General features: G+C 36.0%; 2 protein-coding genes across 3 annotated transcripts; both read left to right on the forward strand.

Moving 5' to 3' along the window:
- Positions 1-38,437: 38,437 nt before the first annotated feature.
- LOC129347620 (uncharacterized) lies at positions 38,438-45,747 on the forward strand. 2 transcript variants are annotated; one of them, XR_008599805.1, is made up of 3 exons: positions 38,438-38,706; positions 38,851-45,531; positions 45,676-45,747. XR_008599805.1 is itself a non-coding variant. In XM_055005331.1 (2 exons), the coding sequence occupies exon 2, from the start codon at positions 39,055-39,057 to the stop codon at positions 45,190-45,192; it is 6,138 nt and encodes a 2,045-aa protein (XP_054861306.1). In that variant the 5' UTR covers positions 38,438-38,706; positions 38,851-39,054; the 3' UTR covers positions 45,193-45,747. The 2 variants fall into 2 exon arrangements, 1 of the variants encoding a protein (XP_054861306.1); XM_055005331.1 differs by having other exon boundaries at positions 38,851-45,747.
- A 26,005-nt stretch (positions 45,748-71,752) lies between these two features.
- adgrl4 (adhesion G protein-coupled receptor L4) lies at positions 71,753-104,083 on the forward strand. The gene is made up of 16 exons (XM_023266327.3): positions 71,753-72,019; positions 73,857-74,006; positions 83,310-83,459; positions 84,433-84,582; positions 84,968-85,038; positions 88,770-88,934; positions 90,494-90,677; positions 90,796-90,909; positions 93,020-93,219; positions 96,265-96,444; positions 98,933-99,136; positions 100,565-100,785; positions 101,884-101,950; positions 102,059-102,150; positions 102,231-102,399; positions 103,710-104,083. Exons 1-16 carry the CDS (start codon positions 71,974-71,976, stop codon positions 103,770-103,772), a joined length of 2,226 nt encoding a protein of 741 aa, XP_023122095.2. The 5' UTR covers positions 71,753-71,973; the 3' UTR covers positions 103,773-104,083.
- Positions 104,084-104,634: the final 551 nt, after the last annotated feature.

Here is a 104,634-nt window from a genome sequence, read left to right on the forward strand (position 1 = left end):
TGACGATCACATGATTGCGATTCTACTACAAATCCACCGCTGAGGACTTATCAGGACTTATCCATCAGAAATGATCCAAGAAACAACTGATTAAATTGTGAGGGTGTTTCTGAGTCTCATCAATTCCCGCTGCCCACTAAATATTTAGGTCATGTGATTCGGTATCCATACATAACATACACATGCATAACACACACCTGTGCTCAGCACAAGGTCATTTTGTTTGTGGGAACATCGATATTAAATGTTGCCGTGGTTTTTGATCATAAATAACTAATAAACAAATGCTGCATTACTTAAAAAAAATTTTTTTTAAAATATTGTATTTCTGACAATGCCATATCAGCGAAGGAACAGCCTTGGAGGAGTATCGTGCCGTCCGAGTGCCTTTCCAGTTTATTTATATGTTAATCATCTGTTTTTTTCATATTCATTCATTTTAAGTGGGACAAGACACTCACATTTTCAGATTACTTGAACCACTGCTCATTTAAACTCAGATTTTTTGTACAATTTCTACCTTTTTAACTCTGAAACTGTGTATATTTATGTGTATTTATGTGTTTGTGAAATTTTAGCTTTATATAACAAACACTTTTTGATATATGTTTTGGTGACAAAAAACGGATTCTCCTCCTTTGTGTTCTATTGGGAATAAAGTTGGTTTTCAAGACCAAAGTTGCAGCTGTGCAGAAAAAGAATAAGTGAGAACATGAATATTTACCTTAACTGCTGAGAAATGTATCTTCAGGCATGTCTTCTATTAAGTTTATGGATTCATTAAGTCCAGTAGATAACATGTCACTGACTACAGCCTACAAAAATGAAAAATATCCCCATATTTTTTATTTGTCATATTTGAAGAATAATTTTGAATCTCCAGATCTGTGTTCTGCTGGGATCAGACTATCAACCATATTATAGTCTTTGTGATACGTTTCGTCAAATCCGCTCTGTCAGTTATGAAAGTTATTTAAAAATCCAAGTTTACTGACAAAATATTTCATAATGACAGTATTCTACATGTTTAATTTTGTATTATTGTGACCTGCAGCTACATATGGGTCAGAAAATATCACTAGGTGACATCTGCATTATCAATATTGTTGTTAATTTGAGCTCAAAGATGGAACTTTTCATCATGACAGCTTCATGTTTTTGTTTTCTCCAAAGTTTACATCGCTCATAATCTGAGATTGCGCCATGTATTTATTTGATATTATCGATTCTGAATCAGTGACATGATGAGAAATAACAGAGAAAATTTCAGGTTTTTATCTTTAATAGTTCCTCAGATGTTGTTGTTCAAACAGGCTCAAATTCTAATACACAAATAAATGTGTTGAAAATGGGTCGACGGGCAATTTAAGCTAGTTTCATCTCTGAAAGTCTTTGATATATCAAGCTAAAATTTCACACGTACTATTTTAAATATCCACAGATTGTAACAAAAAAGTTTCAAATAAATCAGTGATGGTTGAGCAGAAGATGATAATATTAGATGTCAGTTACACAACAAGCATCAAAAACATGAACCAAAGGCCTCCTCAGGTTGGAGTTTCGGTTTTGATCAACTTTTGGAATGTCGGAATTAAAGTTTCTTACATGGTGATGAAATTCAGAGATAAGTGCAAAAGAGTTCACTGTCATATCATAAATAAACTGTCAGTCTTAACCTGTTCTTCTCCATACTGTGTGCAATATTTGATTCACCAGCAGCCCGGCAAAGTGTTTGTTTCATTATTTAAGGTGATCCACTTTCACAGTTTTCAAATACTGCAATCCTCCATTACACAATGCAATGTTTATTTTTCTAAATCTCCTCATTAGTTTGAGGCACAAATGTCCGAAATTCTCTCATTTATTTCTAATCTCTGACTTTGTGCAAGTTTGTGCAGAAGAATCTTAAATTCTACATGATAAACTGGAATCACTTGAAAAAGAATCATGACAGTTTTTCTGCTAAACACTCACGTTTTCTTTGATTTAATAAAAGTGCGGAATCACGTTGTGGTGCACTGAGTATTCTGATGGTGTAACTTAACTTTAAATTTGTTAAAATACCAGCAAAAGTGTAAAACTGCAAGAAAAAGTCGTGCATGTTTGTCAGAAAACGTCTGTGGTCAGAATTTAAATAATCATATTTTATCAATTACTTTTAAGAAGACATTTATAAAGGGTGGCAGCACAATTTTTTATACTTTCACAGTTTTAAAATGCTGCAGTCCACCTTTATATGTTTATAAAGTTTGTTTTTTGAAAATCTCTTCACTGGTTGGAGACACAAACATCCAAAATTAGCTCATTTACTTCTAATCTCTGACTTTATTTGAATTTTCGAAGAAGAATCTTAAATTCTACACAACAAATTGGAATCACGTCTAAACTTGGGTAAGAATCAAGATAGAAAAACTCTCATTATTTTATTTTATTAAATCATGCATGGGTGCAAGTATTCTGATGATTTAACTGTAAGTTTTGTTAATATACCAGCAAAAATGTCATACTACAAGGAAAACATTGTGCAAGTGTCTGAAAAATGGCTGCTGTCCGATTTTTTTTTTTAGAGCAGCATCATACTTAGTTTAAAAATGTTGTAGTCCACCTTAATAAAATGTTTCTTTTTCAAAATCTTCTTTCTGGTTTGATGAACAAAAACCCAAAATTGGCTCATTTACTTCTAATCTTTGACTCAAGCAGACTTTGAGTTTTTGAAGAAGAATCTTAAATTCTACACAACAAATTGGAATCACGTCTAAACTTGGGTAAGAATCAAGATAGAAAAACTCTCATTATTTTACTTTAATAAATCAAAAATGGGTGTACCAAGTAATCTGATGGCTTAACTTTGCTGTAACTTAAGTTAATGTAGCAGCACCAGTGTAGAACTTTCAAAATGGACGATCAAACACGGATGCAACCAGGTGAACTCTTGTCTAGAATATTCTTACTATAAGGTCATATGTGCACCAGTTTGCAGTCTGGTGTTCTGCATTTTACCGAGGAGTCACCTGTGCAGGTAGAAACCTTCAGAAACCTCAATAAGATGTTTACATGCAGCAGTGAAACGAGGAGTTTCAATGCCAGATTTTACTCCAAATCCAACTGAATGGTCTTTTCTACATCAGCTGTTTCTTACAAACATTTTAAATGTTGATTTAATTGTCGGAAGCCAAAGAAAGAATGAATATTTAGTTTCATTTTGCCCAAAACATGCAAAAAAAAGTTGTGCATGTGTGTCAGAAAAATGGCTGCTGTCAGATTTTTTTTAGAGCGACATCATATTTAGTTTAAAAATGTTGTAGTCCACCTTTATAAAATGCTTCTTTTTAAAAATCTCTCTACTGGTTTGATGCACAAAAACCCAAAATTGGCTCATTTACTTCTAATCTCTGACTTCGTTCCAGTTTTTGAAGAAGAATCCTAATTTCCACACAACAAACTAGAACTATGTCTAATTCCGAATAAGAGTCAGGGCAGTACTTACTTGAAAAAACTATTCATTTTCAATTTAATAAAAAATGTGGTATCATGCATTAGTGCACTGAGTATTCTGATGGCTCAATTTCACTTTAAGTTGTGTTAAAAAACCAGCAAAAGCGTAAAACTACAAGAAAAAGTCTTGCATGTGTGTCAAAAAAATGGCTGCTTTCAGAAAAGTGAACATATTTAGTTTTACATGCTGCAGTCCACCTTCATATGACACTTCTTTTACAAAATCTTCTTACTGGTTTGATGCACAAAAACCCAAAATTGGCTCATTTACTTCTAATCTCTGACTTTGTGCGAGTTAAAACTCGATAAATTGGAACGACGTCTGGCCCCGACACTGATCCTCTGCTGACAAACATAATCCTATCAGGTTCATTTAGTGGAGGTGTTGTCTGAGCTAACTTCTGCACTTAATGGATGCGGTGTAGAGTTTCAGGTTCCTGCTGTAGCGGAGGTCGGAGGCCTTTAAAAGCCACCGTGAGCCGGTTATTCAGCACCGATCTCCTTCCTGGCTGTAATGAATCTCACCGTGAGGGTTTCTCTGAAAACCAACTCTGACGGCGACAGCTTCAGGAGGAACGAGGACGAAAAAAATGTGCAAGATTTGCATCAGTGAGTGGCTTTAACACAGAAGTGAAGTAATCTGTGAGAGTGAAGGAACAAAATACTCCAGAAAAACACCATACAATGCTGTTCAGACAGAAAAAAACACCCTAAATTTAGATTAAAGCCACATATCATAAAACACATCACAATTAAGACACAGTGTACGTGGGATGTTGCGTGATATAGTGGCACGCAGGATCAAATATAATGAGCCGTAAAATTTTTATTCCATCAGAAAAATCTCTCTGCATTAAGGCTGGAGCTGCAGCATAAAGATAATCCATAAAAAAACACATGAAATGTTAATAGATTTTAATGATTGATGCAAAGATAATTGGAATGTCAGAAATGAAGAAGTGCAGAAGAACAAGAGGTGTTTTGGAGCCGAGCTGTTGAGCTGGTGGCAGAAGGTTCAATCAAATTACAGCAGAAAAAAGTCACTCTCCATGCTAACGCAAAATGATGAAAACCTGAAAAATCAAAGTGAAATTGAAATATTTTCCCTTTCATTCATCACCCCGCAGCGTTTTACATAAAACAGGAATGACGGATGGAGAATACGAGCGACTGTATCTCACTGTGGTGTAAATGCCAGAAGAAATACACGACCAGTCAGAAGTTTGGGGTCATCCAGACAATTTCATGTTTTCCATGAAAACTAACACTTTTCTCCATGTGCTAACATAACTGCACAAGGGTTTTCTAATCATCAATGAGCCTTTCAACACCATTAGCTAACACAATGTAGCATTAGAACACAGGAGTGATGGTTGCTGGAAATGTTCCTCTGTACCCCTATGGAGATATTCCATTAAAAATCTGCTGTTTCCAGCTAGAATAGTCATTTACTAAAGCTGCCATATATAAGCTGAAGTTGGTATTATTGGTTAAAGTTGCATTGTGTTAAAGTTGTTCTATATTAGTTGGCGTTGCTCCATATTAGCTGAAGTTGCTCTAAATTACTTAAAGTTGCTCTAAATGAGTTAAAGTTGCTCGATATGAAGTTGCTCCATATTAGTTAAAGTTGCTCAAAAATGAGTTAAAATTGCTCTAAATGAGTTAAAGTTGCTCTAAATGAGTTAAAGTTGCTCTAAATGAGTTAAAGTTGCTCTATATTTGATAAAGTTGCACTAAATGAGTTAAGGCTGACCTACACTACAGTTCAAAAGTTTGGGGTCACACAGGCAATTTCATGTTTTCCATGAAATCTCCCACTTTTATTCATGTGATAACATAACGCTCGTGTACGTGGAACTGCTCTCAGGCAGCTTCTGACAAAACTTAAACATTATTTTACTGTTAACAAAATAAAAACTGCTTCCAGTTATAGAGACACAACATTTAGCAATCAGTGAACCAGTTTCTCAGTTGGGTTACTAATATTCTTACAGAAAAACTGATTTATTTAAATGATTTGCAAAATTCAAACATGTTTCCTTGACAACAGAAGACCACTACAGGACTGTAAAAACTCAAAGTAAGTTCAACATATCCAGACTCTCTTTGCGTTAACTGGCTCAAGAAAACCTAAACTCAGTCATTTCTTCTAATCTGTCTGCAGTACCAGCAGATTAAACTGACATGTTCATGAGTTTTCTGCATCTGGCAGGTTCCCATGGCAACGCAATGCATAACAACGCCATGCAGTAACCGTGCAGTGGGTTTAGTGACTCCACAGGTCTGCAGATGAAACAGAATCTGAATCACTTCTTACAGCTGATTTAAATCCTCCGGAGCAGGTTAGCTGTGCAGCATCCGTTACCATGGTGATCTAGCTGCGCAGCATCCGTTACTATGGTGATCTAGCTGCGCAGCATCCGTTACCATGGTGATCTAGCTGTGCAGCATCAGTTACCATGGTGATCTAGCTGTGCAGCATCAGTTACCATGGTGATCTAGCTGTGCAGCATCCGTTACCATGGTGATCTAGCTGTGCAGCATCCGTTACTATGGTGATCTAGCTGTGCAGCATCTGTTACTATGGTGATCTAGCTGTGCAGCATCCGTTACCGTGGTGATCTAGCTGTGCAGCATCCGTTACCGTGGTGATCTAGCTGTGCAGCATCCGTTACCATGGTGATCTAGCTGCGCAGCATCTGTTACTATGGTGACGCAGCAGGTTAAACGTGCCTGCTAAACCTACAGTTTCACCTCTTAGTGCAGCCCTCGGGGTAAAACAAGCATCAACCCCTTAGAATTTAAATCAGTTTTATTAACTCGTCATTTGTGTAGAAACTTGAATCAGGTGAAACCGATGTGAAAGTAGTTAATACTTTAGTTAAAGATAAAGATAAAGATAAAGTTCTTTATTTCTCCCCACTCCAGGGGAAATTTACATTGTTACAGCAGCTTTATTTACAATATATACAAGGGTGAAAAAAATTTTTAACAGAAAAAAATAAAAATAAAAATAAAGTTTAAAAGTGCAGAGATGTGCAGTGCAAGAATGTCTGTGCAAATTTTATGGTTTGGGGTGGTAATGATATAGTCCAGTTTATGTTAACATCAGCCAGTGATGCTGATGTTGTAAAGTCTTATAGCAGATGGGATGAAGGACCTGTGATAGCGCTCTTTCTTGCAGGGTGGATGTCTCAGTCTGCTGCTGAAGGAGCTGCTTAAAGACCCCACAGTGTCATGCAGTGGGTGAGAGGGATTGTCCATGATGGATGTGAGCTTTGCCAACATCCTCCTCTCACCCACCTCCTCTATGGAGTCCAGGAAACAGTCCAGGACAGAACCAGCCCTCCTGACCAGTCTGTTTAGTCTCTTTCTGTCCCTTTCAGTGCTCCCTGCTCCCCAGCAGACCACTGCATAGAAAATAGCAGACGCTACCACAGAGTCGTAGAATGTCCTAAGCAGAGTCCTGCACACTCCAAAGGACCTCAGTCTCCTCAGCAGGTGGAGACGACTTTGGCCCTTCTTGTACAGGACCTCTGTATTGTGTGTCCAGTCCAGTTTATTATTGAGGTGAACACCCAGGTAGTTTGTGTGGTGGTCAGGATTACTACACAGATGTGGAAATGGATGTAAATTTAAAAGCATTTCTGGATCTTGACAAGTTGTTCTAATCATAAAGTAAAATGCTATATTGTTTAGCTCCAAACACACTGTGATCTGTAAAGTGTAAATGATAAACTGAGGCATCATATTGTTCAAATTGAAGGTATTTTTCTTGACAAATTTCAGGTTGTTCATAATGATAAATATAAAGATGTTCAAGATTCAAGAACTTTATTGTCATAAACATAGCAGAAACACAGTGGTTATCCTGAGCAATGAGATTCTTACTTTGCGAGTTCCCTTCATACAACTGAAATGAGAAATAAAATAAGATAAAAAACAGTTCAAAATAAATTTCTGTGTGCAATTGTTAGCCTCTTGTGTGATACTGTCATGTGTAAACAGGCAGGAGATATATTGCTATTTATGGATAGAAATGTGCGCATTTTCAGAATGTACTTTTATGCATTAAAACAAAGCGGAAAAAATGGAGTTTACGGGTCATTATAGGTCAAACTGGATCTGTATGTGGCCCCTGAGCTAAAATGACAGCCCTGCTCTATTAAAATACGACATGGAGAGATCAAATCTTCCCTAAAAGCTTCACAGATGCCCCACAAAGCTGATCCAAAAACATGCAGCAGCAAACTAAGACGTTCCTGTCAATCACGCAGCGAACTGCCTCCTTGAACGTCTTGCTATTCTCGTCACGTCGCCTCCTCGTACTGTACAGTAACACTGCAGAGCGGAGCGGAGCGGAGCGGAGCGGCGGGCTGAGCAGGGCTGTCCTACTTTAATAAATGAGCTGCAGCTCGTATGCTTGCACAGAAATCACTTGCTCCAGAGCGTCGGAGCTGCAAACGTCCTTATGTAACTACACGCCGTTGTGACAAAGTCAATCTGAGGCACATTAGCGGCTCTGAGGAGGCAGAATTACTGCAGTTATGAGGTATGAGAAAGTAGAAATGCAGAAAACACAAAGCTGAGTTCAAAGAGACGGAGTGAGACGTAACACAATGTTGTTATTGACTCGCGTTTCATGACTTTTACATGAAGCCGGAGTGAAAACCGGCCCTGTGAAGGTGCTGTGATGTATCTGCTGCCTCCGAGGCTTTTCACAAACAACACCAGGCCCAAACTTTTCCTGTGAAACTCTGCATTAAAGCTCCGAGGCACCGTCGGTTGCTTCAGAGTCTGATCAGTGCTGGTTGTTGAGCAGTACTTTCACTCCCGCAAAACTATTAGAGTCATTAGCGGCCCCGCTGCAGCACAATCTCGCGCCGTATCCGGAGGGTGACCATTTAGGAGTTGCGCGAACAACAACTAAGCTGTAAAATTACGTTCCATATATTTGCTTAGATCTCGTCTTGATTCGAAGTCGAATTGCTTTGTGGAAGAGTTTTCCGCCGACAATAACAATTAGTTTTTACAGTTGAGCTGCTCAGAGATTTGTTGTTATGTTTCCTTGACTGTTTTAAAGACTCAGCTTGATGTTATGGCTCCATTCCGGAAACATTTGGTTGAGGGACTTTATGGCCCGCTAAGCAAACAATCATTTAAATTCAATTAAGACTATGAAACGGTGCGGCTGAAAACAGTCCTTTTAAAGGTTTGTTTTGGTGCAGCCCTGACCTATGTGCAGCGACTAGATCCAGCACGGTATGTATATTGCACATGACAGTAGATAAACTCTTCAGCGTATGTGCAGTGAATAAAATGGAATCATTAGCACAAAGCTCAACATAATGAGAAATAAACAATAATGGGATGAACCCACTGTGTCTCAGCCCATCAGAGAATTTCATAATTAGCAATTAGTGGTCATTGTGTTGTAGTAGGTGCAACTCAAAGCTGGATTAAGTGTCTCCACTCCCTTACCTATCCTGAGGCAGTGCAAATAAAACATCCCACTGGATTCAAACGTGATTAATGTCTTTCACGAGAAGGGCTGCGATGGCAGATTAGGCGTGATTATGAGTGGGCTCATTTATTTTCAACATGTCATTATCTTTTACAACATTGACTAAGCAAATGGCCAGAGTGTGTTTATGAGTCCAACTGTAAGCAGCCTTTTCTTCATCATTAATAGTTTGCCAAAGAGAGGAAAAGAAAAAAAAAGTTGATGAAGAGAAATGAGACGAGTGAAGAAAAGTGGAAAAAATGAAGCTTGCATTGATCACAAATGCTGCCAGAGATACCTGGCTGCCTTTATAATCAAAAAAATGCAAATACACTGAAAAAACACTGCAAAAATATCAATATAAAATATGATTCACAGAAGGTGTTGAATCTAGAAATTAAAACAGTTAAAAACAAATATTTTAGGTGATAAATGCTGCTCCAACCTGGAAAAAAGTTGAAGAGAAATGAGAAAAGGTAAGAAAAGCTGCATTAAGTGTAAAAAATGAAACTTGCATTGATAATTAATGCTGCCAGAGACACCTAAACAGCTTTATAATCAAAAAATGTTCAAATACATAGAAAGAAATTCTGCAAAAATATCAAAATAAAATATGTTTCACAGGAGCTCTTGAGTCTAGAAATTAAAACAATTTAAAATAAATAAATGAAGTGATTAACGCTGCTGCAACATGGGAAAAAAAGTGTAAAAAATGAAGCTTGCTTTGATAATTAATGCTGCACAAGACACCTAAACACCTTCATGACAAAAATAATTCAAATACATAGAAAAAATTCTGAAAAAATATCCAAATAAAATATGTTTCACAGAAGCTGTTAAGTTGAGAAATTTAAACGGTTAAAAATAAGTTAAATGATTAACACTGCTGCAACATGGAAAAAAGTGTAAAAAAAAATGAAGCTTGCATTGATAATTAATGCTGCACGAGACACGTAAACACTTTTATGACAAAAAAAAGTTCAAATACAGAAAAAAAATTCTGCAAAAATGTCAGAATAAAATATGGTTCACAGGGACTATTGAGTCTAGAAATTAAAACAGTTAAAAATAAATAAAATAAGTGATAAACGCTGCTGCAACATGGAAAAAAGTTGATTAAGAGAGATGAGACAAGTTAAGAAAAGTGTAAAAAATGAAGCTTGCATTGATAATTAATACTGCACAAGACACTTAAACACCTTTATGATCAGAAAATGTTTTAAAAAATGATTTAATTATGTAAAAATATCTGTATAAAATATGATGTTTCACAGAAACTGTTGAGTCTAGAAATTAAAACATCTAAAAAAATAAATTAAGTGATTAACACTGCATTAACATGAAGAAAAATGTGATTTTAAAGCAAAATAATACAAAAAAACCCCCAAATATAACAGTGCATCATGCTGTTCTATTGTCTGCCAGGAAAACACTCGCCGCTTATTGCGCCTCTGATCCAACAACATCATTATCCTCGTCCTCGTTAATCCTAATGCTGTGACATTGTCTTCAAAAACTTAATTATGAAAACAAAAATGTCGAACATGTTTTTTTTTCCTTGTACTACCAGGTGTCTTGTCATTTGACCGTTCTGATCAATTCTGATGAGCCTGTTGAGCAAACGTGAATAATTGATGAGTGTTTTCCAAAGGCTTGATTGTCACAAAAAACCAAGACAAACAGAGCGAAATAGGATCATGAAATATTCACTCCTGGAGGTGATTAAATCCAAAGTCATCCCTAACATGGATGCAGGTGTCCTCCAACTCGCTGCTACTTTAGATAAGCAACTAATAATAAAGTGTATAGAAGAAAACGTGAGAAGCTCAAACATCCACACAGCTGAGGAACGTCCAGCAGAAAGCATGATGCTCCAAGTGCAGCAAGTAAAGCAGTTTTCGCATCACTTCTGCAACATATTTTACATTTAAGTGCAGTTTTAAACTCTGCAGCTTCTTTACAACCAACACAGTATAAATATTCTTTAATCCAGGGGTGTCAAACATGCGGCCCGAGGGCCAAAAGTGGTCCTCCAGAGGGTCTAATCCGGCCCTCAAAGTATAGAAATTCCAGAGAAGACATTAACTGCAGATTGTAAATTAGTAAAACTATAAATTTAAAATCATTTCTAGACCATGACAAGTTGCTTTGATCATAATGTAAAATATTAGATTGTTCGTTGTTCTTTTGTCGTTTTGTGTTTCCTTTTTGTCTCGCTTGCATCTTTGTCTATTTTTTTGTCATTTTGTTTCTCCCTTTGGTCTTTGCTTGTCTTGTTTGTGCCGTTTTGTGTCTCGTTTTTGTAATATTTTGTCTTGTTTTTGTTATTTTTTGTCTTTTTTTGTTTCGCTTGTGTTGTTTGTCCATTTTTTGTCATTTTGTTTCTTGATTTTGTTGTTTTGTGTCTCATTTTTGTATTATTCCATCTGGTTTTTGTTGGGGGTTTTTGTCTTTTTTTCAGATTTTTATCGTTTTTCTCAGGTTTTTGTAGTTTTGTTTCTCTTTTTTGTTGTTTTGTGTTTCCTTTTTGTGTCACTTATGTTTTTTGTCTTATTTTTTCATTTTGTGTTTTGCTTTAATCATTGTTTTGTGTGTTGTTTTTGTTGTTTTGTGTTTCCTTTTTGTCTCGTTTGTGTTTTTTTTGTCCATTTTGTCACTTTGTAACTTTTTTGTCCAATTTTTTGTCTCTTGTTTTTTGTCGTTTGTCTCATTTTTTGTCATTTCTTGCTTTTGTCATTTTGTGTCTCATTTTTGTAATATTTTATCTTATTTTTGTTGGGGTTCTTTGCCTTTTTTTGTCTGACTTTTGTTGATTGATGTTTTTGATGTTTTGTTTCCCACTTTTGTCATTTTGTGTCTCATTTTTGTAATATTTTATCTTATATTTGTTGGGGTTCTTTGCCTTTTTTGTCTCTTCGTTTGTCTCCTTTTCTTCATTTTGTTTCTTGTTTTTGTCATTTTGTGTCTCATTTTTGCAATATTTTGTCTTGTCTTTGTTGTTTTTTTGTCTGACTTTTGTTGTTTTGATCATAAAGTAAAACACTACATCGTTGAGTTGCAGATGACTAAATGTTGTGTACCTTTGTAGACACTGTGATGTGGAAGTTGTAAGTTGTGTAGATGATAAAATGGGTCGTAATATTGATGAAATTGAATTTATTTTTCTCAAGAAATTTCAGTTGGTTCATAATGTTTTGTAAAAAGAAAAAATTACATTTTTGGAGTGTTTTCCTCTATCTGGTGACTCATAGTTGCCTTTTATGCTCCTCCAGGCTCATTTGCAGTTAGTTTCTTAACATTGCTGTGCATTTTTCTTGTAAAAAATAAATAAAAATTATGTATAAAGTGCATTGAAGAAAATGTGACAAGCTCAAACATCCGTCACAGCCGAGGAATGTCCAGCAGATAGCATCGAGGCCTCAGAGTGCTGCAAGAAAAGCATTCTTTCTCATCACTTCTGCAACATATTTTACATTTTATTGCAGTTTTAAACTCTGTAGCTTCTTATAAAGCAGTTCTCAGCTCCAGTAAATGTCATTTCACAACAATATCAGCTGTCATCTGATTACTGAGATGTTTTTCCAAACTGCGCTTTTGTTTCTTCATGTCTAAATGTAACGTTTGAAATGTTTTTTTAAAGAATCTGCTTCCGTCTCCTGGATTCAGTGCCCAGATATCTTCCCTCCATAACCCAGTTTATTGCTGATGGAAGTGGAAATGAAAGTTAAATCTGAGCCTTTACATCACGATGACTTGGTGCCATCTACTGTTAATAAAGAGATCATATTGCTGCTGGAGGTTCTTTGAAAAAAATGATTTCAAATTAATGCTCTGTTTTCCTTACAAGAGTCTTTCTTTTGCTATTTTTGTTTTTTTACAATTTTAATCCAAAACCGATCTCATTTCTTCTCAAACACTGTGATTAAAATCAAATAAAATTATTTAAAAAAGAGAAAATCTACCTTTTTGATCAGCACATGAAACAAAAACCTTATTTGTTCTGCAATTTGCACTGCCGCAGACTTGATCTGCTTCTGCTTTTTTCCTCATTTTTAAAAGGAAATTCAATTCGATGTTAAAAGAAATCCTCATATTTGTCCCCAAACAAAGCGGCACAAGCAGGAATTCTTCCACATGAACACTGTTTGTTCAGACGCTCCTTCTTCGGGGTTTCAACATGGCAGCTCTTTCAGCGGATGTGTGCTGCCACCGCCGACAAGTTGGATTGTGGGAGTTGGGCGTTCATTAGCATATCAGTGACACAGATTAACATACATTAACATACATTACGGCTGAATTAATCATGGCATGTAGTAGAAGTTGGAGAGGCATCTGAAAAGGGTCTGCTCTGAAGTGGATTGAAGGAAGAAAAGCTCGGTGTTCCTGCATAGTATAATCTGAAGCAGCTCCACACAGCGATGCTCTGTGATATCTGGGCTCCGCATGAAGCTCATCTCACCAGCTTTTTTCTTCTTCTTTTTTTACATATTCAGCATCTTCTCCAGTCGTGAATGAAGGATTTGGTTGTAATGCAGCTGTACGAGTGATTTTACAGCCATTAATGAAGTCTGAATACGGCTGAAACATGTTCAGCTTTGAAGAAACAGATAAAGGAATGTCTTTAAATTCTTTAATCTTAATGCTAAACCAAAATAATCAAACATTTGTGATGTGCAAAGTGTCAATCATAATTTGTACATATGGACTCTATTATTTCATGTATATTTATCATGTTAAGTGCATAAACATGTAATTTTGTTAAATTTTCAAGGCGTTTTTCTACATCTGATGACATATTTTAAATGAGAAATTGCCTTTTACGCTTCCTCTGGTTCAATAGAAGTCAGTTTTTGATTCTGTGTTAATAAAAGGAGCATTTCTTTGTGAAATTAGAAATAAAAAATTATTAGGAAAACTGAGAAACTGAGATCAGAAAGTGGTCAAACATGGATGACGTAAAGATTCCTCAGAAGCATATAATGAAGCAGCTTTAAGCTGGAATAATGCTGGAACATGTTCAGCTGTGAAGAAACATGTAAAGGAATGTCTTTAAATTCTTCAGATTTTAATGCTGGATCACAATAATTAAACATATTAGGTTCTTTCTCTTCATGGCCACCAAATGATGGTGTTTCTTGGTTTAATTTGAAGCCATTTGGTCGTAACTGGTGAGTTTCTGTTCTTTGGTAGTAGAAATATTCTTTAATTGAAAAGGTAAAATGACATTTTTTTTTTTAGGTTTCAACTCTTCAGTGGACCTGAAGCTACAATAACTGTGAATGTGTAGATGCAGACTCATACATATTTACTGTTAAGTGTATAAAACATGTATTGTATTCACTTTTCAAGGTGTTTTTCTATATCTGATGATACAAAATGAATGAGAAATGGTCTTTCATGCTTCCTATCTTGTTTTTGTTCTCTTTCTGTTGATTAACATTTTTCTTGTAAACTTAAATAAAATTTCTATGGAAAACAGGGTCAGAGGTCAAATATGACAGATACAGAAACGTGTGGGATTCCTCAGAAGCATAATGAAGCTTTAAGCTTGAATAATGCTGGAACATGTTTGGCTTTGAAGAAACATATTAAGGAATGTCTTTAAATTCTTCAGATTTTAATGCTGGATAATAATAATTAAACCAAGTGATGGTGTTGCCTGGTTCAGTTCAGAGTCATTTCTTTTGGAAATAAAGGGATTCAGTACATTTTTTATTCCCTAATTGAAAAACTAAAATGAAAATAAATTTGAGTTTTACCTCCTCAGCGCTCCTGAAACTACAAATATTCTGAATTTGCAGATGTACACTCTATTATTTCATGCATATTTACCATGTTGAGTGTATGAAACATGTAATTTTGTTCAATTTGTAAGGCGTTTTCCTCTATCTGGTGACACATAATGGTTTTTAAAGCTACCTCAGGCTCATTTGCAGTTAGTTTATCAGCATTAATGTGCACTTTTCTTGTAAAATAAATAAATAAATAAATAAATAAATAAATAAATAAATAAAAACTATATGTACAACTGAGAAACTGAGACTAGAAAGTCAGTTCATATTCCTCAAAAACCATAATGAAGCTGCTTTAAGCTTGAATACAGCTGTAACATGTTCAGCTCTGAAGAAACAGATAAAGGAATCTCTTTAAGTTCTTTAAATATTAATGATGGATCAAAATAATTAAACATTTTGGGTTCCTTCTCTTCATGGCCACCAAGTGATGGTGTTTCTTGTTTTAATTTGAAGCCATTTGGTCGTAATTGAAGGGATTCTATTCTTTGGCAGTACAGCTGAAAGGTAAAATGATAAATGTTGAGTTTCAGCTCCTCAGTGCTCCTGAAACTACAAATATTCTGAATTTGTAGATGTAGACTCTATTATTTCATTCATATTTAAGATGCTGAGTGTTTAAAACACGTATTTTCATTCTTTTTTTATTTATTTATTTATTTTTCTTTATCTGATGATACATAATTAATGGCAAACTGCTTTTAGCTTCCTCTGGCTCATCTGCACACGTTTTTGTGTCTGGAACATGTTCAGCTTTTAAGAAACATATAAAGGAATGTTTTTAAATTCTTTGAATATTAATGCTGGATAATAATAATTAAACATTTAGGGTTTCTTCTCTTCATGGTGACCAAATTATGGTGTTTCTTGGTTTAATTTGAAATCATTGAAATGATAAATAATTTTAATAAATTAATATAAATAATAATATTCTTAAAGTGAAAAAAATTAAGTGTCAGTTCCTCAGTGCTCCTGAAACTACAAATATTCTGAATGTGTACATGTGGAATCATGCATGGTAAACATATTTACCATGTTGAGTGTATAAAATGTGTATTTTTATTCAGTTTTCAAGGTGTTTTTCTATATCTGATGATACGTAATAAATGACAAATGGTATTTTATGCTTCCTCTGGCTCATTTGCAGTTGCTATTGTTCTCTTTCTGTTAATTAATTACCTTTATTGTGTAAAATTAAGTAATAAAAATTCTATGGAAAACAGGGTCAGAGGTCAAACATGATGAAAATAAAAACTTTGTCACATGAGATTCCTCAGAAACATAATGAGCGGCTTTAAGATTGAATAATGCTGGAACATGTTCAGCTTTTAAGAAACGTATAAAAGAATGTCTTTTAATTCTTTAAACCTTAATGTTGGATAATAATAATAAAATATTTGGGGCCTGCAAAGTGTCATTCTGAATTTGCAGATATGGACTCTATTATTTCTTGTATATTTACCATGTTCAGCGTATAACAACATATAATTTTATTCACTTTTTAAGGTGTGTTTTTTAATATCAGATGACACATATTTGTCGTTTATGCTAGCTCAGACTCATTTGCAGTTAGTTTATTGTCATTAATGAGCATTTTTCTTGCAAAAAAAAAATATGTATAACTGAGAAACTGATACCTGAAAGTGTCACTCTGAATATATACTTGTGGACTCTATTATTTCATGCATACTGACCATGTTGAGTGTATAAAACATGAAACTTTCTTCAATTTTTAAGTTGTTTTTCTATATCTGATGACATTTAATGAATGAGAAGCTGTCTTTTAAGCTACGTCTGGCTCATTTGCAGTTAGTTTATTAGCATTAATGTGCATTTTTCTTGTAAAATAAATAAATAAAAACTACATGTACAACTGACCGGCTGGAATATGTTTGGCTTTAAGGACACATATAAAGGAATTTCACTAATTTCTAGATGTGGGTTCTAATATTTCATGCATATTTACCATGTTAAGTGCACAAAACGTCATTTTATTCAATTTTAAAGTTATTTTTCTGTATCTGATGACATATAATGAATAAGAAGTAGTCTTTCAAGCTACCTCTGGCTCATTTGCAGCCAGATTTTTAGCACTGATGTGGATTTTTCTTGTTTAAAAAAATAAGATATATGTAAAACTGGGACCAGAAACTTCCACTCTCGAATTATTTCATGCATATTTACCGTGTTAAGTGCATAAAACATGTCATTTTGTTCACTTTTTAAGCTGTTTTTCTATGTCTGATGACACAAAATGAATGGCAGATTGCCTCGTAAGCTATTTCTGGCTCATTTGCAGTCAGTATTTTCACATTAATGTGCAATTTCTTGTTTAAAAAAAAAAAAAAAGATATATGTAAATGTGAGAGCAGAAAGTGGAGTCAGAGGTCAAACATGGCCGCCGTCTAAACTCCATCACGTGAGATTCCTCGGAAACATCCCCCATAAGAAGCTGAAATCCCTTGGCGTTGCCTGGAGGGCAGAGAAGTTCTAAACACTATAATCAGGACACGTTTCATATGAATAACACATCAATCAAACAGAGTCGTCCTGCAGCCACAAACCGAGACCTGCTCTCAGCCGAAGGTGGAACAAACCCACAGAATGAACTGATAAATAAAACGAGGGGAGTCTCCGAGTGGGAGGGATTAAACTAACGCATCAAATGTCACCGATTCCTTTATCGGCGCTTCGGTCACGGCTACTTTTGTGGTTCTGCTATCTCTGCCGAGCACACAGCCGGGGTCCCATCGAGGTGCAGCTTCTGCCTCCGGCCCAGCAGCACATTACCAACGGATAAGGCTTCCAATGCTCGTCATTACCTCCCGACCGCCAGCTCGTCGTCGCCACATCGTCTGCACTGTGACTCGGGTCCTTACTGGTGGCATTACAACGGTTTCTTGCTTAAACAGCCCTCAGAGTGCTCTTTAAAATCATAATGTAATGAGAGCGTCATGCACGGAGCTGAGCGGCCAGCATCCACCTAGAAGAGGCCTTTAAGAGGCAAACCAGAGATGGACGGCTTCTTCTCCATGGAAAGGGCCTGACAACTTGAATTACACGGATATTACGACGCCTCAGTGTGGCTCTATGGACCTGCTGACACCACCACAATAAACACAACCCATCACACCTCCAGCTTTATGCCAGTCCAGAGCAGCGACACAATGGAGAGCAGCTCTTACTTTAGCTGAGCGAGTGCTGTAGGTAAAAACGTGATCTCCGGCTTTATTCCAACAAAGATTCAGCCCAACAAAATGCAGAAATACAGCTGGAGGATACATTGTTTTTTGAGAAATGTCCAACAAATAAGTTTCATTCCCACTTTTGCAATCAAGACATACACAATTCATCGCCAAAACAATCTATTTTGCAGAGATTATATATGGAATTGTTGAAAACTGCAGAATTACAGCAAGCAAACTTCCACAAGAGTCACTCAAACAAACTTTTCAGTCCTCTCCTGTAACTACAAACCCCTTTTTTAAAGACGAAATCATAAAAAATAAGGACAACTCATTGCCAACACAATCTATTTTGCAATGAAAATCTATGTAACTGTTGAGAAACTGCACAATTCTGTCACTCAGACAAACTCTTCAATGCTCTCCAGTAACTGCAAACCAATTTTTTAAAGATGAAATCATAGAAAATGAGGACTTTTTTTGTCATTTTTTAATCCCTAAACCTATTTATCTGTTGTTCTACCATTTTAATGACCTCATTTTAGCTCAGGTTGACTGAGTTCTGTAGCTAAAATGATCTCCAGCTATATTCCAACAAAGATTCAGCCAAGCAAAGCATAGAAACAGCAAGAAGTTATATATTGTTTTTGAGAAATGTCAAGTTACAGGACAAACAAAGTTTCCTTTCTACCTTTGCAATCAAGACATACATGAGTTATCGCAAAAACAATCTATTTTGCAGATATTATAGATGAAACTGCTGAGAAACGGCAGAATTCCTGCAAACAAACTCACACAAAACTCATTGAAACAAACGTTTCAATGCTTCCCAGTAACTACAAACTGATTTTTAAAGATGAAATCATAGAAAATAAGGACCTGTTTTTGTCATTCATAAGCCTGCTTATACATTGTTCTACCTTTATAATGAACTTGCTTTAGCTCACTCTGACTGAGTGCATATATTGTTTTGAGAAAGAAGCCAAAACCAATGCAAATCTTTATCCCTACCTTGTAATCAAGACATACAAATACACAACGTATTGCCAACACAATCTATTTTGCAGAGATTATATATGAATCTGTTGAGGAACTGCAGAATTTAAGCAAACAAATTTCCAAAGGGGTCACTCAGACAAACTTTTCAATGATTCAAAGTAACTACAAACCCAATTTTAAAGACGAAATCACAGAAAATGAGGACTTTTTTAAGCCTTAAACCTGTTCTACCTTTCTAATTAACTTATTTTAGCGCAGTCTGACTGATTTTTGCAGGTAAAATGAGATCTGCAGCCTTTTTCAGCTAAACAAAGCACACAAACGCAGCAAGAATCACGTATTGTTTTGAGAAATAAGTCAAAACCAATGCAAATTTTCATTGCTACTGGTAGTCAAGACGCATGAATACGCAACTCATCGCTAACACAATTTATTTTGCAGAGATTATATATGAAACTGTTGAAAAACTGCAGAAATTCAGTCAACATACAGAAGAGTCACTCAGACAAACTCTATGATGCTTCCTAAAATGAAATCACTGAAAAAAACAACTTTTTAAAAATCCTTAAACCTTTTTATTCCTTGTTCTGCCTTTCTAATAACTCAGTTTGATTGATTCTTGGAGTTTCTGTTGGTTTCTGATGGTATTAACTCATCAAATGTACAAAAAATTAAATCAAAATAAAGCACAATGTATGAAAACACACACATAAGAGGATTCAAAGTGTAATTCCAGTTTTAAAAAGCATTCATTTATAGTCAAAACACCTTCTTTCTTTGCTTTAAATCACCCACAGGAAGCTATAACACCTAAATACCACAACCACTTATAACCTTGCATTATACAAAGCCATAACTTGGAATATTATCATTACATTTTGAATCTATTGTGAACTGGTGAAAGAAGCTGCTCATTTTAAAACACAGCAGCTCGAGTTGACCCGAGGTACACACTTTCTCTTTTTGCCAAAGCAAACACAGACATTTTGGAACAGAACCCTTCATTTCATTATTCAGATCTGGATGTAGATAGAGAGAAAGAAAGTACAGCTAATAAAAATAAATAAAAGCACCCATGTGGACAAAAGTGCACTAAAAACAGCACAGAAATATGTGTACAGGTCCCTGCTGAGACGAGATTGTTAGTTTTACTTTGGGCTGCACACTGAAGCATTAATATAACATGATAAACAGTGATGTAGTGGCAGTTTAAAATCAGTAAATCCAAGGTGGAACAGTCGTTCTGTCGTAAACGATTTCACTGGAGGTAATTAGAAAATACGAGGATTTCTGCTGCTGCTGCTGCTGTGCACGTTTTATTTCACTGATTTCATATTTAGCTCTAAAATGACGCCGATATTGATACTAAGTCCCAAATCGTTGGCCAGAGTCTAAGACTTGACCGTGTTCAAATGTCTAAAAAGCTTCTTTAAAGATCTTCAAAAAATCACCAGGAGAAGTTGACATTCGAGGGCAGCAGGATTTATTGTCAACAGAAAATCCATGAGTTCTTAGCAGTGATAACGGCACAAGAAAAACCAGAGATACTGAGCTGTGTGTCGTCTTTTATGCTGTGAGAGTTGGTCGTTTTTCCACACATACAGGGTGAGTTTTTGGAGAGACAGTTTTGATACTTTTCTAAATCTGTTGGTCAGATCTTGACATCAGGTGTGAAATTAAGTCTAACCCTTCTTGTGTCAATTTTGACTCTTTGTGGTGAATTTGTGGTTCTTTGTGGTAATTTCAGCCATTTTGTGGTGATATTGCATCTTTCTTGCAGCGATTTTTGGTCTTTAGGGTAATTTTGCCTATTTGTGTGCTGATTTTGTATATTTTTCTGGTCATTTTGCTTCTTTTTGTGGTGATTTTGTAGCTTTTTGGGTAATTTTGCATCTTTTTGTGTTGATTTTGTGTCTTTTTCTGGTCATTTTGCTTCTTTTTGTGTTGATTTTCTATCTTCTTCTGGTAATTTTGCTTCTTTTTGTGGTGATTTTGTATCCTTTTCTGCTATTTTTTTTCTTTTTTGTGGTGATTTTGTGTCTTTCTGGTAATTTTGCTTCTTTTTGTGTTCATTTTGTCTTTTTCTGGTAATTTTGCTTCTTTTTGTGTTGATTTTGTGTCTTGTTCTGGTAATTTTGCAGCTCTTTCAGGTACATTCAGCCCTTGTACTGGTGACTTTGAGTCTTTGGGGTGTTTTTGCCAATTGTTGTGGTGACTTTGTGTCTTTTTGTAGAAAAAATACAAAAAAATTCTGACTACAAATTTAGTCTTTAGACTGTGACACCTGGATGGATGTAAACATGATACTTTTCAAAATCTGTATGTCAGATCTTGACATGAGGTTATCATATTTCACCACTAGATCACACTTTACAGGGAATATTAGACTATCATTAGGTCACGTTTTACAGAAAACATGCCCAGACTCTGCCTCAGCCTCCTGCACATTTTACCCCTACAGGGGGTCCTTGGTTTACGACATCCTTTTCCACCTTTCATTGTTACATCAGAACTGGTTACGTGGAACTAGTTGGCGAGTTGAGCGGATGAATGTGTCGTCACGTGGCGCTATAAGACGGCTTTGTTTACATTTCCTGGTTGTACGCCACCTTGGATTGTGCTGCATTCACTAACTTTTTGTCCTTCATTGTGGCTCCCAAGCGTAAATCAGACTCTTCTGATGGCAGTGCTTTAAAGAAAAGGAAATCCATCTCTATGGAAGTGAAATTAGATACAATAAAGTGCTCAGAAGGAAGTGAAAAATCAATGAACATCGGCCAGTTGTTTGGCCTAAGTCTTTCAAGTAGATCAAGTTGTAAAAGCAGTGCAACATATTCTGTAATCTTCTTGTAAAATGACTCATACATGCATGAAAGTCATTGGTATTCATGACTTTTCAGAAGAATTGATCTATATCATGATGCACGTAACGGCTTTGTTTACATTTTCGACGGAGTTCCGACTTACAGCGAAAATCGACTTATGTCGTGCCGTAGGAACGGAACTCTGATGTAAATCAAGGACCCACTGCATTGTTAAGGTTCTTATACACCTCTTTAAAAAGTTATATTGCCTAAAGTTCACACCATTATGTTTTGAGTACTCCATGTATGATTTTCTACAAAGCATGTGATCTGTCTTTACAGCCTTTATGATCATCCAGCTGTGAGTGTGTGTTCTCCCCAGACACACCACGATGCCATCTAAACATCATTGCTAGAAAATTCTTTACTATGTAGCTCACATACGTCTTAACTCTATTCTTCAGTTTAATAGCATTAAACATAATTATATTGTCTTTTACTTTTAAGATAAAGTACCCAAAAAATATTCCACCATAGTATTAACAAAGGGATAATTGCTTCTCTGGGACTGGGCTTTAACTGACGTCTCTGTAGATCTCTTCTCTGTGAAATCCTCCTCTCGCTGTGGCTTGATGGTATCGATGGTGTTTTTCAGGGAACTGCGCTTCCTTAGGGGACCGATTTATACATCACACAACGCCATAACCGGGAGGAGCTCTGACATCCGCAGAAATGTGGATGTCAGATGTCTGACTGAGGGTTTTCTGGTCTGCTCTGGGAATAGCGAGGCCGTGGAGACACTCTATACAGACGTTTTGTTGATCAGAGATGGTCCGCTTGACGTTTTGACATCACCTCCACTAGTTTTGTCCATTTCCATCGCCAGCTTGTCAGTCAGAGTAAAACATACTGGAAGCTCAGGTCTGCAGATGTTATTGTAGCGGTTGAGGTTTCTTAATTAGGTGTCAGATTATGGAGCTTCATTAAATACAAAAAGATGCAAGATTTGTTCTTTTTAGATTACAGATGTTTATGTGCTGCAGTTAGAGCTTATTGTATTTTAGGTTAAACCAATTCTAGTAAGTTAGTAGGAAGGAAGTTAGTGGATTCTATTTAAATGTTCCTTCACAATGTCTAAAATGTTGGAAGTAATTGATTTCTTTACATTGTAGAGTGATCCACCTAATCTGAGCTACACGTTTTTGGGAATAAGAATAAACTATGAGGATGCTAAGTTAACTTTAGTGCATTTGTGTGACACCAAGTCCAGCCTGAAACCACTGGATGCCAAATAACTGCCTGTTAATTCTCAAAAACTGCAGAAAATGTTAATTTTATCATACATTTTAGATAAAAACTTGCCTCCAGATGCTCACTTTTGTTTGGATTTTCACTGCCTTTGTCTTGCACCTTGATTAAATTCGTGCTTTTTCTAAAAGATTCTAAAACCTGGGGTGAAATTATATTTTTTTGCACCAAATTGACAGATTGCAACAACATATTCCTTTCACAATATATAAAATGATAATAGCCTAACTGATTCCTTTTCATTGTGCAGTGATCTACTTTATCTGACCTACAAATTCTTGGGAAAGAGAATAAACTTTGGGAATCATGACACATAACTTTAGTCCATTCATGCTTTCAGCGATGCCTATGCAGTCTCTAAAAGCCGGTGCAGCCTCAAACCACTGCCTCTTATTCTTAAAAATTGAACACAAAACAGACTAAAAGTGCATCTTATTGTACATTTGAGATAAAAACCTCCCTCCAGATGCATCCTTTTGGTCAGATTTTTATTGTCTTTATCTTGCATCTTGATTAAATGCATTCATTTTCTTAAGGTTTCTAAAATATTGGGTGGAATTGCATATTTTGTTTGCACCAAATGAACAGATTGAAACAACATATTCCTTTCACAAGATATAAAATGACAAAAATTTTGCAGATTCCAGCAACCAACTCCAGCCTGAAACCATTGGATGTCAAATAACTGCCTGTTCATTCTGAAAAACTGCCTAAAAAATGAAATTTATTGTACATTTGAGACAAAAACCTGCCTCCAGATGCCTACTTTTGGCTGGATTTTTGCCGTGTTTATCTTACATCATTATTAAATGCAAGCTTTTTCTTAAGGTCTCTAAAAATATGGGGTGAAAATGTATTTTTTTTTGGACCAAACTGACAGATTGCAATGACATATTCCTTTCACAACATCTAAAATGATGCAAGTGACGGATTTCTTTACATCATACAGCAAACTACAAGTTCTTGGGAATGACTGAAAATGTGAGAGGAAATCCTATTTTTTGCACATTTCTGTTATAAAGAGAAATAGGCTATAGAAAGATAAAAAAACAGACACTAAATTTGCAGATTGCATCAAATTATTCCTTGTAAAATGGTAGAACTACCTCATTTCTTTACTTTGTGCTGCAAACTACAAGTTCTTGAGAATCTAAACATAACTTTAGTGCAGAACAACCTTCTAGTCACTAAAAACCAGTCTAGTCGAAAACCACCAGGTGCCAAATTATTGCCTCTTTATACCCAAAAACTGCAGAAAAAGTGCATCTTATTGTACATATCAAGTGAAAGTGTGCCTCTGTTTGGCCACTTTTTTACTCCCTCTATCATGCATCTTTAATAAATTCATTCTCCTTCGTAAGGTTAATAAATTCTGTGGATAAATTCAGTCTTTTTTGCACATTTTTGCAACAAAAGGTGTAGAAAGAAAGATCACAACAACAAAATCATCCATTCAAAATACCTGAAACAATGGAATTTCTTTTACACTATGCATTCTGAGGAATAAACTTTGGTAATCAGAGCAAGACTTCAGTGAATTTCAATGCCTCTGCAGAAAACTCTAAAAGCCAGAGCAGCCTGAAACCACCGGACGGCAAATAACTGCCTATTTATTCTCAAAAACTGCCTTAAAAGTGCATCTGATTGTACATTTGAGATAAAAACCTGCCTCCAAATACTTGTTTCTGGTCAGATTTTTTGATATCTTTATCATCCATCTTCATTAAATTCATGCTTTTTCTTAAAGTTAATAAAATCCATGAAGAAATTAGAGATATTTTTTGCAAATTTCTGTGACAAAGATTTTTAGATAAAGCATTAATTTTTAAAAATGTATAAAATCTGTGGTGAAAATAAAAGAACATATCTACAGATTCCAGCAGTCAGTTCAGCCTGAAACCACCGGATGCCAAACAACTGCCTCTTTATTCTCAAAAACTGCCTAAAAAGTGAACTTTATTGTACATTTGAGATAAAAATCTGCCTCCAGATGCCTGTTTTTGGTCGAATTTCCACAGTCTTTATCTTGCATCTTTGTTAAAGTCCTGCTTTTTGTTCTGGTTTCTACAATCTGTGGTGAAAATTATATTTTTTGAACATTTTAGCTATACAAAGAAAGACAAAGTCAGACACCAAACTGACAAATTACAACAAAACATTCCTTATTCAATACCTCAAATGATTATGCATCAAACTATAAGTTCTTGGGAATGAGAATAAACTTTGTGAATTGAAAAACAACTTTAATGCATTTGTGCCTTCGGTTAAAGCTATCACAGTATGAAACCACCGATTTTTGCTTCTTTATTCTCAAAAATTGCACACAAAGTGCAGTTTATCATACATTTAAGATAAAAACCTGCCTCCAGACGCCTCCACTTGGTCAGATTTATATTTGCTTTATCTTATATTTTTAATAAATGCATGTTTTTTTTCTTAAAGGTTTCAAAATCTGGGCTGAAATTTTATTTCTTGCACATTTTTATGACGAAGAAAATTAAGACAGACACCAAATTACAACAAAATATTTGTTTCACAACATCGAAAATGATGGAAGTAACTGATTTCTTTATATTATACAGCGAAATACGAGTTGTGGGAGCAAAGTTTGGATGTCCAGTCATAACGATAGTGATTCTTATTTATTTCTGCCACTGCAGAACAATCTTTCAGACTCTAAAAGCCAGTGCAGCCTGAAACCACTGCCTCTTTATTCTCAGAAAATGTCTAAAAAGTTCATCTTATCAGGTAAAAGTGAGCCTCCAGATGGTCGTATTTGCTTGGACTTTTACTGTCTTTATCTTTTATCTTTATTAAATTCTCTTTTTCTTAAAGTTCCTCAAATCTTTGGGAGGAAATTATATATTTCTTTGCACCAAATTGACAGATTGCAAAAACAAACTATTCCTTTCACAATATATAAAATGATCATAGTCTAACTGATTTGCTTCCACTGTGCAGTGATCTACTTTATCTGAACTACAAGTTCTTGGGAATCATGACACATAACTTTAGTCCATTCATGCTTTCAGCGATCCCTCTGCAGTCTCTAAAAGCTGGTGCAGCTTCAAACCACTGCCTTCTAGTCTCAAAAACTGAACACAGAACAAACTGAAAGTGCATCTTATTGTACATTTGCGATAAAAGCATTTCTCCAAACACCTGGTTTTGGTTGGATTTTCATTGTCTTTCTCTTGCTTCTTTATTAAATTCATGCTTTTTCTGCAGGTTTTTAAAATCTGGGGTGAAAATGTTTTGTTTTGTGTTTGTTTTTTGCACCAAACTGACAGATTGCAACAACATATTCCAAAAAGGGCATCTTATTGTACATTTGGGATAAAAACATGCCTCCAGATGCTCCTTTTTGTTTCGACTTTTACTGTCTTTATCCTGCATCTTTATTAAATTCATGCTTTTTCTTAAGGTTAATAAATTATGGGGTGAAAATGTTTTGGGTTTTTTTTGGACCAAATTGACAGATTGCAATGACATATTCCTTTCACAACATCTAAAATGATGCAAGTAACTTATTTCTTTACGTCATGCAGCAAACTACAAGTTCTTGGGAATGACTGAAAATGTGAGAGGAAATCATATTTTTGAACATTTTTATTACAAAGAGAAAGAAAGATTTAAAAAAAGATAAAAGAGACACCAAACCTAAAATCTGGAGTGGAATTATATAGATTTTTGCACCAAATTACAGATTACAACAACATATTCCTTTTACAATATTTAAAATTACAGAAACTTTACAGATTCCAGCAACCAAGTCCAGCCTGAAACTCCTGGGTGCCAAATAGCTGCCTGTTTATTCTCAACAACTGCCTAAAAAGTGAATTTTATTACACATTTGAGATAAAAACCTGCCTCCAAATGCCCATTGTCTGATTTTCAATGTCTTTATCTTACATCTTGACTAAATTCATGCGTTTTCTTAAGTTTTGGAAAATATAGAGTGAAATGACATATTTTTTTGCACCAAATTGACAGATTACAACAACATATTCACAAATAAGTGTGCCTTTATTCTCAAAAACTGCCAAAAAGTGGATTTTTTTGTGTATCTGAGATAAAAACCTGCCTCTGAATGCACATTTTTGGTTGGATTTTCACAGCATCTTTATTAAATTCATGCATTTTCTTAAGTTTTGTAAACTGCGGATATTTTTTTGCACCAAATTGACAAATTGCAACATGAAGTCCTTTCACAATATATAAAATGTTCTTGGGAAAGAGAACAAACTTCGGTATATTTCATTGATGCCTCTGCAGAACTACTTTGCAGTTGCTAAAAGTGAATCCACCTGAAACCACTAGATGCCAAATGACTGCCTCTTTATTCTTTAAAACTGTCAAAAGATTGGATTTTACTGTACATTTGAGATGAAAACCAGCCTTCCGATGTGCATTTTGGGTCAGATTTTCACTGCCTCTATCCTGCATCTTTATTACATTTGTTCTTTTTCTTTAATTTTTTTTATATCTGGAGTGAAATTATATATAGTTTTTGCACCAAACTGACAGATTACAACAACATATTCACAAATAAGTGTGCCTTTATTCTCAAAAACTGTGAAAAAAGTGGATTTTTTTGTGCGTTTGAGATAAATGCACAAAAAAATCCCATTTTTTGGTTGGTTTTTCACTGCCTTTATCTTTTGTTTTTCTTAAGTTTTGTAAATTGTGTATATTTTGTGCACCAAACTGACAGATTGCAACAAGAAGTCCTTTCACAACATATATAATGTTCTTGTGAAAGAGAATAAACTTCAGTGCATTTCAGCAGCACAAGCCTCAGCCTATAGAATCCAGCACACTGCATGGATGTGGGGGGAAGACGATGCGTAGTGACTGACATTCCATGCGAGGCCTCCATTCTGAAGCCGCTAACAAAGGAGGCATCCGGCGGCGGAGCGTGCCATTGAGATGACAGTCTCGCCCTCGCATTGTGTGACGGGACACTAGATGGCAAAGTGTCTCTGCAGCTCCTAGAGGTCGCAGGGGATGGATGCACCACTAATCTCTGACACTCACACTGGGACGGCGGGGGAAATCAACGTGAACCGGGGGCTTTAGATAACTCCGCTATCCACCAGCGACCTCGGAGCACGGCGACGTCTCCGGGCCTCGCTGTGCTCCGTCGACCGAATCCTTCTTACTGCTCCCCGGCTAAATCCCCACCGCGAACAGGCTGTATATTAATCTGATGTTGTCTTTTTATTGTTTGGGGAATAATGCAGCGGATGATTGATCGGAGGGCTTGAGAGACTTTTATAGCGTCAAATCCGCCTCTTTTTTTTGTCTGGAGATGTGCTTCTCCAGGTGATCGAACGAATCCGAAGAGTGTCTCCTGTCACCATGAAAAAACTACAAACTGTCATCTACAGATTATTGATTGATTTGACGATTTTCATGCATTAAAAAGCCTCCTCCGCGGTAAACCCACATCTGTGCTGCAGCAGCGTCCATCCTCATCCATTTAGCAAGATTTTTTTAAGGTAAAAATGCAGATTTAAACATCAAATCATCCACTTCCGTCCGCCTCACACTGATCCCACCAACATCTCCGGCTCAGGGATAAATAGCAGCCCGACTGTATCTGCCACTGCACCCCAAGAGGGAATATTATCAGGGAGGTTTGTGGTTTCATTGATTTCAAGGCTGCAATCATTCCCATCTGATGTAGTGGGCTGAGGAAGGATAAGTGAGGCTCCACAGTCTGTGAACCGGCTCCGTCTGACAGTAACTTGGAGATAACTTCAGATAACAGTCCGCTAAGTGAGTTAAAGTCCTGAAAGCACCGAACCGCTGCGGCTTTGTCATCAAAAAACACCTAAAAAATATTACTTCATCGCTCATATGAGGTAAAAAGGCCTCTTATTTGCTCAGATTTGTATAAAATGTGTGATATTTCTTCAGGTTTCTCAAATCTGGGGTCTCCTGTAATTAATATTTTGCTTGAAATTGGTTGAGATTTTCTTTTCCAGATTTTCTAAAGTCCTGAAACTACCTGGAGTCGAACTGCTGCCACTTTGTCGTCAAGAAACGAAAAAATTCATTGTTCATATGAGGCAAAAAAGCCTCCAGAACCTTCTTTTTGCTCAGGTTTTTACTGCCCTCATCATGGATTTTTTTTTAAATGCATGATTTTTCTTCAGGTTTCTCAAATCTGGGGTTTCCTAGTTAATATTCTACTTGAAATTGGTTGAGATTTTCTTTTCCAGATCTTCTACATTCAAAGCATGACCCCATTTCAGTTCATAACAGCAAAACAAAGCTTTTCACTGCTTTGTGTCCTTAAATTAATGCTTTTTCTTGAGGTTTCTAATTATATACTTATTTTTTTTGCACCGAATTGACAGATTGCAGCAACATGTTCCTTTCACAATATATAAAATGCTACAAATTTTATTTACATTGTGGAGTAATTTATGTTGTCTAAACCACAGGTTTTTGAAAATGGGAATGGTTTGACAGTAACTTGGCGATAACTTCATAGATAACAGGCCGCTTTGTTGTCAAAAAACACCCCAAAAAATCTAATTTTATGGCTCATTTCAGGTAAAAAAGCTTCCTATATGCTCAGGATTTTTATCAAATGCATGATTTTCCTTCAGGTTTCTCAAATCTGGGGTCTCCTGTAATTAATATTCTGCTAGAAATTGGTTGAGATTTTCTTTTCCAGATTTTCTATATCTGATTTCTTTATACAGTAATTTAGCTTATCTGAACTACAAGATTTTGGGAATAAGAATAAACTTTAGTGCATTTGTGTGACAGCCACTGCAGCCTAAAACCACTGGATGCCAAATTATTGCTTCTTAATTCTCAAAAACTGACTAAAAAAATGCATTTTATTGCACATTTGAGATAAAAACATCCCTTCAAATGCTTGCTTTTTGTCGGATATTCAATGTCTTTATCTTGCATCTTGATTAAATTCATGCTATTTCTTAAAGTTTCTAAAAATTGTGGTGAAATTATATATTTTTTTGCACCAAATTGACAGATTGCAACAACATATTCCTTTCACAAAACATGAAATGATAAAAACAGGACAGATTTCTTGGGAAAGACAATAAACTTTGGGAATCAGATCATAACTTTAGTGCATTTCATTGATGCCTCTGCAGAACTACCTTACAGACTCCAACAGTCAGTCTAGCCTCAAACCACCGGATGCCAAATAACTGCCTCTTTATTTTCAAAAACATTAATTTTTATTATACATTAGAGATAAAAACCTGCCTCCAAATCATCATTTTTGGTCGGATTTTCACTGTCATTATCTTGTATTTTTATAAAATGTGTGCTTTTTCTTAAAGTTTCTAAAATCTGAGGTGAAATTATATACTTTTTTGCACCAAACTGACAGATTTCCACACCGTAATCCTTTCTCAATATATAAAAGTGATTTCTTTGCATTGTGCTGTAATCTACTGCATCTTTGTCATCAAAAAACAACCCAAAAAATCTAATTTCATTGCTTGTATGAGGTAACAAAAGCCTCCTATTTGCTCAGATTTTTATTAAATACATGATTTTTCTTCAGGTTTCTCAAATCTGGGGTCTCCTGTAATTAATATTCAGCTTGAAATTGGGGGAGACATTCTAAGCATGACCCCATTTCAGTTCATAACAGCAAAAAAAAAAAAAGCTCCATCTCCAAAGGGCCACGATGGAAATGATCTCCGTACGACTTTGCAGCGGTGCTGTCAGGATGGAATTTCAAACCATTAAGCAATCAGGGCAAACACAGATAAACTTAATTAACAGTCGCCGTGGCTGAAAGAATTATTTGTGCCGCCATATTTGGTTTTTATAAAGCCTGAATGACTGATGATGCTAACTTGAATTCCCTGTTTTCAGCCTGCCACTGCTTCTCAAATGACTTTTCGAATATGAAAATAAAAGAGAAAGAAGGAAAAAGAATCCATTGTCCCTCTTCATCCGTCATTCATCATGCGTGCATCTGGGTTTTAGGTCAGATTTAATAGTGAAAATAAGCCGCAGACGCCCCGAAAAGCTTGTTGCCTTGATATCTTTATGATTACAGGGAGTTTTATAAATAGGCGAAATGTCATCTGGCGTGAAAATAAACATGATGAATTAATCAGTTGTGCTTTAATGTATTTCTGGAGCTGCTTCCGAGCCTTTACACGTCTGTTAAGTGTGCCGAGCCGGAGCTCAACCTACAAACCTCAGGGAGGATCTTCGTTTGTGTCCTCTGGCGCTGTTCATCACTATTCTGACTGCTTCTCATTGGCAGAAAAAGATCCTGCTTTTTTTCTGCATAGCAACCCCATTCTCTTGCAGGGAAACAGTATAAGTGGAATGCTCTTACAAAAGTCGACCGCACACAATGCTCATTTTATTATGAAAATCTAAAGAAATGTCAAGTTTTGCTTCCTATTATTATTTACACCTGTAACTGCCTCTTTATTCTCAAAAACTGTAGAAAAAGTGGATTTTATTGTACGTTTGAGATAAAGACTTGCCTCCAGATGCCCATTTTTGGTAGATTTTTATTGTCTTTATCTTGCATCATGACTAAATTTGTGCTTTTTTTTAAAGATTCTAAAATCTGGGGTGAAATTATATTAAAAGACCATTTTTTTCTGCATAGCAGCCTGATTCATATGCAGGAAAACCGTAGAAAACAGAATGCTCTTAGAAAAGGCCACCACACGATGTACTAATTTTACTTTGAAAATCAAACAAAATGTCAAGTTTTGCTTCCTAGTGCCACATTTTTAAGAAATTCCCCCTTTTCACTTCAATTGTTATTTATTTGCTATCAATATTAAACTAATGCAGATTAATAGATGAAAACAATGCAATGACTGAATATTTTTGGACTTATTGTCTCTTATTGCACAAAATGGAATCTGTTTTTCCTGGTACAAATGTAGGTTTTATGTAAAGCTATGCAACTTTGGAGATTAATATTTCAAAATTTAAGACATTATAATTTGAATACTGCAGCAGAAATATTTCAGCAAATATTTCCCAAAGAAACTTGGTTTAAAATGTACACTTTTTATCAGCCCTGATCAGAAAATAAATGCTAGAAAAACAACCAGAGTGGATGATAAGGAGATGAAACTCATGCTAGCATCCTTCTGCAAGAACACCAGAAGTAACATCTAAGGAAATGTCAAGTTCTGCTTCCTTGTGCAAAACTTTGATGATAAATTCCCACTTTTGACTAGATGAAAACAATGCTATGATTGAATATTTTTGGACTTTTTATCTCTTCTTGCACAAAATTTAAGACGTTATAATTTCAACATTGCAGCAGAAATATTTCAGCAAATATTTCCCAAAGAAACTTGGGATAGAACTTACACTTTTTATCAACGCTGACAAGAAAGCAAATGCTAGAAAAACAACCATAGTGGATGCCAAGTAGGTGAAACTCATGCAGCATACTTCTGCAAAAAAAGTCAAGGTGCTCTTCACGTGCACGTGCATAAACCCCACGTGCACGTTCAGTTCAGAGGTGCATTTCATCTGAACTTTTCACTTCAATTGCACAAAAAAGGAATATATTTTTGCAACAGAAAAATTCAAGTTTGTTGCAAAACTATCATTGAATGTGTGACTTTGAAGGATAATAGTTCAAAATTTAAGACGTTCTAATTTGAATACTGCGGAAGAAATACTTCCTAAAGAAATTTACACTTTTTATCAGCCCCGATGACAAAATGAATGCTAGAAAAACAATCATAGTGGATGCTACGTAGATGAAATTCATGCTAGCATACTTCTGCAAGAACGCCAAGGTGCTCTTCACGTGCACGCGCATAAACCCCACGTGCACTTTCAGTTCGGAGCGAGCAGCTCTTTGCCTGTAATGAACTTGGGTAACCAGCAGCCGGCTGACAACATCAGCAGTCAACACAAACAATCCATCGCGTCTGCAGCAATAACGCGGAGAGGAAGTCCCTCCAATTTATCTTTATTAAATCGATAGGGATTTGATGGCCTTACCTGCAGCAGAGAGCCGGGGCCCGGTGCCGGAGCTGTAAGTGTCTGGTGCTTTGGGACGGTGGGGGGAAGATCTCTGGTTCACTTGTTGTTTGTCGGGGATGGGGTAGTTTGCTGTGTGGCTGGAAGCGACACTCCTGAGGGCCCACTGTGAATAGAGGTCAGGATAATAGACACAGTCACACAACAAAGACTGATAATCCTGTCTCGCCCCACAGCTCCCGTGTTGCAATCAGACATTTTAAGGGCAGTTAAGTTGCAGCGAGGGGCGGCTGAATGAACTGCGGTTAGGAAAGACTCCCCAGCTCCCATTATGGACAGTAACCGGTGTCAATTCGCAGCAATTAGACCACTCAGATGTGTCAGTAGACAGGCCTCAAATTAATAAATAAATAACGGCCCGACCACAAGTGCTCGCTGATATAGCCTTTTGAGTCATTCGAGTCTCCCAGCAGTCTATTTCAGAGCAGAACACTTAGTCCTTCAGAGAGTGACGAGGTGTACCTCCTCCTCCTCCTCCTCTGTTCATCCTGCATGACCTTTGAGTAGAAGCCGTCCTCAAGTCGGCGAGTTGATCAAAAGCTGCTTCCTGGAACATTTGTTTAACGAGCTGCACATTTTCTTTAAAATCTGCTGAGATAAACAAAACTAAAGGCAACTCTCCTCGTCTTCTGCTCTTAATTCCTACAGTCAGATTTGACTTAAAGGTCATTCCAGAACTGGAGGACATTTTGCATCAAATTTCAAATAATCCATGTACAAAATACGAAAACATGCAGTTGTTGTGTAAATGTTCTTGTCCTGAGACCAAATTTAAAAAAAAAAAAAAAACTAGGAGGAAAGAATGTTTGAAAATGTTTTTAAAATACCAAATGAGTCTGGAGTTCACACTAAAACGTCATTTTTCTCTTGTCTCACCCCTTGATGACCAAATTAAATCTCAAATAAAACAGTTTATGGTTACTTCTACTAAATTTATGGTTAATTTGATGAAATTTATGGTTACTTTTACTACATTTATGGTGCATTTTGTTAAATTTATGGTGAACTTTGCTAAATTTATGGGGAATTTTACTAAATTCATGGTTAATTTGACTTAATTTATGGTTAATTTTGCTAAATTTTTGTTTTGTTTTGTTTTTTCAATACCAAATAAATCTGGAATTCCCCCTAAAATGACATTTTTATCTTGTCCCACCCCCTGATGACCAAATTAAATCGCAAATAAAACAGCTTATGGTTACTTTTGCAAAACGTGTGATGAATTTTGCTGAATTGATGGTTAATTTTACTAAACATATTTATTTTGCTAAATTATGGTTACTTTTACTAAATTTATGGTTAATTTAGCTAAATTCATGGTTAAATTTTCTACATTTATGGTTAATTTTTCTGAATTTATGGTCAACTTTGTTAAATTTATGGTTAATTTTGCTTTTACTAAATTTGTGCTTTATTTTGCTAAAATTATGGTTCATTTTGATAAATTCATGGTTAATTTTTAAAAAAAAAAATTAGTTGGGAGTTCCCCCTAAAATGCAATTTTCCTCTTGTCCCACCCCCTGATGACCAAACCGAATCTCAAATAAACAGTTTATGGTTACTTTTAATAAATTTATGTTTAATTTTTCAAAATGCATGGTTAATTTGACCAAATTTGTGGTTAATTTGACTAAATTTATGGTTACTTTTACAGCATTTATGGTGCATTTTATTAAATTTATGGTGAACTTTGCTAAATTTATGGCTACGTTTGCTGAATTTATGGGGAATTTTAGTAAATTCATGGTTAATTTGACTTAATTTATGGTTAATTTTGCAAAACTTTTGTTTTGTTTATTCAACACCAAATAAATCTGGAATTCCCCTTAAAATGCCATTTTCCTCTTGTCTCACCCCCATTTCTATCAGTAAATTTGTCCTCTTGGTCAGCAGTAACAGCAGCTAAATATCTAGCTTCTACTGCTGAGAAAAAGCTAACATTAGCATGGATTAGCAACCCTGTTACTGTGATTAGAGTAGAGTTAGCAAACAACACAGAAAACATGGAATAAAAATGCTACCACTGATGTGTAAGCTGAGCCAATCAAGCTTCTGATAGTTTATTACCTATTATAGATCAATATGTAGCAGAAAATTGTAAAAGAGAAGGTTTATTTTTCTAAAATGTTGAAGTCCTGGAATGACCCTTTAGTTAGCAGAAGAGACCCAGGACAGCTGCAGTGATGGCGGTGAAGGTTGTTGCCTTGGGCCTCGGAGTAAACAGCAGCAAAAGAGTCGCCTCAGGCTCAGAAACAAACTGTTTTCTGGAGGATCATCGCAGCGTAGAGACGTGACCTCTTAGTTAGGACGGTCTGTTCCAGTCACAGTTCATTTCTTTTCTTTTTTCCTGTACGTGAGCTGCCAGAACATTAAAACAGACGACCTCATGTTGTGTTTTCCTGCTCGTGCACCACATCAAACCCCTGATGCAGACGTTGGCAGCAGCGTCTTTAGGTTTTAATCTATCGCAGGGTGGAGATGAGGTTATAGACGCTGAAATAGTTCAGTGTCTGGAGAGTTCTGAGGCCGAGTCGGGTTTTTGTCGTGTCCCTAAGGTCATTCCTGAGCAGTTTTTATGGTGATAGAACCCAGTGTCCTGCTGGAGAGATGTTTGGTCTAAAACAAGCCTTAGGTGGGAGGTATGTGTTGATTTACACTGTAAAAAATCTGTTTAAAAAAATGTAAAAATCTGATAGCAAGCATACCAGAAAAAAATGGTTTAATAAACAGAATAGTGTAATGTTTATGGCAAAAATCAATGTTCATGTTGATAGTAAAATAATACTTTTGCCTGTTTAAATACAGTAAAACAGTAATTCAACAATCATATTTTGAAAAGGACAAATTGTGATCTATAAAAAAAGTGATATTTTCAACTTGCTTTGTTCTTTTATTAAATAACAGCAAAAATCTGTAAAATATATATTTTGGCTGATATAAATATAATAAAACTGTGCAATTTAACAATCACACATTTTAAAAGAATAAATTGTGAATTGTGGGTTATTTATTTATTTTTTACATTTTTCTCACTATTAAACAAATTAGTTATTTTTACAAAAAAAACATATATCTGTAAATCTGTACACATAAAGTCAGCAAAGTAAAAGCAGATTTAAATACAATAAGACTGTGCAATATAAAGGCCATCATTTACCATTTAGACTTATTTTTTAATGTTTTTGCCCTATGGTTAACGTGCATTTTTATCTAATTTTTTCTGTGATTTTACAGGATCGGAATCAGAAATACTTTATTTAGCCCAGATGGAAAATTGCTTTTATTACAATTGCTCCTATTTAAAGTCACAGTAGAAGAAAAACAAACAAATAAACAGAAAAAACAAGATAAACATAAGTAGAAAATTACTGTATGTCCTAAAAATATAAACATAAGTAGAAAAGTATACATGCAAAATATAAAAATGTACATCGGTACTAGAGGAAATAAAAGAATAAACTGCATTTGAAAAAATATTTATAATTTAACATAGTAATATTTATATATAATTGAACAAAACTGGAAAAAAAATCAGTAATATTTCAGTTTTAAAATTTATTTTTATTTCCGTTTATATACAGAAATTTTCTCCAATAAAAGTAAATATCCATGTAATAATATAATTTTTTGCTTATTTAAATAAAGTAAAAATAATATAATTTTCAAATAAAATGATGTAAAAGAGCAAATAACATTTATAAGAAATACAGATATATTTTTTCTATGTGGACATTATTTACAGTTTTGGAAAGTCTTTCTATTAATGTGCAAATTAAAAATAAAAGAATAGAATTCCTTTTAGATTTTGCTAGACATTATCTGCAAGATAATATCTATCAAAATATTAATTTTAATTTACTAGATATTATCTGTAATTTAACAGAACAGGAGAAATCTGTATTATAACAGTAAATCATGGGAAAAAAATAAATAAATGAGTTTAAAAAATTCCACATAAATGCCACAAATCCATTCTCCTGTAGAACTTCAAATTTTGCAATAAATATATAATTATTTTATTGTCATTAAATGAATCCTGCCAGTCTTGCAAAAACATGCAGATATAAAATATAAATAAATCTAGTAGAAAAAGAAAAATCTATTAGAAAAACAGGTGATAAGAGTCACAGAGTCACCTGTCAGTGGTTCTAATGTTGTGGCTGATTTTATTTTTCAACTTCCTAAATAAAAAGACAGTGAGGATGAATTAGAAAATAATCTTTCAGCCACAATATATGAGCAGATTTGGTCATAAATTAAAGGATGCTACTCTGTGAATATGGTTCATTCCAGCAGCTTTTAAAAACCAACCCAGAACACTGTGTCAGGTATTACTTCTCAGGTTTTAAGTGGCCTTTTTCCACAGAAAAACACCCAAAAAAGACCAGAAATGTCTCTGGAGGCGCTCAATCAAATGGAAATCATTACTGCAGGAGGAAAAGAAAAATTAGAAAAAACGAGGCCAGCTATGCGTTGCTGCTTGACTTCAACCAAATAGCTCACCTTTCAGCAACGCATAAATAATGTAGCAGCAGTCTTTGATCTGCTGGAGGTGAGAACTTCACAAGCGTGGATGCATTTCCAGCGATAGAAGAGGCTCCAGTCCGTCCACATACGTGTCGATGGGCATCACTCTCACAGAAAAACACCGAGGAGGAAAAAAATCCAACAAAGGAGGAAGCCAGAAAAGACAGGAGAGGGTTTTAGAACGCCAGAGGAAAGACAAATACGTTCACTTGTGTTCATACAAGGGTCAAAACTGTGGTTATTCCCATGGATCAGGTGGAAAAAACTGACAATCCAATCCCGTCAGGGCTACGAATGACTAATAGTTTAAAAATATAGACGTTTAGTAGTCGGACTATTATTTTTGATTAATAATGCGGTCAATAAATGTCAGAAAAATCACATTTCTGGTGTAATTTCCTACAGATTTATTTAAAGGTTTGCTTGCTTTTTACAATCACTATGGTCAGAATTTGTTTTCTAACAATTAATTGATCAAAAGTCGTCGCTATGCTGTAAATAAACAGAAATCTTTCTATTTATCACATACATTCCTCTGTAATTTTGCATCTTTGTCTATGTTTGCAGCCATTTTTAAAATTACAGCAACTGTGTTTCATTTATTAGTATTATTATTTGGAGTAAAACCTGAAAAATGCGGTTCCAAATTGATTATTTCTGTTGCTGATGTTTTTTTTTCACTGATGAATTCATCGTTTGGTGTTTGTAATTGCACAAAAGCATCCATGACACATTTTAAAGACCTCGATGGGTGAAAACACAAAGATTTATTCACATTATAACTGTTGAGCTGAATCTCAGGACATGGGACCTTTAAAAAAAAAAAAAAAAAAAAAAAAAAAAACTACACTTCCCAGAATGCACTGGTAGCAGCAAGGAGGGACCTGACACCTGGTGCTTGACAGCTTGACACCTGATCAGTGATCACTGATATAGAGCACCTGGGAAGGACTGGGGGAAGCTCAGCCAGTCTGGCAAACACACTTCAGAAGAGAGACACGAGGAAAGAACAAAGAAGAGCCAAGTCCACTCATGGATTCAGTCCAAAGACGCCAATGGTTGGTGAAATGTTTATTTGTTTTTTATGTGCAAGTTTATGTTAACTGCACTGTATGATTGGTTGATTTAAATGATTAAGAGACTAATATGTAAACTTTTTGGTTCTGTGTTTGATGCTATGAATGTTGTTTCTTTCTTTAAAGGTTTACAACCTATTGAAATACTCTGACCAACCAACTAGAAGGAAAATAAAGTTTTGTGTTGGAAGTTTAAAACTGAGTTGTCCTCGCGTCCTTTGGAGGGAAAGAGAGGTGGACTTAACAGTTGTAAACCACGCGGAGCAGCCTGGCCCTGAGGATAAACGGCTTCAGAACCAGAAATAAGCTGTTGACGCAGAGGAAGTCAAGATGGCGGAAGATGTCCTGGGGAAGTCGGTCAAGGAGCTCAAAAAAGAGAGGACCACTGCAAAAAGCAGCTTCACCAGACAAGCCAACTTCATTTCAAGAGGAGCAAGCAGCATGCTTCAAGTGGAATTAAAGGAGGAATTCACTAAACTTTCAGACTGTTTCAGAAAGATGCTCAATGCCAATGATGATTACCGGATTGGACTGGAGGCTGACATTAAGACTGAGAATGAGGAAGCAGATCTTGATGAACAGCAAGAGGCCGATATTGACAGATCTGTAAAAGAAGGTGAAACAAAGTTAGCAGAAATAAGAGACATTGTTCAAACAAACCTGTGGTCAAGGTACGGGAAGAGTGAACTTGATGTGGCAATCCTGGAAGCAGAAAAAGCCGCTGATAGAGCGGCTGGTGTAACTGTGGAAAGCAGCAATTTGGAGGGCTATGGAGTGCACCTCATTCTCTTGGACAAAAGAGTGAAGGAGGCCATCTCAGCAATGTCAACATGGGAGAGATGGATCCCTGCGGAATTAAAGGATGAACTGGATGGAAGAGTCAAGGATGTGAGAGCATCCTATTACAGCCTTGAATTAAGGAAAGCTGACTTTGCCACTGCTCGGATGAGGGATGAAAAACTCACAGGAGTGAAACTACCACCCCAACTGGCAACGCCCACACCAATGGTGAGAATCCAGCCAATCACTCTACCTATCTTCAATGGAAACAAGAGAGAATATCACAGATGGAGGAAAGACTGGGAAAGCCTGCAAAAGCAGGGAGAGCCATCTGGTTCAATTGAAGTTAAGAAAATTCAACTCTTGGAGAGTGTGGATGACAAAATCTCAAAAGATCTCAGACTTTCCACCTATACCACTGCCAATGACATGTTCAGAGTTCTGGAGAACAGATATGGCAACAAGTTAACCATCACTGTGGAAATCCTTGAAGAGCTGGAGAAGATGCCACATGTGAAGGGGAACCAGCCAAGAAAGGTCATTGACCTCATACAGTCAGTGGAGAAGGCCCTAGCAGATCTCACAGAATTAGGAAACTCTGGAGCCATAAAGAACCCACTGGTAGTTAAATCCATTGAAAGTAAGTTGCCTGACTTTATTAAGAGAGACTGGCTGATGTTCATGGTCGAACCGAGAAACAACGTCACATCAGACAACCACTTTGACATGCTCTTGAAGTTCCTGAAAAGTCAAGAAGAAATACTAGAGAGACTCGAACAGCTCAGGACTGTGGAGAAAACGGAGAAGACAGATCGTTTTGACAAGAAGTACGAGAGAAAGATTGCCTCAACAAAAACCACAAAGAAGGAAAAACTTGATGAGGTATGTGGTGTTTGCGGTGATGGTGGGCACAACAACAAAATCTTCTTCTGTAGAAAGTTCAAAAGACTTAAGCTACCTGAAAAGAAAGCTGTATTGAGAAAGCTGGGAGCATGCAGGAAATGTCTTGGATGCCATGATGAAGATGGATACTGCAGAGACACTTTCCTATGCAGAAACAAAGACTGTAAAAGGGGAGGCGATGCCCCAGACCACCATTTCTTCCTCTGCCCAAAAGGAGAAGTCAAAAGAGGTGAAGAGGAAAGGAGTGGAAAATACAGCAAAGGTGAAAGCACACTGACGGAGGAACAAAAGCAGATCTTGTCTGAACTTACCCCAGAAATGGCAGATCGATGCAGGAAAGCTTTTACCAACACCAACAAGACCACGGGGACATTCGATGCTTCAGGCCAGTCTGACCTACTGCAGAGAAATGGGCTCGCTGAACTTCCTGTCATTATGATGTTGATGCAAGTCACTGCAAATGCAGGGCAGAAAATTGGGACTTTAATTGACCTTGCTTCAGATACAAACTACATCACCCATAAGGCTGCTGAAAGACTGAGGTTAAGAAATGAGAAGATAACCTTAGTTGTGCATGGAGTTGGTGGAATGACCATGAAGGTGAACACACAAAGGTATCTCCTCAAAGTCAGAGTCAAGACTCCTAAAGGAACAGAGAGAGCTCATGAAATGGTCTGCTACGGCTTGGATGAAATCGCCAGAGTGCATCAAGTAATTGAACCTGAGCAATTGAAAAAATTCTTCCCAGAAGTCAAACTTGAAGAATTGGAAAGGCCAGAAGAGGTTGAACTTCTCATTAGCCACCGAGAGGGAAGGCTCGCTCCCCAGAGAGTGAAAGTCATTGGAGACCTCGTCTTGTGGGAGGGTCCATTGGGGAAAACAGTGGGTGGAGCGCATCCCGACTTGTTTGAAGAAGTGGAGGTGGCAGCATATGAGTCCAAGACACACTTTGCTCGCTCCATGAGGACAGCAGCTGTCAAATATCAAGAACTCAGAATTCATTCGACTGACATAGCCCAGCTACAGCAGGAGGACATGGCTCAGACCAAATTCACAGCTTCCAGTAACCGTAACTTCCTTGAGTGGTGGCACTGGGACAGCATCGGCGCTGCTTGTGAGCCAAGATGTGGAGGATGCCGATGTGGAAACTGTCCACCAGGAGGAAAAGAAATGACCCTGGCAGAGGAGATGGAGCTTGATGTCATTAAAAGAGGCCTCACCTACAGAAAAGGAGATGCTCACACACCATCTCCACACTGGGATGCAAAGTATCCTTGGACAGTAGATCCAGCCTCTCTTCCAAATAACAAAGGTGCAGTCCAAGCTTGTTTCTTAAGGATGGAAAAGCAACTGAGCAGGGAGCCAGACTGGAAAGTTGCATATGCTACACAGATCCATGAAATGGTGGAACGAGGTGCGGCCATACAACTCACCAACGAAGTCATGGACCAGTGGAACGGACCAGTGTGGTATGTAAGCCACCTGGTGGCACCAAACCCTCATTCAGTGACAACACCAGTTCGTATTGTATGGAATAGTAGCCAGAAGTACAAAGGCGTGAGCATGAATGATCTTCTTCTGAAGGGACCAGACGTCCTCAACCCTATCAGAGCTGTTTTGCTGAGGTTCAGAGAAGGAATGCATGCAGCTCTAGGAGACATCAAAAAGATGTACAACTCTGTATGGCTGGAGGATCGCGAGATGCATCTTCACAGGTTCCTCTGGAGGGCCAGCCCAGATGAAGAGATAAGTGAATATGCAATTACCAGAGTCAATATAGGAGACAGACCGGCTGGTTGCATTGCTCAGGTGGCCATGAGGGAAACAGCCAGCCTGCCCAACTTTGTTCACTTGGAGGTTGAACGCAGAGTCATTGAAGAGGACAGTTATGTGGATGACCTTTTAACCTCCCACAATGACTTAAACAAACTCAACAAAATCACAGCAAATGTTGAAGAGATCTTGAAGGCTGGTGGTTTCTTCCTCAAACCATGGGTCCGGTCAGGGCAGAGTGGGAGGCAAGGGATAGAGACAGAGGCTCTAACAAAGAAACAAGATAGAACCTTTATTCTTCCAAATCAAATGAGGGATGAAGACAACAAAGCTTTGGGCATTGGCTACCAAATTGATGAAGACAAGCTCTACATGTTAACCTCAGTTAACTTTTCCAAAAGAAAGAAGAAGATGAGGATTGGAAAAAATCTTCTCAAAGAGGAGGTGAGAACTGAGACACCTAATCCACTGACTAGGAGGGCTCTCTTAAGTCAAGTGGCTGGACTGTATGACCCAATTGGCTTAGTTACACCTGCCAAACAGAAGGGAGCAATTCTTGTTAGAAAGGCATTCCAAGAGGGAAGGGGTGGCAAGCTAACCCAAGAAACCTGGGACCAACCTCTTTCAAACAGTCTCAGAGAAGAAGCCATACAGCTTTTTGAAGAATATGTGCAGCTTGGACAGGTAAAATTCCACAGAAGCCTCACGCCAGCTGACTGGAAAGGAAAACCTTGGGGCATCACATTCTCAGATGGAAGTGAAAAAACCTATGGAGCGGTTATGTACATAAGATGGGAGACAAGTCAAGGCACTGAAGTTCGATTGGTGGAATCAAAGGCCAAGCTGACACCTCTGGATCAGAAGGGAGAAGCTGTAAAAGCTGAAATCTGTGGTGCTGTCTTCGCTGCCAGGATCAGGAAGTATGTGGAAAAACATGCTCGAATGAAGATCGAGAGATGGTTCCATCTACTTGACAGTCAAACAGTCTTAGGAGCCATTCAAAGAGACAGTTATGGGTACAAAACCTTCTTTGCAAATAGAGTGGGTGAAATCCAGAAGGCTGGACCAGTGCAAGACTGGTGGTGGGTCCGTGGAGAGATGAACATAGCTGATCTCATAACAAGAGGAGGCACTCCTGAAGATTTGAAGGAGGATTCCATATGGCAAAATGGACCAGAGTTCCTGAAGTGGCCTGTGGAGGAGTGGCCTATAAAATCAGCTGGTGAGGTCGCAGCTCATGCCAGGGAAAGTGTAAACAAGCTTCAGAGGAAGGCTTTCTCAAGTGCGTTAACAAGAGCTCAAGCAAGGAGTCGTCAGCAGAAGGAGGACCTACAAACCACTCAAAGTCAAAAAAGTGAAGCCCAAGAGGAAAAACCTGTGGTAAAACCAACTCTTCTTCTAAGAAGGAAGCCCACTGGCTGGGTTAAAGATACTGTGGAAGTAAGAAGATTCAGCAGCCTGTCCAAACTGGTGAGAGTCGTCGCCTGGGTTTGCCTAGCTGCCAAGCAGTGGCTGAAGAGGAAGTGTCGGGCCCCAAAACAGTCAAAGTGGGAGGAAACATCACCCAAGCAAGCTGTGCTGACTGTCAGCGAACTTGAAGATGCACTCAATGACATCTTCCTTGCAGCTCAAGAAGGTGCAGTTTTTCCTGACACAACGCTAAGCAGATTAGCGGTATACAAGGATGTAAACTCTGGACTGCTAGTTTGTGGAGGCAGAATTCAAATGTTCAATGAAGATAAGACGGCAGTACCAGTTTTACCCTTTGAAGCATGGGTGTCTACATTGCTGGCACAAGAATCCCACAAAGCAAACCACGAGGGAGTGGCAGGAACTCTTCTCCGGATGAGGAAGAAAGCCTGGGTGATAAAAGGCCGAAGACTTGCTAAGAAAACGGTTGACAGCTGTGTGGTCTGCAGAAAACATAAGGCAAAACAGTGTCAACAAATCATGGCTGACCTGCCTCTGGAACGAACTGGCCCAGCTGCACCTTTTGAATTCACCACCATGGACCTGTTTGGCCCTTATGAAGTTAAAGATGAGGTCAAGAAGAGAACTAGACTCAGAGTATGGGGAATCGTCTTCTGCTGCATGGCTTCCCGAGCCATACACACTGAAGTGGTGAGTGACATGTCATCAGAAGGATTCCTGCTAGCCTATCAAAGATTCACTTCACTGAGAGGACACCCAAGGAAACTCTGGTCAGACCCAGGCACTAACTTTGTAGGGGCCAAGCCTGCTCTGGAACAGCTTCACAAGTTCCTTGACCGACTAAACAAGTATGAACTTGAAGACACAGCTGCCAAACATGGAACAGAGTGGTCTTGGAAGATCCACCCTGCAGACTCCCCGCATAGGAATGGTGCAGCAGAGGCAGCTGTTAAAGTAGTGAAGCGGGCATTAAGCAACCTTGGTGGAGATGGCGTTTTTTCATGGGGAGAATTCCAAACGTTCCTCTTCATGGCAGCCAACCTTGCAAATGAGAGACCCATTGATGCAAGAACTCAAAGCAGAGAAGACTGTATAGAGTACATCACACCAAATTCTCTGCTTTTAGGACGTGCAAGTCCAAAGGGAGACCCTGGAGATTTCCAGTTTGAAGGCTACCCCTACAAAAGACTTCAAAGTATCCAAGCGGAAGTAAACAAATTCTGGAGGAAGTGGAGCCAATTGGCTGGCCCTAATCTGTTCATAAGGAACAAATGGCACACCGAAAATCGAAACGTTGCTGTTGGAGATGTGGTCTGGTTGGCTGACCAAAACGCCTTGAGAGGACAGTACAAGCTGGCTAGAGTGGTCAGTGTTAATGCTGACAGCAAAGGCATTGTAAGAGATGTGCTTGTGAAGACTTTTCCCAGCTATCCTGTTCCCATCACAAAGCCAAATGACAAGAAAGGGCCCACAAAGGAAAAAAGTGCAAGAACCAAGAGGCTTCAGACGAAGATCCCAGCCACAATTCTTCATAGAGATGTCAGACGCCTTGTCATTCTACTTCCCACTGAAGAACAATGAGAGGTGTAAAGGACTTGTGACCTCGCTGAGTTTGGAAAAACCAGGAGGTCAAGTGGGAGGTGTTGAGCTGAATCTCAGGACATGGGACCTTTAAAAAAAAAAAAAAAAAAAAAAAAAAAAAAAAACTACACTTCCCAGAATGCACTGGTAGCAGCAAGGAGGGACCTGACACCTGGTGCTTGACAGCTTGACACCTGATCAGTGATCACTGATATAGAGCACCTGGGAAGGACTGGGGGAAGCTCAGCCAGTCTGGCAAACACACTTCAGAAGAGAGACACGAGGAAAGAACAAAGAAGAGCCAAGTCCACTCATGGATTCAGTCCAAAGACGCCAATGGTTGGTGAAATGTTTATTTGCTTTTTATGTGCAAGTTTATGTTAACTGCACTGTATGATTGGTTGATTTAAATGATTAAGAGACTAATATGTAAACTTTTTGGTTCTGTGTTTGATGCTATGAATGTTGTTTCTTTCTTTAAAGGTTTACAACCTATTGAAATACTCTGACCAACCAACTAGAAGGAAAATAAAGTTTTGTGTTGGAAGTTTAAAACTGAGTTGTCCTCGCGTCCTTTGGAGGGAAAGAGAGGTGGACTTAACAATAACAGCAATGTAAAACTCGCTTTAGTTCAGGTTCCACATTTAGCTCAATTTGAAGACAAATAAAAGAGACAAAAAATAACAAAAATGAGACAAAATATTACAAAAATGAAACACAAAACGACAAAAGAACAATGAGCAATCTGGTATTTTACTTTCTGATCAAAACAACAAAAGTAAGACAAAAGATGACAAACAACACAAAACTAAACAAAAAAGAGACAAACAACACAAGCGAGAAAAAAATACAAAACGACACACAAGACAACGACTAAAGCGAAACACAAAACGACAAAAAACACAAGTGAGACAAAAAGGAAACACGACAAAAACATGAGACAAATGACAAAATTCAGAGAAAAAAGACTAAAACAAGACGAAACATTTTCAAAAATGAGACACAAAATGACAACAAATGAGACAAACAACACCAAACAAAACAAAAAACAGACAAAACATTCAACAAAAATGTTACAAAGTGACAAAAAATTGGTACAATAAAAAAGAGACAAAAAAATTACACAAATAGGACAAAAAATGACAAAAACGAGAAACAAAACAACAAAAAATAGACAACCGACACAAGCGAGACAAAAAAACACACAAAACAACACAAACGATACACAAGACAACGAATAAAGCGAAACACAAAACGACAAAGACACAAGTGGGACAAAAAGGAAACACGACAAAAACATGAGACAAATGACAAAAGTCAGACAAAAAACATCAAAAACGAGACAAAACATTTTTAAAAATGAGACACAAAATGACAACAAATGACACAAATGACACCAAACAAAACAAAAAACAGACAAAACATTCAACAAAAATGCTACAAAGTGACAAAAAATTGACACAACAAAAAAGAGAAAAAAAATTACACAAATGAGACAAAAAATTACAAAAGCGAGAAACAAAACAACAAAAAAATAGACAACACAAACGAAACAAAAACACACACAAAACAACACAAATGATACACAAGACAACCAATAAAGCGAAACACAAAATGACAAAGATAAGACAAAAAGACAAAAGTATCACAAAAATGAGACACAAAACGTCAAAAGAACAATGAACAATCTAGTATTTTACTTTCTGATCCAAACAACTTGTCATGGTCTAGAAATTATTTTAAATTTATAGTTTTACTAATTTACAATCTGCAGTTAATGTTTTCTCTGGAATTTTTACACTTTGAGGGCCGGATTGGACCCTCAGGAGGGCCGCTTTTGGCCCACGGGCTGCATGTTTGACACCCCTGCATTATAATGAATTAGTATTAATATGTGTTGATTGTTGTTGCATATATACAGTGAAATTGACAGTGCAGCTCTCATCTGTGCAAAAGAGCAGTAAAAAGAGCTTCTAAATATCATGTAAAATGCCCTATTCCCTTATAAATGCATTAAATCATCACTTTAAACTAAGACAGCTGCAGATATTTGGATCCACAAACATTTGTACTTAAATCCATTAAAAGCTAATCCATTAATTGTCCAGTTGCCTTGGTTTCATTTCAGTTTTGATGTTGAATTGGACATATGTAATACTGAAAACAGTCCTAAAAAGACAGGTGGGGTTATTTAATGTATTATCTAACAATTAATTGATAAAAAGTCGTTGTTATGCTGTAGATCCCAGCTTTTTGCATCCAAGTATTTGCAGCTCGCTGATGATTTAGTGCATTTATAAGGGAATAGTGCATTGTTTTTACGGTGTTTACATGATATTTAGAATCTCTTTTTACTGCTCTTTTGCACAGATGAGAGCTGCACTTTCAATTTCACTGTATATATGCAACAACAATCAACATATATTGATACTGATTCATTATAATGTGAATATACCTTTGTGTTTTTACCCACAGAGCTCTTTAAAAATGTTTCATGGATGTTTTTGTGCCACTACAAAAACAAACAATGATCAGCAGTGGAAATGATCAATTTTGAACCTTATTTTTTCAGGTATTGCTCCAAACAACAATCCCAATAAATGAAACACCGTTGCTGCTACAATGCAAAATTACAGAGGCATGCATGTGAAAAATACATACATTTATGTTTATCTACAGCATAGCACCAACTTTTGATTAATTAATTGTTAGAAATACATGTGATAACTCCATCTGACTGCTTTAGTGTCGTTTCAGTTTTTGAGGTTGAATTGGACCAATTTAATACTGAAAACAGCCCTAAAAAGTCAGGTGGCTCCTTGAAAAGCGATAATATTTGAATGAAAGCCACTTTTTGTCCACATTAATGACATCTCTCTGCAGCTCTTTCAGCTATAGTGGTAGTATAGTGGACACTTGAGGCTGTGATTCCTTCAGAAATCACAGAAGCCTGTAAAAGCCCTTCTTCTGTTCCTGGACGGTCAGAGGAGAGAAAAAGAAGGAAAAACACAGTAAAGTGAGCACACAAAGCACCTCTTCTTCTTCTTCTGAGAGGTCAAAGCGAAGACAAGTCTCCCCTTTTCACAACATGAAAGCCTGGTGTGACTTTAACCAAACGGCGTGAAACGAAGGGTCACCGTGGAAAAATGGCGAAATTACAAATAGCTCAAATTGCCTCTCATTTCCATTTTCAGATTCAAGCAGCAGTAATGGCTCAACCTTCACCGAGGCGGTTTGTTTAATCCTCATTCACACCACTGATGTTCAGCTCACACGCAAATACTTCATGTTAAACCACACTGTAAAAAAAAATGAAAAAATTGTTTTACAGTAAAATTCCAGCAGCTGTGGTTTGCCAGAATGCTGCTGTAAAATTACAATAAAACATTTTCTTCATTTATTTAATTGTATTGGACATGTAGCTGCACTACTGTGATTGTATATTCTTTTCTAGATGTGTAAATATCTGTATATATTTTTATTAATTTTATTATTATTATTATTATTATTATTATTATTATTATTATTATTATTATTATTATTATTATTATTATTAATAACAACAACAATAATAATAATAATAATAATAATAATAATAGTAGGAATTTTAATTTTATTTATCTTCTTCATCTATAGTTCTTTTATAATTTTTATTTTGTTTTTAAAAAATTGCTTTATTCCATATTTTAGTTTTGAAAAAAGTTTTAAAAATGTTGTTTTACTTGAAAATTTACATAAAAATACCTATAAAAGTTTGTGTGACCTATTATAAAAATTACAGCATTTTTTTCATTATCAGCACAACAGTTGATGTATTTAACATTTAATATGCATATTTTTAGCAATTAAATATGTGCAAAAATTGCAGTTATAGCTGCCATAAATGTTAAACCATATTATTAACACAGAAGTACAAACTGTATTTTTTACATGAAAAAAAAATGCAAAAATCATCATGTTACTTGTTCTAAACATTACGGCATGTTTCCATTATCAGTATGTACATTTAACTGTGAAAAAATTGCATTCTTTTCAAGAAATAAATGTAGAATTAACAGTTATAATACAGCATTTTTCCATTAAATAACTGCAACAGTAGGGATTTTTTTTTTTTTAATGACAGATTTTATGTAAACTGTGTCAAACTGTTTTAGAGCTTACAGATTTGTACTGTAAAATTTACAGACATTTTTTTCCAGAGCACGCAGCAGAATATTTTGTTTGATTCATTGTGAAATATCCACAGGAGCAAATGTATCTTCAGCTCGGTTCTGTTGCAGGAACAGAGAGGAACTTATTAGCAGAAGCTCCCTGGTGGCTGAACTTTCATGGAAAAAGGAAGAGAGGCTCCTCTTCTTCTTCTGCTTCTTCAGAGCTGGCTCTAATGCCGTGAGCATCCTCTGCTGGTAAAGCCACACTTCAAACAGGCCGGCCCTAATGAAAGCCACCACAGAGGCCCTATTCTAATTAATACACAACCTGCATGAATAACCCACACCAATGCAGTGCTCGGTCTGACGCCGTAATCGCATCTTACGCCGCAGAATACGCTAATGAAGAAATGCATAAAAGAGTGGGAGGTATGCAGATGACAGGGTGTAAAACATCTGCTTTTACGCAGGTTTTATTTTTCCCTCAGCATCTGCAGCAGCAGGGGAAATAACTGCAGGCATTATGGATGAGCCCTTCAGTCTCAATGTGCTATTAGCAGTAAATAAAGTGATTGAAACTGTCACCAGATCAGGTGGAAAACCTTGAAAATCCAATTCCATTAGGGCCGCAAATAACTAACGGTTTAAAAATAACATATTTTTTAGTCCGACTCTTATTTTCTTCATTATTCAATTAATAATACGGTCAATAAATGTCTGTTGTAATTTAGGAGATTTATTCAGATGTTTGTTTTATTCGACCGTCACTGAGATTCCAGTTTACTTAAATGTGACTAATAAATTTATTTTCTAACAATTAATTGATCAAAAGTTGTTGCTATGCTGCAGATAAACATAAATCTTTATATTTTTTAGATGCATTCCTCTGTAATTTTGCATTGTTGTCTATGTTTGCATGTGTTTTTAAAATTACAGTAACGGTGCTTCATTTGTTGAGAGCAAAACCTGAAACATAAGGTTCAAAATGTATTATTTCCATTCCTGATCATTTGTTTTCATTGATGAATTCATTGTTTGGCGTTTATAATGTCATAAAAACATCCATGTAGAAAAATATGTACTAAAAATAGAAATATAAGTCGAAAAATATGAGTTAAAATAGAAACATAAGTAGAAAAACATGACCTACAAATATAAAACATAAGTAGAAAAATATGAGCTAAAAATAGAAACATAAGTAGAAACCTGAGCTAAAAATATATATAAAAAATATTTGTAGAAAAATATGTAGTAAAAATAGAAACATGAGTAGAAAAATATGCTTGAAAAACATAAACATAAGTAGAAAAACATGGGCTAAAAATATAAACGTAAGCAGAAAAATATAAACTAAAAATAGAAAAAATCAGTACAAAAATAAAAAATGAAAATATTTTTAAAAATAAGTTGAAAAATATGTCCTAAAAATATAAACATAAGTACAAAATATGATGGCAAAATATAAACACAAGTAGAAAAATATTACCTAAAATCATAAAAAATAAATAGAAAAATATGAGCTAAAAATAGAAACATAAGTAGAAAAATACGCTTGAAAATTTTAAACATAAGTAGAAAAACATGAGGTAAAAATATCAAGAAAAAGCAGAAAAATATAAACTAAAAATATAAAAATAAGTACAAAAATAAGAACTAAAGATATTTATAAAAAGTAGAAAAATATGAGGTAAAAATATGGACATAAGTAGAAAAATGATATAAAAATATAAACATAAGCAGAAAATATGAACTAAAAATATAAACAGAAGTAGAAAGACATGACCTACAAATATTAAAAAATAAGTAGAAAAATGTCCTAAAAATATAAACATAAATAGAAAAATATGAGCTAAAAATATAAATATAATTAGAAACATCCATCCTAGAAATATGAACATAAGTAGAAAAATGAGCTAAAAATAGAAAAATATTTCCCAAGTATAAATGTAAGTAGCAGAAAAATATGAACTAAATATTTTAAGTAAGTAGAAAAATATGCTCTAAAAATATCAACATAAGTAGAAAAATATGACACAAAGACATATTCACATTATAATGAATCAGTATCAATATATCTGTATTGTTATTGTGTAAACACAGTGAAATTGAAGCTCTAATCTGTGCAAAAGAGCAGTAAAAAAAAGCTTCTAAATATCATGTAAACACTGTAAAATAAGACTGTTCCCTTGTAAATGCGCTAAATCATCATTTAATTCTAAGAGTTTATTGCAGACATGCAGATCATGTTTGCAAATGATAAACAAGAAACTGCAAAACAGTGTTTCTAATTAATTATTAATATTGTCTGTATTATCTAGAAAACACTGACTAGTTAATTTATTCAACAGAAGAATCTCTTATTCAATATCCAAATTTAGTGCTCCTGCATCTTATTCTCGTTAAATGATTTCCTAAATATTGATTCTCAGTCCACAGCTTGACAATATCTGTCTCTATCACGCTATTATGTGGAGTTTTCCAACACAATGCAGGAAATATTTGTCAGAAACAACAACTTTCTTTTCATTCTCAATGTTCAGGTCACAGCAGGTACAATAAGATGCTGCTTCCTAAACGAACCTCGCTCTGCCGACAGGAAATCGTTCAACATAAAAAAAGGAAAGCATTCATATTTCAGGCTTGTTTTTGCAGCACATCCCACAAATACTTGATTGGGTTGAGATGTGGAGAACGAGGAGGTCGAGTCCACGCCGTGAACTCGTTGCTCTGCTCCTCAGACTGTTCCTGAACACAAAGTCTGCAGTGAGACGGGATGCATTATCCTGCAACTGCCCAAAGCTTTCCTGCAGAACTTCATCCAGAACGTCTCAGACTGAGTCAGATTCATGTCTTCCCAGAGTGCACCCTGCTGCCATCGCTTCGTAGGAAAACAATGCACTCAGTCGTCCACATTTCCATACAGAGAAGCATTTCGAGAAATGTTTAAATAAACAGTACTGCACACATCAGTGGTGCTGCACAGATCCTTTCAAGAACAGCAATACTGAGAAGCATTAATATTGCACAGATTATTATCGATATTGTACGAGATAAATACAGATATTGCATGTATTGTAGTATACGTTGATAACTAGATACTGCACAGAGTTTTTAAAATGTACAAAATACTCACAACTTCCAAGAGAAGTGGGTCATTCCAGAAGTGGAGGACATTTAACGTCCCACCCATCAAATTTCAAATAATCCATGTACAAAATACTAAAACATGCAGTTGTTGTGTAAATGTACTACACAAAAAACTACTAGAAAAGAATGTTCGAAAATGTTTTTTTAAATACCAAATAAGTCCCCAAAAGAGTTCCCCTAAAATGACATTTTTCTCTTGTTCCACCCCCGTGATGACCAAACTAAATCTCAAACAAAACAGTTCAAATGAAATTTAAATCTTCTTTTTGGTATTATTTTTCTCATTGATGTCTTAATTTTGCTAAATTTATGGTTACTTTTACTAAATGTATGGCTAATTTTACTCAAATTATGGTTAATTTTTGCCAAATTTATGGCTAATTTTGCTAAAGTTATGATTAATTTTGATAAAGTTATGTTTTTGGGTTGTTTTTATAAGTCTGGAGTTCCCGCTAAAATGCCATTTTTCTCTTGTCCCACCCCCCCTGGTGACCAAACTGAATCTAAAAAAAAACAGTTATAATGAAAATTTTAAATACTTTTATTTTTCTCATTGATGTCTCTTGTAATTGTGGGAACATTTTTTAATCAACATAATATTTTAAATAATAATTATTATGCATGTGTCCGACAACAACCCTGCTAGCATAACCTTTTTAGCTAGTAGAAGAAGAAGACAACAATGAATCACATGATACGCTGGAATTCACATCATCTGTTATGCATATAATCAGGATCAGACTCATTCTTTTGACTGTTTTCCATCAGTCAGTTTGTCCTCTTGGTCAGCAGTAACAGCTAAATATCTAGCTTCTACTGCTGAGAAAAGGCTAACATTAGCATGGATTAGCAACCCTGTTACTGTGATTAGAGTGGGGTTAGCAAACAACACAGAAAACATGGAATAAAAATGCTACCATTGATGTGTAAGCTGAGCCAATCAAGCCTTTGATAGTTTATTACCTATTAATGATGAATGTGGACCAGAAAAATGTAAAAAAAAAAAAAAAAAAAAAAAAAAAGGTTTACTTTCAAACATTTTGAAGCCCAAATGCCCTCCAATTCTGGAATGACCCATTTGACAAAAATGTGATAAATTAATTACATACATTTTTTATAATCGAGTCCTACCACTAGCTCAAACGCATCAGTGATCCATGGACGCCCACAGCCACCAGTTTGTCCTTCATTGGGCCACTTGCAAGTTCTGGAGCTGCTCTGACCCAATTATTCCAATTTAAACTTCGTCAAAGTCACACCAATGCATCAAACTCAACTTCACTTGCTGTCCGATGCATTCCACTAACTAATATCTGCCACTGTAACAAGATATTTGGTGTTTTTCCGTTAACCGGTCGCTGGTTTTAATGTTGTGGCCGCTAAGCTCTACTGTACCCCAAAGATCCGTGTCAGAAATGCTGTTTGAACCATAAAATAGACGCTGTGCCCATGAAAGCCCGCCGCGTGGCCGCAATAATCACTCATTGTCCACAGATACAAGAGCTGCGGCAGTAATCTGAGGAGGAAATCTAGATATTTGTAGAAGCACTGAGGGGATTAGGCAGGGTTTTCTACCTCCTGCGGCCGGCGGCCCGAGTCCTGCTGGGAGCTCTGAGGAAGTCTGTTCAGCACCGAGAGGATTTCAGCCACTTGCTGCATTATTCTGATATGACCCAAACAAAGCCGCCAGCATGGGACCTGTGTGGGGGGCTCAGCCTGCCTCTTATCCTGCCTCTTTTTAAATTCTAACATACTTTTACTCAATCAATTCAGCATATAAACCAGACACACAAAGGAGGTGACTGACAGGCAAAAACCTGCAATAAATACAAATTATGTAATAAAGAAATAAGTGATTTATAGAAGTAATTCTGCCATAGAATGCATAAATATAATAACAGAAATTATTACAGTATTACATATACTTGGATCCCAGCTATTTTAGTGGCATTGAGATATTTTTTTTTCCTTATTTCTAACCAGCGTCCTCTTATTTGTGCATCCTAGATTTCAAAGCTCAAAAGGTACATTTAGATGTGAATTTTGCTCCATTTTCAATCACATCATGGTCTTCTGTTGTCATGTTTGTTCTAATGTTTTTTAAATGAGCAAAAAAACTGCTTAAATATTGTTTGTTTTTTAAATTCTGCAATAGAAATTGATCAAACTTAGCAAGAAGAGGTTAAAACTGGAACAATAAGAGCAGATTTGCTAAAATTTGATTTTAAAAAAGAATGTTTTTTGTTTCAAATAGTTTTTTCCAACAGCTGGAGTTAAATAATTGTGCTGTAGAGGCTGTAAAAGATCCACATTTAGAACAAAAGGTGGCTAACAGCTCTGTAGCTCCACATCTGCCTTTAACCTTCAAGTTTTTATCAAAGTCTTAACCAAACTCCATGCACACACTCTGTTTTACTCCAAAAATATGTCACATAACTGCAGACAAAGATGCTGTAGCTTTAGGTAGGAACAGCAATATGGCACTATGTGAACAATAAACAATACAGTGTCTTTAATACCACATGTGCTGACACAAACCAACACAAAAAATCCAGTTTAAACAGGAGCAATATCCCACAATCATGGTCTTCTGTTGTGCTAATGCTTTAAAATGATACAAATAACAGCTGAAATCATAAATTTTGTTAATTTTTTAAAGACTTTTGCAATAAAACTACACAAGGTTTATAGAAACGGGGCTAAAACCGGAACTGCTGATTTGGTAAAACCTGGTAAACATTCATTTTTACATATTTATTTCATTTTAAAGCATTTTTGTTTTGCATATTAGGTTTTTTCCAATAGTTGGAGTTAAATAATTGTGTTGTAGAGGGTGTAATTATGATGGACATTTGACACTAACTGGATATTATCAAACCTATAGGTTTGTTTCATATGTTAAATAGATAAATAAAATACTTCCTAATACTAATTCAAGCTGAACAACAAACAGAGGATGGTCTACTTAATACTTAGCAATACTTATACACAGTAATACTTCTACATTTAGAACAAAGGTAACTAGTAGCTCTGTAGCATCACATCACAGGAAGTTTTAATCAACGTCTTTACCAAACTCCATCCGCATATTCTGTTTTACTCTAAAAATATGTCACATAACTGAAGATAAAGATGCTGTAACTTTAGCTAGGAACGGTAAAAATTATACTATGTGAACAGTAAACACTAAAGCATAATTAATACCACACACCAACCAAAAAAAAAATCCACATTAAACAAGAGTAATAGCTGAAAAAATGTACCCCATTCCTCCGAACAGGCTTCTCTCAACCCTGTTAGTCGTGGCTGCTGATGTACCTGTGCAGCTATTAACCCTCTCAGTGTTTCTCCCAAGTTAATTCCTAATGAAAAATAAATTGAGTTGCTCCCTACACTTTCATAACATTTCCTGCTCGAAATAAATGGGCTCCTTTATAAGAAAAGACGTACTGTTGTTAATGATTTTATAAGCAGGGAGCCCACCTGACATCCTGTTTTCTATTACTGTTCTTTATTCAATTTGCGAGGCGCGCCGCAGGTGACCTAACCTATAAAAGGGCACTGCAAATTAAATTATCAGACCTCCTTGAAATTTTATGAATTCAGATTCGGCCCCACAGAGGGATCTCATAGCAGAAACTAATGGCTTCACCTTTAGCTTTGCATAAATCAATTGCACCAAAGGTTAGAACGCATCACACCGGGACGTATCAATGCACCTTTTAACATCGTAACATGCACTCATTCTGGTGTGTGAATAGCAGCCGGATGAGGTCATGAGCGGAAAGTTTGTGCAGAATGTGGTGGAAATAAAAAACCCATCCTGTTAGAAAAAAAAAATACAGAAGCAGAGCTGATCATCGTGTTTTGTGTTGGGGAGAAAAGTGGCGGCGTAAAGCTTTGTCACCTCAATAGGATCCCCTTTATCCTTGAAAGAGCACAAGCTCCTTCCAGTGTCACTTTGTTCCAGTCAGTAACCTAACAAGAGGTTGGTGGCGACAAGAAAAAAAAACAGGCCAATCAGTAACACTTGTTGCACCTGAGAACATGGAAATTTTTAGACTTGTGCGTTTGAGGAAATGGAAAACATTGTCTTTTAAAGAAGTCGGGAATATGGATTGGATCACTCAACTGTGTTCAATCTGAGTCAGGACAAATGCTTTTATGAAGCAGTCGAGCGTGAAGGAAATTCATTTGTAAATTGCACCCGATCTTTGCAGAAATTGCTCCTTTTTCCAATTCAAGTCCAGATGCAGAATTGACATGGAACAAAGTCTATTTCATATATATATATATATATACGGCTATACACACATTTCATCTCAGTAAAGTGGATTTCAGTATTTTCCAATAGTGCAATAAAATAAAATATAAGAAAAAGAACTTTTCACCTTGGTAGCAAAGTGCTATGAGGCATAGTTTAATATTTCTGGCAGTTTTTCCACACCTCTTAAAGCTTCTGACTTCATATCTCTGCATCACATTTATCTGTGATGTGTTAGAATAAAGCAGAAGCATTTTCTGCATCTAGAATTGTAAAAATGATGCTTTTACTAAAGCATGCTTCAATACACAATGAATATGTGCTAACTCATTGCATGAATTAGTATAACTAGTGCATTTATATGCAGATTTAATGTTAATTTTTTGATTCTCAGATAATCTCACTGATATATGGGTCATTCTAGAATTGGAGGACATTTGGGCTTCAAAATGTCTGAAAAATGAACCTTCTCTTTGACTATTTTCTGCTCCATATTCATCAATAATAGGTAATAAACTATCAAAGGCTTGATTGGCTCAGCTTACACATCAATGGTAGCATTTTTATTCCAGGTTTTGTGTTGTTTGCTAACCCTACTCTAATCACAGTAACAGGGTTGCTAATCCATGCTATTGATAGCTTTTTCTTAGCAGTAGAAGCTAGATATTTAGCTGTTACTGCTGACCAAGAGGACAAACTTGCTGATGTAAAATATGAAAAATAGAAGAGAGGACATAGCTTTGTTCTACCTATTCTTTAGGAAAACTGTTTGATGATGTTAATTCCTCTTCTTCTTCTACCAGCTAAAAAGGTTATGCTAACAGGGTTATTGTGGGACACATGCATGGAAATTATTATTTAAAATATTATGCTGATTTTAAAAAATGTTCCCACAATTACAAGAGACATCAGTGAAAAACAGGAGTTTTAAATTTCATTTTTACTGTTTTATTAGAGATTCAGTTTGGTCATCAGGGGGGTGGGACAAGAGAAAATGTCATTTTAGGGGGAACTCCAGGCTTATTTGATATTTTAAAAAATGTTTTCAAACATTTTTGTCTCCTAGCTTTTTAGATTTGGTCTCAGGACAAGAACATTTACACAAGAACTGCATGTTTTAGTATTTTGTACGTGAATTATTTGAAATTTGATGGGTGGGATGTAAAATGTCCTCCAATTCTGGAGTGACCCAGAAGCATTTTTTCCGTCTAGAATTGTAAAAATTATGGTTGTACTAAAGCATACTTCAATGCACAGTGTGAATATGCATTATTTCAATGTGTGAATTTGTATAATTAGATGTTTCAAAGACAGATTTAACATAAATTATTTGTTTCTTTCAGGTAATCTCACTGATAAATGAAGAAGCATTTGTATGTGCGTGTCTGTTCATGACGTTTCTCAACAATCCTTCCCCTGATCTGCTTCACATTTGCTGGATGTGTTGCCAGAGATACAAAGAAGTGCACAGTTCAAATTCATTTAGATGAATAAAAAATAAAACCAGAAACATTAGACGACCATCGATGACAGTATCGCTGCAGAAAAGTGATCAACATCAATGACTTCGACGACGGTGCTTTGCAAAGATGGCTGCAGTTGGTCCAAACATGGATTCGTGCAAAAAACAGCAAAAAAATATATAATAAAAACCTTTAACACAATCATGTAAACTCTGGGGGTGTTTCAGACAAAGGCCAACAATGTGGTGCTCTGTAAACACTGCAAATTCAAAATGGCTGATCACACTGGTACAACTCCACTTGAAGTGAAAACATCCCAAATAGGCCAAAATATCCCCCAGATCAGACTATTCCGACGGTTACAGTGGGCTAAAGTGGGAGAAAAGCCTTTATTGTCATTGTTACCTCTGACTACAACAGTCCAGTTTATATACCCACTATTCCAAATTCTACCTCCGACACTCTGAAACACAACATTTTCAAGGAAACAGGTTTTTGATTTTGTATTATACGTTGATGACACAATGTTATCCACCATCATTTAAAATCACTTAAATACAAACTAATCAAGTGCAAACAACAAACAATTAATCCAGAACTGAACAAAACATGCATAAATGACTTCTGTTTGAATTAACCACAAAGAAAACAAATTTTATTGCAACAAGATCTACACCATTTATATTTTCGGGAGTTTCCAAAACTTAAATCCACAAACTACTTCATTTTTCTTTGGCAATAATCTCACATTTCTCAAATACAACATCTAAAACATCAGGATTCCCACTAACATACATTCTAAGCATACTCTGCTATGGAAAATGAAATATTCTGAAACTTAATAAAGTCAACAAAGGCCTTTTTGGGGTAGAGAAGTGACAATATTTCAGTAAATTGTGAATGGATTCTTGCTTTTCTATGAATATGTGAAATAACAGCAAACACTTTAGAATCCTTTTGCTAACAGCTTTGATGTGATTAACCAACAAAATCACCAAAAAAGTGGAACCCCTGACTGTGGAATTGCTGAAAACACATCCAGCCAGTTAAATATTACTTTCACAAAACACACATACATTCACAAAACTGTGCTTACATACATGCCATCATGCACAGATTAGATTGTTTTTATGAAATCAGATAACAATTAGACCATAATACTAATAAACCAAAAAACAAGCTGACACACAGGGCCTCAGTGACCAGACAATAATAGAGCTGTTGCAGTTATTCAGCAAAATTGATAATCTCGATACTGAATGTGCGCCACTAAATATTAAAACCTTCTTTAGCGTCACTGTTTAATTATGACACCAGCTGTTTTTGGCTAGATGCGGTTTTGGAAAACAGCAGCAACCACAGAGTCCAACATTGTTCAGTTTAAAGGTTTTCCAAAGACCCAATAATTAAAAAGTATTGCAGTTTTTCAAATTATCACAGAACTAAGAGCTGGTTTGGAAACTGAGCAGAGTTTGGACGGCAAACTACAGCAGCACAAACACTTGATGAGGCACTTTAGCTATTTCAGCAAGCTAGTGAGCTTCTCTCCTGATCCCTGTGCTCACATAAACTGCCTTTTAGTATAACTGAACTCCCAATAAAAGCTGCTCCTGTTCACATAATTCTCATCTTTTTGGTGTCAGACAGCAGAATTAGCATTAAACAGGGACTGCAACACAACTTATTGAGATGACTGGTACTTACTAGAGCAGGTAGATAAGTGAGCCATGTGGAGGACCAACATTTCACTGGAAAAGCTTAGCTGATTTGCAGATTCTAAACCAACAGTTGCCTCCAAAATGGAACAAAATATGGGAAAAATTTCAAACAATTACTTCCAACAGGCAGTAGTACTGCTTTCTGAACAGAGCATTCTTCGTATCCCCGCCAATACATTCACGTATATAAGGAAGTGAGCCTGCTGTTCCAATTCAATCTGACCAATCAGGACACATTGTTACCAATCGGACTTGAGACCCCACCTACTCATCTAGCCAATAATAAATCTACTTTTAAGGTGTGCCTAATTTTAAAGCTCCAAAACAATATGGCTTTAAAACTCAGTGTCTTTTTATTAGTTTCAATCAGAAAAATAAACTTTAATTTAATAAGTACAGTTAAGTCTATAGCCACTGGAATTGTAAAACTGAATAAAGTCCACCTTCCTACACCAAAGGCCTGCATGTGATCAGGTAAGGAGCTTCCTAACAACTGCATGTGTACAAACAGTCACTTTTAAGCTGCTAAAATCTGGATTTTATAACTGACAAACTCACCAAACACGAGTTAAAGACGACAGTGCTAAGGATTCTGCAATATTTTCACAAACTCCAAACTAATTCCAAAGAACGAGTACAAAATATGGAGAAAATGAGTTGCTTTAGCCACTTTGTGCTGTAAAATATCCATTGTGTCACTGTTTAATATACTAACTGAACAGTTTTTTCACTTAGTTGTTGTTTAATATAAACTTAAATTGCATTGACTTAAATAATCTCTTTTTTATTTGTTATCATGTTGGAGATTCCAATTTAATTCTACTGTTTTGTATGCAAACATTTCTTTCCATTTAATACTGTGCTGGATTTTAAAAATGACATTCAGTTTGCTAAATAAAAAGTGCTAAATTTAAATGCTCATTTTACCTTTTTGCAGGAAAATTAATTGTTTGGATAAACTGACTAATAGGATAATGGCAGATTGGTTAATCAATAGATTAAGATCAAAAGTAATTTGTGTGCAGCTGTATAATATAACTATTGATGCACGATGTCCACTATATTAGACTATTACAGTTTTAGAAATATAAAAACTTTTAAAAATGTATTTCTTAAACATCAGAGAATGTGTTTTGTATCTGTATGTTTCTGTAGAATGAAAGGTTTCTATAGCTAATTATGAGAAGAAAGGCTTATTTCAAACATTATTCAGCATTTAATGTGGTTTTAGTTGATGTTTGAATAAATGTCCGCTGTTGTGAGCAGAGTCTCCAAAGACTTAAAGAATAATAAAATACATTTGTATATAAAGGAAATTACTCAGGTTCAAACAGCCGTGACTGTCAATTCTATTAACTTTTAAAAAGTCCACGTTCATTATTTCCCTCCTTCTCTGACATCAAATATTAATCTCTGCTTTCATTTAGAGACGGGATGATTAAACACCAAATAACTCTGCTTTTACTACTAGGAAAAAGCATTTTTTAAAAATTGTTCCGAGTCTAATTCCAAGGCCAGACACTGATAAAAGAAGAACACATGGAGGAGAGTTTATTATTTCCAAATGTTTTCTTCTTTTGGTTGAATTGTTGGGGTTGAGCTGCTGAATTTTGAGCTCAGTTTAACACTAGGGGGCGCTATGGTGACTTGTGTTGACTGAATAATTTGCTTGAGGCTCTTCACACCTGACTCACTCTGAATATCCTAAACAACTTATGTCTGACTAGAAAACACCAAGAACATGGTTTAAAAAAAATCAGATGCTTCCAGCTGGTATCGTCATAGCTAAATTTTGGAAACACCTCCTACAACTGGGGATGTAAAATATTTAGAATAATTACAGCTAAGCACCCTCTATACAGTATTATTTCATAAATTAATGTAAAATGATTTCATAATGTATTAATGTACACAGTCTTGAATTGCATTTATTGCGATTTAACCCTGTAGGAACCTTAAGTAACGTCATAAAAAGTTGTCCAGGAACGTCTTTGTAGAGTTGTTTGAAGGTCTCACTGACGCTTTACTCCTGCATTTACTCATAGTTTTATTTGTTTTCCTGTTTCAAAACCTGCAGTGCATTTACCATAGAATCACTTTTGCTCATTTATGATAAAGAAATAATATTAAGAAGCTGAAGTCTAAAATGGAACCCCAAACCTCACAGAATGGGTCTTCTTCAGGGATTTCTTGAGTAGAACTCTAAAGGTTCTTTGAGGTTCTTCTAAGAGTTTAGAATTACCATCTTGTATGTTTCCACCAACCAGCTGAGCTGCAGGTTACCTGCCTTTGACCTTCTGGATATAAAATGTTATTAGTTCATCATCCTGTTAGATATTTCTGTGAAAGTTTTTGAAAGTTAAAAAATCAAAAGATTTAAATATCTTTTGGCCAACAGCCTCTAATTAGGTAGCAAACATAAGACCCCAACCCCAGTCTCCACAAAATGATATTCCTGTCCAACTAAACTGCATTTTCAACTATGTTTAAATACAGAAACATATCACAAATACGTTTCATATGGCGCTTTAGTGTTGCTAATTAGATGGGGTGGGACTTGTTACTGTGGGAACCAAGAAAATGAAGGAGAAGCTGCAAACATGTAATGAACATGTATGAAAAGTTTGCTGCCTAAACCAGACCAAAGAGTGGGAAAAAAAATAAAAGTAAACAATGACAGAAAATTAAGCCTAATTCTGAGTCTGATGGTCTTCTGGGTAAAAGTCCAGTGGCCGACTTTCCCTCAAAATGAAACTGAAAAGGCAGTTTAGTTGTACAGGACTGTAAATGTTTTTGACAGAGTTAATGGATCAGATGTATTGAAATTCCCTCCAGGTGTTTGCAGTTTATAATTTTTTTTTAGAAAAACAGGACAGATGTGGTGTCACAGAGAATTGCAACCACCAAAATCTGATCAGTTGTGCAAAATTTAAAGAAACTTCAACACATATTACACACGAAAAAGGGAAAAATGGACGTACAAATGGACATACAGCCGGAGAAACTTAAACTTAAATATGAGCTTAAGTTTAGTCTGTTGTGTCCAGATGTTTGCAGGATTGTCTCCTTCATTTATTATAATTAGAATAAAGTAATTCTAATGTCATGTGAGAGATAATGTTTTAAAATTGTCAGTTGCCAAACTTTTACCTCTGCAAGCTACGCTGAAATAATCTTCATTGACTTTCCTCTAAAATTTCACATCCATTACAACCTGAATTGTCTGTGAAGGTACAACTTTTAGATAAGCTAAGGTCAACTTTATTGATCCCTCACCAGGGAAATTTATGGTTTGATGAGTTTCTCAAAGAATTCAAACCACCAAAGTCTGTAGTGCAGAATTTAAAGAAACTTTTTCCTTGCGTTCAAGAGATATTAGATTAAAGGATACAGGAAGAACGGACGTACAAATTGAGAAACTTAAACCTAAATATAAACTTAAATTTAGTCTGTTGTGTCCAGCTGTTTGCTGGATTGTTTCCTTCATTTATTCAGAATAAGGCAAAATTATACTTAATGCAATTCTATTGTCATATGAGAAAAGATAAGGCAAGATCAACTTTATTGATCCCTCACCAGGGAAATTTACAGTTTAATGAGATCAAGTCTGCAGCAGGTTCGATTGACGGTCTCTAAGCGGATGTGGTGTCACAGAGAATTCTAACCACCAAAATCTGATCCGTTCATCCTGAATTCCAAGTGAAGGTTTGTTCAAAATTTTGAGAAATTTCTTCCAGGTGTTCAAGAGATGTTAGATTCAAGAATACAGGAGGAACAGACGTACAAATAGAGGAACCTAAGCCTAAATATGAATTTGAGTTTAGTCTATTGTGTCCAGCTGTTTGCAGGATTGTTTCCTTCATTTGTTATATTTAGAATAATGTAATTCTAATGTCATGTGAGAATGGTGTTCTTTTATGATTGTCGGTTGCTGAACTTTTACGTCTGCATACTAAGCTGAAATAATCCTCACTGATCTTCCTCCTTCCTGACTTTCCTCTAAAATTTTACATCTATTCCAACCTGAATTGTCCATGGAAGTGCAACTTTTAGATAAGATCAACTTTATTGATCCCTCATTGGGGACATTTACAGTTTCACAGAGAATTCTAACCACCAAAGTCTGATCAGTTGTGCAACATTTGAAGAAACGTCTTCTGGGCATTCAAGAGATATTACATTCACGAAAACAGCAGCTGTTTCTCAATTCTAAGTACACAAGTCTGTACTTGAGAACTGACTTGCGAGCGAGAACACATCGAGGCTAAAGTGCAATTGGAACACCAGTGTACTTGATGATGTCACCGCCTCGGTTCATCTGCTCCGGTTATTTTTGCAGTGAAAAACAACAAAGTGGAAAAGATATAATAACACAGCCTTGCATGTTCATATTTTAATATTAAAGCAGTTACTGTGCATATATATTCAGGTTTGTAAGATCGTTATACATCTTTTTTTTTATGTTTTAGAGCCGCTGATTTATTGACAGCTGTAGTTTGTGATGAACTGAACCGTCTCATTCTCAGTTCTGTCAATGGATCCACAAAAACTTTTCAGAAACTGATTGCTGAAAAAAGATTAAATCTTCATGAGGACATCTCATAAACAGGTTTGGTTTACAGTTTTATTATTAACAGGACTAAAATACATTCTACATACATACCTGATGTTTGTCCTCCAACATCCAGAGGTTTATAGTCTGACAGATACACAAACATCACTACACTTTAATGTGATCAACAGGACTTCTGTATGCTGAACATCATCACTGATTAATGAGAGAATATTTCATGTCAACTACTGTACTCAGAACCTGAATACAGGTGAGCTCCTACAGGTGAGCTCTTCTTCTGCCTGTCAGGTAAAAAAACAGAAACCGTTTCAAACATCAGCAGCATCTGATCACACAGCTCTGATGTTACAGGAACATTTACTTCTGGCCTCAACAATTCAATTCATTTTTTGAACACAACTGAAAAATATTTAATGCAAAATGTTTCAGTACATTTCAGCATTTTCTATCCTTCAGTTTCCATGAACAGCATCCTGCTGGTCCAGATGCTGAAGATGGAGCTGCTGATGTTGTCTGTAGAGTCTCCCAGTAGCCAGGGAGGATCTGGGTTTCTTCAGATGTCCCTGGAATAAAATATTGCTTAAATGTTATTTTTACTGCACACTAACAGTCATAAGAATAGAACAAAGTTGTACTACGGGTAATGAAGACAAGACAATAATTCAGAAGCACACAGTCAGCGATTGAGTAAAACATTAACAATATTATGTTATGAATATTAACTGTAACTTCTTTCAAGCCCATTTTTCTCTGAACAATAAAAAATACATCATGAGGCTAAAGTGTGACCATTAGATAAACGTAAAACTACCTATATCCCTGTTTAACTGCTATAGAACCGCCAGAGCCAGCGGCAGATTTCAGAAAGTCTTGCCGACATCAGGCTGCTCTCGGCTATGGACTGTCCAGTCATAGCCGTCTAACCTGGACGCTCACATCTCTGAAACCGCTGGAGTAAATTTTTAATCAAGCTTTATCTTGACAAATTGGCCATATATTTGACGTTTACACAACTACTTTCCCGCCTGAAATAATCTGAAAACTACATCATAATAACAGTAGTATTCCCAAAAAAAACTCCTGTTACCTCTGAAAGTTTCCTCCATGGCCTTTCCCACTGGTCGGCACCAAATGCATTATGGGTCATTTGGCCGCCCAAAGTCTGCACAAGTCTGGTCCAATGTGGTCTTGATAAATGTGGGTGGAGCGAGAACACTTCCAGGTATTTCATGCGTTCTCAGTCAGATGCTTTCTTTGAATTGGAACAATACTTGGTCTCCGACTGATGACGTTTCACGAGTACACGAGAACGCAAGTACGGACAAGTACGCATATTGAGAAACGGCCAGGAAGAATGAACAAACAAACAGACATAGAGCTGGAGAAACTTAAACTCTACAGTTTAATAAATTTACAGTTGAATGAGATCAAGTTTGCAACAGGTTTCATTGACAGTCTCCAACCAAAGACAATTCTAACCACCAAAATCTGATCAGTTTATCTTCAATTCCAAGTGAACATTTGTGTAAAATTTAAAGAAACTTATTTCAGGTGTTTGAGAGATATTGGATTCAAGAGAACAGGAAGAACGGATGTACAAATGGACATACAGATGGAGAAACTTAATGCCTCCGTCCTCAGTCGTATTCAGCACAGAGGAATGAAAATCCTGAGCTTTTTCTTTTTCATTCTAAGTGAACTGCAGTCGTGCTGTCAGGTAATGGACTTTGTGTTGGTTAGCTGCACAGACCTCCACTCAGACCGACACAGCTGACCCCGATTCATTCCCTCAAAATCACAAACACAAAACTCTGATCCGGCAACCATTTCAGTTCCTTTTACAATAACAGCAAGTGGTTTCAAGTGTTATCAAAACCTGTCGCAGATTCCCAGGGACGCCCACTCTGACTCCAGGAACAATTTAGCAAACAGTAGCCGCGCTGGCCTTGAACGCTGCTGCGTAACAAATGGAAATGCACGGCCTTGAAAACATCTCTGAAGCTTAACTGGGTCGAGGAATTGCTGTGTGCATGCTGACTCTTTGACTTTTCCATATTAATCTGTAAATAGCGTGTTTGCTTTGGGGCTTCTCGTCGTTTACCATTCAAAGAATCGCTGCATAAAAGTTTCCAGAGTCCGGTAATTACTATTGTACAGCCATTCATGCAGCACATCGGTGGAGTTCAACCGCTGAATATATATTATATTGGTCTGTAAGTGCACCATAGAATTAAACCGGCATGTCCTTGGTGGAAATGTTGGGGGAAAAAAGCTGCCTGTTTTATTTCATTTTCAGTCTGAATTGCTTCTTTCTGTAAGAGTTTAACGCCGCATCTCAACTTTAAATTGCACCAAGAGGTCATGAAGGTGAAACACAGGTAAAATACTACCTTAAATATCAACCAGAGCTGTATAGGTTTCCGGTATTTGAGGCTTCAACACCCAGGGGGCGACGCTCGAACACTGAGGAGGGAAAAGCCGCCTGCTGCTCTCCGACTATTGTCCAGATGTGGGAGGATGCAGATCTGAACAGACTCCTGACCTCCAGGAAGCTGTTTGAACCCACAGGTCTGGTTTTCCACTATACATACTATCTGTAGATCTGCAGGAACAATACAGCACGTGGGCGGCCCAGACGCACGTATGGCGAAGCACGATTAGCATCAGGAGCTGTGCAGGAGGTCCACATCTGCATTAACAGTAGTAAGGCAGAGCTACATGTGAGGAATAGTATTGTTTCATGGTTGTTTACCTCTGCAAGCTTAAAACAAAAATCACAGAGCAGTAGAAATTAATTCTCACTGACTTTCCTCTAATTTTACATTTATTACAACTAACGCCACCAATAAAAGAACAACTTTTGAAGAGATTAAGTCCCTAACAGGTTCCATTAACGATCTTTAGCTGGTTAAATTCTCCTGCCCCCAAATGCAATCTGGGTTTTTCCAAAACTTAAATGTGAAGTTAAGTTTTGTTTGTTGCTTTCAGCCATTTCCTGGATTCTTTTCCCCATTTAACAACGCAGAAACAATCCTTAGTGACATTTTCTTGACTATTTTACACCTATTTCAACCAACATTGTCCATAAAGGTGCAACTTTTAATGAGATTAAGTCCCTAACAGGTTCCATTGATGAGCTTGGCTAAATCCTTCTGCCACTAGATGGAATCTGTTTTTTTCCAAAACTTAAATATGAACTCAAGTTTAGTCTGTTGCATCCCGTCATTTGCAGGATTGTTTCCTCCATCTATTGTGAACAGCAATGAATAAAAAACTCTATGTCTACACCTGCAAGCAACGCAAAAACAATATTCATTGCCTTTCTTCTAATTTCACACCTATTACAACTAACACTATCCATAAAGGTGCAATTTTTAATGAGATTAAGTCCCTAACAGGTTCCACTGACGATCTTGAAATCCTCCTAAAGGCAATCTGAGTTTTCTCAAAACTTAAATATAAAGTTTGTTTGTTGCTTACAGTCATTTCCTGGACCCTTCCCCGCATTTAACAATGCAGAAACAATCCTTATTGACTTTCCTCTAATTTCACACCTATTACAACAAACACCGTCCATAAAGGAGCAACTTTTAATGAGATTAAATCCCCAATTGTTTCCATTGATAGTCTTTAGCTGGTTAAATCCTCCTAAATGCAATCTGGGATTTTCCAAAACTTAAATATGAACTAAAGTTATGTTTGTTGCTTACAGCCATTTCCTGGATCCTTTCCTCCATTTATTATAATCAAACTCTACGTCTACACCTGCAAGCGATGCAGAAACAATCCTCATTGACTTTCCTCTAATTTTACATCTATTACAACGAACACTGTTAACTCCAGTGGGACCTGTCAGGTGTTATTTCACTTTCAGGTTGGATTTTTCTCTCTTAAAGTCTGTTTTGTCTGAGCGGCGGCACCTTTTCTAATCTAAATCGGACTCTCAGCAGCTGGAGGCCGAGCAGATCTTTGTTTCTGCGACCTCGCGTACTGAAATATTCAGGAGCTGCAAGTTTCTGAGACAGTTGCTGCCATCTGGGCCCAGAGTTCAGTCGGCATTGTGGCTGAACATAAGGCCGACATCAGAACAGATCTGTGTGAGAAGCGTCAACACACATTCTCCATCGCGCTCCGGATTACAAATCTCTATATTGCCTGAATAGCGTAAACAACACACACACACACACACACACATGCAAAAATTCTGCAATTGTACAGTCAGAATTTCCATATCCATGAGAGAGGAAACATTTACACAAGACTGCCTCCACACAGGCTTTTCTCTTAGGTGTCTTTTTCCTACAATGTCATTGTGCAGCAGCAGCAGCAGCAGAAACCAGCTCCTGTAGGCCTTTTTTTTCTTTTTTCGTACGAATTCCTCCCTAAAAGAGAGATTTCCTGAGACAAAAAAAAGAAGGAGGAGGAAAGGCTGCAATCAGTCCAGGTTTGTTCGAGGCAACATCACTTCCTTCCTCGCTGTTAGCGGCGTGTCAGAGCGAGACATTCAGACGTGGTTTTCACCCAGCGCTTTCCCAGGACAGTAATGCAGAGCAATTCTAATGGCGTCATTCAAAGCAGCTGCCTTTCTCAGCAATAAACTGAACACCTTGCCTAAGCGATTCAAACCGCCGGCACAGATTGCAGTACAGTCAACAAAGAACTTATCTTCCGAGTGAAACTATTCATCAGTGAATGCGTTTGTGCGCCATAAAAGTAGAGGGAAGTCTGAAAAGGACCTCAGTTACACCTGAATGGCCACTTCACCTTTTTCACCATTGTCGCCGGCTCACATTTGAATTCACCTGTTTTGTGGTTAAATTCCACCCGGTAAAGTGTTGATATTCATGGGTGTGGCTGAAAGGCAGCGCCAAGTGAACGGCAGAGGCCCTCGGGTTTGTTTTGTGTCGGCTCAAGAATGGGATCATTAGTCCATGACAGATGTCACAGAACCGCAGAAATAAAATGTGTTGCTTTATCTCTTCAAAGACTGAACTGTACCCTCGGCACAAAGAGCCTCGAAATTCTGTTTATGAAGCCGTTTTCTACAATACCTCCATTACTGAGGACAGTTTATAAGGCAGCATGGACAATAGTGAACTGTACACTGGAGAAAATGAATGTTTTCAATGTGACAGTTTAAACTGTTAAAAAGGATGAAAGAGGGTGAACAATTGTTAACATTTGACAGCAAAAATGACATTTTATGGCATTTAAATCTGCTAAAAAGTATATGATTTTACAGATATATGTCATTATATTCACAGTTTTTAAGCTATTTTTGAATATTACAGTATTCCGCTGTTTCTGAATGTAATTTTTCTGACACCAGCGCTGCCAGATGTCCAGTGTTTTGTTAGATTACAGATAATAACTACAAAAATCACAGCAAAAAAATCAAAAATTTTGCACAAAAAATTCCAAAACTATGAATAAAATTCACATCAAATAACTGCATTTTTTTCAAGTAGTACTTTATTCTTTTACAGCATTTGACAGTAGAATTATTTTTTTCTGTATTAAATGAACCAATTTTTTTTTAGATGTGTCATTATATTCACTGTTTTTCTAATCATTGTTGAATATTACAGTATTCCACTGTTACTGAACATATTTTTTCTGACACCACTTCTGCCAGATTTTCAGTTTTGTTAAATTACAGATAATAACTACAAAAATCACAGCAAAAGATTTAAAAAAATGCACAGTAGCCATATAAAAAATGTCAAAATTATGAATAAAATATATAATAAAACAGCAGTATTATTATTATTATTATTATATTTACTATTATTCTTTTACAGCATTTAACAGTAGAATTACACATTTTAAAATGTATTAAATGAGCAAAAAAATTATTTTTTTAATGAGATTTGTTTGCATTTGAAAGAAAAATGTAAACAGTATGTATATTAAAAGCTGGAAAATGGTAAGTTATTTTTTCAATTGCTTTTTTCCTTTGTTATTTTACAGATATTTCTTGTTTTTTGAAAGAAAAATGGTAAATCATTGTTATGTGCAGTTTTAACTGTTTAAAATAAATCTTACAAGCAGTATGTCAAGTAAATGTTGATTTTAAAAAATAATAATAGAAGAGCTGTATTTATTTGTTTTACAAATGGTAGAACAACATTTGACTTTTTTTTACTCAAAATGCTGATTTAAAATATACTTCAAAACAGCAAAGAAAATTTTTTTTTTAATTTTACAGAAAATGCTGTTATTTTAAAGAATAGTTGTGTACATCAAGGTCTTTAAAATTTTTATTTTTACAGATTTTACATCAGCAATCACAAAAAATAAATGTTAATTTGTTTGTTCACTGTAAAAAAAAATAGCCAAAAAAATGCAAATAATGTCCAAGTCAAAATCCTGTATTTTTTTTTAATGTATATTAAGGGTTGAAATGATGGTAAATAATTTTATTTTGTGTTATTTTACTGATTTGCCCCATTTTGATAAATTATGGGGAAGATCTAGTAAAATTGTAAGAAAAAAGTAGTCATTTATATGTTTACAAAAACAAAACAGTTTTCACATCAAAAATCTGTATTTTTATCAAAAAAGATGTATGTTAAAGATTGAAATAATAATAATAAAACAAAACTGTAAACAGTTTTCACCTCAAAAATCAGTATTTTTATGAACAGTAACTGAATTTTATTGCTATGTTGGATTATAAAAATGACCCAATGTTACTGTATTTAAATCCGCTAAGCCATAAATATCATTTTTTTAGACAAACTGGCTTTTATTTTTAATGGGGGTTTTTTTGCAGTGTTTTGAGTGTTTTTTAAATATATTTTTTCACTTCTTTTTTCTTCCAGTGGTCAGCACTTCAACAGCTTCACATAGACAGCACATGGCATTTTTAGTGGAGCACCGTTTTAGAGGAAACGTGTGAAAAACATCTCAGATGAAGAATCTCTGAATATAACGTCACATTTAATTCCACTCCTTTCCAGTAAAACTCCTACATATCAAACCCAACACTCAAGAATCTGCTTTATTCAGTTTATATTCTGACTTTAGAGGCTCGTATCCTGTTCCTGAAAGATAATCCTGGAGGTCTGAGGAGCTCTGAGATGGTCGCTGAGGAATGTGAGAGAGGTTTTTGTTTACGGTTGTTAGCGGAAGGGAGGCGGTCGTCCTTCAGTGAAGTCACTTGGTGTTGTTGTGGCCTGTTTACTGTTCGGGTTCCACTGAGAACAATGACCCAATGGGCAGCAACAGAACCCACAGCTGGTCCAGAAAGACGCCTGAACGATGATAAACCCGCTTTTATACTCGGTGTAGAGCGTAAATGAGCTGAAAGAGAGCTGCCGGACAAACCTGCTGCGTGTTTCTGAAAGCAGAGTAAAGCTCAGACAGGAAGGGCAGGTTCAGGCAAACAGGAAGTGCAGGACGTCAGCGGCGGGCAAGCCCACCGCAGCCCGAGCTGAAAGCAAAATCCAGACTCAGCGCCGGCATGGAGTCTTTGCTCAGGTCACCAATGAAACTCATACTTTTGACAGGTAGGTGAGGTTTTTTCTTCACTGCAACATGGCAGGTGTTTTATATATAGATGTATTTCTGTCTATAGGATCTCTAGATCAACTTTAATTAATGTGTAAATGAGATTAATTAAAATCTACATGAGTTTTGTACACAACTTCAAAACTAAACTTGATATTCTGCTACGTAAACTTTTACAGCTTTGGAAATTACTTTTAAACCACCTGTAGTTTTCTTCACACAACAGGCCTCGAGGATGTTAGGATTTAATCAGTGGTTGAATAACTACAGCTTCTTCTAAAAGACACGAAAAGACAATAGATTCTGTTTAAAATGTGATTTATTGAAACTGTAAAAAGTTCAAAATTCACGGAAAATGGCTGAAAATTTTTAATTCATTGATCCAAACTTTATTTTCACTCTAGCATGCTTCAAAGAACAGATAAATAATAAGGAAACAGTTCATTAGGTACTCAATGCTGTTCTGTTTTTCCATTAAATAACAAAAATAAAGTGTAACAGTTTTTCTGTTTTAAAACTAGGCTACATTTCCTGTTTTTTCAATGTCAATTAACAATGAAAGTCACTGTTTGAGTTTTTTCCCTGTTTTAAACCAAATCATGAGAAAAAAAAACCCCACAATTTTTCAGTTTTTTTCCAGTTTATATTAACAACAAAAATCTAATTTGACAGTTTAAAAAGCTGTTTGCTTTTTGGTTTGGTGTGATCCCATTTTACCTTGTAATTTTTTAAAACAAACCTATATTATTATTTTTTTCCCTGCTTTTTAAATGTTCATTAACCAAGAAAAATCTAATTTAACATATTAAAAAAACTCAGCTCAGGTTTTGGTTTGGTGTAATCCCATTTTAAATGTTTCTGTTTTAAATCCAGCCTATATTTTTTCCATTTTTTTAAAGTTCAATAATCAATAAAAATCTAATTTACCATAGTTTCAGTTTTGCATTTTAAAGCAAAACAAGCAATACATTGTTTTCTTAGCCAATAACAATGAAATGAAATTTAACAAATGTTCGATTTAATTCCATTTTTTCGTTTCACCGTTTTTAACCGGAAATGAAACAAATGAGCTCCGACAGCCATGTTTTGCGTGAGCTGTTGGCTTGGAATCATCAAATCCGCTGTTCGTAGAACAAAACTTTGTGTTTGTCTGCCAAGAAATGCAAAGAAAGAGTCAGAAAACGACGCTCATGGTAGTGTACTGTTTATTTCCAAAGCTGTATGTACAGTAGTTGGTGGATTATGTTACAGACGCTGGTGCTGTTGGAAGATTTTTCTGGTTTTACTGGAACTAGATGCCTTAGAACAATCTGTTGTCTTGCTAGAAGTGAAACTCAGATTTTCTGTTTTCTATTGTCCTGCTTTTTCCATTTCCAATAACACTGAAAATCAAATTTAACAAAGTGAATAACTTTGGTTTAATCCCATCTTCTGTTTTTTGAAACCGAAAATGACCCAATTTTTAGTTTTTTTTCTTAGCCATTAACAGTGAAAATGAAATGTAACAAATGTTCAATTTAATTCCATTTTTTTGTTGCTGTGTTTTAAACCGAAAATGAAACAAATGAGCTCCTGTTTTGCATGAGCTGTTGGCTTGGAATAATAAAATCTGCGGCTTAAAAATGAAAACTTTGTGTTTTTCCACCAAGAAATGCAAAGAAAGAGTCCGAAAACGACACTCACGATGGTCTACTGTTTATTTCCAAAGCTGTATGTGCTGTAGTTGGTCGATTATATTACAGACACTGCTGCTGTTGGAAGATTTGTCTGGTTTTACTGGAACCACACGCCTTAAAACAACCTGGTTTGTGAAACTCGGACGTTGTGTTTTCTCAGCATGGCTCTCCAGTCTGATGGACCCATGCAGCCTCTCTGACATCTGTGATTCCTGCCACCATCTCGCCACCTGTAAGGCCCTGAATGGATCCAACAACGCCTGCTTCTGTAACCACGGATACACCGGAGACGGAACCACGTTTTGTAACGGTGAATGCACAAACTCTCAGAATATTTACGGGGTTGCAGCAAAACAGAGGCATTAAACTCATTCTAGTTAAGGGGCCATGCACAGATCCAACAAAATCAGTAAAATCACAGCACAATAACCTAAAAATCACCACAACTCCAAATGTTCCCGTTTGATTTAGTGCAGAGGTGTCCAACATACGGCCTGCAGGCCAAAACTGGCACATCAGAAGGTCCAATTTGGACTTTCAAAGTGTAAAAATGAAGTTTCATGAGCAAATTAAACAGTGAGTAAACCAACTTAATGTAAAACGCAGCTTCAGACACTTAGAATAAAGTTCTGTGAAGATATTGAACATCGTTTAATATACAGTAACGTCAGTCAGCAGCTCAACTTAACCTTCCTTAATAGTTGCTCCACCAAGGAACAATGGAGTTATGTTACAATCAGCGTATGTTTGTTCGTCTGCCTTTTCACAACATTACTCAAAAACAGACTAACGGATTTGGATGAAATTTTCAGGAATGTTCAGAAATGACACAAGGACCAAGTGATTAGATTTTGGCAGTGATGCAGCTAATAGTTTGGATCTACAGATTTAGTAAAGATTTCTGTATCCTTGCCAGATAGCGGCACGGCGTCACTGTAACCATGACAACAAGTGAACACTACGTCAGCTGCCTGCTGACAATCACATGATTGTGATCCTACTACAAATCCACCGCTGTGAACTTATCTGGACTTATCCATCAGAAATGATATAAGGAACAACTCATTAAATTGTGGGGGTGTTTCGGAGTCCCATCAATTCCCGCTGCCCGCTACATTTACAACCACTGCTACAACCACATTCTATGGTGCCATGCTTTCTGATCATCAATAACTAATAAACAAATGTTGCATTTCTAAAACAACAGTACTCTGTCAAGGCTGCTCAGTCGTTGTATCATTTCCAAAGGCTGAAATCTTTAAAAAAATTGTAGCGGTAACCATGTCATATAGAATGTGGCCATTTAATATAGATGTACCCACAAAGAAAATAAGCTTGCGCTGAGCACAGGTGTGTGTTATGTATGGGTACGTTATGTACGGATACCGTAACGCATGACCTAAAGATGTAATGGGCGGCGGGAGTTGATGGGGCTCTGACTCCTTGTATGATTTCCAAGTCCCAATAAGTCTGCAGCGGTGGATTTGTAGTAGGATCACAACCATGTGATCGTCAGCAGGCAGCTGACATAGTGTTCACTTGTTGTCATAGTTACAGTGACGCCACGCAGCCATCTTTAACAAATCCGTGGATCCAGACTATAAGCCACATCACTGCCAAAATCTAATCAGTTGGTCCTTGTGTCATTTCTGATCTTCCCTGAAAATTTCATCCAAATCCATTAGTCTGTTTTTGAGTAATGTTGTGCATAGATAGACAAATTTATGCTGATCATCACATAACTGAATAGCTACATTTCTGACAATGCCATATGGGGGAATGAGCAGCCTTGGCGGAGTACTGCACACTCTCAGCAGTGCGTTTCTACTTTTCTGATGCAGTGGGCCTAAAATGAGCTTTTATACGTTGATAAGGGGACGTTTTTGTTCTCTAGAAGAGTAGTTTTAAACAACTAAGCAGACCAAAATAGTGATTCATGTTTCCTGTTTACTGCTCAGCCAAATATCTGGTAACAGATTTCTGAAGCTGTGGTGATTTGATGCTGAGAAAAACTTTGTATTTCTGTATATAATGTAGGAAATGAAGCAGAAATAGAACTAATGACACAGAGTTTGTTCCACTCTGGTGATCATTTATATGTTTTCTGATGCAGTAGGCCTAAAATGAGCTTTTATACATGGATAAGATGAAGTTTTTGGCCTCTAGAAGTGTAGATTTAAAGAACTAAGCAGACCAAAATAGTGATTAAGATTTAAACTTTGCATTTCAGTATGTAATGTGGGAAATGAAGCAGAAATAGGGCTTAAACATAATAATATAACACTTTAATGTCATCTGAGGTTAAAAAATATCTTTGCTCAAATAAAAGATGAGAAAAAAGAACTACAAAAGTTAGCTTTTGCAGTTTCTGGCTTCTCATCACATATATAGAAGCATTAGTTCAACATTTGCACTAATGTGGGTTAATACAGTTTAAACCATTTATCTGCAATTATCTCAAAATAGTCCTCAGACCAGAAGCAAACAAATGACCTCAGAATTTTTATGAGCAAGGAAACTCATTTTTATTCCTCTAATTGCGCTTAATAAAGATGCAGCTTTTACAGAAACATGTGGGCGAGTGGAGGTGAGTCAACTTTCTGTCCTCAGCTTGTTTTCTGTTCCAAAGCAGGTAATTGACTCGCTGCAGAGTTAATCACAAAGAAAACACAGTGAGTTGGATGGAAAAGAAGAAGAATATCTCCACGATGCAGCTTCTATTAGGAGCGTTTTTAATGGCCGGCCGGCTGCATTGTTACTCGTGTTGTGTTTGGGGGCTGTTTGGAATTCCTGGAGCCCTTTTTGTTTCCTGACCGAGTCGAATCACAATCAGAGTGCAGCTCGCAGAAGTAAATTAGAATGTGGGTAACGCAAACACCATTTTCAAACAAGACAGCAACAATACGGTTCAGGATTAAGCTGCTCTGCAGGTCCACATTTAAAACTGCTAATAATGGAACTCAGAGACACAAATTACAGAACTTAACAGTTATTTTTAGCTAAACAAACAAAAAAAAGGCTAATTTTTCCTGTTTTTCGTCAGCTGACAACAATACAAATAAGATGCAACCAGGTGGAAAACTCAGCTGGATTTTGGCTTGGTCTAATCCCATTTTCTATTTTTCCATTTTAAATAAAAAATCATCCATTTTTCCAATTTTTTCTGAGCCATTAACAGTGAAAATCAAATGTAACAGTGAAAAACTCACCTTGTTCTTTGGTTTGGTGTACAGGGGGGTCTCGACTCACAGTGATTCGAGACTTAGGTCACAATTCTTACGCTGCAACGTAACGCGATTTTCACCATAAGTTGGAACTCATACATGTACATAAGTACCTACGTCACTCACCAATGCTAACACAGTGGTAAAATTATAAAAACACTGTACAGTAAAAATAAAAAATCTGGCTTTCCTTTTCTTCGAAGCACTGCCATCAGAAGAGTCTGACTTACGCTTGGGAGCCGTAATGAAGGGCAAAAAGTTTCCCAAAAAAACACAACACAAACAAAAGAAAGCAAATGCAGCACAATCCAATATGGCGTACACTCGACGAATGTAAACAAAGCCGTCTTCCTCGTACAGTGCTGCGTGTCGACGTATTCGTCCACTCCACTCGCCAACTAGTTCCCGTACGAAATTTGTTTTAGTGTCACAATTGCTGTACGTTGGAATGATGGAACAAGACTTTCTTAATAAATTTATGAGAGATGGCAAAGTAACCACGAACCACCATCCCATTTTGAATTTTTCGGTTTTTCCAGTTTTTCAGTGTCCTTCAACAATGAAAGTCATATTTAACAAAACGCAACCAATTTTTCATTTCACAGTTTTAAACCAGGCATATTTTTCCTTATTTTTCCATGTCCAATAACACTGAATATATATATATATATATATATATATATATGTATATACTACCGTTCAGAAGTTTGGGGTCATTTAGAAATGTCCATATTTTTGAAAGAAAAGCATTTTTGTCAATGAAAATAACATTAAATGAATGATAAATCCAGTGTAGACATTGTTAATGTGGTTAATGACTATTCTAGCTGGAAACAGCTGTTTTTTAATGGAATATCTCCATAGGGGTACAGAGGAACATTTCCAGCAACCATCACTCCTGTGTTCTAATGCTACATTGTGTTAGCTAATGATGTTGAAAGGCTAACTGATGATTAGGAAACCCATCCATCCATTATCTATACACCGCTTAATCCTCACTAGGGTCATGGGGGGGGGCTGGAGTCTATCCCAGCTGACTCAGGTGAAGGCAGGGGACACCCTAGACAGGTCACCAGTCTGTCGCAGGGCCACATACAAAGACAAACAATCACTCTCACATTCACACCTACGGGCAATTTAGAATGACCAATTAACCTCAGCATATTTTTGGACTGTGGGAGGAAGCCGGAGTACCCGGAGGAAACCCACGTATGCACAGGGAGAACATGCAAACTCCATGCAGAAAGATCCCGGGAAAGCCGGGACGCGAACCAGGGACCTTCTTGCTGCAAGGCGAAAGTGCAAACCACTATACCACTGTGCAGCCCGATTAGAAAACCCTTGTGCAATTATGTTAGCACATGAAAAAAAGTGTGAGCTTTCATGGAAAACATGAAATTGTCTGGGTGACCCCAAACTTTTGAACCGTAGTGTAGGTCAACTTTAACTCATTTAGAACAACTTTAGCTAATATAGAGCAACTTTAACTAATATGGAAGAACTTTAACTATTATAGAGCAACTTTAACTCATTTAGAGCAACTCTAATTTTAGGGCAACTTTGAATATTATCGAACAACTTTAGCTAATATAGAGCAACTTTAACTAATATGGAGGAACTTTAACTATTATAGAACAACTTTAACTCATTTAGAGCAACTTAAGTTCATTTAAACACAAGACACTTGTGCTCCAAACAAGAAAGATGCCACTCAATGAAGGACCTAGGATCCTGACCCATCACTATACACACCAGTGAGCAGTGGTTCCTAACATCTTTGGCGGTCATCAGGTGGAAACCTCCCTTCAACAGTGTTTCACCTATTTAGTTCCACAACACCTCCAGGAGGCTAGGTGGTGAACTCTGGTGTCCCAGATTCCCCCCCTAGTGCCAGTTCACACTGCTGCTACACAATCCAAACAGCACTGCCTCAGGTCCGTTTAGGAGATGCTCCAGGTAGTGACTGATGCTACTAGTTAGCTAGTGCAAGATGCTGAATACCTAGTGCCACCTGCTAAAAAGTGACAAAGAAACGATACATATAGACTCTCCAAACCTGCTAGTGCTACATGCTAGTGCTAACTGCCAATTGCTAAAATAATTCACTACTTCAACCAAGCTCACCACAGACAGAGACTATACCAGCAGACTTCATCTAAGATGCAAGTACTAATTTAGAACAACTTTAAATAATATAGAGCAACTTCAACTCATCATGAGCAATTTTAATTAATATAGAGCAATTTTAGCTAATACAGAGCAACTTTTACTCATTTTTGAGCAACTTCTACTCATTAAGAGCAACTTTCATGTGGAGCAACTTTAGCTAATATAGAGCAGCTTTAATATAGAGCAACTTCAATAATAATATCAACTTTAACTAACATAAAACAACTTTAATTCATGTACACTACCATTCAAAAGTTTGGGGCCACTTAGTAAAAAACTGAAAATTAAATTGAACAGAGTGGAGAGGACAGATTGTTAGCAGTTATTTCATGCAGGATTTTAACTTCTTTTATAGCACCAAAGTGACAGCAGCACAGGAATCTTGAAAGCAAACCATAAAGCTTTGCTGCTGACATGTTTGTGCAGCGGTGACCTGTGTGACGAGTGTCCTCAGTGTTCTGCAGGAACTTCCTCGGCCGCCTCTTCAGAGCAGAGGATTTCCCTTATCGCACAGCTTTTTGTTCACAAAGGTACAGAGAGTAGAGGAAGAGGCGAGTGTTCATCATGTCCAGATAAACGAACACAACAGCGGAAAGCCTGAGCAGGTCGCTTCCAGTAAACCACAGACGGGAGGCGTGTTGCTGGAAATAAAAGCTGCAGCAGCACTTTGTGGAACGAACAGCAGTAAAGTGCTGCTCTGTAAACCTGCAAAATCTGGAAAATTTTAGGTCATTTTAGTTAAGCTTATGAAATAGGGCTAAGGCCTGTGTGACACAATTATCATTTGAAACTTTAATAACATCCAACAGTTAAAAATACATAAATAAAACATTCTTTCTCAAATAACAGATGTCATGTTTCCTCTCAACAGTCGCACAGTTTGTCCAAGTATGACATTAATTTATGTTTTCTAAAGCAGTCGGCCTAAAATCAGATGTTTTATATACATAAGAGGAAATTTTCAGTCTCCAAAACCGTACTTTAAAACATCTAAACTGACCAAAAAAAATCATTTTGAAAGCTTCCTAAATATCTGGCAACAGATTTCTAAAACTGTGGCAACAAAAACTTAAATGTCCAGGCGTCCGTCTGTAGTTTTGTTGACAGGACTTATGTGCAATGTAGGATTTCTACTGTTCTGTAAACCTGTGCAGTGATATAAGAAATATTTCAGGGAATTTTAGAATCAAACACAGGCAACGTGAAAAGTTAAACTGCTTGAGAGCAACTAAACAACACCAAAAATGAGCTTCGTCATGTTTAAATTCACACCAGGCTGCAGGATCATGATCAAAATTTCCAGAATAATAATTGTAGAACACAGGTTAAAACCATAATCCCACCAAATAGCTGCTCTTTAATGCATGGCTGGTTTCTGATTTTGGGAAACAGATGTTCGTGTGTGTCGCGGTTATTTTTTCTGTTTGTCTTTCTGCCCAAGCAGACGTAACTCAGCGTGATTTAAGGTTAATCGTGGAGGATTAGCGTCGCTTTGTGCTGTCAGAGGGTCCAGTTATTTTGCATTAATGCATTGATGCAGCTGTCAAAGAGGAAAGAATTTCCTGAGGTCTGAATATAAACCTGAACTTTGGCTTTTCAGTACTTAAACTGTGATTTATGTATTCGACAGGAACTTACAGGACGAGCTCAGACTTTAATCTGTAGTTTGTTGACAGTAATATAAGAGACAAACTGATGTTATAACACTTTATATCGTCCAAGGTTAAAAAAAAATCCTTGGTCAAATGAAAGATTAGGAAAAAAAACAGTGTAAAAAACATCCTCTTACTTTCTAGTGCATTAAGCTGATGTTCACTGTCCAGCTAATTAAAATCAGGTTTTTATGTATAAAAGAGAAAAGTTTTCCTCTTCAAAATTATTGTTTGCAGCATCTAAACTGACAAAAATGACCTTCAAGGTTTCATTTTTACTTGTCAGCCAATACCTTCAGATGGACTTATGGGTAATGCAGGAACTGAACATTCGAAATTAAAGATTAGAAAAAACACTGTGTGACTGATAAGAGAGGATGTTTTTAACACAGTTTGTTACACTATGATGTTTACATTTTAATTTGTGTGTTTTTCAATCCTATGTTTACTGTCCAGCGGTAATAAGAGGAAGTTTTTCTGACAAAAACAGCCTTTAAGGTTTCCTGTTTACTGTCTGTAGTTTGTTGACAGGACTTATGGGCAATGTAGGAAAACAAAGAAGAAATAGGACTGATAATATAGCATTTAAATAGCATCCAGGCTTACAAAGTCTCCCTGTTCAAACAAAAGATTAGATGTTAATTTATTTGCCTTCTCATGCAGTAGGTCTATGTGTGTTTTGGTCTCCAAAAGTGTGGTTTGAATCACCTTGAAGGTTTCCTTTTAACTTTACAGAATGAGATCAGGCTTTTGTCTGCAGTTTATTGACAGGACTTATGGGTAATGTAGGAAATAAAGCAGAAATAAGACAAGCTAATAGTTTGACACTTTAATAGCATCTGAGGGTAAAAAATATACCTTTTCCAATGTAAGATTAGAGAAAAATTGTGTTAAAAGCGTCCCTCCTGCCAGTGCTTTCTAATGCACTAACCCTGTACGCAGAAGATCTGATTTTTTTGGTCTCTAAAATGATTGTTTAAAGCACCTCAGTTTACAAAACGGGTGATTAAAGTTTCCTATTTTCTGGTCGACCAAATAGCTGGTGAGAGACTTTAGAAGTTTTGGCAACAACAACTTACAGAACATGTTCAGGCTTATCTCTGCAGATTGTTGACTGGACTTATGAGTAATGTAGGAGTTTAAAATACCTAACATGACAAAAATCAACTGAACCGTTTCCTCAGTGTTGGTAGCTTGTAAAAGACTTCTGAAATTGTGGCTATTTGTTGTCAATGAAAGGTTATAGGTCGTTTTCAGGTTTCTCTGTAGTTTGTTCATGGGCCTTATGGGTAATGTACGAAATGAAGCAGAAATAGGACTAATGACACACAGTTTGTTCCACTGTGGTGTTTATTTCTGTTAGTTTTCGGTCTCCAAAACCACAATTTAAAGCATCTAAGCTGGCAAAAATGGACTTTAAGGTTTCCAAAAGTATAGTTAGTGCCAAAAACTCACAAACACTGTTCAGGTGTCTCTCTACGGTTTATTGACAGAACTCACAGGGAATGTAGGAAATAAAGGGCCGAGACAAACTGATAATATAACACTTTAATAGCATCTTGGGATAAAAAAATATATATATACCTGTTCAAATATAAGATTAGAGAAAAACTGTGTCAAAAACATCCCTCCCTCCAGTGATTTCTAATGCACTAACCCTATATGCAAAAAATCTGAATTTTTTGTGCATAAAAGGAAGTTTTTGGTCTCCAAAATAATCATTTAAAGCACCTGAGTTTACAAAAATGGTGATTAAAGTTTCCTATTTACTGATCGACCAAATAGCTGGTAAAAAATTTTACAAGTTATGGCAACAAAAACTTGGAGAACGTGTTCAGGCTGTTCTCTGACAGGATTTATGGGTAGGGTACGGAATAAAGGACAGAGACAGGCTGATAATAAATCACTTCAGTAGCATCTGAGGATAAAAAATATCCCTGTTCCAATGAAAGATTAGAAAAAAAACCTGTATTACACACGTTACCCCTAACCAGTTACACAGTTTGATAAAATCAGCAGTTTTGTTTGTATAAAGTTAAGTATTCAGTCTCTGAAAGTATAATCTGAACCACCTAAACTGACAAAAATGGTGTTTATAGTTTCCTTTTTACTGGTCAGCCAAAAAAACTGGTACATTTTAGAAATTGTAACAATTCGATGAGAGCAAAACTTAGCTTTGTCAGGCTCTAAACAGAAATAGGACCAAGACATGGTAGAAACAGCACTTTAATAGCTTCCAAGGATTAAAAATATCATTGTTCAAATTTTTAAAAATGAATATAAAAGGATTAACAAGCTTGCTTAGTTAAATTTTTGTACATCTAAATCTTTTTCAATCAATTTTTATTAACAAAGGTTAAAAATTGATAACTAACTTGTCTCAGTCTTCCCAATTTTGGTCGATAGTCTGAAAAACGGTTGCTATCATGGAAATCACAATTCTATAAAGTCAGCCAGTAAAATCTGCAAACATGTTTTAGGAACACGAAGCTTTTAAACCTCTTTTAGAGCTTCTTTTCCGTCCTCGACTCACCCCGTTTTCTCTCCGTCCTCCTCCTGTCACCACAGACGACAACGAGTGCCAGAATGTGACCAACATCTGTGGCGATAGGGGGCGCTGTACCAACACTGCCGGCAGCTACTACTGCACATGTGTGTCCGGTTACAACTCAACTGGAGCGGCCCAGTTCCAGCCCAACGACGGCACCGAGTGCACCGGTAAAGTCTGGCCGAGCCGCTCCGGCCTCCTCATGTACAGAAACTCACATCATGACAAATAATATTCCAACAGAAGGCCTTTATGCACGGATAGCATGAGTGTTAGAGCAGCTAGCATGCAGCTGTGAGGGCGTCTGGGCTGTGAATCTGTACAGAGGAGGATAAATATGTTGTAGGTGAACCTTTACTACCTTCCAGTCTGCTGGTGTTTTGCTTGTTTTGCACCAGAAGAAGAAGAATTCCTATAGAAATCCAATCCACAGCTGATTTCAGAAGCTAACTGATGAATATCTAGATGTTTTACATGCATGCAAGAGCTGCACAGTCCACATTTGTGCAACAAACTTCAGTATTTTAAGGCATAAATGCTGCAAAGACAGGAGTCTGTGTACATTCTAACTAGAATTTATACAGATGAGGATATATGTTGTAGGTGAACCTTTACTACCTTTCAATCTGCTGGTGTTTTGCTTGTTTTGCACCAGAAGAAGAAGAATTCCTCTAGAAATCCAATCCACAGCTGATTTCAGAAGCTAACTGATGAATATCTAGATGTTTTGCACGCATGCAAGAACTGCACAGTCCACATTTGTGCAACAAACTTCAGTATTTTAAGGCATAAATGCTGCAAAAACAGGTGTCTATGTACACTATGACTAAAATCTGTACAGAAAAGGATAAATATGTTGTAGATGAACTTTTATTGCTAGAAAACAACTGAGATCTTTAGCTTGTTTTGCACCAGAAGAACAAATATTCTTGTAGAAATCCAATCCACAGCTGATTTTTGAAGTTAACTGATGAATATTAGGATGTTTTGTACACATAAAAGAGCTGCACAGTCCACATTTGTGCAACAAACTCCAGTATTTTGAGTTATTAATGTTGCAAAGACAGGAGTCTGTGCGCATCAGGTAGAATTGAAGAGAGTGTTTTTTTAACTGCAGCTGAACTCTTCATTTGCATCCTGCAGATATTGATGAATGCCGGTCCGGACAGCTCTGCGGCCCAAACTCACACTGCCATAATACGAATGGATCTTTCTATTGCACCTGTCAGCGCGATTACATCCCAACTTCAGGCTCTAAGCACTTTAATCCAGAGAGAGGTGTAAGATGTAAAGGTCGGTATAACACACACACACACACACACACACACACACACACACGCACACACACACACACACACACACACTTACATTCAAGGGCATCCATATTTTTTCATCTTTTTTTCTTTTTTTAACTTCCTCTCACACAACACAGAGCAAAGAGCATCTGAAACATTTTTTTTCGGGGGGATTATGCAATACATCAAGTCAACGGTGCAATCCTAAATTTGCTTTTGTCTTAAGCGAAGCTGATGACAAAGACGGTTACGTGATGTTGTGTCTGTGAAGCTTTTTGTTTTGTGAAATCCAGACTTTAACTACAGCAGCGGTGAAACGATGGCGATGAAGGAGTAAAGAGACGCCTTTTTTTTTCTTTTTTTGTAACTGCTTGTTTTCGCAGAGCATCCCCAGAAATTCTGCCACGACAACATCGACTGCATGACACGAGCTGTCAACAACACACTGGAGTCTGTGAGTATCAATCCTCCGAGCTGAAAGAGGTGGAATAGACGGGAAGACGCTGCCCTCTGTTGGACAGAACGAGGACAGACATGAGGAAACATGCTTTTTATCTGTAGATGCTTTGGCTAGAATGTAGGTTGATGTAACTATTGCACATACTGTATCATATTTATTATGTTTGGATGCCTAAAAACATCAGACAGTCATGAAAATTAGCATTTTGGCTAATTTAGTTATATTTACTTTTGTTTGATTGTAGATTAATGTACATTTTCTCCTCTAAAATAAATGAAATAAGAATGCGTAAACTGCAAACAAGCTTGAACTATATTGTAGAACAGGGCAACTCAACTCACCATTGTATAAATATCTCTGTTTGCACGGGCCGCAGCCTAAAAATTCAATCAAGGCAGTATTCAATTACAAAGTATTTTTAAATGCACTGCAGCAAAAGAGGACAATTTCATGAGGCTTTTATAAGAGTGAAATATGTTGACTGAATATTATACTCATAGATCTAATTGTGGCTGTTTTCTGTATTTCCCTCATTGACAGTAAAAAGCAAAAGGCCAAACTTGATTAGACAAAAACATGGTCATAGATATCAAATTACAAAATGAGGCTTTATTCGCAGTACATGAACAAAATGACTGCCAGTCAATCACAGAATGGTAAATGTACTTACTGTGAATATTAGCACATTACGTCTTTTGTAACAAAAGCAATGTTTCAAACTTTTAAAATATTTTTCAAGTACTGTTTTTGAGAAAACTAAGTAAGCTTTATTCCAAAAGAGTAAATAAATTAAGAGATTGCCTATAAATAAAAAAGTAAAACTTAACTCTTGTACATAGTTGACAAAAAAGTGCATCTGTGGCAATAAACCAACCGTTGTACAACACAGCTGTTTACCGACCTACTTTTTTCTGAGCCATGAGGTATAACCAACTGAAATTAAATAACTTCTAGCTGTGCATTATTCACAGAAACTGTGCATCAGTAATCAACCCTGACTTGTCATGGTGGCGCTGGAGATTTGCACATTTAGGAATGGACTATTTCTGGCAAAGAAGGCACACTGGCTCGTTGTTTACCTCCACATAAGCAAATTCTTCCTCCCATGCCTGCTGATACATCCTGTATTCATCACACAACTAGAGTTTAACTTTCCCGGCAGCCAGGAACTCTACTTTCATTAGACTTCTTCTGAGTTTTAATAGGGGTTAGTAAACAACCTATTGGTGCATTACTGCCATTAAGTGGTACAGTCCTACAACTGCAACACTTACCTGCCTGTTTTCAGTCGGTCAAACATATCGACCCTTTGATGTCAGAACGTCAGAAACTATTTGTTGTCATTAAAAGTAGAAGAAGAAAAGCACTCAGAGAGCGTAGTACTCCGCCAAGGCTGCTCAGTTGTTCTATCATTTCTGATGGATGAGTCCTGATAAGTCCTCAGTGGTGGATTTGTAGTAGGATCACAATCATGCGATCGTCAACAGGCAGCTGATGTAGCGTTCACTTGTTGTCATGGTTACAGTGACGCCATGCCACCATCTGGTAATGATACAGAAATCTTTAACAAATGTCCACATTTGTCCAAAATTGTTAGAAATTTGTCCAGAACTTGCTCAAAAAATCCTCTTTTACTGTTTACATTCTGTTCAAAATGAGTTAAACGTATAGGATGGCTTAGAAGGGTTCCAAAAATTACTAAAAATAATAAAAACACATCCAAAATGACTCAAATTTGACCTCATAAAATAAATGTGTTCTCTAAATGTTGTCAGAATTTGTCAAAAATGACCCGAAATATGTGCAAAATTACTATAAATTACTCTAATTTGTCCAGAACTTCCTCAATAATCCTCCTTAACTGTTCAAAACCTGTCCAAAATGAGTTAATTGTCTAGGATGGCTGAGAAGGGTTTAAAAAATTACTATAAATGGGTCCAAAATGACTTTAAAATGTCTTCAAACTATTAAAATTTTCTTTAAAAGGTAGGAATTATTCACAGTTACAGTTTTATTAACATTTGTGGTCCTCAGCGGTGGATTTGTAGTAGGAGCACAATCATGTGATCAGCAGCAGGCAGCTGATGTAGTGTTCACTTGTTGTCATGGTTACAGTGACAGTACAGTACAGTATCTGGCAACGATACAAAAATCTTTAACAAATCCGTGGATCCAGACTATAAGCCACATCACTGTCAAAATCTATTCACTTGGTCCTTGTGTCATTTCTGACCTTCCCTGAAAATTTTACCTAAATCCGCTAATGCATGCTTTTATCTCTTCTCATTTAGACTATTGTAATGCCCTGCCTTCTGGTCTTCCCACAAAGAGTATTTTAAATCTACAGTTATTACAAAACTCAGCCGCACTCGTGCTGACGAGGACCAGAGGGCGGGAACACATTACACCGGTTTTAAAGTCGCTGCATTGGCTCCCCGTCCACTTCAGGATCGATTTTAAGGTTCTTTTATTAGTTTTTCAAAGTCTTAAAGGCTTTGCGCCTTCTTATTTATCTGATCTTCTTTTAACATATCGATCCTGAGGTCCTCCAGCACCGGCCTTTTAACTACACCAAAAGCCAAAACTAAAACCCAGGGCAAGGCGGCATTTAGCCATTATGGCCCCCGCCTGCGGAACAGACTGCCGGAGAACCACAGGACTGCAGAGACTGTTGATGTTTTAAAAGAAGCTTAAAGATGCACCTTTTCAATCAGACTTTTAACTGACCTTTTACATTTTTCTTATGTACTGATCATTCTTTATTATCTTTTGTATTTTTACTCTTACTTTTAACCTTTTTACTTATCTTACATCAGACCTTTTATTCTATCTGGTACTTTAAATTTTTTAGTTTTTTAAATCCAGTGTTTCCCCAGGGGGGTCCTCCACACTGGGGGCTTATCCGGTCTGCTGCTGGGGGTGCTGTCCATGGGTCCCTTCGGCCCGGCTTGTTGGGGGGCTCCCCTCCTCGGTGTGTGGGTCCCCCTGTATGTCAGGGTCGGTGGGTCTGGGTGCCGGCGCCCCCAGTGGTCATGGCCTGTGACTCCTCCCAGTGTGGACGACCCCAATGGAGGCGTTTTCCATGATCCTCAGCGCCATGCCATGTCTCCCTACAGTCAGTAGTGAGAGTGTGTGTGTGCGTGCATGTGTGTGCATGTGTAGTTGTGTGCATACATGTATATATGGAGGGAGGGAGGGATGGGTTTTCTTGTTTTTAATGTTTTTAAATGTTGTAAAGCACTTCGTGTTGCATTTTAACTGTATGAAAAGTGCTATATAAATAAAGTTTGATTGATTGGTTAGTCCATTTTTGAGTAATATTGCTAACAGACAGACAGACAGACAAACCGATTGTCACATTACTCCGCCGCGTTCCCTGGCAGAGTAAATATATATTAAAGGACTCACCGCACCAGTCATTATGATTTAAATGCTTCATGCGACACCATTGGTTTACCTGAAGCTCTGTTGCGCTGTGGCTGTACGAAAAGAAATTTCACTTGAAGACCTAAATGTGATTCTTAGTACAATATTTCACAAATCCATGGGGTGTCCGAAAACTTTTTTCCACCACTGTATAGAATTTTTTTTTTTTCCTGGTGCAAAGTTTGGTCATTTTAAAGTTGGAATTCAAGGAAAAGGACTGTATATTAACTTTGTTTGAGGAGTTTCGACATTCTAAAGTCACTCGGTACACTAAAATAAATCAATTTTCCTTCCTCTAGATGAGCAGCCTCACCGAGCCTCAGACTCTGCTGCAGGAAATCAGTCTGCAGACATCCGGAGAACTCACCTCGGTGGAAGTGATCGCATACGTCGAGGCCTTGAGCCGCTCGACATCAACGAAAGATTTCACCGTCAAGCCGTCTGCTGTCAACGCCACGCTCACGGTAACTTCTGTTTACCGTTTCTCAGTCGCCGTAAATGCAAAATGGGCTCTACATTCAGTCTAGTGGTTAATGTTTTATCAAAAGATTAATAAAATCTACTTTTTTCAGCAAAAAATCTCATTAAATATGCAAAAGTATGTGCATGAAAAAATGCCAGCTATTATTGATTGTTGCTCTTATTTGTCAGTAAAACATGAGTATTTGGAAATGCAGAGGTCAACATGAAGAATTTGGCTTTAAATCTGGAAGAATAATTAAGATTATCATGAACAAATCAATATAAAATGTGGACTAGTGTTGGATATTTTAAGTCTTTATTGTGTTTAAATTTTTTTGGATTTCTTTTCAGTACAACGGCATTTTTGTATAATTTATGTGCACGAATTTATATTTTTATATATATATATTTTTTTTAAACTAACGTATGCAAACAGGTGCAGAAAAGAAAAAAGTACTACTTCATCAGCACCAACTGCATTTTTTTATAGTCTATAAATCTGTGTATATATAAATATAAAATTCATCTCAAATTAATTAAACAGGTGCAGAAAAAAGAAAAAAACATTAAAACAAGCTCCATATTATGGATTATTGCTCTTTAAAGGCAATTTGCAGAAAATCTTTACTTTATTTATCAATAAAACAGGATGATTTGGAAATGAAGAGGTCAATATTAGCAATTTAACTTCAAATTAGTCTCTAATTTGTCTCATGTTTTTATCGCTTTGTGTTTCCTTTTTGTCTCGTCTGTGTTCTTTGTCTTATTTTTGTCATTTTCTGTTTTGCTTTATTTGTTGTTTTGAGTATCTGTTGTCTCGTTTTGTGTTTCCTTCTTATCGCACGTGTTGTTTGTCTATTTTGTTGTCGTTTTGTTTCTCGCTTTTGTCAGTTTTTGTCTTGTTTTTGTCGTTTGTCGCTTTGTAACTATTTTGTCCATTTTTTTGTCTTTTTTATTTTGTTTCATGTCATTTGTCTATTTTTTTTGTCATTTTGTTTCAGGTTTTTGTTGTTTTGTGTCTTGTTTTGTAATATTTTGTCTTGTTTTTGTTGTTTTTTGTCCTTTTTTTTGTCTGACTTTTGTCATTTTGATCATAAAGTAAAATACTGTATTGTTCAGTTCCAGATGACTAAATATTTCGTTCCTTTGTAGACACTCTGTGATGTGGAAGTTGCAATGTGGAAATGATAAATTGAGGCATGATGTTGTTGAAATTTTATTTTTTTTTTTTTCAGGTTGTTCATAATGTTTCATAAAAAGATAATTCCTTAAATGGGAACTTTTTTGCATTGAAACACAGGAATAGTTTGGAGTTGTCATTATTTATAGGTTATTATGCTGTGATTTTACTGGTCCGGCCCACTTGAGATGATATTGGGCTGAATTTGGATCCTGAACTAAAATGAGTTTGACACCTGATGTAGACAGAAGCTTCTAGTAATTAATGCAACATCCAAAGAGACAAATCTATGTAAATACCGCATTCTGACCACATTTAATTAAAACCATACTGCAGTAAAGCAACATCCATTACATGCAACAAAAACGTCTTTCCAAACAGAAACTGGTGAAAGCGGTGAACAACCTGGTGGAGAAAGACGAGCTGGTGGCCTGGAGCCGAATGAAAGAGGAGCGTCGAGGACAAACCATCACCAAGCTGCTGCACGTCGTCGAGGAAAGCAGCTTGTCTTTGGCCACAAACTGCAAAACTCCGGCCGAGATCCAAATCAAAGCTCCAGAAATGGGTGAGATGATCGATAGCCTCCACAGAAGCTCCGTTTTCCTGCCGTTTCCTCCCACCTCGGTGCAGAAAAAAGTCACCTTTTAGAACACTTTTCTTGACATTCCTGGTTTCATTTTCAGAGTTAATACTCTTCACCTTCGATGCTCAACACGCCAAACCCAAACTGTTGGCTTCCATGGGAGGAGATCACATAAATCTGATGCCCAAACTGAAGCCAGAGGACGACAGAAACGGTAAAGTAAAAAAAAAAAACAACAAAAAAAAAACACACACAAGTAGAAAAATATGTCCTGAAATTATGAACAGAAGTAGAAAAGCATAAAATGTAAAAATGCACATTGTACTGGAAAAATTTTAAAAAGAAAGTAGGAGTTTCAGTGTCAGAGTGCAAAAAAGTAGCTAGAAATGTTTCTGCAAATTGCCTTTAAAGAGCAACAATCAATAAAATGGAGCCCGTTTTATTTTTTTCTTTCTTTTCTGTATCTGTTTTATTAATTTGAGGTGAATTTTATATTTATATATACAAATTTATACACTATAAAAAATGCAGTTGGTGCTGGTGAAGTAATACTTTTTTTTCTTATCTGCACCTGTTTAATTTTTTTTGCACGTATTTTATTAATTTGAGGTGATTTTTTTTTTTTTTTTAAATACAAATTTGTGCACATTAAATTCTAAAAAAAATTCCGTTGGGGTGAATAGAAATCCAAATAAATGTAAATATAAGAGAAGATTTTTAGAAATATTTTAAAATATCTAGCACTAGCCCACAATTTATGCAGTGTTATTTATGAAAATCTTAATTATTGCTCCAAATTTAAACCTAAATTGCTCTTGTTGACCTCTTCATTTCCAAGTTCCCTTTAAAGAGCAACAGTCTATAATATGGAGCCCATTTTAGTGCACATTTTAGCGCTAGCGAAGTAGTTATGAACGGAAGTAAAAAAGCACAAAATGTAAAAATGCACATAATACCTGGAACATTTTAGAAAGTAAGTAGAAATTTCAGTGTCAGAGTGCAAAAAAATTGCTCATTTCTGAAGTTGTTATATTTACATCTAATTAATTCCTGTCTTTACACGCCGTTACCTGCAAAAACAAACCAAATTAGCACAGAAAATGATGATGCAGAAGAAGTCGATTTTTGCCGTAAGTCAGAACTCCATCAGAAGAGTCTGACTTACGCTTGGGAGCCATAATGAAGGACAAAAAGTTAGGGAATGTAACACAATCCAAGGTGGAGTACAACCGGAGAATGGAAACAAAGCCGTCTTTTGGCGCCGCGTGACGACGTTTTCGTCCACTCAGCTCGCCAACTAGTTCCACGTAACCAGTTCTATCGTAATGATTAAACAGTGTAGGTTGAGGATGTCGTAAACTGAGAACCCCCTGTAATATTCCTTTTTTCGTATGTAAATATCCAAGTATAATTCATCTGTGCAGATTCCTGGCCATCCAAGTTCTAATACTTCAACTTCATTAAAAAGCATCTTTTTGGTTGTTTAACTCTTTTTTTTTCTGAAAGAAGCTTCTTTTTTGTATTTAGGATTAAAATTAGTGGTGGGACGCGATAAAAAAATTAATCTAATTAATTACAGGCTTTGTAATTAATTAATCACAATTAATTGCAGTTTTTGCCAAATAGCAATATTTGACACAATAAGTGAAGTTTTTCAATTCAAATAAAATTGTGATTGACAGTTGAATCAATGAATAGACATATACATGTTTATAATTTAAAATTTATTTTTAAAAAAAAAGGAAAATGGGACATATAGAAAAAAGTGATTTTGATGACTTAAAGCCTGAATTTAGTTGTGTTATTATTTTAACGCGTTATTTTCGCTTTGATTAGTCAATCGAAATTAACCCGTTAAAGTCCCAGCCCTAATTAAAATATAATATTCAAGGAGAATATAACTTGAGGAAAAAGTCTCTTAAGTTTTGAAACTTGGATCAGAATCATAAACACTCTATTGATCCCTGAGGGGAAATTGCTGACATTAAAGTTGCTCCCAGTTTAAAATCCAAGAAATTGAAGCTGTTTAAGAGAAACATGAGTCGAAAAAAAATGTCCTGAAATTATGAACAGAAGTAGAAAAGCGTAAAATGTAAAAATGCACATTGTACTGGGAGAATAAAAAAGGAAATATACAGTTTCATATATTAAACTGTATATATTACCTGCAAAACCAAACCAAATATCACAGAAAGATATGATGCAGAATTTATTGTGCAAAACATGTATTGAACTCTGCACCTTGATGCACAGACATCCCATAATGTAAATGTGTGCCTGTAAACTGACCGTCTCCTGTAAGTTTGACTGTCTGCGTCCTACAGGAAGCGTGTCGGTGGTGTTTGTGCGCTACGACAGCATCTCTGACATCCTGAAGCCGAGCAGCGACCCGGGCGTCACCGACTACTCCAGGTACGCAGGAAGCGGGGAAATCACCGTCAACTCCCAGGTCGTCGCCGCCGCCGTCAGACCTGCTGCATTCTACCAGCTAGAGCAGGTCACCTACACCCTGAGGCACAATAAGGTAAAACAGTGCTGAGAGCTGAGTGCTGAGAGCTGAGTGCTGAGAGCTGAGGCTGCTGCAGAGCTCCACTGCTCATCTCTGGACATCAGAAGTGGAAAAAAAAGTCACCGTTTATTCTGCTTCTGCTGCTTTCACAGGTTAGCTAGCTACTTAGATAAATTATTCAAAGTTTAGACTTAAAAGAACTTCACCTGAGAAAACAAGGTCAATAAAGTGAAGAGATCAAAGCTAATAAACTCAATAAATAATTACTTAATGAGTTTCTTCTTCACTTAACTTTGACAGTTGCAAAAAATAATCCTATGTTTTTTATTTTTAAGAAGATAAAGCTTCTGTGCCAAAGATTTCTTTAGGGGTTTATTGAAAAATGCGTAGAAATTTGCTAAATCAAGCTGAATTTATCATGAATTATTCAAGTTAAAATGCAAAAGTTTAATGTTATTTAAAGATTTCTATCATTTTATTTAAGATCTTAAATGCTTTTCTGTTTTGCACACAGTGTAGGAGACGTTTGTGCTACTTTAAACTCATTAATAAACTTAAATACAACATAATTAATTTATAATAATTATTAACGAGATCTAAATGCAGCAGCATCACCTTTACTCCAGCTCTGCTGCACCACCTAAAGCCAACTAACCAAAATATAAAGAAGGAAAAGCAAAATTTGATCATTGCAAAGTCGAAATCCTGCAAAAATAAACGTATATTAACATTTTTAGGAAGATGAAGCTTCTGTGCAAAAGTCTTCCTTAGAATTTTATTGAAAAATGTGGAAAAAAATGCTAACTCAAGCTGAATTTAATATTAATTTTTGAAGTTAAAGTGCAAAAGTTAAATGTTTTTATTAAGGATATCTATCATTTTATTTAAATTTCTTTAGGGGTTTATTGAAATATGTGGATAAATTTGCTAAATCAAGCTAAATTTATTATGAATTATGTAAGTTAAAGTGCAGATGTCAAAATTCTTCATGTTATTTAAAGATTTCTATCATTTTATTTGAAAATTTTCAGTGTTTTTTTTGCTTTACACAGTGTAGGAGATGTTGTTGTTCACTGTTGTGCTACTTTAAACTCATTAATAAACTTAAATGCAGTATAATTCATTTATATTTATTAACTAATAACATCTAAATCCAGCAGCAGTGGTTTCCCTGCAGCTCTGTTGTCTCCTAAAGGCAACTAAGAAAAATAGAATCAAGTAAAAGCAGATTCTGCAAAAATAAACGTATATTAACATTTTTAGGAAGATGAAGCTTCTGTGAAAAAGATTTCCTATGGAATTTTATTGACAAATGTGGAGATATTTTCTAAATCAAGCAGAATTTATTATTAGTTAAAATTCTTCATGCTTTTCAAGGATTTCTTTGTTGTTTGAGCCCCAAACTGATGCAGTGAAGGAGACATTAACTCTGATAAACTTTCCATTTCCTCGTTCATCTTCATTAACTAACAGCATCTTGTTGGTGTCTCTCTTTGTCACATAAATCCTCGTCAGTCTGCAGCCGTCACTGCATCGTTCCTTTGCTTTATTCCCCGGTGGAATCTGGCAGCATCCCGATAACCGCCCGACTTTCCATTAAAGTCAAATTTAAACAAACTCGCCTGGGAGGAGCGGCGTAAAGTTTTCATGCAGTTTTACGACGTTGACCTTTCATTTAAGCGGAAACAGAATCATGAAGAGATGATGAGATAAATAACCCTAAAAGTTAATGTTCTGCTGTTTTACTTTAAGATAATTAAAATGTATGAGAAAGTAAAAATCATTAGTTTTGTTGGACTCTGGAGGTTTAAGCTCCGCAAAGGAGGCGTTGATTTATGTGGAGCGCTGAAAATTCTCTGCAAATTGCCTTTAAAGAGCCACGATCAGTAATACGGAGCTGCTTTTCATGCAGACGCTGTAGTAAAATAATGCAGGTTTGATTTCTGCACCTGTTCAGGATTTATTGGCACACATTAATTCAAGGTGAAATGACAAAAATACAAATTTGTTGACATAAACTGTTCAATAGAAATCCAGTTTGCATGTAAACATAATAAAGTTTTTGTTAAAAATCCAACACTAGACCACATTTATGCTGTTTTATTTATGAAAATCTTAATTATTACTCCAAAGTTGAAGTTAAATTGTTCATGTTGACCTCTGCTTGTCCAAATCTTCATGCTCTATTGATAAATAAAGTAAAAAAAATCTGCAAAATGCCTTTTAAGAGTCACAATCAACAATATGGAGCCTGTTTAGTCATTTTTGCACTCATAATTATTTTAAAAATAATAATAATAATATAAATTTGTGCAGATAAACCATAAAAAAGCAGTTGGGCTGAATTTAAATCCAAATAAACATAATAAAGATTTTTAAAATACCCAACAGTACATCACATTTTATGTTGTTTTGTTTATGACAATCTTCATTATTACGACAAATTTAAAGCTACATTGCTCATGTTGACCTCTGTTCTTCCAATATTCATGTTTTTCTGATAAATAAATGCAGTAAAAATCCTCTGCCAGCTGCCCTTACAGACATGTTAGTAATCTGAGGTGAAATTTAAAAGAAATATACAAATTTATGCCCATAAATGGCTGAATGGCTGAATAAAACTCAAATTGAATGTGAACATAATTAAGATTATTTAAAAATCCCACATTTTTAGTTGTTTTATTAGTTAAAACTGCTCATGTTGGCTTCCTAATCTTCATGTTTCACTGATAAATAATCATCCTGGTTATGTTAATTATTTGGTATTTTACATTTTCACCAGCAGCTCCTGCACCTGTGAGCCACTTTAAATGAGAAATAATACAAAGTGATGCACAATGCCGCAGTGATTTCAGCAAAAAAACAAGACTAACATGCAATTTAAATCAAGATACAACAAATCTACAGTAATATCTGACGTCTGTTCCGCGTTTTCTGTGGACTGTAACTCATTTTTAGTGGTTTTAAGCTGCTACTGCTGCTGTGTGACGACAATAAAACCCTGCAGCGTTTTTTTATTTCATATTTTTTTAACGGCGTCTTCTATTGTGTCCCCTGAAGCCCATCGACACTAAAGCCGACGTGACCAAATGCGCCTTCTGGGAGTACGAAGCGGACAACCTGCAGGGCCGCTGGGCGACTCACGGCTGCAACACGCTGCATGTCAGCAGCAACGCAACCACCTGCTCCTGCAACCACCTCACACACTTCGCCATCCTCATGTCCTCCGGACGAGCCAACGTGAGTCCACGCACTAAAACGTTTGCAAATGCAATTATTGGTGCTTTTTTTTCCCACTGCAGCTTTAAATAATTTATTAGGAAGAATTTATGAAGAAGGTTTGTGACAGTTTGAGCCTCATTTACTCACATTTTGTTGATTTTTTAAAAATTTTATCTTTATAAGTTTAATGCAGCTGATATAAAATATTGAGCAAAATGTTATTAATTGAAAATGAATTCAACAAAACAAAAAAAAATTGCAAATTTGTGCACATAAAAAGCATTTATCCTGAGATTTGCGCTTGTGGAGTAGTTTTTTTTTTTTATTTAATTTAATTTTTTATGCACCTGTTTACTATTTTTTTTCCACACATGCTATTAATTTGAAATTTTAAGATTTAATTTGTGCACATAATTGCTTTCTAAAATGCAGTTGGACTGAATTTAAATCCAAATGAAAGTAAATATCATAAAGGAATTTAAAAAAAAAAAAAAAACATCCAACACTAGCCCACATTTTGTGTTGTTTTATTTACAACAATCTAAATTATTACTACTAATTTAAAGTGAAATTGCTCATGTTGACCGCTTTAAATATTCTTTAAGAAGATTGTAGGAAAAAAGGTTTGCGACTTTTTGCAAATTTCCCAGCACTAATTTGAGCCTCATTTACTCACTTATTGTTGATTTTTTGCATTTTCTGCAGCAGATATAAAATATTGAGCAAAATGTTGTTAATTTAAATAAAAATAATACAAATTTGTGCCCATAAATTATATAAATGCAGTTTGACTGAATAGGAATCCACATTTTATGTCGTTTTATTTACAATAATCTTAATTATTGCTTCAAATTTACAGTTAAATTGTTCATATTGACCTCTTCATTTCCAAGTTTTCATGTTTTATTAATAAAGTGAAAATTTTCTGCAAACTGCTTTTAAAGAGCCACAATCAGGAAAACGGAGCCCGTTTTAGTGGGTTTTTTCTTTTTTCTGCACCTGTTTTATTAATTTGAGGGGAATTTTACAGATAGGTGGATTGATAGCTCGATACACAAATTTATACACATAAACTATACTAAACTAAAAAATGCAGTTGGCGCTGGTGAAGTTGTACATTTTCTTGCACAAATGTTATTAATTTGAGGGGATTTTTTTTTTTTAAATAAAAATTTGTGCACATAAATAATAAAAACATAGCAGTTGGGCTGAATAGAAATCTAAATAAATGTAAATCTAATACATTTTTTGTTGGTTTATTTATGACAATCTTAAATATTACTCCAGATTTAAAGTTAAATTGCTCATGTTGACCTCTGCATTTCCTGATCTTCATGTTTTACTGACAAATAATTGCATTAAAAATTCTCTGCAAGCTGCCTTTAAAGAGCAACAATCAATAATATCTGGCATTTTTTCATTTCATGTGACACTTTTGCACATTTAGTTTGCGCATTTCCTATCATTTACTCAGTTATGCTGACTTTTCTAATTTCATTTTAGGAAGTTTTATGCAGCTGATATGAAATAAAACTAACTTCAAATGAGAATTTGCAATTAAAACACCTGAATTCATGAAAATAATGTTCATAATAGATAGTATTATGTCAGATTTTCTAATTTTACTTACTTTCACCCTTAAAGTGAGTAAAAACCCTTTACTTTAAGGGCTTTTTCAGACACTATGTACAATAAAAACAGTGTCTTTAATTATATTTCCTTTTATTTAATTTGTGAAACATTCTTCTTGTGCCTAAATCATATATTTTCTGTGAAAATCATGCATCTCAAGAGAGAAAGAATCATTTGGACATGGCGTTTATCAGCTAATCAAGCAGGTTTTAAATGGTTTATTGTACTGAACATTTAATCTTTCAGTTTGTCTCACAAATCCAGACTCTTCAGAGTTGGATAAAGGTGATTTTTAATTATTAACGCCTAAAAAATATGACAAATTTCACCTTATCTTACTTACAATCAACACTAGATGTGCGTGAGTTTGTTCTTTTCTTCTAGCAGTGCAGCTTTTTAAAGGTTAACAGCAGTGGTTTCTGTGATTTAGAACGCTGGGCCAGATTAGTTTCTGTATTTTTTAAGTGACTTCTTACTTCTGAAGTGTTTAGACTCCCTGCTGAAGTCTGTTAGTGACTAACCGCACACATTCGATGGCAAAGGAGAGAAATCCGCCCACATTTAAGAATAAAAAATACACCAACTATTGCAGTGATTTGTGCCCCAAAAAATCTGGAACTTCCTCTCAGCCGGTGCTTGTTTTTTAAACTGTGAATCGAATGGGGAGTTCTAAATCAACACCTCAAAAAAGCAAAGGCTTGATGAGTTAATCTGCCAAAAAATTAGACAAAGTTAAGTTAATTGGATGAGTTGCATGACGAAGGAGTGAATGTGTGATTTAGTGGGACCAGAACAGGCCCATAGAGTCAGAAAACGGCTCTTTGAAATCCACGAATCTGCGACTGAAACCCGTCCGGGTGCGTTTGTGTCTCAGCTGGCGGCCCACTACACCATCCTGACCCGGATCACCCAGCTGGGGATGATCATCTCCCTCATCTGCCTGTCCATGTGCATCTTCACCTTCTGGTTCTTCAGCGAGATCCAGAGCACCAGAACCACCATCCACAAGAACCTGTGCTGCAGCCTCTTCATGGCCGAGTTCATCTTCCTGGTGGGCATCAACATGATCTCGCACAAGGTGACGAGTCCTTTTATTGTTTGAAATATTAGCAGATAAATGACCGACCTGACACGTTTTTATTCCTCTACACTGAAAAATAAAGTAACCTAAAAGGAGTCTTTGCAAAATAACCACTTTTAGTTCCACAACAAACCTTTTTAGTATGAAGTTCTACTAAAAAACCCTCGAAGAACCATTAAAACATGATTCCTTTAGATCAGGGGTGTCAAACATGTGGCCCACGGGCCAAAACTGGCCCTCCAGAGGGTCCAATCCGGACAAACTGCAGATTGTAAATTAGTAAAACTATAAATTTAAAATCATTTCTAGACCAGGTCAAGTTGTTTTGATCACAAACTAAAATACTAGATTGTTCATTGTTCTTTTGTCGTTTTGTGTCTCATTTTTGTAATATGTTGTCTTGTTTTGGGGTTTTTTTGTCTTTTTTAGTCTGACTTTTGTTGCTTGTCTCATGTTTTTGTCATTTTGTTTCTTGTTTTTGTGGCGTGTTTCCATTTTGTCTTGCTTATGTTGTTTGTCTTCTTTTTTGTCATTTTGTTTCTCACTTTTGTCATTTTTGGTCTCAATTGTGTCATTTGTGTAGCTTTTTGTCTAGTTTTTGTCATTTGTCCATTTTTTGTAACTTTTTTGTCAAATTTTTGTCTCATTTGTGTCTATTTTTTGTCGCTTTTTACCTTTATTGTCTAATTTTTTGTCTCTTTTGTATTGTTTCGTGCCGTTTGTCTCATTTTTTGTCATTTTGTTTCTTGCTTTAGTCGTTTTGTGTCTCATTTTTGTAATATTAGTAATGCCTGTTTTTGTTGGGGGTTTTTTTGTCTGGCTTTTGTCATTTTGATCATTATGTAAAATACTATATTGTTGACTAAATGTTGTGTTCCTTTATAGACACTCTGTCATCTGGAAGTTGTAATGTGTAAATGACAAACTGAGGCTGAATCTTGTTGAAATTGAACTTATTGTTCTTAACAAATTTCAGGTTGTTCGTAATATTTTGGTCAGACAGAACAACATGTGACAAGATGGTGGACATTTCTCACTGCTTTTTGATGGTTTCTAGCCTAATTTTGACTTGATTTATTAAGAAAATAATCTGCAAACAGAAAGACATTATTAGTTGCAGCTCTAACTACGTGCTTCCAAATAACTTTAATTAAAAAAACAACTTGTAGTGCTTTAAAGAACTTTAAAGAAGTCTGTTGAAGAACATGGGAAACCAAAGAACCTTGTGAAGAACCATTATTTTTACATCTCTTGCATTTCTTTGATGATAAAATGCTAACAAAAAAATCACTTTTAAATTCGATTAATTACAGAAATGTGCAAAGGAGCAACTAACAAGTTGTGTATCGATATAAAATAAGTACATTTGCACCAGATAAATGGTGAAATCTGTTGTTTTCTGTCTTCTTTTCTGCTCCATGGCAGCTCTTCTGCTCTGTGATCGCCGGGCTGCTGCACTATTTCTTCCTGGCGGCCTTCGCCTGGATGTGCATCGAGGGCATCCACCTGTACCTGATCGTGGTCGGCGTCATCTACAACAAAGGATTCCTGCATCGCAACTTCTACGTCTTCGGCTACGGCAGCCCAGCGGTGGTGGTGGCCATCTCCGCCACGCTGGGATCCAAGTACTACGGCACCGATAAAGTGTGAGGAAATCAGCTTTATATGTATGCAAAATACACCCTGATGGTTCGTTTCTGTGAGGAGTTTTTGTTCTTAGATAAGAAAAATGTGTGTACTGGTGCTTTAAATGTTGTTTTTATTAGCATGAGGCTACATTTAGCTCAATTAAACTGTAAAATAATAAAATAAACACGCCTAAAGTGTTAGAAATTAAAGTTTTTAGTGCAGAAATGCTGGAAAACAAAGACTTTTTTTCAAGTGCGATAGAAAAATTATATTGATTTTAAATACAAGGGGACAAATTTTGAAAAAGAAGATGGTTGGAAACAGAAAATCTGAATAGAAATTGATAAACAACAGTAGACCTTACATGTAAAATAAATCCTGACTTAATTTCTGTGAGAGGAGGCAGCTGATTTAGTCCTTAGATGATAATATATAAATATATGTACTGGCTCATAAAATGTTTTTATTAGCATGAGGCTACATTAAACTGGTATAAAATTGTAAAATAATTAAATAAACATGCATAAAACCTGCATTTAAAGCAGCATTTTTCAGGAGACAAGGAAAATAAATATATTAATTATAAATACAAGGGGACAGAATTTAAAATTTTGTTGTTAAAATGCAAAATATATCCTGATTGTTAAATTCTGTGAGAAGTCTTTGTCCTTAGATGAGAAAGATGTTCGTACTGGTGCATTAAGTGTTGTTTTTATTAGCACGAGGCTACAGTTAGCTAGATTAAACTGTATAATAATGAAATAAATGTGCATAAAGTGCAAGAAAATAACGTTTTTAGTGCAGAAATGCAGGGAAAAAAGTTTTTTTTTTCAAAATAGCATTTCTTACAAGACAAGATAGAAAAATTATATTAATTATAAATACAAGGGGACAGAATTTGAAAAAGAAGATATTTTGAAACAGAAAACTGAATAGAAGTACAGTACAGTAGGCTTTAAGTACAAAATACATCCTGCTGGTTCATTTCTGTGAGAAGTTTTTGTCCTGAGATAAGAAAAATGAGTGTACTGGCTCATAAAATGTTGTTTTTATTAGCATGAGGCTACATTTAGCTAAATTAAACTGTAAAATAATGAAATAAACGTGCCTTCCAGGTGTTGGCTGAGCACGGAAAACCACTTCATATGGAGCTTCATTGGACCTGCATGTCTGATCATCCTGGTAAGAACACATTCTTTAGTAATGAACTGAAAACAAAACTCAGAGCAGAAGACATAAAGATAAATATTCATGTGATTGTGTTTTTTTTTGGCGGCTCTTCCACTGAAGGTTAACCTCCTGGCTTTCGGAGTGATCATCTACAAGGTGTACCGGCACACGGCTGTGAAGAAGCCTGAGATCAGCCACTATGAGAACATCAGGTCCTAGAGTGTTAACGTTAGATGTTTGCTGACTGACCGAAGCAGGTTTCAAGTGTTTAACTTGCTGGTTTCCCCTCCAGGTCTTGTGCTCGTGGAGCCCTGGCGCTGCTCTTCGTCCTCGGTGCCACCTGGACCTTCGGCGTTCTGCACATCCTCCATGAGACCACCCTGACGGCGTACCTGTTCACCATCTCCAACGCCTTCCAGGGGATGTTCATCTTCATCTTCCTCTGTGTGCTGTCCAGGAAGGTAAATCTTCATCCTTGTAGGGTTCTCTAGGTTTGATTCATTCATCTATTTCACATTTAATACGTGATGAAACAATAAAATGATAAATTAAGATTACTAACATGCTATAATATGCTATAATTTAATATGTATTAATCTAAAATAATGTCTAATAATATAGTAAAAGCTAATAAAATGTGCTGTAATATAATATAATATAACATAATATAATACAATATGATATATCTAATTATCTAATATGTGTAATATGTGTAATAATGTATTATAATGTAAATAAAAAATAAATAAATACAATATTTATAATATAATGTGTAATAGAATAGAATAGAATAGAATAGAATAGAATAGAATAGAATAGAATAGAATAGAATAGAATAGAATAGAATGGAATAGAATAGAATAGAATAGAATAGCACGTGCTATAATAAAGTATTATAGAATAGAATAGAACAGAATATCTAATAATCTAATATCATGTGTAATAATATATTATGATATAATATAATGTCAATGTAATAATTATCATGTCATTGAATCAATTAAATTACATTACATTGTATATAATACATTACATTACAGTGAAGCAAGATAATAAAGTATAACATAATGTGATATGATGTAAGGTAATATATAATTGTTATCTTCTTTTAATTGTATTGTATTACATTATATTATTACCTATTATAAATATTTCACATTGCATTATAGCATATCATACATACAATAGCGTATTATGACATATAAATCATAATACTACATAATATACTATGTTATCCTATATAACATCATGTAAATATTATGAGTTTTTTTTCAAAATATTGCATTACCTTATATTATTACATCTTATATTACATTACACTATAGCATGTTATGTATAAATATAGCATATTAGATTAGATATTCCACATTGTATTATAATATATTGTAATATAATGTCATTTTTACCAGTTTTTAAAAAAATCTAATACATTTCATTATATTACATTCCATGGCATTTTAGCTTGTTATATATTATATTAAATTAGATTAGATTATTGCGTGTTATTACATATATATATTATATACAGTATATAATATAGCAGACCACACATGCTTTTTTCATCAACTAAGGGAAAAACATGTTTTAAAAAGTTTAGCATTTAGTCTATATCACAGAAATTATTGTTTAACAGACTGATTTAATGTTGTTTTAATAATATTCTGACTGTTTATAATAAGATTACAGCTGTGAAATAAATGCAGTGGAATAAAAAGTCCAAATATCAACGATAACATGTAAATATTAATCGCTTAACTGTGTTTTATTCCAGATTCAGGAGGAGTACTACAGGCTTTTCAAAAACGTGCCGTGTTGTTTCGAATGCCTGAGATGAATCTGAACAATAATATCACAGCAGCATCCTGTGACTCGTGCTTTTATTTTTGTAAAAAAAAAAAAAAAAAAAAACACTGTGAGAGGAATAGTTTAGTCCAGACGTTTAATAAATGAGACACTACCTATAGATTCTGCTTGTTTCCTTTGTATTCATGAACTTTCTGCACCATAAATCCACTCAGATATGTTACAAACTCTCTCACAGTCTGCTGATAATAAATGTTTTGTGTGTTTTCAGTTTAATTCAACACCTTCTTTGTTCCCGTGTTTGAAAATTGTAAATTATTAAAATGAAACGTGGCGAACCGACGCGCGTCTCTGCTGCTTTTATGTGCAAAATCAATGCTGTTGTTTAACTCGTTCTTCCAAGTGTACAGTGAATTTAATATGAATCTTTCCATTTAATAATACATGCTGCTGATTGGACGGTTCAATGGCGCCATCTGCTGGACAAAATCATGAACACACTTCCCGCTATTTAACACACAAACTCATAAAATGTTCTTTTTTAAAATTAGTTTTATTCTGCATGCTTTGAGATAAATCAAAGTTGGAATACATCTGTAGACACTACCAGTCAAAAGTTTGAACACACCTTCTCATTTAATGGTTTTTCTTTATTTACATTGTAGATTCTCACTGAAGGCAGAAAAACTATGAATGAAAACGTGGAATTATGTAGTAAACAAAAAAGTGTGAAGTCTGGCTGGTACACAGTTGACAGCCCTATTTGAATCCATATTATGGCAGGAACCAATCAGCTAAGTAAAGAGAAACGACAGTCCATCATTACTTTAAGAACTGAAGGTCAGTCAGTCCAGAAAATTTCAAGAAATTTGAATGTATCCCCAAGGAACCAT

Source organism: Amphiprion ocellaris, chromosome 2 (genome assembly GCF_022539595.1).
Source record: "Amphiprion ocellaris isolate individual 3 ecotype Okinawa chromosome 2, ASM2253959v1, whole genome shotgun sequence".
In the NCBI taxonomy this organism is placed as follows: domain Eukaryota; kingdom Metazoa; phylum Chordata; class Actinopteri; family Pomacentridae; genus Amphiprion; species Amphiprion ocellaris.

Bases quoted from the DNA above. Each gene is read 5' to 3' on its own strand.
- LOC129347620 (XM_055005331.1), top strand. From the start codon at position 39,055: ATGGCGGAAGATGTCCTGGGGAAGTCGGTCAAGGAGCTCAAAAAAGAG.
- adgrl4 (XM_023266327.3), top strand. From the start codon at position 71,974: ATGGAGTCTTTGCTCAGGTCACCAATGAAACTCATACTTTTGACAG. The intron at 84,583-84,967 runs GTCGGTATAACA...TTGTTTTCGCAG, and splicing joins GAGAGGTGTAAGATGTAAAG to AGCATCCCCAGAAATTCTGC. The intron at 100,786-101,883 runs GTGAGGAAATCA...CGTGCCTTCCAG, and splicing joins TACTACGGCACCGATAAAGT to GTGTTGGCTGAGCACGGAAA.